The following is a 124,734-nucleotide window of genomic DNA, read 5'->3' as shown; positions in this document are numbered from 1 at the left end:
GCATTTTTGTAGGTTATAGCTAAGGTATAAATGGGTACCGGTTATGGGATCCAAGTACCCTAAATATAATCACTAGTCGTAATGTGTATTTTGATGAATCCAAGATATTGGCAAATGAGATAATGATAAATGGCAATGGTCAAGAGGTGCAACAAGAGAGCCAAGAATTTCAAGGCAACCCCGAAACACTTCCACCAAGTGCAACTATACCTTATGAGAATCTACACATTGATCATGGTGAAGAACAATAAGAACTAGGAAGTCAAAATGAACCACATGGCCATCATGATGAAGTTGTGCTTTTGGCGCATAGACGCTCTACTAGAGAAACTCGAGCACCCAGGTAGCACAAAGATTATGTGGACCCAAATACTTTACATACTTTGATAATCCAAAATGAAGAGCCAACATCATTCAGTGAAGCCATTGATAGCAATGGTACCGAGCATTGGAAAGTAGTTATGGAAGAAGAGATATTGGCCCTTCAAAGAAACAAGAATTGGAATTTGGTGCAGCTACTAAAAGGTAAAAAAGCCGTTGGTTGTAAATGGGTGTTCAAGATAAGAAAGGACTTGATGCAAGCTTGAAAGATATAGGGCAACATTGATGGCAAAAGGTTTTTCGTAAAATGAAGGAATTGACTTTGATGAGATTTTTGCATTAGTTGTCAAGTTGGTCTCAATTCGCTTGGTGCTTGCTTTAGTTATTATGCATGATTTAGAGTTTGAGCAAATGGATGTGAAGACGACTTTTTTGTATGGAAAACTTGAAAAGGAAGTGTACATGCAACAACCAAAAGGCTTCATAGAGAATGGCAAAGAAGGATTTATGTGCAAATTGAAGAAGTCCTTGCATGGGTTCAACCAAGCATCAAGACAATGGTATAGAACATTTGATATGTTCATGATGAGCCTTGGGTACACAAGAAGTAAGTATGCTCATTGCATTTATTTAAAGTTCTTTGATGATGGTATATACTTGATTTCAGTTTTATATGTGGATGATATGCTTTTGGTGTGCAAAGATAAGGTAAAAAATTAATGAGCTTAAGACTCCTTTGAGCAAAAGACTTGAGATGAAGGATCTCGGGCCGGCAAGGCAAATCCTTGGGATTGAAATTGAAAGGGATAGATAAAATAGAATTTTGTCATTATCTCAAAAGGGTTACATAGAAAGGGTGCTTAAAAATTTTGGCATGAAAGATGCAAAGCTGATGAAAACACCCTTAGCGCCTCACTTCAAATTGTCTTCAATGCAAAGTCTGAAGACGGAAGAAGAAAGAACCAGCATGGCTAATGTTCCTTATGCAAATGTGATTAGAAGTTTCATGTTTGTCATGGTATGTACATGACTGAGTATCACGCCTGCGGTTGGACTTCTAAGTTGGTTTATGGAAAACGTTGGAAAGGTTCATTGGGAAGCAACAAAATATGTGCTACAGTATTTACAAGGTACAACTAGTTATGCAATCACATTTGGTAAGGGCTCAATTCTAATACAAGGTTTTATGGATGCAAATTTTACCGGTGATCTTGATAGAGGTAGCCACATTTTTTTTTTTGGTTTGTAAATGGACCGATAAGTTGGATATCAAGGCTCCAAGGCACGATAGCATTGTCAACTACCGAGGCTGAGTACATGGCGGCAACGGAAGCATCAAAAGCAGTCGTGTGGCTTTAAGGGTTGATAGGTGAGATGGACATTATGTGCAAGCCCATTGAACTATTTTGTGACTATATGAGTGTTATTCATTTGGCCAAGAACCCGATTCACTACAGGAGGTCAAAGCACATATTAGTTCAATATCACTATATCTGGTAAGTTGTTGAAGATGGACGAGTTCGATTGGTCAAGATAATGCCCGAAGACAACCTTACAGATATGCTTAAAAAAACCATCCAAATAGAGAAATTAGAATGAAGTCTAACTTATCTAGGTTTCAAAAAAGAAATGAAGTTATGGATTAACAATGCAATGGTATGATTTTGCATCAAAGTGGAGATTGTTGGGGCGTGATACCAAATCACCACCTCTGCGGTATTTTCCCTTTTGATAGAGGGAATTTTGGTTACCAAGATATGCCTTTTAAAGTGGAGGATCTTAAAAGGCATTGTAGAGAGAGAGAGACATGTGGGTGAGAAAGTGGGAACTGAGAAACGTGCGGTCGACAAAAGAAAGGAGAAACTTGTAGAGAGAGAATTTGGGGAAAAAATTCGGGGTTTTTGCGACTGAACCTCGCCACCATTTGGGCTCATCTTGGGCCGCTCCTGTCGGTATTTTTTCGCAGTTGCGGTGAATCAAAGAAAGAAGTCGATTGTAGGTGGTTTGTGGTAGGAAGTTCTTTGTTTGAGCATTCCTTGAGATTGTATGAAGTAACTCTACATAACCTCAATCTTGTACGTTTTCCTCTTGATAGTGAATACACATTTACCGTCTTGCCAGTGGACGTAGCCCATCTTGGGTGAACCATGTATATGTGTGTGTCCCTCTATTTTCATTTGTGTTGTGCTTTGATAATTTCCCATATTACTTGTTTTATTGTTCTTATATTTTTTCCAATTATATTGCACTTGTTATTGCATCTTGGGCAAGTTATTTGAGTGTTGAAATCATTATGGTGTAGTGCTCACTACATCTAGTGGGATTTGAGATATCCCGATTTGCTCAAAGGGGGTGATTGGGTTATCTCCATTTTACAACAAGTAGTGTTTTTAACTATCACCAAACTCAACAATAACATAATCCTATTTGCACGATGTTATGTACATGTTAATGCTCCTCAGGGTACTAATCAGTGTTGTCAAAATCTCTTCGTTTCAGCCTAAGAGGCCGAAGCCTTCGTATTTAAAAGCAGTGCAAAGAGAAGACTGGTGTTATCGTTTTAGTCAGATTCGGATAGTTTGAGGCTATTTCAATCAGATTCGGTTCTCCATGGGGCCGATTTGACCAAAGCAAAATAAATATCTTTTTTTGAGATTTTTTTTAAAAAAATTTCCATTATTTTTATATATTATGTATATAAATATATGATTTATTTATATTAAAATAAATAAATAAAAAGATCCGAAGTCTTCTCCCGAAGCCGAAACACCGAATTGCTTCATTTTTCTCAACAAACCAAAAAAGACTCTAACGTGAATTTGACAACATGGTGCTAATGCTTTCTAGGTATTAATTATATAAGAGTGAATTTGGAAATACATATACATTAGGTGTACATTCACATAAAACTATTTATAAAAGGTGCAATTTGTATAGAGTCTACCTTTAAATAGTATCGAAAAATGTGGTTTCAATATTGGAAATCTTTATTATAGCTTTAAAATATCTTTTTATATTTATTTATAAAGTTTAAGGCTTCAAAAATAATGTAGATCGACAGATCTATGAAAACTTGAAACTCTTGAAAATTGACGGTCCAAAAATATGCTACAAAATATACTATTTCCAAAACTTGAAATCTTTTTTTTTCTCATGTCCATGGTTCTTGATCTCGAGATGATCGATTTGAAGATATTTGAATATGACAATAACCTCTTCTTGTGAAATTTTTGAGATAGGTTCAAATTTGATTGTTTAGAACCTCGGCTCCATATAAACTTTTCTCATTTATAAATAGCTTGTTTGGCATACATCCTTCTGGTGTGAACAACATAAGCAACACAAGCATAATATATACAACAAGTGGAGAGGAGGATGTAAAAGGCAGTTATGCAGTGGGGTAGGATGCTTCCATGGCTATGCCACAGAGGCCCTCTTTTGAGGGAACGTCGCGCTGCATCATTATGTATCCTTGCTCCCCCCATGAGTTTTTCACTAGCCAATATTTGGTCCCATCACCAGAAGTTCCATAGCCTACGGCGGTTACGCCATGGTCTAGCTGTGTACCACAATCACCAGTGAAGACACCGCCAGAGTAGAATTGGAATTCATACCCGCTCGCGTCAATGGCAACAGAGACTGGCTGGCTGTGTAACCATGGTGTAACCATGGCTGGTTACGCCATGGTCTAGCTGTGTACCACAATCGCCGGTGAAGACACCCCTACAGTAGAACTGGAATCCATACCCGCTCGCGTCAATGGCAACAGAGACTGGCTGGCTTGCGACCGCCTTGAGCAGTGCCTTCTCACTGTTTGTAGGAACATCCTCATATCCTGCGATTGTAGCAGCAAGGAAGGATGCCTCTTGCACGTGCCATCAACGGCCTTGTAAGGGTATTTAGCCTGGGTGGTGAGGCCGTGGTTGTTAGTTAATGATAAATTTGAATGCATCGTCCATGAGGCCCCATTGCAGCCCTGATCTTCTCCTTTGGTGTAACAGTCTACCACTTCTTGCTCAGATAGAGACACCAACTTGCCAGTTTTTATTTGGGCTATGCCCTCCATGGCCGCAACAGCCGAAAACGCCCAACAACAACCTGAGTCCATGAAGGAGACATACGATTACATTTTGTAAATGAGTCAGGTTAAAGCTTTTTCACTAAATAGCTACACTGTTTTCAAAAGTTTTGTAGAGGGGCTAGAGTTTGTGTGGTGACACCCTTACACCATAGTCACCACATTGTGGTTTTCATCCCCACTGAACCACTCCAATATTAGTTTCAAAAACCTAACTCCTAAACTAATTGAGAAAACAGGTAAAGGCCTATCTTCCCCCACTGAATTACCCCAAAAACGAAAAAAAAAAAAAATCAGCTATACCACTATGCTAATCTCTCAAAGCAAGCCAAAGAAGAAAGATAAAGATAGTTCATTAGAGAAGTATAAGGAAATTAGTACTTAACCGCATTGGCCTTGATCCTTGATAGGAGTAACAGCGCCTTTCTTCCTCCAATCCATGCTGGTCGGCGTTGAAACATTAGCATACATAAAGGGAGCATCAGGAGCCCTTGTGGCGCATGCATGAGCCTTGAAACCCATGTGTGTAACCCTGAACTCATCGTTGGTGAGGTCTGCAAACTTGTTTGCGCTCAGTTTGTAAGGTTGCCCTTCCGCATTCACAGAGTCTATGAATTTGAGATTTTCCTTGAATATCTCAAAGCGTTGCTCCTTCTCTTGGGCATCCATGTATTGGCGTCATCCATTGCTCGAACCTCACCAACATCGACGATGAGGTGTCCTCCTCCAATCTTCGAGGAGTGGCAAAAGGCAGTCATAGGCCCACAACAAACAAAGCCAAACACAAACAAGAGAGTGGCGAAACAACTCTAGCAGCCATTGATGTATATGCAATGATGCATTGGCCTATTGAATTGAGCATATATATGCACATATAGCTTCCTATTCTCCATCAAAACTCACCGGCTGCATCCCAACACAACTACCAAAACGATTCTCTCTTTCTCTCTCTCTCCCCTTCACTTTTGTCTCACTATTATCTCTTCCATATACTCCAATCCATTTGGTTTGGATCTAACAAAGCCCAGTTAGTTTGTAGTGCATCTTACCACAATTTTGGACCTAAATGATTCTTTGTTTGCTAAAACACTGGGTCCTTCTTTACTTTTTGTATCACTCTCTCATGCATAATATCATTCCACATGGTATCATCTATTGTTTGATATCGTTTAATTATTTTTGTGGGCATGTCACTCTCAGCAGTTCTTCCCGTGTCTGATCTTATAACGCATACTACACTACAGGTTTTGCGCAACGAACTCGTTTCTAAGTTCCCTACAGTGTTTTAAAGCTGGAGCTGCATAGTGTTGACTGTGGACCAGTGTTCGCAAACTCGCTTGGTCCAACTCGGAACCAGCAGGTCAAACTAGAACCGGGTATTGGCCAATCTGGTTTTGGCCGGTTTTTGTGGTCCGGCAAGGTGTGTAAAAAAATTAATATATATATATATATATATATATATATATATATATATATATATATATATATATATATATATATATAATCCTAAAAAATAAGGAATTTATTTTTAATGTGTTTTTTAATGCTTTTTTATCATTTTGACAAAGATTGGAAAGTGTTTTGACCATGGATACTTATTTTTACATTTTTTCTATCCTTTTTGAAAATTTTCGGGAATACCGCAAGGCACAATTCAATTTTTTAAAATCTATTTTTTTTGCTACTTTTCAACTTTATTTGGATGTGCTTTATTTAATTATGCTTTAAATATACTTTTCATAGTTTTTTGTATTTTTTTAAATTTTTTCAATACCTTTTGGATCGGCTGGGACCTAACTGCTTAGGCTAGTTGAACCGATCGATTTAGCAGTTACTCGGACCTAGCCCTTATCGAGTTTTCAAGGCCGAGTCAAAAACTGATTTTAGTTACTCTCAAGGTTCTCTTCCTAGATAGTAGTTTGCCTATGAAATAGAAATGCAAGATCGACAGGTGCTATCTGTTGGGACAACTAGTCTAAAAGATTGCTCGACTGGGTTGTGTCACAAGAAAGGCATCTTTGTGTCTTAAAATCTATGATATCATTCTCATCAATATAGTGGATTTCAATTTTCTATACCCATGAATATAGTCTTTTAGGGTAAACCATATAAATTTTTGTATTCTTGTGGTATACTTTTTTATACTTTATTTATCATGCTCCTATATGGTTCCTACTCTCATTGATTTTGTATCTAGCCATATAAGTACAAGTTCCTAGCAGGATCCAAGTTCCAGGGCTCCTATTTCCATAGATAAAAGGGTTATTGAATCCTAACAAGTGATTTGTACTCTCCTATTTTGTTTCTAAATACATGATACTGGTGGGATCCAACTTTTAAGATTCATATTTTTGCATATAAGAGGGTTCATAAAACCTAACAAGAGAGAGTAGCAAAAATACGTCATAGAATGTTGACATGTGAAAGAACTGGGATGTATTAGATCTCAAAATTTTGCACACTGTGTAAGTGAATAAAAAAGAAGGGAAAAAGACATAAAACCCCCTCTAAAACTGAAATCCCAAATATCCCCCGGGCACCTTAAATATCCCATAGAACCCCAAAGTTAACCAAAAAAAAGGTTTTTTACCTCCTCTTTATCCTTTTATTGTCCAAATTCTATAATTTATCTAACTTTTTTTTTAGTAATAACGTCATCAAAATTTTCAAGTTTGTGATGCATCTTTTAACTTACTTATGGGGTTCACATGATGAGAGATATATAAATATTCAAAAAAGGTTGCTAGAGAGTAGAGAGAGAGGGAAAAAGAGGTTTAGAGGTGAGGAAGTGGGAGATATATAAGAATTCATGAAAGGTTGCTAGAGAGTAGAGAGAGAAGGAGAAATAGGTCTAGAGGTGAGTGAGAGAGAATGAGAGTTTTTTGAGGATTTAGATAACAGGGTGATTAAGAAAAAAAAAATGTCATTTCTATAATTTGACTATAAAAAAGGTAAAGGTTAAGCATCTTTTTTTGTTTAACTTGAGGGTTTTCATAGGATATTTATAGGATTAGGGGATTATTTGAGATTATAATTTTAGAGATGGGGATTTAAGTTTTTTTTCCCTAAAAAGAATTGAAAATTTCGGAACAATATTTTTGGTGAATATAGGCCATTCATTTGGTAGACAACAAAATCTGGGTCTTAAAACTAAAAGTAAGGATTTTTTAATATTTATTGTTCAAATAAGAACTTTTACAATAATTTAGCCTAAACAAATCTCTCTTGCTCAGGCCATCGGATTCTACTGTAGCAGTGGCCTTTTCTTTTTGCTTGGCTTATGTTTGTCTTTAGTCAGAAGAAACAAGCGGTTTCCAACATTTTCAACAAAAAAGTTTCTTCACGAACAAACAAAAAACAATGAAAGTTTATGTATTGGTGAGGGCTTAAGCCATCAAATCAAGGCGTACCTCAAAAATTTACTAGAAAATGTTGTTTCTATGCCCAAAAAAGAAAAAATAGATTTCAAGTCCGGAAAATGGTGCATCTTGTGATGCATTTTCTAAAGCATCAATTTTCAAAATTTTCAAGTGTTAAATATATATGCTTGGTCTACACTGTTCTTTAAGCTTTATATTTTATAGTAAGAGATGGAAAATAAATTTTCAGTCCATGACAAAAAATTTCAATACTGGTATATCTTTCGACACTATTTGAAAGTATGCTTTACTTTGATTGTTTATAACCTCAGCCTTATACAAACCACACCCAAACATTGAACTTAATGACACATAATTAGATATTATTCCATAATATGGCATAAATTACCTCACCCAAAGATGGAGCAAAGAAATTTTACTTCTAAACCATACACATGGAACAGAGCCCACTTGTATATTCTATAAATTATATCATTTTTCTTTTGGTAAGTTGTATCTTATTATTTCTACACTATAGATATATTTATGAATATGCACATGTATGTTGAGGCATATATTTGCCAAAGATACAAGCAACAGTAAAAAGATGTAAACCCACCACATATATGGCATATCCTTGATCTCAATCGTCATATCTGAGTAGATGGTTGAGATGGCTTGAGTCACAATGTCACAAGTTGGCTCTTAATCATCAAATATTGATCCAATGGCTCAGAGTTTGTTTTTAAATTTTTATTATGTAAATCATTTTGAGGCAAAATTTGGGGCATACATAGATCTGCCAAGGGAGCACATGATGATAGTAATAAAATATTTCCAGTGATGAAAATTACCATAATATCCCTGAAAATTTCATGGGTAACATTTGTTTTTATGGAAAATAGTTTTTTTTTATTTTACAGGTTCGCCCCTAATGTTATGTGAGATACCCAAAATTTCATCTAAAAATTTGAAAAAAAGAAAAGAAACACAATATTTGGCACGACATTGTAGCATGAACAATAGTAGCCATCGATTTAGATTGAACAGCCACGAAGTTGGGTAACATGTAATATTCGGGTCACCTTATATGCTGTTGGGGTCACACATAAAGCTTTACATTTGTTTAAGGCCCTATTTTGCACGTTCTTTTTTACAAAAAAATTATTATTTTATTTTTGTGCATGATTGGGTGGCATGCTCTGATAAAATGCATATTTTAAGGAATGAAACTTAGCTATTTAGAATGGAAAAAGTTTATATAGAGTATAGCCTTTAAACAATCAAATTAAACCCCATCTCAAAAAATTTACTAGAAGAGGTTGTTTTGATGCCTAAATATCCTTAAATTGATCATCTCAACATCAAGATGCATGCATGGATATGAGAAAAAAAAATGGATTTCAAGTTTTGAAAATAGTATATCTTGTAACGCATTTTTGGATAGTCAATTTTCAAGGTTTTTAAGTTTTCATAGATACGCTCGATCTACACTATTTTTTAATCTTTAAATTTAATAATTAAAGATGAAAGTATATTTTAAGGCCATCACAAATATTTCCACTATTGAAACCACATTTCTCAATACTATTTGAATATGAGCTTTACTTTGATTGTTTAGAGCCCCGGCTCTTTACAAACCACACCCTTTTAGAAATGGCGCCAACATACCCTATTTTTGGCCCTAGGGGTAAAAGAAAAAACCTGTTTGTTGATTAGGATATTTGAAAAGTGCATATTCTTACAAGTGCCCAAAAAACCAACTAAGTATTAAGCTCAGATAGGCTGAGGATGCCCAAGTGGGTCCTAAATTAAAAAATGAATGTGCATGACTCATATTCTTGATAGAAATCTTCCCAAATAGTTTTGATGCTAGAGCACATGAAAATGTGTCTGAATTTCATGACTTTGTAATCTTTTTTATAACTGTATATGTGTATTTCTGCAGATGCATGAACATATGTTTGTAAATAAAATGAGAGAGAGACAGAAGAGCTCTTACTATCTAATCAAGTAAAAAAAACACTGTTAAAATGAAATAAAAATGAGCTACACTTCATTTTCCCTACCCATTTTCCTCCATGAACCTCTTGGCTTCAAGATAGGCATGCTCCAAATAACTACTCATTCTTTGTAAATCAATGCTCACATCTTGAGACTCTAGGTATATATTCTTAGTGTAAGTCCACCCTTTCCTCTGAACAGCTCTTGGATCCCTCAATACAATGTCATTCTTGTCATATTTCTCAATTAAGCTGCTCTCATTAGTCTCAATTTTATATGCAACATACTTCAGACCGAGATGGCGGGCAGGCCCACCGAAGCAACTCTCTGAGACCGAGTCCCCACCTAAGGGGACCACTTGTATGAACACAGACCCAGGCCTCATGAACAAGAAGTGGGTTAGCCCTGCACCATGAATCCCCAACATTGCATGACTTGCATTCAGTAACTGGTAAGCCTGACTCAAGTCTGTAGTCTTAGAGGGCTCAAAGATCTTCACCTCAAATCCCAGCCTCTTTGCTAGTTTTATTAGATCTCTCTCGTTCAGAATTGCACGACTGCCCCTCCGTCTCACCAAGACTAGACGAGGGCGTAGACACTTAGGCTGGGATAATGATTTACGAGTGGAATAGGCTCGGTCTAGGAAGGCTCGAAAGTCGAGGATGGTTTCGTTTCTAGGCATTATATCAGGATTGATGCGGAGATCATCATGGCTGGTGAGGCCCAGTGTGACAGATGGGAAGCAATGGGTGTATGTGTCGTTATCGAGATTGACGACCGGATGTGGAGATAGCATCCCTAATATATGATTATACTTAGTGAGCCACCAATTGTGGCACCTAGACAAGACCAAGACCGGCTGACTAGCAAAGGTTCGAGATGTAATGAAGAGAGGAATGATGCTATCTGTGAAGTCATGAAAGAGGTTCCCAGTGTAGCCTCCAGTGCTAAAGACTAAAGCTGGAGCCTCATGCCTAACGTCACATTGCTTTGTAGTCGTGGTGGTGGTGGTGGTGGTTGTGGTTCTTAGAGTCAGTTCTGGGATTGTAGACATTATGTCTGTCTCCCATTTTCTTCCGTAGGGGCGAATTTTTTCAACAATGACAAAGACAACTGGTTCAAGAATAGTGAATGTTTTAGAAGCAGGGTCCATGATAGTGGGGCCTTGGAGGATGCATGTGTCGAAGCGGTAGTGGGCCCTATCGCAATAGACTGGTTGGATGGAAGATGTTTTGCGACTTTTCCCTGTCATGATAAGAAAAAATAACATTTACCTTTTTGTAAAAAAAAATAAAAACCACTTGCTTAATGAATAGTTCTCTGTTTTAACTGATCAAGACTGACTCAACTACATGAACATAATCACTGCCTAAAAACGTCCCCAATTAATACACATCAAAGGAAAGAAAAAATTGACAAGTTTGCTTGTGTTTCTATTCACCAAAATCTCTTTATCGAGCTCACTCTCTTTTTCTTTTCTTTTTTCCTTTGTCATCTCTAGAATATACCATGTTAAACTTAGAATTTTTTACTCCAAACTTTTTGACAACAAAATGCCCTGATGAAATAAAAATTACATTAAAATAGCTTATTTGGAAATTTTGAGAATGGCATATTTATAATTTTAAATTACTTTAAAGAGTCACTTATCATTCAAAAAGTCAAATGAATCTTTTGATACTCAAAGTTGAGTCTTGGAGGCGTTTTTAAAAGGCAAAAACATCTCTACAAAAGTACATTGACTATAAATAGTCAAAAATCATTTTTGAACACAGGTGCATTTTCATGGTAAAAATTATAGAGTAATAAATTCTAAGTTCATTATTAGTATGGTGTATTTTAGAACAATCCATATGTATATATGTTTGTATATATTGGTTTTCTCATTTTTCTTAATGCCTTTTAACTCAGATTCAAGCATAACAAAGTTCATGATTCTGAAAATAGGATAAATGAGTCTAGAAACTCTAATGGAATCATTTTCTTTTGTTTTCTTCCAGACATTTTATTCCCAGTTGTACTAGTCATGGTTATTTTGCTCTTGTAACATATTTTAATCTTTTGATGTTCTTTTCTTGTTTGACTTGTTCTTTCACTTCTCATCTTCTTTATATGTTTTTTTCATATGTACATTTTTAAATAGAAATTTTTTTTTATCATTTTTTTTAGTATTGTTGTTTGGCTTTGACCATGTTGTTCCTATGCTCACTGTGTTTTTGTATTTTAGGTTACTCAAAAAGGTAGGGTTTAGGTGCATCTAGGGCTGCACCTGTTACAATGGTATCACCCTTGGATCCAAAGATTGCAGGCCTATCATCTGGGCCACTATTATCATAAATTTTGAAGGACAATACATTTTTCGGCAATAAAAAAAAGTCTATTTTGTACTCCCTTTTTTTATCATTCATTTTATTTCTTTGAAGATAATTAGATTTGCATTATTTATGGAGCTCTTAATTAATAAATACAAATTTTTTTTTTTGGGTAATTCAGTAGAGAAGATTGTCAGGGGATACCACCAACATGACCGCAACACCTTTCTTGACAAATGCATTGTTGAATTACCTTCTTTAGAAACTTCAATTTTTGCCTCTAATGGCCATCTCCGTACACCATGTTGAAGAATTGGCAAGTAGCATACGCATATCAAGATAGTTGCCAATGAGAGTGCTTTCAATGGCGGCCCTTTCTTCATGATTTGCAATGAGCAAAACTACAAACCTTTACATGTAATTGGATCTGTGGTCAGTAATTGGATCGGTTTACCATGTATGAACAAGGAATCGATATAAACACATGTATAACTTTCACTTTTCATTATAGGGATTGTATATAATGAGACCATTATCTTTAGCAGACATGTTCACATACACCTCAAGTCATCAAATAAAACGTTAGATAGTTGTAATGTGTCATATCTCGGAAAACTTTTTTGTCCTTCAAGCACAGACAATAGTACAGTACATCATTAGTGCCCTGATTTCACATTTAGCAATTAAGGATGATTATGTCTTTTTTATAATAATAAAAATAAAAAGCGCACGGATGTACCTTAAATTAAGTTAAAAGCAAGGTTTTAAAAAACGGTGATCTAGATTGAAATTGCCCAATCCAAATCAGGCTTAGGGAATGGGTGATTTGAGTCTATGGCCCTGATAACATATCAACTCCCACCTGTTTATTTTTCAGTACCTTTTCCCTTGATTCGGTCTATCCGAAGTGCTTGATTCGCCTTGTCCAAATTGCTTCATTGGATCCCAAACCCAAATTCAAGTTTTAAAAAAACAAAAAAAGTGAGTTGGTTTGTGAAAAACAAGGAAAATAAGATTTATTTCTAAAACAAGCTGGACTCCCTGTACTATGCCAGCACTTAGGCTTCGGATGGTTGGTTGGTGCCTTTTCTCTGAGCGGATTGTGAGCAGAGGAACAACACCACACCACCATCCCTTCTTGACATCAAATGGTCTAGGAGATGCTAGCAAACTATTCAAAACCCAATTACTAACATAGAGTACTTAAGCTTTCGAAAATTTCATCATGTAATATGCATTATAACTAGGATGAGGTTTGTATAAGGTGCTCACCTTATACTATACTCCTCTAAATATCCAGAGAGATGTAGCTCCGGTTTCTAAAACTTTGGAAAAGCTTGAAAACTCATGTTCAACTATAATTATAAAATTTAAATTTTCAAAAAAGATTCAGATCGAGCATATCTATAAACATTTAAAAATCTTGAAAATTAATAATCCAAATAATTAGTTACAAGACATACTATTTTTAAGATTTGAAATTATTATTTTTTTCTTATATTCATCCATGATCAATTGGAAGGTTCCCCAACTCCATAACACACTTTTGTACTGGTATTTTGAGGTGCACTTCAATTCTATAATATGAAGTTGCAACGTTATATAAAATTTTCCCTTATAACAATACTGTGGACTAATATGCTTTTGGTATAATGAATGTCAATGGTATCTTTTAATTATTTGGATATAAAATAACTTAACCGCATAGAGCAAATATATGGTTATTATTGTTCTAGTGTTTTTTATTTTCCATGGTAATTTAATGTTTTAAGGAATGATCGTTTTGATTCATATGTCCATTGAAAATCTGTGGTCATAAGTTCCAATCATCATCCATTAGAAATCTATGATGATGGAGAAAGAGTAACCCTACTCCTTTTGTTCTAGCGGCCTCGACTCTTGTGTATCGATTTCCATCAATGATTGGATGGTGATAAAATTCATGACTACAAAATTTCTAAATCTTATAGACCACAATACTCTTTCCCTAGTATTCATCCACGAGTAGCTTGTAAGCAGGACAAGCACTTGGCGAATGATAAAACAAACACGGGATTGTATATAAAGAGATTATTTTTTTTGGGTAGAATGAAGGTCACTATTACTTATGACCATCCGATATGAAATTTGGTAACTTGGGCGTGTCATAAATTTCGAGAAAATTCTTTTTGAGCTTTGAGCTTGGTCAATGGAATAAATAACGTCACCCAATCTCACATCCAATGGTCAAGATTAATTTTGACTACCTTGTACAAAGACAAATGGTCTCATAGTATACTTTTTCAAAAAAAATATTACCTTAATATTAAAAGTTAAAAATACATACTATAATCGCTTACCTTTGACACAAAACGGTCACAATCACTCGTAGCCATCAGATATAAAATTAGACAGCTAGTGTAGTATTGTTGACTATATTCAAAATCCAATAAAAAAATTCTCAAACCCTATGTTGAAAATTGACACACCCCAAGTTACCGATCTTAGGTCATATGGCTTGGGGTGTTTGTCACTTTTGTGTAAGAAAAATTGTCTCGTGAGTTGGCCGACTCACACTATTCTTGTGCGGTCTCTGTACAAAATATATCTTGTATTTTCAATCTAAAATTCTAGGGTTCAATAATCGACAGTGATCTAAATTTGAAATTTTTGTTTTTTTAAAAAATATAAATGTTATTATTTGAATTCCATTCTAACTTGCTTTTAGTGGATGTAACATTTTCTTACATCCAACTTAGAGATGGATGTTAGATGGAAAAGGTGACTAGGCCGACTGACCAAAACCTTGTCCTTCGTGTAATGCCCATCACAATCTCGTAATTTCCACGATAATAGTGATAGCAGATTTCTACTTACGTCTCTAGGTGTTTATTGAATTGAATTGGATTGAGTAAGATTGATTACATCTATAAAATCAGTGAGATTAGTATAAAATTAGGGAATAATGCTCATTTTGAATGGTACCTACGGTGTGGTGATATGTAGAAATAAAATGTAACATAAAACTCTTTAGAGAGGAACAGTTTTTTTTTATGATGTGTTCTTGCTTTAGTTGAAATAATTCAATAAGGAAAATAAATAAAATAAATAAATTAACAGTCTGAAAACACAGAAAAGTACCTCACATGTGTAGAATCTAGGTTCCTTGAGAGAGGAAGTATTCTTCATTTTCTTTCCCCCTCTCCCATTTTTCTTCTTAATACCTTTGCTTTGATTTTGAACTCCGGCACTCTTCTCAGTTCTTTAGGTTTTCTTCCTTTCATCATCTCCTCTCTCTCTCTCTCTCTCTCTCTCTCCAAAACCTTGGGGAATAGGCATATATTCATTGCATGTCATTGAATTAAGACGAGTGGCAATTAGCTGGTTATGCAGGGATTGCCCAAACATAGAGAACATCAATTGTATGTATAGACATTTTCCAAAAATGGTGCGGTTTGTATAGAGCCGCGGCTCTAAACAATCAAAGTAAAGCGGCACCTTCAAATTGTGTCAAAAAATGTGGCTTCAATACTGGAAATCTTTGCGATATCCTTGAAATTTATTTTCATCTTTAATTATAAAATTTAAAACTCCAAAAACAGGATAGATGGAGCTAATCCAGGCAAACTTGAAAATTGACGGTCCAAAAATATGTTACAAGATGTATTATTTTCAAAGCTTGAAATCCATTTTTTTTCTCATGTCCATCCATCTTGATGTCGAGATGATCAATTTGAGGGTATTTGGACCTCAAAACAATCTCTTCTAATAAATTTCTGAAGTGGGCTTTAATTTGATTGTTTAGAGCCTCCACTCTATATAAACTTTTTCCTTCCAAAAATATATATGTTTCCTGTGAGTTATCGTAATGTTAAAGGCAAACAACTAAGATAAGATTTGCATGTTGAAAACTGAAAATATGATTACAAGGCAACATTGATAAGGATCTCTCTCTCTCTTTTAAAGGGCTCCCTCTCCCCTTAGTCTCTCCCCCTCTCCCTCTCTCTCTCTTAAATGGGTCTCTCTTCCCTCACTCTCTCTTTCCTAAAGGGGTCTCTCTCCCCTTAATCTCTCTCTAAGTTTTGGTGAGAGAAATACCAACTTTGAACGGAAGGATGTAAATTTTTATTTTTTTTAGTAATTTAGTTAGGATGATGAGCCTTTACCTGTTTTTTTAATCGTTAGTAGTCTTTGAAGGTGTTAAGCGATAATGAAACCCTATACTTTAACAACAGCACAAGTAGTGCTTCCACCACGACCCCAACTCCATTCTCGAAAGATGTAAATGCCTATCTAAAGAGAGAATAATCAAGGAAAATAGTCCTGCATAATGCTAATTTCTCCTAAGAAACTAATATCATTAAATGTAACTGTGCCAATGAATGTGGCATTCCTACTTTGCCTAAAAAAACCTATTGCAATTCATACCAAAAATTTATGACCTGAAATTCAATGAACCTTGTGTCTAGATACATTTCCTTTTTAATTTCCCATTAAGACTAATTTAGCCATTTTGTAGAAATTAGAAAACTTTTGGATGCAAGAAGTAATCTCCTTTTCCCATAATACCAAAACTTTATAGACTAGTAGGACTACCAACATGGCCCCACCAGCTCAAAATCCGGCCCGGCTTTCAACCCGGTCATCCTTTTTAGGCCCCAACCTTTTCGCCTTTTTCTGCTGGGCCCTAGTTACTCCTAGCTGAGCGGAAATTGATACAATATGCATCGTCTATACTATGTTCCTGCCAAAGCAAACTGTTCATTTGTTCACTCATTATTTATGTGGAAATATTTTTGGATCTGATTTTTGGGATCCACTTATCAAATGATTATTTTGCAAAAAAAAAAATTTGATTTTGAGCTCTTTAAACTTAGATCTTGCTGTCCAAAAATCTGATGTTGTTCGTTTTATTTTGGGACTTTATCTTGTCAGGCTCATAGAATGTGTATTTGAATACATATTTTTTGTTGGAGTTAGTCTCTAGGAAATAGCCGGCCATCCCCAAAGCTTAAGGTCATAAAAATACCCCTAGCTTGGTATTTGCCCGAGGGAGTAAATGGACAATTTACTCCCCGGAAGCATAAAATACTTTGGCATATGCACTTATATGCAAATTCGAATAGTTGGTGGACCTTGAGGCACCTATTTTTGGTGAAGGCCAGCACTATAGGACTCGAGGCGTGCACAACAAACATTTGCATACGGGTACTATGCTCCTTCGGGAGCATATTTTACTTCTACTTCCTCAATGGAAAGGCCTAGTTAGAAGGATTTTTTCAATCTGAAATTTTAGAAATCACTTAAGAATTAGTAGATGATCATTGTCAAAATAAATTTGAAATTTGAGTTTTTTAAGACTAAGATCTCACCATTTAAAAATTGGATAGTCTCCTCAAAAGGTACACTAAGGGAATTTCTTTTATTGAGGTTAGCTTATGGGTTGAAGAGGTTACTTCCCTAAATATTGGGGCCCTAACCCTAATTCTAGCTGGAATTTTACCCAAGGGAGTAAATGGACATTATACTCCCCCATGAGTAAAATATCTTTTGGCAATAATGAAAGTAACGCCCACCTTTACGCACCATATTCAGATGCTGGAAATCTTATAATGACCTGAACATTTATTTTTATTCCTAATTATAGAATTTAAAGTTTAGTAGAAGTGCTGACAAAGCAAAGCTATAATTACCTCAAAGTCTTCAAAATGGACTGTTCAGATTATAGGTTATAAGAAGCACTATTTTAGAACTTGTAATCTTTTCTTTTATGGGGTCTTTCTAGCTTTGGAAAAACCGACTGATTAACTTTGAGTCCGGTTAGGGGCGGTTTTGGTGATCTCCTAGCCTAAGGTACTACCTTATAAATTTTGAAGCCCAAAAACAGCCGGTTATGGGTTGAACTGGCCGTGTTTGGTAAAACTGGCCAGTTTTTCAACTAACCAGACCGGTTAGTGATATAACGAGTTCTATGAACAAATAACGGTATAGTTAAAATAACACCCGTCCTTTTCAATTGATGCCTTTGATGCAAAAATTTACAAGTTGATTTTTCAGCTTTTTTAATTATTTTTTCTACTATTTTTTGGCGTTTGTCATGCTTTATGGCTGTAAAACACTATTTATTGTTTGCAAAACAAGCAAAAAATAAAGAGATTTTGTGGATTGAAATGGCGGATTTTCACGCCTTTTGAAATTTCCGCCATTTGATCAATACCACCTTCAATAGCCAATAGTTTTTGCTGAAATTTGAGGTTTTTTAATCCTAATCGAATCATCTATCATATACCTCTTTCAATTTGTTCAAAAAACAAAACATTGGGGGTTGATTTTGGGCCTAAAATGCTGTTGCTCAAAGAACTTGTGTTCGATAAAAAAAAAACAGATTTTGAATCAATATTGGTTGTTTTTTATCAAATTGATTTATGTATTTTGATCATCAAGGCTTCATCTATCACATAAACCATGTATGCTTACTTATCATTGAGTAAATATTTTTATATGAATTTTTTTCATGCTTGATTTCACATGTCTGAATTTTCCATGATTTTTTCAACTAAATAAAAGATACCGAATATTTTTTTTATAATTTTTGGTGCATTTGAAAGGGTGATCGAAGCTTTTATGGTAGTTGTGTATTGATTTGTTCGATTATCCAAATATTGAGGGTCGTTTCTTGCTTGAAATGCTGTTCAATTTTAGGAGATTTTGAGATATCGATTTTTCAAAAAACTTTATTTTACTTTATAAAATTATTATTTTTGATGAATATGGGAAGTTTTTTTTATTTTTATTAATAAAATAATTTTTTTGATAAAATGATTTATTTTGATAAAAATATATTGTTTTGATTTATATGACAAAACCTATGTATCAGCCTCTATACCTTGTGCCATCGTGTCTTTTACATATGAAATTCTAGATGGACATGTAAAAGTTGGTGGATCAATTTCTTTTCCATTGTTTCTAATTGTGATTAGCAGTATCTTAAAGTGGTGCAAAACTTGAAACTGTAGTGCGTAAACATATATGTGTGCTTATATTTTTTAGTAATAAGTATAAACTAATGTAATGTTTCTGCTTAGTTGCAACACCTGAATATCTAGAGTGCATATTTACACTAGGTAATACATTTATAGTAAGGTGTTATAAACTTATTATCAAACTTCATTCTAAGAAACAAAAAGATTTATGTGATCTACTTGGGATCATGCATGACCATAGTATTCAAATATTAATTTACAAAAAGTTGTTTCAATTTTTTTTGTAAGATGAATGTATGTAATAAGATATTATATATTTAATCTAAGTTTTTCTATTTGTTTAAAATTTTTTTGGGGTTTTTGACCCTTTTTTTTTAAAAGAAAAAATCTACTTGGCCAATTAGTCCGATTAACTGGCCTGGTAAGTCCGGTTTCCATTCTAACCGCTCCCAACTCTATGTCCAGTTGACCGTTCTGGTTCGATTTTACGAACACTGTTTCTATCATTAGAACATCTTTTTTCAGGTGGGTGAGGTGCACTTGAATAGTATGAGTCGATGGACTCATAGAAACCAAGTCCTTAAGAGCACATTTTTTTGATAAAATCTAATATTTATGGTTAAAGTAAAATTGGCAATATAGCTTACTGCAACCTTACTTCAGCCCGAGAGGTTGCCTCCTCATATAAATTTTTTCCATACATACATGGATGTACATATGTGCTTGTATGTGTTTAGGATTTATTTTTTGGGTTTAGAATGAATTGCAAGATTTGTAAAAAAACATGAAAAAAAAAGTCATCTCATCTTGAATATTAGGGTTGTTGAAAAAAAAATTAAGATTTTAAACTCTAAAAATAGTATATATTGTAACAAATTATCTATCCGTCCATTTCACCCTAAAAATAAGTGCTACTAGATCCGCAAGATCTATATCATTTTTTGAGTTTCAATTTTTTTTTTTAGTATTGGAAATTGATTTCAGATTCATTATGGAGATTTATATTGCCAAAAGCCTTCTCGGGATGAGGATTTAAGGAGGGGCTTTATTGTGTTTTCATAAAACCTAGGCCTTATAAAAATTTCGTTCTTTTATAAATGGCTTTAAGATTCCATTCATATCCCGAATTTATTGTTTAACGTCGCCAGGGTATAGTCGGGTCTAGAGTGGCCCACTGGGGCCGGACTCGCGGGAGCTCACAAGAGCCTTTTCTTGTCCTACAAGGGCCAAGAGAAATGGTGCGCTCTCTCTTTCTCAGGCTTTCCTATTCTTGTTTCCTATGCTCATGAACAGGCATTCTTATCAGTTTTGACGAGCGTTTTAAAAAACGCCGAGTCGAACCGGACTCGCCCGGTTCGACTGGGAAATCTTGAAAAGGGGACCGGATCGCCCAAAATCGGAAATCGTCCGGTTCTAGAGAGAACCGGACGATTCTGTACAGTGAATTGCCGATTCACTGTACGGAATCGGCGAGTCCGAACAGTGAATCGGCGATTCCATACGGAATTTTTTTTTTTTTTTTTTTTTTTTTTTTTTTTTTTTTTTTTTTTGTGTAATCCATGATAGATTTTTTTGTAATACTTGATCGATTTTTTTGTAATCCATGATCGAATTGTTTTTGTTTTTTTGTAATCCATGATCGAATTTTTTGGTTTTTTGTAACCCATAATAGAATTTTTTGTAATCCATGATCGAAATGTTTGTTTTCTTTTCTTGTAATCCATGATCGATTTTTTTGTTTTTTTTTTTTTTTTTGTAACCCATGATAGAATTTTTTGTAATCCATGATCGAATGTTTTGTAATACATGATCGAAATGTTTGTTTTTTTTTTGTAATCCATGATCGAAATGTTTGTTTTTTTTTTTGTAATCCATGATTGAATTTTTTGTTTTTTGCTTTTTTTTGTAACCCATGATAGAGTTTTTTGTAATCCATGATTGAATTTTTTGTAATCCATGATCGAACTATTTTTTTCTTTTTTTGTAATCCACGATTGAATTTTTTGTTTTTTTTTGTTTGTTTTTTTTGTTTGTTTTTTTTTGTAATCCATGATCGAATTTTATGTAATCCATGATCGAATTTTATGTAATCCATGATCGAATTTTATGTAATCCATGATTGAATTTTTTGAAAATTTGTGATTTTTTTTGTTTAATCCATGATCGAATTTTTTTTTGTAATCCATGATAGAATTTTTTGAAAATTTGTGATTTTTTTTTAATCCATGAACGATTTTTTTGAAAATTTGCTTTTTTTTTTTTTTTAATCCATATTATTCAAAGAGAAAACGAGAGAGATGATGATTCTGAGGCCACCCTATTCCAGCCATATTATTCACATATCGAGTCCCAACAGCAACAGTGTAGGGATGAGCACGAAATACTGTAAGTTAAATGCTGAATGGCGGTTCATGCAAGGAAAGAACATATCAATATTCGCATATTCATTCAAAAACATGAAAATTCTTAATGGAGTACCCTCATTTTTTATTGAATTCCTAAAAACTAATATTTATAATGAATTTTAATAATTTTTTCGAATTTTTTTAAAGTTTTATTCTGACCGATTCACCCGATTCTCGATCCGGATAGCCGATTCTCGATTCGGATCGATTTTTTGGAAGCCCCATCCGGGTCACCGATCAGTTTTTTAAGCCATTGGTTTTGACTGTTATACCCTTGTATATCATTGTCGAGTGTGACGGAGATTACAACTTTTTACGGGGCAAATCCGAAGTCTTGAAGTCCATGCCCTGCAGCTCTTGCCATTAAACCATGGGAATTTTGCAGCTCCCCGGTGTTTCATTGAGGAGCTATTTTGAGGTGAATTGCTTTCTCTCTCCTCTCTCTAACTCCCTCTCTATCTTCTCTTGCCACCCATCTTTCCTTTTTTACTCTCTCTCCCCCTCTCTCTCTCTCTCTCCATACATGTTTTAAGAGAATGATTTTTCTTGAATTTGTATCCCGTGTAGAAAAGAAACCAAGCTGTATATCATTCTTGTTGCAGGAATACTCTGCAATGGTTCTTAGTTAATTATAGGTATTAGGTAATATCTTTTGATTAATAAAAAAAAAATGGATGATTGGGTATTCTTTCTTATGGATTTACTTGATTATCGGCAATATTCTGATTGAGGAAAAATTGATTAACTTGGTATTCTTCCTTGTATGGAAATATATACTATTGAACTGCTTCTAGTTCTATATGCCACAGCTATTACTTTTAGAAATGAAAATTTCGGTAATTGGATTTCTTTCTTGTATAGCTGAAATTTGCAGTTGTTGTTTTGCATAAACAGTAGAATGTTAAAACCCAAGAACCCAAAAGTTAATTAATTAATTGGGTGTAATCAAACTTTGAACTGGTTTCTAATGGATGATTCTTATTGGCTTAGGTCTGAGTATTACATCTTTTGTTTATTTTTTCCGTTTAAATTTCCTTGCCTGATGAAAGGAATACCTTTTGGGACCATTAAAGAGTACTAATGGTATCAAAATGATGGACCTTTGGAATCCTTGGTATTAGTTTTTTCTTGTACTCTTTGGTTTGGTGGAAGGCTTATCAGTTGGGCCCCAATCTGGAAATCTATTCTCAGTTTGTGAGAAATTCAGGTTTTGGTGATTTCCCATAGATAAAGATTTAATCTTGGTAACAATGGAGTTTGAAATTCTTTCTTTTGTTCAATTTTATTTAACATATGTGTTGACTATCCTGAGAATGTTGCTTCTCTGATAGACACCAAATGTACCACCGTGACAGTTACACCACAGCGACCATTATTCTTTAGTTACCCCTTGCTTCTATTTATGTGCAATGTGAGATCACTCCTCATTAGGAGGTGAATCTTCAAGTATGAATTGTTTCAAGAAACCTAGTTTTGTGCATCAATCCCTCCTTTGTGGCCTTTCAGTTGTATATATAGGACAACGTTCCGTTCTTTGTGTAAGAATAATTATTTTTGCAACCAGTGTTTAAACCAAAGACTCGGGTTGGGACTCAGCTTGGGTCCAAGCCTGAGTCAGGCAACTCAGCCAAGTCTCTGAGAAACTCTGCCAATTCTTAAAAATATTTAGCAATAAGACCTTGGCAGAGTCAGCCAGTTCCCGAGGTTTCTGTTCTGGAATCAGCAGCCTGCGGAGTCCTAGTAACTCAGGCGAGTTCAAGTCGGACTTGCCATGTTCTAAATCATTTTCATAGTCTTTTTGAAACTCCGTTCTTCGATCCCACTAACTCTTCATAAATTTACCTGGCAAAAGTTTGAATTTCTCAAGTTTGAGATATTGAGACCAGTAGCTGAAACGACAATGTATTGCAACAAATATAAAAAATTGCCCAGCTCAACTTTACCATAATGATTGAGTTTCCAACTAAACCTATTTGTTATGGACTGATCAGGAACCTAAAAGAACCCCCGTGGTTCCTTTACTTTCTTCTTTGGATTTATTTTCAATTATCTGTATAAGTTTGTGTGGGACAGAGACAGTGCGAGTCATGTAGTTGGGTTAGCATAACACGTGGGTGTTTTTTGTTCTTATTTGTAGGTGTATTAGATTTGATGTCCAAGTTTTCAACACTAGGTTTGCACTTTTCTTCATTGGCATAAAAAACACATGTCATAGTGTTTTTGTTATTATTGTATTCTTATATACAAAATGTTTTCAATTGTAGGTTTCTGCTTGTTATTCGTCATTGTCTAGGAAACATATTACAGCCCCGTTGGTATTGGTTCCACAAAGAAGGGATGGATTTCAGATGTCAGGATGGTATACAGAATTCACATTGCCTTCGCAACCTATTTTACCCGGTTTGTGTGTTCCCAAACATTCTTGAAATTTATGTAGCCTTCTTTCTTCCACATGTTGGATATTTTTGTTAAACACATATACTATGCCAATTGGATACTGATCATTGATAAATGCTGCCACTAAATAGATATTTGGGATTGGATTTGTATGTGTATTATGAACATTCATGTGTATATATACAGTGTTCAACAAAAAAAGCAAAACAAAAAAGAACTTTTGGCCAACAAGGTTTTTAGGTGCCCGCCTAGCTGCTTAGGCAGGCAGGACTTAGAATTTTTTAACAGTGTATATATGTTCTATAGGGAGAGTGTACAATAGACAATTTAGCTTTGGGACAACAAGGCACAATCACCTCCATGGTGTGCCATTGATGAGCTCATAGTCTTGAGAAATTTTCTCCTGGATTTTAGTCAAAGAAATGATGTATCCCCAGCAGCTCGATTTCACATCAAATAGCTAAAGGTGATTGTGATTTTTTCGTACCAAAGGTTAACGGTCTCTAGTGTCTAATAGTATAAAATCCATATTCTATATAATAGGGCATGTCTTGATGGCATATAAGTCATGGATAACGTGAATTCATACACCGGGCCCTCATGATTGGGTGTTCGGTGTAGGTCTGATATCCAGAGCATTACTACTTTTCAGTGTAAGTGCATAACTAGTGAAAAGGTGTTTTATAATTATGCAGAGTAGGGCGGTTCAGTGATGTGACTTACATGCCACATGCAAACACACCCTTATTCTATGTCCTTTATATTTAACAAAAATGTATGAGTGTGTACATATATGCCTACACACATATAGAGATTTCTATGCTCATGCTCATTTCACCATCTATGAATTATCAATATTTTTATATATATTCATATGTACATAGAAATACATACATGCTTATGGACATACACACAAGCACAGATGCATATGTACGTGTTGGTTTGCACTTAGTTTTTGCCCCTTCCCCCCCCCTTAGCATACCGAATCCCCATTGCAGCACATACTCTTTATCCCCGATACATTCGTCAAGCACTTAGTGGGGAGACAGAGGGTGCCATAAGCAACGAAGACATGATCCTCGATGAGCAAGCACTTGACCGTGAGCTAGAAAGCGCAATCCAAGAAGAGAATTACAATAGAGCAGCCGAGCTTCGGGACAAGCTCCAAGCACTGCAAGAGAGCAGCAAAGCCGGCGTCCTCAATGCGAATACTCGATTCTATAATGCATTTAGAAGTGGGGACCTTGAAGCTATGCGTGTTATATGGCTTAGAGGCGAGAATACTCATTGTGTCCACCCTGGTGCTGGTATGATTTCAGGATGTGCCTATATAATGGAGAGTTGGGAGCTGGTTGCAGGGGCAGATGTGGAATTCCCACTAAAGATTGACTTGCAAAATGTTGAAGTCCATGTTAAGGGAGATGTTGGGTATGTTACATGTTTGGAGTTGGTTAAGACTAAGGGTAGTAGGTGGGGAAAGCAGGTTGCCACAAATGTATTTGAGAGGGTGGGTGGTGAGTGGTTTATTTGTATACACCATGCCTCACATGTTACCTTGTGAGGGTTTGTGTTTTTGGTCTCATTTTCTTTTGGAGATCCCCATTGAAGGAGCTTGATTTTCTGAATTTCACCACTTGTAGTTTCTATGCCTAGTCAATTATTTTTAGTGCCAGTCATTCACCCTTGTTTTCCAACTCAAATCCTATCCATCAAAAAGAACCGAAAAAAAGTTTACCTTTGCACCCCATTATTTTTCTGTCGGATCCAAGAAGAGAAAATGCCAAAACTAAAGGTTTAAAAAACATTTGAGTGGAAATCTATGGACTTGGAGGGTAGGTCACACTTTCGATTGATAGTCTATCTTTTAAGGATAAAATAAGGGTGAGCTTTGTATGTGTCTTCACACACATAACTTATGTCTAGAGACATCTAGTCGTCCAATTTTTTGATCAGTAGGCTAGTAATGAGCTGATAATTTATTAGTTATGTCTTGAGAAACACGGTTGGCACCAACATGTGATATTGCTTTTTCTCATTCCCAATTGTCCGATCATGATCAAGTAGATGATTGTGATTCTCCAAACACATGATTATGTGTGTGAAGATATATATAAAGCTTCCCCAGAAAAGGCATCTGAGCTTTTGACCTGAACATTGCTAAAAAAGCAATTTGTATGGGATGAAAGCTTATGTAGGCAATTTTCCTTGTTATTGCATTTATATTGCAAGAAATAAGACTCTTTTAAGACCTTGGTTCAAAATACTCTTATATTCCAGAAAAGAAAAGAACACTCAGTATAAAAGGTTTCCATTAGGTTGCAACCTTAAACAATCCAATTGAGGCGCACTTCCAAATTTTATCATAACATGTAATTTTGGTGTATTTTTTTTTTTTAGGATTATCTGAAAGTCTATTTTTATATCTAATTATAAAATTTTAAACACCAAAAATGGTTAAAATCAAGTAGATCTATAAATATATGAAAATCTTGAAAATGGATGGTTTAGATAATGTGTTGCAAGATGCATTATTTTTGGAGCTCAATTTTTTTATTTATTTTTCATATTCATACATCTCGATGTCGAGATGATCAATTAAAGAGTTTTTCAACATTAAACCAACATTTTCCAATGGATTTTTGAAGTGCATCTGTAATTCTACATTTTAAGGTGTAATTTTTTCCTTAAATATCTGCTTGGAACTTTAATTTTGTATTTTGAAGCCGGGTCACCTATAAACACAACAAAATGACCAAATAACTAAATGAAATGTCCTTGATGCATCCCAATAATGACAGGAACATGCTTTGGCTTCACATCAAGAATGGTAGCTACTGGATATCAGAAATGCAATGAAGCATTTGTAGGAGAATTGATTTGGAAATAAAGGAATGGACTGAAATCAGCAGATCAGTTAAATTAGGGTATAAAATTAAGGAAAAATATACAATGAGACAATTTACCTTTGATACAAAGTGGTCACCATTAATATTGACCATTGGATATAAAATTGAGTGGTTACATTTATTCCATTGTCCAAGCACAAGTTCTAAAAAAACTTTCTCCAACTATGTGATACACTCAAGCCATCAAATTTCACTTTAGATGGTTATAAGCAATTGTGACCTTCTTATACGATAGGTAAATGATCTCATTGTATTCAATCCCATCAAGTTAAACATCCATGCTACGTACGTACTGTCGTATCCTACTCAGAACTAGAGTGTGAACTATCGAATTTATTATCATGTGCTCAATGTACTTCATTTGAGATCAATAGAATCTGATACCAGTCCCACTAACTTAGCAAACCCTAACCCTAAAATACTTCATCAGGGCTGGCTTGAACTAGCCACCTTAACACTAACTTGAAATTATTTTCACCAGGGAAAACATTGGATTGAATTGCTGTAGGCATCCTATTTATTCAAAACGTAATTTACATCTGAAGCCTTAAATTTCACTCATTGAGAAGCATTTTGGTAAGCACCGGCCAAATGCACAAAAGCATTGTATTTGCATCGATACAATAGGTAGCTTTGAAGGGTAGTTATAGTTTTTTGATAAAAGGGAAGTCATAGATTTGTAACCTGGATAGATTGGACAGCACAAACTCAATGATGAATGTCCTTCATTCATAGAGAGAGAGAGAGAGAGAGAGAGAGAGAGAGAGAGAGAGAGAGAGAGGGGGGGGGGGGGGGGGGAGGGATGAGAATGCTGCCTTCAAATTCTTGTGTGTTTTTTTGTACGTACGTGTATATGTGTGAGAGAGAGAGAGGTTTTGGACATTGCCAAATATAAATCCCAAGAGACAATATTATGCTCCAAATTATTTTATTTTATTTAGTATATGTTAACTATTAATAAGAGTAAAAAGAGAAAAGAGCTTATGCTCCAAATTATTTAAGCAGAAATATCCTGATATCACCAAGAAAGAGAATTCGACAACCATTATTCATCAAAGCTCAAGGTTGATAATCAGCAGCAGTTCCTTTTTTTTTGGCAAATAATCGACAGCACTTCAATGCCTGAAGACCTTAGACTACAAGTCCAGCCAAAATTGAAAATCTTTTACTTCCTCAAACCAAAGATGGTGAGTTCCGAAAGCAAAGTTAAACATCACTAGCAATTTTCAAAATTAATATGGCTCTAAACCAACCACACTGCTAGAGACCAGTTACGAACGATGGCACAGCAATGACCTGAATAAATAGCAGCCAAAACACAAACAAGAAAAAGATACAAATGATCAATCCTTCTCAGTTCCATAGCATTAAAAGAAAATGGGGAGGTATCAGTAAAATGGTCAGGCCACCTCAAAAAATCAACGAGGTGGTCAAATCAACCAGCTCATCAACAGTGGCTAATTCAATAAGCCTGTTTCGCCCAAGAACCTTCTTACACAGTTTGTTAAAAAAGATCCAAAACACCCTTGCTCGGGTTCATAATCCTGAACATCCTCATCAAAATGCCCATCCTTGTTCCAGATTCCTATCCTGAAACAAGATATTTTAATAAAAAAAATACATATTCCAATTTCAGAGCTTGGAAGAAGCAGAGGAAGTTTTGTTAGTTCGCTTGGGCCACTTGAGTGGCACCAAATTACAATGGTACTCCTGCTTATTCAAGATTCCAAACCTGCAACAAGTAATTTTAATAAAAAAAACTTGTCCAAGTTGAGAACCCCGAAAAAAAACAAGGTTATTTATGTCATTTGGGTTGAGCCAGGAAGTGGGGCCAAAATATCAAAATTCCCCTACTCGTCCAAGGTTCCAAACCCTAACAAGAAATCTTAGGTATTTCGTAACAAAATAATAAAAAATTACCAAGATACCCATAAGAGATGAATCACTTAACATTTTACCCATTTGCACCTATTCCAACTCAAGACCATGTTTTTTTTTTTTGGGATATTCTGAAATTAGACCAAAAGAGATGAGTAAAATGCTAAATTGTTAATCTTTTATGAGTATTTTGATAACTTTCCCCAAAATAATCAGGGAAGTACTTGAGTAAAATGATTGATTTCAAGTAGCCAGTTTGTAGATAACTTGGCTGATCCGACCATTTCAGCAATTTTTTCAGACATTTTGACCATTTTCATGAAATTTTCTCAAAGGAAGAACAGAAAAGGCAATGTTTTGTACCATTTCTCTATCAAGCAGTACGGTTAATATGCATGCATCTGCAATCATGGCATTCCATGTAGGGTATTATCAGAACATCCAGCCAAAGGTGACACCTATAAATGGAAGCAATTAAATATAAAACAACACACATTAATGATCGATGCTGGATGTCAGTTCCAAATCAATAAAAAGGGAGAAGGGGGGAAATGATGACCAACGTAATTGCGAAATAGCTCTACAAAAAGCAAAAACAGTGTGCACATGCATGCAGACATCAACTGTGCATATCTCTCTCTCTCTCTCTCTCTCTCTCTCTCTCTCTCACACACACACACACACACACACACACACACACACACACTCACACACACACATGCATGCACACAAACACTCCAAGGTGCTCCCTCGCATGGAATTCATCTTGAAAATATTTTCTAATTCCTCAAATAACAAAATGGGAAACTCAGATTCAATATGCATGCTATCTCTGGGCAATCTTAACCTGAGGTCTTCTACTACAAAGCATACACAGGTTTCATAAGAAAACAAAAGCAGGAATTAATGTAAACCTCTCTATGGAGTAGAAAATGCTTGAAGTAGTTCGGATGAACATGACAACCTTGACAGCCAGCAGTAACACCGGAACAGCCTGCAATGAGATATAAGTTACATCGGCAAAATATAAACACACACACCGCATTAAAAAGGGCCTTTTGGGCTAGTTCCGTGGAGTGTTTTTGTACAATTTTATTGGAGAAAGATGTTCTATGGTTGCGTTTATACATGTTTCATGGGAGATCACGGCCAGACTTCAAATTTTAGCTGCTACAGAAGGAATCAATGCCATAAAATCACAGTTGAACTATGGAAAGAATAAAGTGATAAAAGAAACTATTTATCAGTACTGATTTCTGTCTGCGAATATATTTTTTCAATTGGATCTTGGGGAAGATTCATTCAAGGTTTACCATGGTCAAAGGAATGCACAATTAAACTGCATGAGAGAACAGAGATACATTTGTGCAATGAATTTAAATGCAAAACAAAAATAGAGGGAACTGTGAATTTGGGTGTGCGTGCACGTAGACTTTGAAGAGAGAGAAATAGGCCTGTAAGCAGGCCTGGCATCAACCTGACTCGGACCCTACCCAACAGGGTCCAGGTCAAACAAAAGACCTCAATCCAATCCGATCACAGGACAAGTGGACCCGCTGGTTCCAATAGGTAGCCCCAAACCTTGACCCGGTTGGTTGACCCAAGTCGGCAAGTTCACCCACCCAACCCGCTTTACCACCCCAAGAGAGAAAAAGGTGTAGTTACGGGTCGGGCTATGTAATATGGACATGCGAGTCCATGGTTTTCAGCACATCAACACACCAAGAATAGGACATGCATTCCTGACGTTTAAGATACTTCTCCCTAACCTTTCTTGTTGAAATGTCACAATAAAAGTATGTAATATGACCTAAATTCACAGCTCACCCCTTAATCAAAATGATGGATGCGTATTATCTAAGATGCCAACTTTGGGATTGATGTTTCTGACACTATAATATGTGTTGCACGTTGACACATGTATCTGTGCTTTTGTATCATAGATGTGGGGTTCCAAACTTGCAATGTAGAAGGTGAAATGGAAGCACCACATAGAAGTGGGCTAAAACCCACAAACCAAAACATAAACACACAAACATAGACTCGTGTACATTTTAAATTAAAAAAACACATGTAAATGCATAACATTGCAATGTGCAAATATATCCTATAAAGACTCTTCACAAATAAGAGGAAAAGATGAACATGTAGAACCCAATACTTTAAATTGAACTTCATTGTTGTCAGGTCGCTAGAAGTCTGTCTGCATAATAAGCCAACATAATTTTCCTTTCATATGAGATCGGTATGACTGCAATTCATCTAAGTTCCGAAATGATTAAGCACTTAAATATTGTGTTATTATAGAGTGTGTTTCTAAACACAAACACAAATAAACCCTTCAGCTCCCACAGAATTACTCAAACAATTCAAGACTTGTTAAATTTTCCGTAGTCTAAAATATTTCATTTATTGCTATCATTCTTTAATTCTTCAGACTCAGTTATGCCACAAAAGTTTCATAGCACTTGTCCTTTATCTTTCTTTATTTTTCGATGACTTTTCACCGACCATAAATTAGAGAAAAGGACTGCAAAAAGAAAAATTAATGTTTAAAGAGCAAACCTGTGCATAAACTTTGTTAATTATAGTAATAGGTCCCAGCTGCTTTCTGTTCCCTGTCCTTTGTGGAGTCCAATTTGTTGATTCGAGGCCTATAGCTGGTTGTATCTCGCCTCAATGTAACATCCAGATGCTGCACACAAAGAAAAATAAAATAAATGAAAATTGAATGTCATAGCATACACAAGGCAGAAGGACAGATACCTATCCATGCATGCACACATTTACACACAATATATAGATATTAGATGCACAGAGACATAGAGACATAGATATATAGATATATAAATATAAACACGTGTGTGCGTATCAATATAGACACAGATCCATAGATAACATATGCATATACATGAACATATCTATACATATATGTGTGTGTATTTATCTTTGTGCGTGTGTGTGCATGTGGGAGAGGACCTTACTGATAGGAATCGGTTCATTCCTGTCAACAATTCTTCAGGAGCATTAGCAGTGCATTCTACAGATGGTTTCCCCGCATATACAATTACTTTGTCGGCCAGGTAAGTCGCCATTATGAAATCGTGCTCCACAACAAAAGCAGTTTTCTTGGAATGAAGAATAAAACTCTTGATAACCTTTGAGGCCACAATACGCTGCTCTGAATCCAGATAAGCACTTGGCTCATCAATCAGATAGATGTCAGCAGGCTGCAAAGAAACCACAAGATCGCATCATGGCCACAATTGACATAAAATCATTTTTTCATCTTATCTAAGCAAACAATAGAAAATGGTTCAGGCATTTTCCCTATCCACATGGCATGAATCACAAAAGACAGTTGGCATGTTTGACACTTTTGGCCCATGTAAATTTTTTATCCTGAAGACCTCTTAGCTTTTTATAAATAAGTATTCCTTTAGTAATATTCTGTCAATATCCATCATAAAGGATTCAAATTTCAGTTACTATTTCAAGGACCACATTCATCATGAACTTTAATTTTGTGGTTAGTAAGCCAAGAAATAAATATTTAATTTATTAATATTTTCAAAGTACTCAACAAAAAAAAAAAAAAAAATCCTAGGATTGCAGACCCCCATGACAAACATTGAGCGAAAGCAGGAAACCACACCGAAACCAATTTGATAACTTTTTGAGCCGGTCTGGAAGTTTTTTGAGTTCCTTCGTACCATGCACAGTGTGCTTGCATTAGCACCCATTTTTGTAAGGGTTCTTTTTAGCGTATTTTTGATGCACTAACACCCCGGGTCAAATAATAGAGGAGGCGGTTACGACCCAGGCCCATAGGTACACTAGTCACACATGTGGACCACAAAAGCCCACACTAATAAACCCAATTTTTGAGCAATTTTGAAAAGGTGTCCCCTCGGACCCAAAAGCATGAAAAATGAAGCATTGGATGTTCTAAGAGTGCCCGCCAAGTTCTGTCCCAATCCAATCAAGATAAAGCCGATCAGGATGAAATTTACATTTCGTTGAACCGCTCTCAATCATGCCAAAAGTTACGTCACAACTAGAGCTATGTCCTCAAGGTCTCAGATGAGCATCAGACCACTGCCATTGAATTCGGAAGGCCCAAAAACCCCCAGATACCAAATTTCAGCTCATTTGGACGCTTTTGGATCGTTCTAGGGCCAACTTACCCAAAACGGAAGTGTTTCACACTATTCATGTGCTGCCTACATGAACCAGTTTCCATTGGAAACTGTGCTATGTGATTTCGGGATTGCACTAAAAATGTCATAACTCTCTCATCCTAAGGCCAATCAAGCCCAAATTTTGATATGTTATAGATCTTGTCGAGCCGCATGTTTTGATATAAAATACGGCCCAATACAATGCACAAATTGAGAAAAATCTTAAAAAGAAGTGGCTCCAAAAAACTCATGTGTTTCAGAATTTTTAAAGTGAAACATCCTCCCATTCGAGAGGTCGTATCTCGGTGCTCCGACATCAGATGGCTTCAAATATGGGTCCGTTGTGACCGTAGTTTGAAGAAGTTCAATTTAAGGTAAGATCCGAAGACACCCGTTTTTCGCTCGAAAGAAGGCACATTTCCGGTCGTCGGAATCCCATTTTCCAGTGACCTCCAAAATTGCAAAAGTGATTAAATGACCACTAAATCAAGGGGTTTTCATTGCAAAACGATCACAACGATCTCCCTTTGATTTGTGATCAAGAAAATGACTGAAAACAAGGCAAGACGAGCTAGATCGAGTGAAGAAAAATTCAAGTTTATGGGTTTGGCCGGATTTTGGGAATAACCCAAAAACTTCGATTCAAGCTCAATAATGCATATCAAAACGATCATCATGACGCAACCATCATTTTTCCGGTGTTGGATTGTCCGAAAGCTCGCCGGAAAGTGCCCAAAAGAGCCCCGAACTACAAGGAAAAAAGCCCCTTCTTAGGGATGGTTTTGTCATTTTCATGAAAGTTGAAAGGGGCAAAACAGTCATTTTACATCAAAAACGAAATTCACCTTTAATTAGAAAAAAATTATAATTTTTAGCAATTTGGCATTGTTTTGATCATCCACCCATGTGTGGGTCTTATATAAGCTCTTTTTCACCATTTGTAACCCAAGTAGGAGATAATTTGAAAGCTAGTGTTTTATAGCTTGAGTTTTTGTTGAGCCTTCATTATTCACTTCAAAGAGAGAGGACAAAATATTTTTTCATTGAGAGCAATACCTCACTCTAGTCTACCAATCCTAGTCCACCCAACCCTACACCACACCATACTCCACACCCATACTCCCTATACCCCACCACACCTACCCTACTCTCTACACCACACTTCACCCTATGCATACTCAATCCATCCATCATACACCCTAGCCCACCTAAGCTAGCCCTCACCCTAACCCCATTTAGCCAACCCTCACCCTAGCTCACCCAAGTTGACCCTCACCCTAGCCCACCTAAGCTAGCCCTCACCCTAACCCACCTTAGCCAACCCTCACCATAGCCCACCTAAGTTAGACTCTACCCCAAGCCCAAGCCCCAAGACCTAGCCTCCCTCAAGAGTACTCAAGGGACCCAAGGATTGAGCCTAGCAGACGGTTTGAGCCCTCGTCGCACCCACCTAGGTAACCGGTCTATCTCTCTCCTCTTTCTTTTTCTTTCTCTTTTTTTTCTCTCTCTTCTTCTCTTTTGTTCTCTCTCTCTATCTCTCTCTCTCTCTCTCCCCCCATGGCCTAGCCGCCCCTTTCTTTCTTCTTCTCTCTTCTTCTCTATCTCTCTCTTCCCAAAGGGGACAGTCTAGCCACCCCCCTTCTTTATCTCTCCCTCTTTTCTTCTCTATCTCTCTCTCTCTCTGTCCCTCAAAGGGGACAGCCTAGCCGCCCCCTTTCTTTCTCTCTCCCTCTCAAGGGAGGCAGCCTAGCCACCCCCTTTTTCTCTTTTTCTCTTTATATCCCTCTATTTCTCTCTCTCTTCCCGTCTCACAAGGGAGGCGGCCTAGCCGCCCCCACTCTCTTTTTCTCTCTCTTTATCTCTATCTCTATCTCTCTCTTCTCCCTCACAAGGGAGGTGGTCTAGCTGCCCCCACTCTCTCTTTCTCTCTATCTCTCTCTCTTTTCTCCCTCACAAGGAAGGCGGCCTAGCTGCCCCCACTTTCTCTCCCTCATTTCTTTTCTCACCTCTCTTCCCCTCTCTCCTTTTCTACCTCACTTCTCTCTCCTTCCCCCTTCTTCTCTCCCACTTCATACCCTCTCATCTCATCTTTCTTTTTTCTTTACCTTCTTCCTGATCACTCATCGCCGAGGCTCTTCGGGAGTGAGGTCTTTCGATGGGATTTGGCCTAGCCTAACCCGCACCCTCGTTCTCTTGACTCCTCAGTGGTGCTGAGGCCCTCGAGGCTAGACCCTTTCAGCTAGGTCCAAAGTGAGACGTCCCAAGGGAAGTCGATCATAGTGGCATTTTCTTGACTGGTTGTCAATCCTTTAAGTGGCACATTGATGGGCTTGACCCGCTGACATCACTTTCTTGAATCCTCCGGGGTGCTTAGACTTCACGTCTAGTACTTTTTCGCCTCCGGTAATACCTCCTAAGGGAGGTCACGCCAAGGCTGCCCAATTTTTGGGTGGTTTCCTCTCCTCTTTTCTAAACTCTCTTCCTTCCATCCCACCCTTTACCCTTCTCACTAACCTAGAACCCTAACCATCCCTCTCAAACCTCTCCCAAACCCTCACTCTTGTCCTTATCCTTTTCCTTATCCATAACCTCAACCACTGGGGACGATCCCCGGACAACACGACTCCAGACCCATAAAACGTGCGAAAATCGAGAAGCAGTGGCGGATTAGAAAGGGAGTAACTTCCAAGACATGTCGACGAGTTAGGCCCACAAGCCCCCTCGCCGCGCAAAATCCCTCTCACTCGCTAGTACACCTAAACACACCCACTCGCACAAGCGCACCCGCAGGTACTTGCACACACGAGGCGATGTGGCGTACCCCCTCACGACCTGCAGTTTTCCAAGAGGGCTATCTCGGGGGGGGTCCCCGGCCACGACACCGATCGAGGCCCAACCAGGTTCATTTTGATGAGAGCACCCGGATCGTGGGTTGCCACAATTTTTTGTAATCATTGACTCAAACGAAATACAATGTCAACATTTCCAAAGAAAAAAAAACTCCCAATAGATAATTTCGGAAATACAAAAACAGATGTGGCACTTCTTTCTACAGGAAGAATCTACAACAAAAAATCCATGAGCAGAACAAAGAGAACGGAGCCATGTCAACTGTTTTTTTTAAACCATCAGTGTATTATGTGTCATATGAGAAGCAAGAATTGTCAAAATGAAAAATACATGAGTCTCAAATTGTTTGTTACTTGTCAGTAGGTAAAAGTGAATCAGTCTTATAGACTGCCCAAGACCAAATTAATATTGAATTCTAGAAAATAAGGAAATAAAATATAAAATACATATTTGTACATACATATCATATAATGATAGCTAGATAATAAAAATAGCTAACAGATCAATGCAATAATAAAGGCACACCTTGCCAAGGCATAGGCACAATGCCACCCTCTGCAACTCTCCACCAGATAGATTTACAACTTCTTGATTCATTAATTGCTCAATTTGAAGGGGTTTCATGACATCAGTCATGAACTGAGGATGCATATAGGAATCCTGAATCTTTTGATGCAGTAGATGTCTGACTTTTGAAGGGTATTTGGGACTAATCTTCTGGGGCTTGTAAGAGACATTGAATTCAGGTACTTCCACACCCAAACCTCCATCCACTTCATCGGCTCTCAAGTGACCAGCCTGCATAAAGGCCAAAAGCATTACAAAACCATGATGATGAGACAAAAGCCTGAACTAGAATATGAACATCAAAAAATAAAGTGCAACTGACCATCAGTGCCAATCCCGTGAACTTATAAACATATAAGATAGCAATTTAGTTGATAGACAACATAAAGCCAAGAAGGAAAGGATGCAGTAATTTATGGAAAAGTATAGTCCATTGGGCTCATCATTCTTTTTATTATCAGTTGGTCATGACTCTTCATTGGAATGATGGCCAGTGATGCAGATAGAATGGGACTCAGCAAAATGTCCCCAATGATGCTCCATCCTCTTTCCATCAGCGTCCATAACTTCAGTGGAGGTTAATCACCTAATGGATATGGTTTTTCCAGAACCCAACAGATTGGAGTACAGCCTCCATGAAGGTAAAACAGCTTACCAGCATGCGGATAAACGTTGTCTTCCCAGTCCCATTCTCCCCTAACATTACAATAATCTGAGAATCAGTAAATTCACCCTCAATTACTGTAAGCTTGAATTTACCCTGAGTTTTACTCATTGTTGGGTATCTATGTCGGGCATAGGACTTCATCTCCTCTGCATTTTCTTGATGATTGCTCGCAATCTGAACATTGCAAACACTTCAGTATCATTTGAAGTGAAAGATAATACTAGAAAATTGCACACTTCATATAAAATAATAACCTTGAATGTCAGGTGGTTATCCCTGAACCGAAGGTTCTCAGTCGGAACAAACCCAGCTAAAAAGATATTAATTCCTTCTCTAACAGAAAATGGAAGTGTTACAACTCCATAAACTCCAGGCTTTCCATAAAGGCAGCAAATGAAGTCCGATAAGTAATCCAGAACACTAAGGTCATGTTCCACTACGATTACATAGCTGAAAAGGGAAAACATAGAAACTTTTTCAGTTCTAATTCACATTATAATGTACAAACACAGTCAAAAGAGTTGTCAAGAAAGACTATGAAAATGACTTATAGACATTAGGTAGACCTGTTGGGCCTGAGCAAAGATCGAATCACTTGCGCAGCTTTTATCCTTTGCTTTACGTCAAGATAACTGGATGGCTCGTCAAACATATATATGTCAGCATTCTGAACTGCAACAACAGCAATAGCAAACCGCTGCAATTCTCCACCAGATAAGTCACCAATGTCATGATCCATAACCTCATTCAACTCTAGGTCACAACAAATTTCAGTCATCATTCCCCTCTCATCTTTCTGAGCAAGAACCTCACGGACAGTCCCCCGTGCTGCCTTTGGTATGTGATCAACATACTGAGGCTTGATGGCAGGCTATCAAATCATCACAATAGGTAAAGAGAGCATAAGCAAATGAAACTCTTCAAGGATTAAAGTCATAATTGAATAAAATTTTTACCCAACTGCTAAATAATTCTCGACTGAGCATCTTATAAAATATAGATGACAAGAGACAACTAAATAGTTTCTATTTTCCTGTTTCCATTTAATTATTAATTCATTAAAGTTTATGAGAGTCAGGTTGCTACCATGGGTACAAACAAACAAAGACATGTAAAGGACTAGCTAATGGCACATGAGGTGCACAAAGCCTCAACTTAGAAATTAAATGATACATATATTATTATTATTTTTTATAATGTTAACCTTTAATTTAAAAGAAAGAGGAGTACAAAACCCTTGGCATACCACAAAAAAAAGGTTCTCAAGGACTAGAGAAAGGAGAGAAGAGTGGGATATAGGCCTCTTTTAAGAAGTTATTGTAAAGAGGGACAGCAAACAAAGAAAAGAGGCCGAACCACCATAAAAAAACAGAAAAGCAAAAGGCAAAAAACCAAAAAAAGGTTAGAACTCCTAGTTTTTAGGTTATGGTGTTCATGGAATTTCCCTCTACGATGAGGGAATGCCAGTGTTTTAAAATGCGGCCGCATCAGGCGCTATGTGCCACCTAGCGCATCGCACTTTCCCGCATATGCGGTTTGGAGAGATGTTCCCGCATCAGAGCCGTATCCCACATCAACTGCATCAGGCTGCATAATCTGTCCGCCATTTTTTTCAAAACTGTACCCCTCGGGCAAGGCCAATAAGGTCATTTTGACCTTTGAAAATGGGGGGAAAGGGTTTGGGGGGGTATTAAACCATCCAAACAACATTTTTCAGCCACATCCGTGGCTTTTATTGGATCGATTGAGTCTAAAAAAAATTGTGCGGAAATTTTATTTGTGGAAGTTCTTCAATTTGTAATACAAGATGCTACAAGCTAAAAGTCCATGAAGATTAAAAGTTATAAATCAAAGAACTTTTCCCAGTACTTTTTAAACAAAATTTATAACTTTAAAGAGTTTCATGGACTAATACAGTAAAGTTACAAATTAACGCGTTTATAAAATTTATTGATCTTCAACATGCTCTGATATCGTAAAGTTACAACATTTTTATAAATTTATAAAGTTTATAAAAAGTATACAAATCGAGTCGAAGAACTTCGTGGACTCTTGTCGAGATTAAAGAGTTTATAAAATTTGTAACTTTCAAGTTTTTCGTTGCAGATTTGTGCTTATGGTTGTTGATTGTTGAATGTTTTATAAAGCTAGTTTCAAGTTTCTAGTTTCTATCAGGGGATAGTGGATACATAATCTTCGACTGCTAATACTTTTGGAGTTAATTAATGATCTAAATACACATAAATCACCTCCAGTTTTTTTCTATGCATCAACCTATTTTTTTATATTTTTGGAATTTTTATATATTTATTGACCGCATCGCCGCAATGCACCCCCATCCGAACCGCATCTAGCCGCATCCCCCCCCCCCCCCCAAACGCTTTTGGCCGCATCCCGCATTTTAAAACACTGGGGAATGCAAGTTGAAATGTTGGATGAGCTAGGCCGTCTAGAAGGGCGGGCTAGCACCTCAACCTCCATGGAATCTGTGTGGCCAATGTGTTTGGAAACCGAAGCCACAGTAGAGCCAAGGCGGTCTCTGAGGATGGCTCCAATTCCTGACGGCCCTGGATTGCCGAGGGAGCATCCGTCGAAATTGAGCTTAAGCATCCCCTGAGGAGGTGGCTTCCAATTTGAAGTCCTGAAAGGGCAAGAGCAGTGATGTCGAAGGACATTATTCCATTCTTGATGGAAGGCCAATGCTGAAATTCCTTAGAAGCCAGGTGGTTGGTAGCCCAGAAGATAATGGTGGATTTGAGCTTGGTGAAGATTTTGGACCAAGGAGAATACTCCCCCCTGAATATTTTGTGGTTGCGCTCAATCCATAATGCCCACAGAGATGCAGCCACCACTGATTTCCAGAGAAGAATCCCTTCTTTGGGCCAGGGAAAAGGCTAGATAGAGGAGAGAATCGAAGTCACCTCTGCAAGCAATACGCACTGTACCTTGAACAGTTTGAGGATTGCTTCCCAAAGATTGAAGGCATAGGGCAGCATAAGAAGAGGTGGTTATTGGATTCCTCCTCAGCTAGACACAAGACACAACGATTAGGAAAGAGCCAACCACATAAAAATCTTTATTTTGGGGGGAGCTAAGGAGTCTCAGGCCTGGACCGCAACAGCTGTGGGAGCTAGAGGAAAAGTAGGGGGTAGCGACGAGCTACGAAAGAAAGAGGACACCGTAAAAGAACCAGCCGGCGAAGGAGTCTAGATGATACAGTCAGGACCTACAGAAGCTAAGAAACAAGCTTGTAATTCTGCCGAGAGAGAGGCGAAACTCGAGATTTTGAGGTCATTGAGAGCTCTCCTGAAAACTGGATTCCATGAGCGAGAGGTCCCAGCCAGTAGCATTTCTTGGCTACTGTAGCCCCTTGATCTCGAGCAAGACGGAAGAGATCAGGGTGTTTGTCCCTGAGTGAGGTGTGGCCTAGCCACAGATCATGCCAAAAGAGGATTCGGTTCCCCGATCTCGGATGAAATCTGATTCGGGTTTTAAAGAGCTGAAAAGCAGAGCAGATTGACCTCCAGATACCTGAGGACTTGTGGTTAGTTCTGAAATCAAGAAGCCAAGAAGAGTCATGGAGGCAATATTTGGTTTTGAGAATGTCGATCCATAGGTGGTCCCTTAAGGTCACTAGACGCCAACACCATTTGCCAAGGAGGGCTAAGTTTTGAGTTCTCGGTTTTTTGATCCCTAGACCTCCCCTTTTCTTAGATTGGCAGAGTTTGTCCCAGGCTATCAAATGGAATTTGTTGTTAGAGTCCTCTACTGGCCAAATGAACCTCGTCATCAATTGTTCGATCCTAGTGCTAACGGCAACTGGCATATGGAAAATAGACATTTGATAGACTGGTATGTTAGCAGGAGTTGCTTTGATTAGAGTGAGCCTGCCCAGCAGACAGAAACCGTCCTTTCTAGCGGGATAATCTGCAATCCGCTTTGTCGACAATGTGGGACCACATCCTTTTATTAGGTTTGCCTAGGCAAAGTGGAAGGCCTAGATATATCGAGGGTAATTCTTCAGCTCCACAACCCCAGCTTTCAGCAAAGGATTTGAGGGTGGCAGAATCGACATTAATACCCATCATTGTGGCTTCGTCATAATTGACTTTGAAGCCAGTTGCGAATTCAAAGCACCTGAGAAAGACGAAGAGATTGTGTATTTCATTACATAAGCCATAAGACTTGATTTTAAGAGGGCAGTTGCTGGCCCCGGTGCTACTGTGTGGCGCCATAGACCACCAGATTTTCTTTCCTCTCTTTTATTACATGATCTGAAGCAAGTACCCTACCATAGGGTTGTATCTTAATTGTTTTTCTCTGCTTTTTTATTAATGAAAAACGGATAGGGGGGACCTACTCCCCCACTGACTTACCCAAAAAAAAGACTTAATTTTTAAGTCATTTAAAACCTAAATATTTTTGTATAATTTCTAATATATTAGTTTTGTTTAATTTATCATATTTAGATTTATTTATTTCATTCCAATCACTTCTTTTATTTTTTTTAGCATAAACATATATTTTAACTCCACCATGGCTAGTCCCAAGCCCAAATGAGAAAGGAGGGTTGTGTTAGGTTGGCAGCTAGCGTAAAACTTTTTTTGCCACATCTCTATCACGAATCCTAATTCAATGTTATATGCCGTCAAGAAACAACATATCCATAGAATGAGTGTAGCAAAAATGGAATGTTGAAATGAGTGGCAAAAGACAAGAAATGATAGAATCCAAAGAGAATACATTTGAGGGAACATAGGGGAACCTCTAATAGGCAATAAGTTGAGGGAAAGTAAACTTAGGTGGTTTAGCCAAGTGCAACATCAACCTAGAACAATATTAGTTGGGAGGTGATTTGGTTAAAGTGAAAGGCTCTAAAAACGAAAGGGAAAGACCCAAAAGGACATATAGATAGAAGTAATGAAAAGAGATATGGTGACTTATGATCTGATTAAGGGTATGGCCCTTGATAGAGCAGAATGACGGAACAAGATTCGTGTAGCCGACCCCAATTTGTTGGGATAAGGCTCGGATGATGATGATAGATACCTATTTTTTAGAGGAAAGATATTTAATCAATTTCTATTGGAATACCTATTTTGATAGGGAATTCCTTTTCTTGACTTATACTATAGAAATCTTCTAGATAATTTCAGATTTTACTTTTTTCATTACTTGTATGCATTCTAGTTTAATTTGAAAAAAACATAAATTCAGATAGTGAATTAAATAGCTTTTAAGTGGACATAGACATGACCTTCTTTTAGAAAATCATCATTAAATTTAAATTATTTAACGAATATTCTAATTTCTAAGATTTCAATTCTTTTTTTATTCTTTTTTTTACCATAATACATATTATGTTCGCAGCGTGTATCTAGTCATTTTGATGGGTTTTCCTATTATGGAAAGAACTCCTTTTTTTAGTACTTGTTTAGTTTATCGTAGTTAGTTTTTTTATATGCTCTTAAGTTTCAATTATTTACATCTCTCATTCCGAATTCTTCACTATAGTGTAATGGGAGAGAGACATGACACTTTTTGGCTTGTTGTCAATGGGAGTGAAAATATGTAACATGCAATTCAAAAGTCATGCTCTTATCCATTCTCCTTTATAAATATACATATAGTAACTGAAGAAAACGCCGTTGGATTAATATACAAAAGAAAATGAGAGCCAGTGGGTGGGGAACCTTCTCCATCAAAAAGAAGAACAGTATTCAAACGGTTAGAGCAATCGAAAATATATACAAAGCCAGTGGTTTGGCCCATTCAATTGGTTGTATAATCCCAAGAAAATAGAAAAGACATTAGAAGACTCTCTCTCCCCCTTTAACGCATTGGCCCATGAAAGACCCATTAATGACCTATGAATCTACCTCATTTTATTACAAATCTTGTATGTGACTTTGCAAGGATGTGCAAAGATGTCTTTTTCATTTTACTTGGCATCTACACATTTTAAGGTGTCTATTTTCTTTTTCGTTGCATATTGTTTTTTTTTGCATAATATATTTTACTCATGATTTTGCTTCAGTTAAAAGTTGAAACACATCTACCGCTACAACAAAAGGTGATTGTGTTTTAATAAGTTAAAGAATCTTTTAAACCTTTTAAAATGGCATACGCGGCAAATGAACAGAGATCTGGATCTGAACTTGTGACATAATCCCCACGTACACTAGTTTAGCTCAATAACTTGCAGATCATTATGTATGTATGAGTTATCCCAAAAGATTTCATACTCCCAAGGGAGTATACTATTCACTTACTCCTCAAGCAAAACTCACACTAGGAATATATTTTAGATCCCAAATTTTGGGATGTAACCTCTAGAATCAGCGACCAATCTCAAAGGGGAAACAAAAATTAACTCACACTCTCACATGCCTAAAAAATGATGTCCCAAGATTGCCAAGAACTGCCCAATATTTGTAAGAAAAGATCCAGATGTTCAAGAACTCGAAATACAAATTTTTCTTTTCGAAAATAATCATCTAGTGATACCTAGATGGATCCCAACAATTCGAATAAAAAATAATCTCCCAAGTAGCTATTTACCCGAGGGAGTTGTCGTACAGTATGCTCCCACAAGAGCATAAGCTATATGCACTCATGAGTTATATAATATATACATGTATGTGTATGCATGTATATCCAAGAATAAGAAATTATAAGTCAGATTTTTCATAGCCAATGTTCAAAAAAACGGATTCGGGCGCCTAAGCAGTTTGGGTGCCTGGCCGCCTAGGCGGGTGCCTAGGGACAAGGCGCCCTCACCAAAATCAAAACCTCCCCCCCACCCCAAACATAAAAAATAGGGGAGTTCTTAGGTCATGGTTTATCGCCTTAGGGAGTTTTTAAGGCAATTTTAGAGCCTCAAACTCCTCATGATCATAAAATAGACAAACACATAATAGTACAACAATACAATTATTTGTAAGACTTAAACCCATTAAGATATCACATAATCAATTTTTTATCAAATAAACTAAAACAAAATAAATAGAATATCATAATAAGACACATTGTACAAAAAAGGAATCAATTATTCATAAAAGAATACGATACATGCTCAATTTCATCGTCCAAGTGATAAAAAAATCAATAAATCACCAAACAAATCAATCTCTTAACTACAAACATGTAAATATACCGCAAAAGAAAAAAAAAGTAAACGAAAAAACACATGATTCATAACATAATATGTTGTAGCAAAATAAAATCAAAACTCTCTTTCAAATATGATAATACTTTAAAAATATCAAAATCAAATCGATGCCGGTGCAAACCTCATCTATTGGGTCGCCCTCAAAATCAACTATTAGAAGCTTCAAATCCACCCAAGAACTATTGCCTTCGTTTTGGGAAGAAATCAAAAAAATAAAAAATTTATCGATCTTTCGATAAATCAAAAAATAGTGGTTTTTTAGGGGGTTTTCTCACCCTAAAGGCCACAGATTTTCTATTGGGGGTTTAGAATACCCTCTAAAACCCTTTTCCCCCCTTTTTATGGGAAAATTACGTATTTTACCCTCACCCGAGGTTTTTTTCCATCGCCCGTAAGTTATCACAGGGCGCCCAGACAATAGCGCCTAGGTGAGTGCCCAGAAGCAAAAACACCTAGTGCACCCGCTTAGACTGCGCCTAGGCATTTTGAAATTTTTTTCCCCTAAGCGGCCGCCAAGGCGGTCGAGCGGCTGAATTTTTGAACATTGTTCATAGCAACAGCATCATACAGTTATATGTAGTTATCAACATGATACAGTACACAGAGCTTAAATATGATCATGAATACCATTTACAAGTAAACAACTAAGACACAGCAGGATCCACAACAATTAGACAGAGACTGCGAAGGCACCTTTAGATTGTCTTCTAAAAGACGAATAAAATAATCTTGAAGCTCTGACCCCCTGAAATATGTCAATATCTCCTCCCAATCAGGAGGATTCTGCACATAAACAGTTAATTGAATCTTTTATAGTTGTAGTCGATTAATTTAACATTTCAGAAATATATACAGAATTGAGAAAAGGTTCAAGAACGAGTATGTTTTTACCCTAAAGCGTCCCAAATTAGGTTTCAATCTCCCAGCCAGCACTTTAAGAGCAGTTGATTTCCCAATACCATTTGTCCCAACCAGCCCAAGGACTTGCCCTGGCCTTGGAACCGGCAACCTGAGAAATTATAGTTCAGAAATCCGTATGGCATATGCTACCATGACCAAACAAATAATTTTAAGAAAAACTGGGAGATGCACCCTTATGCATTTACCTATGCAACTTGAATGTGTTTGGGCCGTATCGATGAGTTGTATCTTTGTCCAAATCTTTGGGCAAATTGATTATCTGGATGGCATCAAATGGGCATTTCTATGTGGAAGAAAACAAAATAGTAAGTTCAAGTTGGTTCACAATATCCAATCAGTTTGTAGAGAAATGATGCACAAGTATACAGACCTTAACGCAAATACCACATCCAATGCATAACTCTTCTGAAATATAAGCAATCTTTGAGGCAGGGGAAACCTCGATACAAAGTTTACCTACAAGCAGCCAACATTAGGACAAAAGTCACTCCTTTCTTTTTGTCAAATAGGGATTGATAAATACCACTAAAGTCCAAATATATACTAATTAAAGCACAGAAAATTGAGTTAATTTGATCAATTAGTAATGAAAATATATACCCTATCGATAGAAATCACCAACCGTATGGTAACTAATAAAACTCATGGAGGAGAAAACGAATAGCCCACTCATTACTCTCTCAAACTAGATAATTGTGTGCAAATTTATTCAAGATTCAAAAACCCACTTATGAACATACAACGGAAACTGCTGCTGAATAGACTTTGAAGAATCAAAACACTGTCAACGAGGGAAGGAATTGCAGAAGAGGGTCAGAAAGGCACACAAAATGATGCTAACAGGAGATATGCCAAGGGGTACCGAAACAAGCTCAGACAGGCAGGAAGATCATTGATGCTGCATAAAGCGAGGAGTCATTAGGACAATGAGGAGGGCAAAAAATAAACACCACACATCATGATAGCAAAGCCTCCCTTTGACCAGATTCAGAATGTTTTTTTCCATCAGGTTCCCCAATGAAGAGAGATCTCAAAGAGAGGATGCAGATGGAATAATCACGCTAAAGGTAAACAACGATATTGTCAAGGAGAAAGTCAAATTTCCTCATATCCACTCTGGTTAGGAGGCTTCGCCAAAACACACGGATCAGGCTGGGGTCGAGGTTTTACTAATCTGGAGGGCCAATATAGCTGCTATTTTCAAGCAAATAGAACATGGAGATGGAGATGCCCTTTTCATCCTGGGATCCAAGTTAAAATCAAGGGGTCTCTATTAACTTTGTAAAGCTGGACTGCTGGAGTTATACGCCTCTTAATAAAATGCATAAGGAATTGGATTTCAACCAGATGCATTCCCTTCCACACATGGTCTTATGATATCTTCTAGTGAGATGGGAAATCTGTGCAGAAATAAAATAAAACTAGAATGGAAAACCTTTGTTGGGTACAGGAATGACAGGGTTCGAAAGACAAGCAAAGTGAAGGACACCAAAAGAATTTATACGCAAGTCATCCTGGCAAGAGGTAGAAAATCAGAGCTGTGAAACATCAAAGAACCGAATCAAAGATGATCACCACGAGATAGAAAGGCTTGCCAGAGCCAGGAATCTTCAGAGGAAAGCATAGCTTAGGGTGGCAAGTCGCTAGTCTGGAAGATGAAATGGGAGAAAGCAGAAGTTTTGCTGGAGAGAGTTGCAAATAATGCAACACAGATGAGCCTGAAGGAGAAGAGATGACATCACACACACATCAGCCAAGGCAGGCCGCTTGGCAAGAGATGTCTGGATGCTACTTCTTAGTACTTGCTGGACAGGAAAATATGAAGAAAGTGTTAAAATCATGTACAGGAACAGAAGCTCCTGAATGGTTTTAGGAGATTTCAATGCCTCAAGATGGCCCATGAAAAATAATGGAGGAGATTGAGCCACGTATAGAGCAAATGGCAGACTTGCAAAGCTTCTACATTGCCATACAAGGAAGACCATATCATATGGGGTGCAGACAGCAAAGGCATGCTCCCTGTCGGATTGTTTTACAAAAATTTTAATCAATTTCCTTGATATACGCATACATACCAAGAGTTTGGAATATCCACATGAAAGATACTAGCCTTTGGCTTGATTGTGGTGCTAAGCAAGGTGTGGACGATATATCACCTTATGAATAGGGGCATTCCCATACCAAATAGGTGTATCATGTGCAGTGTTATATGGATACCGACATGCGTATAGTATCTAGTATGTGTCGGAAGTATCTAGCACGGGAAGCTAAAAACTCAGTACTTTTTGACACACCCATACAGTGCATTATTTAAGATATTATATCTAATTAATCTTATTTTAAACAACAATGCCATGTGCCAAGGTGGCAGTGCATCTTTAAAAATATCAGAGGCCCCACGATCAATGCCCTTCGAGTGGCACTTTGTTCAAGCGCCGCGTTCAAGGCTTCTCGAATGGCACTTTGTTCAAGTTGTGTCCATTATTCATATTTTTTATATAACAAATAATGGGTATTGCATGCTTCTATATGAAGTGTAGATCGTACTTGAGTCCACTTAAATGAACCGACACATACAGCCAATGTGTCGGTGGCATGTTGGGGCATGCCAACACTTGTCTGTGTCAACACAAGACACAAGGCCCCAAAGGAGTATCAGGGTAACATTGATCATGTGTAAGCTCCACACAGACTCTGTTAAACACATATTCATACATTGCAAGTTCAACATAAACATATGAAACAATCTATTGCAATATTTAGCTTTAATGGGCCACCCCAAGCTCAGTTGAAGGTTTGACCAGCCAATGAACGCCACCCCACTCACCAAAAACAGGACTAATCTGTTGCAGATTAAGTATCTTAAGCTTGCTATAGGCACTATTGATGGAGAGAATTGTACTTTCATGATGGTGTACCATAGAGCAGCCTGGCTATTTGATAAGAAAAGATCGACAGTGATTCCCTTGGTCAAGTTAAGAAAGGATACAGTATTTGATTTCGAGAGCCGGGGGCAATCGATTGCATGGAATAAAAAGAGATGGGCAAACACATTGTAAAATGGGTTCCACCTAGTCAAGAAGCTCAGAAATTAAATTTTGATGGCTAATCTAGAGGCAACCCTGGCCTAGCTGGTGCTGGTGTCGGTGCTGTTCTCAGAGACCACCAATGAATAGTACTCATAACTTTTCAGGACCCCTCAGGATATATGAATCCAACAAAGCAGGAGCTTAAGCCCTCCTTACTGGTCTTCAAGGTCTCTTAGCCAACTGGAGTAGGATCAAGATTGATGGGGGTTCAAAGAATGTAACTTCATTGGCCAAAGGAATCTACACATCCACGAAGGTTCACAAACATTGTTATGAAATCATGGCATTATGTATAAAACTCGATGTTTCTTTTCATCATACATAGAGAGAGTCTATTCAGATCACAAACCAATTGGCAAGTGATGGAGTTTCCAAAACCACTGTTTCCTTTTTTGCAAGTCACAGCGATCCTATAGAATTCCAAATTTGGGTACAAAACATATCATTGCATAATTTTGAACTTTACCGGTCATTAAAGTTAACTACAAAAGCAAAAAAAAAAGTATCCAATGATCAAATATTAATATCCACCAATACACTTTCATAAGTCCATTTACTAACTAGCATTAAAAGTAAATATATGCTGCAGTTTTTCTTCCTTATATTCTTTTCTTTTCTCAGTCGTTTTGACTGCTAATGGGCGTTACAATAACAATAATAAGACAAAGAAGCATAATAATAATAATACGACTATTCATGGTTAACAGCCATGCTTTGATTAGGAACTGACATCTATACAGTAACAAGCGAGGAATTTATTATAAGAAAATAGTTAACCAAAAAAGATCATCCATAGTTGTCAACAAGAAAAAAGGAGACATAAAATTAGCACTAAACAAGGTTAACAAAACAAAGAAGGGTTGTTGGTTATACCAGTTCTAACAACAGGGCAGCTCTTTTTACACTCTTGCCGACACTCTTTCGGCTTGCATCGATCTGCATTGACGATAGCAATTCGATTCAATCTCTGATCTGCCATACCTTCTTCACAAAATTGAAATATAACCTCAGAAAAATGCCTGTAAAAAAAAAATAAACATCATAATGACTTGATCAAATGTCTGTAAAACCCAATTAAAATTCAAAATAAAACCCAAGGAATGACTGTAAAACAAAAATTAAACAACATAGACCCTATCAAATTTCTGTAAAAACAATAAAAATAAAATTAAACAAACAAACCAGCACAGCGCAAAGGCAATAATTTCAGATTAAGCAAATACACCACCCTAAATTGCATAGCATCAGAAAACCAATTAACACACAAAAACCAAAGCCGTGTCTACATGGAATCCGAAATCCAAACAAGTAAAACAACCACAATATAATAATAATAATACTAAATTACATAAATCAGGAAACCGATCAAAAGAAAACCCATGCCCTGAAAAAAATCAGTTTCATACAAACAACAAAACATTAATTGAATTAGCAGAGAGACAAATCCTAGCAAAGAAACAGAACAAACAAGAAACCCTAATCAAGAAGAAAGCAAACTGTAATACATCATTAGCACCCAACGTATTCACACAAAACCGTAAAATCTTAGAGAATTGGCAATTACAATATCCCGGATTCATGCAAAACCCTAATTCTGGGCGTTTTGCATAAGAGCTCTCTAACGCAAAACCGTAATTTACCGACATGGAGAAAAAAACAGACCTTTGAATCCTTGTGAAGAAAAACGAACAACGTATTTGAAATGAGAGGAAGACGTTATAAAGTGCGGCCTAGCGGGAAATTATATTAAGCGAATGAAGAAAGGCTAAGAGTTTGACGCGTCAAAAATTTAGAAAGGACCTTGGGCCCCGTAGGTAAGAAAAAAAAAACGAAGGAATTCCTATGTCTGTTGGATCTCTTGAGGAACAACGGCTATGACAAGTTTTTTCAAACCGCCAAAGCACATCAAGATAACAATAATTAAGATTAGGAAAATTCTCGTGGCGACGAAATTGTTGAGTGATTTCGTCTACCCTCATCACTATCCAAACTTCGATTTTGTCTACCTTCATCACTATCCAAACTTCATTGCTTGATTTTATCTACCCTCATCAATATCCAAACTCCAAACTTCATTGCTTGATTTTGTCTACCCTCATCACTATCCAAACTTCATTGTATGGTTACAGTTGTACGGTAATCTTTCAAATTTTTTTTATTTTTTTATAAATCAAAATTATTTGAAATTTAGAGCATAGTGATACGTACCTAATAAAAATATGAAAAAAATAATTCGTAAAACATAAATAGACCAAAATATCCTCAAAAATTTATGGGGTATTTTGGTCAATTTATATTTTATGAATTACTTTTTTCATATTTTTATTAGGTACACTTCACGAAGATGTACACACGCTTTAAATTTCAAACCATTTCGATTAGTAAAAAAAAATAAAAATTAAAATACTATCGAACAATTGTGATCGTACGATGAAGTTTTGATGGTAATGAAAGTAGACAAAATCACTGTTTATTTTTATCATTTTGTAATATTTTAAAATAAAAATAATAATAATAATAAAATAAAAAATAAAGATAGCTACTACAAATCTCCAAAGGCAACTACTATTACCATAAGATATTTGTAAGAGATAGTGAAAAGGTGAGAATTTTTAAAATTTAAATGGTCAATAAAAAATGAAAAGGTGTGTTATTTGAACCTATACAAAATTCGAACCAAACCTAAAAGTTAACTCAAGAAGTGGATGTGTATTAAAAAACTATTTTTTCTTTCCTCGTTCTCTCAATTGTCGCTCATTCTACAATTTCTTCTTTCCTCATTCTCTAGTCTCTCAATAGCTAACAAGAACATATCCTTCTCTCACTGAGTAAAATTCTCAAAATTAACTAGATTTAAATTCTCTCACTCAAAATTAAGTATCGCTCTTTTGAGCCTACCAAGACTTTCTCTCTTAAAGTTTAACAAGGTCATATCGTTTTTTCTGACTGAAAAGCTAAAGACCATATAAATTAATAACAGAATAATTATGATATTTTCATGAATATCATAATTATATGTTTTCAATTATAAATATTTCAATACATATTTATTTTTATTACAAATTTCTTAATATTGATGTAGTAATTCACTTATTATTATGACCATAATAAATACAGTTTCATAATTGTAATTATGAACATTATATAGAATTATTAAAGTTAGAATTAAATATTATTAAAGTATTTAAATAATAAAAATACAATTATATAAATTTATATATAATTAATTTAAGCCAAGAGATAATCAACCTCCACATATACTCAACTCCTTGTCATATTTGGAGATCTCAGTGCTCATGTTCTTTACTTTCACAAAATGCTAAGAAACTGAAAGCAAACCTTGTGTGGACAAACCAAGCTCATTCTCTAATAGATACTACCTAACACTGTTTGCTGGAAAGAACAAATAGCAGAGGACATCTCATGTTTCCTTGTGTTTTTTGGCATCTCTAATTTGGTCCATGAGCTCCTTTCACTTTCAACACATATAATGTCTTACTAGCTCGAATCTTCCACTTTCGCAAGGCTTCTGCATTCACATATTCCACTTTGGTGACTCGCTCGAATCTTCCACTTTCGCAAGGCTTCTCCATTCACATATTCCACTTTGTTGCGGCAGTGTCGTTGCCATTCCCTCCCCTAGGGATCTTACTTTTTGCAAATAAGACTTCATGCAAGGATTGCTAATAAATATGCTTGTGTTGGTCAGGCTTCTCGATCCTAGCCAAAAAGCTCCCATTTTCCATGGTGTTTGTGTTTCCTTCGTTGCTCTACTACTACTTTGAGCACCCAAAATCGCAAACCTTGCTTTAATACCACTTGTAGAATTGTGCCGGGTTGGCAATAGAGTAGGCCAGGCCGGGCCAGCCTTGGCCCTAGCCCGGATGTAGTCCCATAAGGGCAGTCCAAGCTAGGCCAGCCTTGGCCATAATTGGATCAAGAGGCCCTGACCCTAACAGGGTCAAGACAGGCCAAAATAAAACAAAAACATAAAGGAAAAAAAGAAAAAGAAAAAGTGGGCCGGGTTGGGCCCTACACCTGTGCGCTGGTTGCTCGGCCCTGGCCAGTCCTTAAGTTACATTTTGTGCCCAATCCCTAATTTTATAGGCCGGACAAAGCCGGGCCACCCAGCTCATTGCGACTCCTATATGGAAGGACCTTGCACAAAACACAACACCACAAGCACTCTGCACAAAACTTAAACAACAAACACGAAGATCAAAACCCAAAGTCGCATATCAAAAGCATCGGGCCAACAATATGAATAACCAAAAAAAGACCAGCAATTTTTTTTCAGAGATTGAAAAGCACCTGGTCCTTTTCCCATTTCCTACTATATTCACTTCCAATTAGTATAGCATCTTAACTAGCTATTTTTCCAAATCTAAAACATTTAACCAAATATTTGTTCACCTCATGAAACCTTGTTCAATGTCAAACCCACCTACCATGTGTTCGGCTGATTTTGTTATGCTCACACCAAATTACTTGACAAATTTGCCCCTCGTGTACGCAAATGTGTGTTTACTGGTTATCTATATGAACAGAAAAGATAAAAAAAAAATTGGTATTGATGAACAAAAATTATTTGTCAACAGGGATGTCTATTTCCATGAGGATGCCTATTTCCATGAGGACCAATTCCCTTTTCCATCCCGTCAAACCACTGTAGTAAGCATAGAAACATTTCCCATCAAATAAATAGGAAACTAAATACATAACTCAAAAAAAGCCCGTAACAAATTGTTTCCCACAAGTTAAGTCTTTGCTCATAACGTCTAGTTGTCATCTGAAATTTACAAACCTCAGAAAATGCTTCTCCATACCAAGGGTAAAAGATATCGATATATGCTTAATTCTTTTTCCCTATGAAATGGTGCTAATAATTTTGAACTAAAGTTATTCATAAAAATAAAAACACAATAAAAAAGGGCCATGATATAAATCGTAAACTATTAGGATATTTTTTAAATACCACTAATTATAAGAGATATTATTTTAATTTTTCATAGACTATGGAAAGAAAAAATTATATTTTTTGCTTTGTTTTAAATAATTTTCTATATATTTCTAGAATTTATGATTGTGTCTTATTTTAATTTTTTTTTATCCAAAATGCCTAGATTTGAATTTCAAGTTTTGACTGGGTATTTCCCCTTTGAGGCTAAGCTTTTGGGTAGAACTCCAAGTTCCAACAAGTTATTTTTTTCCTTTTTGTAAAAAATTGGGTTCCGAGATCCGATATAGACATGATATAGAAAAGAAGCAATTTTTGGCCAAATACCAATAAGAGATTAACTATTTAACATTCTACTCATATTTTTTTATTAAACTTTAAGATACCCATAAAAAAGTAACTCAGTTTTTATTAAGATTTGAGCAGATCTCATCACAGAGATCTGTGCATATCTGAGCGTAAACAAAAACTTATAAAAAATGATTGTCTGTACCCAAAATCTATACACCTTATCTTTTTATCTCTCTCCTAAAAAAATTTCTCTCTCACATGAAATCCCAAAGGGGATACGCCCCAGTCTATCATCTTTAATCTCTCTCTTTCTCTCCCACATTATGAAAGAACCCAAGGGTTTAGGCTATGGAGTTCTTCTATTTCTCATCTCTCAACTACAAATTTATGGCTAAGGGTTTTAGGGTATAGCAAAAAGAAAATACATCTCTCTCAAGCTATGTTGCTAAGGGAATTCACCTAGGGTATGAGTTTGTGATCAAAGGGGTTCATGTTCTATTTGTGAGGCTTGGCCTAAACTTGCTTTCCCGATTGAGATTGAAGGTTGATCATTGATCACACGTCATTGGATGGTGGTTACTCAGTATGGGGTGTAATAAGCTCGGTTGAGGTAATCTCCGGCACTCCCTTTTTGTTTCTTCTCATACTTAATTATATAGTCTTTATATTCTCAAGTATAAGAATTGTAGATATTTTCTTTGTTTAATGGCATCAAGGTTTTTAAGATCTTGGATTTGTTAGTTTTAATAAGACTACTTGTAAGTGATCTTTGTCCAAAGAAAAAGAAAAAGAAAATAAAATAAAAAGGTGAAAAGAAGAAAAAATAAATAACAATAATATTTCCCAACAATATCACATTATTCTTTCTTTCCTCTTTTTGGATAGAGATTGTGTTCCAGGTGATTATTTGGATAAACACTTGTGGGAGAAAACATAAGACTGGGAAACCCCATTATATAACAGATTTTGGAGAGAGAGAGAGAGAGAGAGAAAGAAATATAAGGTACGTTGTTTTTGTTATTAGAGAGTTGTACAAAGATCTATCAAGTCCTTCCCATCTCAAGAAATGTTTCATCTCTTTTAGAAAAGTCTAGGAAACATACCCCTTCAGATTTTTTCCCCTCCCATCTAAGCCCCTACAGATCCCCTCTTGGCATGTAAGAACTCTCAAGCCTTCTATGAAATGGCTTGGCATTTGCGATGTTGAATCATCATCATGGTTCTTGTAATAAAAAAAAAAAAAAGGTGACCTAAGCAACCAGCAGCGAATTCTCGATGTGCAAAAGGGAACAAATAGAGCTAAATATGAACATGAGATTCAAAAAAGTATGTAGCTTTTATTTGATCCTCGTGTAGTTCTTTTTTTACATTTATATTTTTTGTAACTATTTCCGCAATGTAGATATGCCTATTATGTCCAACATTGATATCAGAGCAGTTCGATGGATGTTCACTATTGCATTTGGTTTTTTATTTTTTATTTTTATTTATTTATTTATACTATTCCATAGAGCACATTCTCATATCTAATTACCTTGCATAGCTCGAAGAGACTCAAGTAGTTCGGTCTCAAATCTGATAGCCATGCATGATTTAAAGCATCATTGTCAAGTTGGATTACCACATCGTTTATTTTTTCCCTTTTGCATCGAGAAATTGAGTGGTTTCATTAAAGAAACATGACTAATATGAAGGGAAAAGTTTATATAGAGCTTAGGTTCTAAACAATCAAATTAGATCTTACCTCAAAACTTACACTAGAAGAGGTTGTTTTGATGCCCAAATATCATCAAATTGATCATCTCCATATCAAGATGCATGACCATGAGAAATAAATGGATTTTAAGTTTCACAAGTAGTGCATCTTGTAACGCATTTTTGAACCGTCAATTTTAAATATTTTTAAGTTTTCATAGATCTGCTCAATCTACATTATTTTTTAAGCTTTAAATTTTACAACTAAAGATGAAAATATAATTTAAGGCTATCACAAAACTTTCCAATATTAAAACCATATTTGTCAACGCTATTTAAGGGTGGGCTCTAATTTGATGGTTTAGAGCCTCGACTCTATATAAACCGCACCTCTAATAAGAAACCTGTAATTTTACATCTAAACCAGCAAAACAACATTTCAATATATATGAATATTGAGATGTTCTTTTGCCCTTTTCCTTACTGTTGTATCAAGCAGGGGTGAATATTACTTATTTAGGGCTGGTAGTGGACTTAGACCCGATTCGAAACCCAACGGGTATATATGACTCGGGTCCGAGTATGGATCCAAGTTTTAGACCCACAAACAGTGTCTAGTCCAATCTAGCATACTTGAATGGTCTCGAGTCCGAGTATGGGTCCTGCACGACCACTTATGCCATATTCAACCCGTATTTTTTAATACATTAATATTAGTATTTAGAGAGAGAGGGGGAAAGAGAGAGAATTAATAATGGCACGAATTTGAAATATGAAACGGAGTTTTAGGGAGAGGAAGAGGGACGAGGGAGATAATTAATGACGGGCACGGTTTCAAATATGAGAGGAAGCTCTGGAGAGAGAATCAAGGATGGGCACGCACGGATTTCAAATATGATAAAATGAGCTTTGGGAGTTTTGGAGTCCGACGAGAGAAACTGTGGTTTTGCCCTTTTCTGAATACTCCAAAAGAGAGAGGTCAGTTGGGGTTCACAGAGAGAGAGAGACGTGGATTAGGATTTAGAGAGAGAGACAGGTTTCATAACCTGTATTCTGGGCACGTACAGGTATGGGTAATTTGGAACCGTCAGGTTTGGGTACGGGTATGGGTATTATAGAATCGGCGGATTTGGGTTCGGGTTCATATTGTGCTATTTGAGTCTGGGTCCGGGTTTGGGTCTAGGTCCGGGTACAGTAGGACCCTATCCATACCCAACCCGTTGCCACCCCTATACTTACTAAGTTACTTACTAGGTCAGGACATGGGTCTGACTTACCATTGTTCTAGATCAATCCCCCTTTTATAGAGAGAGAGAGAGAGAGATGAAAAAAATTAAGTAAAGCTTGATTTCAAACCTCAAAATCTTGTTCAGAAAATACTTTGGGTATGGAAAAACTTACCGTGGCTCTAAAATCTATTTCCATAAATGACTATAAAAATTTGTAACTCAAAACATGTTACAGATCTCATGGATGTGTGAACATTAAAAACTAGGCGATATAGATCATGTGCTACACCACCCCACTAACACCTTCAAAAAACTCAACTCCTAAATTATTTGTAAAAACGGTTTGGGGCTGTCTTCTCCACTATTACCGAAAATAAAAATAAAAATAGATGGTGTGCACGCTATTTTTTTAAGACTTGAAAATATTTATTATTTTCATATCCATCTTGATCAAGGTGGAGGTGTTTCATTTGAAGATTTTCTAATGCCCAAACTACAATTTTTTTTTGTGAGATTTGAGATATGACTACTTTTTTTTCCTTGGTTTCTGTTCACTGATCCTTTCAAAGTTAGTGGAACTTACTTTGATGAATTCATTACCTCCTCCATGGCCCACACGCCATCAGATTTTGCACTGAAAGGTCATAGGAAGTGAAAAACTACTGCAATTACTTGAAACGAGAACACGATAAAAAAAGATAAAAGGAAAAAAAAATGATGATGTTCTCTCTCTCCCCCCCAAGCGTGATCGAGAAGCACTAACCTTCTCTCTGTCCACATCTTACTGGGAAGATTCCATGCTTTTGTATTTTATTTACGAGCAAGATTAAAAAAAATTGTGGCGATTGAAAAGTCGAATTTCAATCACCTCATCGTCTACGCGTTTTCTATTCGTGTGAAATTATGATGTTGTCTTCATCTTGGATGAACGTAGATGAGAGGGACGCCAATATGGATTCTTTCAACTCAATATGAAACGCCAATTAGATGGAGAGAGAGAGAGGACTTCTTGATTCCTTGGGTCTGTAAATAAGTGTTTACAAAAAGGAAAAAGTTTATATAGGGATGCTACCTTATAATGTAAAACTAACCCTCAAAAATCCATGGAAAAAGGTAGTTTTAGTGTTGAAAAACCCTTCATTGATCGTCTCGATATATGACTATAAAAAATAAAAAGATTTTAAGTCTCAAAAACAGTGCATTTTACCACATATTATCTACACCGTCCATTTTCAAGATTTTCATATGTTTATAAATCTACTTGATTTTAACTATTTTTTAAATTTAAAATTTTATAATTAGTTATAAAAATAGATTTTAAGATAATCCTAAGAACATTTTACATCAAAATTATATACCATGATAAATTTTGAAGGTGCACCTTACCTCTACACCTACAGATGCATCTGTATGCCAACTGCACCCTTAAAAAAAATGTGGACCCAATTTAAAATAGTTTTACCCAGCTCTCGAGAGCAATTCTGGGTGATCCGATTTTTATAATATATTGGAAATTAGGTCCCCAGAATCGACTGGTTTGGGCCCGTACCAGTGCTATAAGAGACAACCAGACGATTCTATAATAAGCCAGCTTTTGATTAAAAAATTTATCTTTATGTTCTTTTGAAATTGAGAAATTTACATTCATACCAGTTTTTGTAAACCATTATAATGAAGGGAAAAGTTTATATAGAGGCGAGGCTCTAAACAATCAAATTTGAGCTTACCTCAAAAGTTTCACTATAAGAGGTTGTTTTGATACCCAAATATGTTCAAATGAATCATCTCGATATCAAGATGCATAGTCATGAGAAAAAAATGGATTTCAAGTTTTAGAAATAGTGTATTTTGTAACCTATTTTTGAACCGTCAATTTTCAAGATTATCAAGCTTTCATATATCAGTCGATTTACCCTATTTTTTAAGCTTTAAACTTTCTATACAAACCACATCCTATAATGAAAGGGGCCCAAAATAGGTCGATATTACTCGGAAGGACATGCCCTCAAAATTTTTTATTTTTTGACAAATTTACCCTTGGTTTGATTTTTTAATCATGGATCACTTGGTAACATCAATTTCCCATTTAGACCTCATTTTTTGAAGGTTCAAGGTTGTCCTATGTTTCACGTTTAGATCTCAATTTTTAAAAGTTTAAGGTGGCCATAAAATAAAAATAATAATTTAATATTTGATGTAATGTTTAAAACATTAGATCAGGTACAAACTTGGAAAAAAAATGAAAAATCGAAAAAGAGACCTCCGCATAAATATCATATATTTGGACCATCATATAATTGCGGTCAAATAAAATGATAAAAACGTAATTTTCTTGTTGAAATTAAAAAATAGACGTTAGCTAGCCCATCCGACATAGTAACAATTCAAGCGATTTCCCCTTCCTTGTGTAAGAGCCTTAGTCTTCTCATTTGCTGGCCCGACGGCAACGCAAGAGCTTCTACGGATAAGGGCATTGGGCATAAAACAGGCGTAAGGAGGTGAGGTAATGTCTTAAAAAAATTACAAAAACCTCTCAAGATCATTTTTTTTTTTTATGTAATTTACTTCCAACTTAACTTTTTTTTCCGGCAATACACTTTTTATGCAAATAACCTCCAACCAAATAAAAAAGTTACCTAAACTACCTTACCTTACTTTTACCATATTCACTCCTCTTTCTCATCTATCCCACCAAAATAGGCGCTCCGACACTATGTAAGTGCAGTTCGGTACTAGGGCTTCATCACGGTGTAAAGTACAGTCCGGCAATAGGGCTTCGACACTGTGTAAAGTGTAGTCCGGCAGTTGCCTAGGGCGGTCCGACAGTAGACATTATTGGATTCCAAGGCTCTGGCACTATATAAAGGACGGTCCGACAGTACTCAATTTCGATCCGATAGTTATCTTAGGAAGGTTCGGCACTTATGCACCCAGAAATGTGATAGTGCTCTCCGGCAATGTGCTACTGGGGTCCAAAAGTCAACGTCAAATTTGGCCAAAATGATTTTTATGTACTAGAAGGACATTTCCATCTAGAAAAAATGAACTTTTTCCCTTGAGGGGGTATTTGCATAGAAAGTTTGCTTTGAGGAAAAAAAGTGAAAAAAAATTAAAGTTCAAAGTAAGTTGCATAAAAAATGTTGTCCTGGTGTTTTTTGTAATAACCCAATGTTTTCTCCAAAAGATAGCCGGATAATTCTGTCTCCTCTTTAAATGGAACGTAAAAAGACTATGTCATTGATATTGCTAAAAAAGAAACACAATTTTTTGTATCAAATCGAAAATTATACAAAAATAAAATAAAAAATATATAAATGAGTAATGATCACATGAGACCCTCCCACACCTATACGTGTAAGACCTCAAAGGATCACCATTAAATTTGGCACATATCTCTAGAAAAGTCAAGTCCCACATTCAAATGATAACATTTCTAGATATATGTACCAAATTTAATGGTGAGCCTTTGGAGTCCTACACACATGGGTGTGGGAGGGTCTCATACGATCATTACCCTATATAAATATTTATACAAAAAAAAAAAGGTGGGGTTTCTATAAGGTTGCAACCTTAAACAATCCAATTAAAGCACACCTTCAAATTTTATCTTAACATGTAATTTTGCTATAAAATATTTTTAGAATTATCTTAAAAACTATTTTCATATCTAATTAGAAAATTTCAAACTCCAAAAATGGCTAAAATCAAGTAGATCTATAAATATATGAAAATCTTGAAAATTGACGGTCTGAATAATGCGTTGCAAGATGCACTATTTTTGGGACTCAAACACTTTTTTTTTAATATTCATACATCTCGATGTCGAGATGTTCAATTAGACCCTAGAATATTCAATAATCAGCAGACATCTAAAGCAGTAAACAACGTCTCAATATTGATGTATTTTTTACAAAAATAATGAAAATGCAGTACCCTAATATTTTTAAAATCTCAAAAATACTATTTTAGTTTTTAGTAATTTTTAAAACATTTTGAGGTTAAAAATGGCCGATCCAACTGATTATCTGATCAATAATGCCAATCCACCGATTCAGCCTAGTTTTTGAGATGGTTGATCCAAGTCACCGATCCGTTTTTCTAAATTAATAACCCCAATAATGTTGGTGTCCTTGGCATTGGGGTCAGGATACTGGTGGTTGGGTGTTACATGCCTCAATATAACTCCATTTCCATTATTAATACTTTAGGGATAGACTTCAAAATCTATCGGGAAAATTTTCAAATCATGGATATGAAAAAAAAAAAGATTTTAAGTTATGAAAGTAATGCATTTTGCATTATTTGAAATATCAATTTTCAAAAAATTTAATTGCTTATAGACTTGCTTGATTGGCATCATTTTTGAGATTTTAATTTTTATAATTAGGAGTGACATTAGATTTCCATGTCATTACAAAGGTTTTCAGCGCCGAAACTGTATTGTTTTTGGCATAGTTTCAATATACGCATTACTTTAATAGTATAAGATTGACACCTTATATAAGCCACGCCAAATGAAAATAATTTTTGTGATCTTTCTATGTGGCACAATCAATAGAAGCTAGTGGATACTTATTAATGTGAGTTGCCGTATACTCAATTTTTGTAGTTTTGGCCACTAATACTTTGAAATGTTAGTTGATAAGAAATTTACACAAAAAATTTGATAAGAAAGTCGGAAGCTACTATAAATGCTTTTAAGGGATTATATAAAAATTATTTATCATTGTTAGTTGATAAGAAATTTACACAAAAAAATTGTCAAGAAAGTCGGAAGCTACTATAAATGCTTTTAAGGGATTATATAAAAATTATTTATCATTGTTACAAGGAGGTCACAATTGTTAGTAGCCATTAGATGCTAATTTGGATGGCTTGGAGTGTGTTAAAGTTCAATAATTCGTTTTGGGATTTTGAATCTTGTCAATAACACACTCACAGCCCTCAGTTTGAAATTTCACATACATTAATCATTGTGACCTCCTTAACATAAAAATAAACCTTTCCATACTTTTCAAATAAGAGCATGATGCTAGCATTAAAAAAGAATACGATGCTATTCCTTTCAAAACGAACACGATGCCATTTTCTCGATCCTAATACTAACTTTAAAAAGAGGGAAATTATGGAATATCCCTAAGATAAAACATTCTCCACAAAATACCCCTCATAAGAAAAGTCTCTTGTGCTTATTGGGATTGTATATTTTGAGACTATTTACTTTTGGTACAAGGATGTTACAATTATCTTTAGCCAGTGGATGCTAAATCCAATAGATTGAAGTATGACACAATATTCAAGAAGTTTTATTATAAACATTGTGCCCAATCAATGACACATTCTCAAAATCGCCTGATGCTAAATTTTATATTCAACAATCAATAATAACTACTAAATAGTCTCATTATATACATGTCTATACTTATTAATCTACGCTATAAACAAACAAATTAGAGCCTACCTTCAAATAGTATTGAGAAATGTAGTTTCAATATTGGAAATCTTTTTAATAGCCTTAAATATATTTTCATCTTTATTTATAAAGTTTAAAGCTTTAAAAATAGTGTAGATTGAGAGATCTATGAAAACTTGAAAATTGACGGTCTAAAAGTGCGTTACAAAATACACCATTTCCAAAACTTGAAATCCATTTGTCTCTCATGTCCATGCATCTTGATGTCGAGATGATGAATTTGAGGATATTTGGATATCAAAATAACCTCTTCTAGTGAAATTTTTGAGGTAGGCTCGAAGTTGATTGCTTGGAGACTCGGCTCTATATAAACTCTTCCGTTAACCAAAAGGAACTTTTTTTTTTTTTCCACGATGTTTAGATAAAAAAAGAGCTTTACAACACGATCTTGGCTGCAGGGTAGGACCAAGGACCCCTTGACCAATAGAAATGCTCAAACCCCAAACCATTTATCGAGAACTTTCTATCATTTGCATAAATTATAAAAAATTTAACAAAACTCAAACCACCATCATCATCATCCGAGCTATTTTTCAACTAATTGGGGTCGGCCTAACAACCCAAACCCTCTTTCTAAAAACCATTTGTCTTTTTCTCCAAACATCAAGATCAAAAGAACTCAAAAGCCCAAAGAGATTGTACATAATGAGAATATTTATCTTTGGTATAGAGAAGTCATAATTACTTAGAGTGAAATCTGACAAGTTGGGTACGTCACAAAGTTTGATAAATGTTTTTTTTTAACTTTGAGTTTAGTCAATGAAATAAATGTAGCTACCTAATTTCACATCTAATGGTCAAGATTAATTTTGACCACTTTGTACCAAAGGTAAATAATCTCATTATATACTTTCCAATCTCTTCAAAAAAACTTATGACCGACAGATCCCATGACAGAAAAAGCTACAGAATTCAAGCAAACACCCGAAGCCCTAAAACCCAATATCCTAATACCCATTTTTGCATTTCAACCACCACAGCACCCCAAATTTCAAAACTAATCTTCCTAGACAACACCATTTTCTAGGGAAAACACCTGTCAAAATTCTTCCATGAATATTGTCCAAATTTTCTTTTCTTTAACTACCGAACACCTAATTTTCTCTCTCACTCTCGCATTTTATTTGAGGGAATGAGGAAGTCCCATTTACAAACCCTGAAAGCCATCCTAAACAAGGTTGACATGTGGACAAGGAGAAAATGGTTGCATGGGGTAAAAAAGGATGTGTGTGACGGATAAGAGGTAGTGTAGAGCACAGTTAGGAAACACGACCCGGAAGGAACCTGGCCATGGGCGAGGTCCGGGTAACCGACCCTACTGAGCAAGTACTCGCTAGGGGTGGCAACGGTTTAGATACGTGTGGGGTCCGGTTGGACCCAGACCCGGATTGTCAGGTCCCGGGTCGGGTTGGGTCCATTGTCACCCTCACTATGAGCATCTTTTTTATTTGGGTACGGTTTGTATAGAGCCAAGGCTTTAAACAATCAAATTAGTGCCCACCTTCAAATAATGTCGAGAAATGTAGTTTCAATACTGGAAATCTTTGACTAGCCTTAAATAATATTTTTATTTTTAATAATAAAATTTAAAGCTTAAAAAATAGTATACATGGAGCAAATCTATGAAAACTTGAATAACTTAAAAATTGACGGTCCAAAAATGCGTTACAAGATGCACTATTTCTAAAACTTGAAATCTATTTGTTTTATCTAGTCCATGTATCTTGATATCGAGATGATCAATTTGAGGATATTTGGACATCAAAACCACCTCTTCTAGTGAATTTTTTGAGGTAAGCTCTAATTTGATTGTTTAGAGCCTAGGCTCTATATAAATTTTTCCCTTTTTATTTTGCCCTTTTATTACCATCATATACCGATATTATTGACAACAAGGTCACAATCACCGGCCATTAGATTTCAAGTCATCTCATTTGTCGTTTAATCACTAAAGATGACTATGAGTTCTTATTGTATATGATTCTTAATACACGCAAACGAATAGGGCTTGAAGTATTTAATCTCCAATAGTTTACAAGTACGGATGGGTATTACAAGACCCAGACCCAAACCCAGACCAAGACCCGAATAGTATTTTGGTCCAGGTTTTAGACCCATACTCGGACCCGTGTTAGGTATACTCGATGGGTCCTGGATCAGGTCCAACGAGATTAGAAATTAATAAAAAATACATTCAAAATGAGATTAGTAAAGTAAAAAAAAAGGAATTGATTTTGAAAAATCAATTTGTGCCTAAAGTTATGTTACAAGTAATCTATAAAAGAAAAGAAAATATAAAAACTAGTATTAATGAATACTCTCAATCTTTTTCAAACCAATAAAAAACATTAAATGACCAATTCCAAAAAAAATTTAAATTTTTTTAATTTTTAAATTTTAAATTTTTTGAAGTTTTTAAGTTGACCACCTTAACCGGCCACACCCACTGCCGGGTCCACGTCGACCCGGCATGTTTTGCAAAGACTATAGTAGAGAGAGAGCAAGAGACCGCTTCTTACCCTTGTAGATTTTAAGCCTATGGCCAAAGAAAAGGAAAGGCATTTTCGCCTGAAAAATATTATTGGTCGGGTTGACACCTCCCCCTATTCTCTCTGTCTCCACAGCTCTCTCTTACAGGGAAGTTTCGATGCTTTTATTTATTTATGTTTAAGACAAAAAAATTTCGTAAGAATTGCATTCCTTAACGCGTTATTCTTGTCGGGAGAAATGGGATATTCATATCGGGTCAAATTGAATATATGGACTTCAACTCAATGTGAAAACGATAAAAATTCGAGTAATTCGAGTAATTTTATATTGGGTCCACTGGCATGAGAGAGAAAGTGAGGACCTTCCTGCATTGATGCGACGTTTGACCATGTCAATTATTGAGAGAGAGAGAGAGAGAGAGAGGGGTTCTTGAGTTCATTTATTAACCAGTTTGACGGAGAACACAAGAGCAACGCGAAAGAAGGATGATGGGAGAGGAGGGGAAAACCAGAGTGGTGGTGGATGAGGGTCTCATTAAGCCATGTTTCTCCGCTGCCATGAAAGCTCAAAGAGAGCATGAGCGCACCACTTTATCTCACTTCATCGTTGAGAAGAAGCCGAAGAATGGGCATGTGATCATGGGATTTGCAGGGAATTGGCGAAGCTTGGAGGCTGATTTGCTGCGATCAAAGGGAAAGTTTGGAGAGTGTAAAGTGGACCTTGGCATCTTCCCTTTGCTTAAAAATCTCTGCACCGATGAGCCAGCCAAAGTCAATGAAGCCTTTCTCCATCGCTTTTCAGATCTCTTCCTCAAAGATGATCGATTTCAGAAAAAGGTGCAGTTCCCTCTTCTCTCTCTCTCTCTCTAAAACTATGGCTGTTCTCTTTCTCTGGCACTTGTACAACTGTTTAATGTTGGATCTAATTTTTTTCCTACAACTATCCTAAAGTTGCTTCTTTTTTTTTTTTGTTGACATGCGACCAAACGCTGTGAAATCCCTGCCTCTATGATCCAAGCCCAATTCCTTACAACTATCCTAGAAATAGGAGCAATTAATATTTCCAATTTTTTTCTAAATTTTAAAATTTATGGCTCAGAACGCAATTGTCAAATTTGCTATTTCTTCTCCATCGCCGATTGGCTTTTACGAAAAAGGAAAAAAGTTTATAAAAACGTTGAGGCCCTAAACATACAAATTAAGGGGCACATAAAATTTCTCTAGAAGAGGTGGTTTCGATGCTAAAAAATCCTCAAATCGATCATCTCGACTTCAAGATGTATGGACACGAGGAAATGACAATTGCTATTTCTTCTCCATCGCCGATTGGCTTTTACTAAAAAGGAAAAAAGTTTATAAAAACGTTGAGGCCCTAAACATACAAATTAAGGGGCACATAAAATTTCTCTAGAAGAGGTGGTTTCGATGCTAAAAAATCCTCAAATCGATCATCTCGACTTCAAGAAGTATGGACACGAGAAAAAATAGATTTTAAGTGTGGAAAATAGTTTTGCTCGATCTACACTATCTTTTAAGCTTTAAATTTTATAGATAGATATGAAAATCAATTTTTAGGCTATTACAAAATTTTTTTAGTAGTGATACAACATCTTTCAATACAATTGGAAGGTAAGCCTTACTTTGATCGTTCCTGGGTCTTATACAAACCATACCCTTAATATCAAAGAGATTTTTTAAGAGGAGAAAATAATTTATATATTTATAGTAAAAAAATGCATTACAAGATGCACTATTTTCAAAACTTGAAATCCATTTTTTTCTCATGTGCATGTGTCTTGATGTCGAGATGATCAATTTGGAGATATTTGAGCATCAAAACTACACCTTCTAGTGAAATTTTTGAGGTGGGCTCTAATTTGATTGTTTAGAGCCTCGGCTCTATATAGACTTTTTCTTTATGTACTATGACTGTTGTTCGGTGTGGACTCACTTTCTACTTATTATACGATTGCACATGACGTATTTTTTTAGATGAGCTACCACTACAATACAATAGAATAACGTTTTATGGGTTATGTTAGGGGTGTTCACACTATTGAGTAATTTATCATTATACTTAACAAAATTTGGACATTTTTATACTCTTGTTTTGTATATAGAGTATTTTTTTTTAATAGGAGCATTTTTTGTTATTAGGAGAGGTATGGCGTGACATCATGCTCCATGTAGATGACGTTATGTCCCTCTTAATAACCAAAAATACCTTTACTAAAAAAAATTTCTTGTACAAAATAAAGGTATATAAATGTTCAAATTTTATTGAGTACAATGTTAAATTACTCTATAGTGTGAGCATCCTAACATAACCCAAGTTGTATTATATAACTTATAAGCGTATATACTATGCTCCTATGAGAATGTACTATACAAGGACTCCCTCGCTCTAATCACCTATTTAGGAGGATTTTGTTTAGTCTAAAATGTTGAGAACCATATAAGAATCACCATATGATAATTTTTAAAAGAAAAACCTTGACTTTGACACTTAGATCTAAACCTTCAAAATTGGACGATCTCTATTCATTCTTGAGGAATTAAGTAGTCCTAGGATATAGAAAGTTTTATTTCAAAAACTATTTAAGTTATTCTATAGGTTATAGAGATTACATCCTCAAAAATTGAGATCTAAACAGTATCACTAGTATGTGTTATACCTGAAGAAGTAAATAGATAGTACAGTTCCACAATAGTAAGAAATCTTTTCGAATAACCTCTAATTCAATATGAATTTTTTTTTTTTTTTTTGGTCAAGGACGTGTTTTGCTGTATCCAAATTTTTAAGAAAAGTGGTACCCAAAATCAACTGTAGAGCATGCCACATGTATACCATGTATACTGTAGACCAGCGTAGGAAAAAACGGTTTTTTTTTTTATTCATTTTTCTGCCATATTTTGGCATTTTTCAGTGTATTTGTTTACGTAATTTCTCATATTTTTTCGATAAAACAAAGTTTTTAAAATGAAAGATCCATAAAAACAGAGTTTTAATTGATTGAAATTGTTTTTTTTTTCACAATTTTTGAAATTTCTGCAATTTCTTCAATTAAATTTTCATTACCTAATCATTTTTTATAAAATTTAGGGTGTTTGATAGATAATATTATCCTCTATCAGATCTATGTTTCATTTTGTTCAATCTACATAAGATTGTGGGTTGATTTTGGCCCAAAACACTGCTACTAAAAAAACTTGAGATCGATCCAAATTTTTTTAAAAAATTATCAATTTATTGCTCGGTTTGGATCAAATTGAGTTGTGGTGTTTTATCATTAAGGCTTCATTTCTCAAATAAAATAGGTAAGTTTATTTATGATGGAGAAAAATTTTTATATATGAATTGTTTTATTGCTCGTTGTGACAAAAATTTTATAGATCTGAAATTTCTGTCATTTTTTCATTTAAATCTTCACTACTGAATCGTTTTTTATGAAATTTGGTGTGTTTGAAATATGATCGAAGCCTTTACAATGTAGGTGTGTTGATGTTCTGGTTATCAAAAGATTAAAGGTCATTTTTTGCTCGAAATATTGTTCGATTTTAGGGTTTTTCTTTGAGAAATCGATTTTTCTAAAAAAAATTATTTTGCTTAATGAAATTATATCTATTTTTATATTTTTAATTATCTTCTCTTTTTATTGTAATGTTATATTTTTTCTTAAAAAAAAAAAAAAACTATTTTGCTTAATAAAACTTGTTTTTTCTTTTAATGTTTCCTATATTTTCGCTTGTTTAATTGTAGTTAAGGTTTTCTCTTATTTTCGTAATAGCATATCTCTTTGATGGGTGGCTTAGATGAAAATAGAGAATCCTAGAATAGTGCAAATAAGACATTTGAATTACTAGATAATATTTGCATGTTGTACTAATTAAAAAAAAAAAAAAATTCCCATGTACCTAGTGTGTTCTTAATCCTTGAAATAATTTTTGTTTTTTTCCTCTTTTTTTTTTAGTGTATGAAATCGTTCTATATATTAGCTCCCTCTAAAAGAAGTATGATGGATTAAATTATAAATTAGCTATCTATTTCTAATCTTTTGTTATTTAATTAAAAAAATTCTAAATTTAATTTTTTAAGATAAATGTAGGGAATAAAATAGTATAATTTAATCCGGGCCAGGCCAATCTTAGGGTGGGCCTCTTGTTTCAAGCCCTATTAAAGCCTTATGTGTGAAATTTCTATGCCAAACCAGGTTCAGAAAGCTCAAGAAAGTAAGGAGAAGTTGATACTTACCGGCCACTCTATTGGGGGATCAATTGCAATCATAGCCACTCTGTGGCTTCTCAACCAGTCCCGAAAACCAGGCACCAACCTTACCACCCCTCTATGCATCACCTTTGGATCTCCATTAGTGGGAGACCAACGCCTTGTCCAGGCAATTTGTAGAGAGAATTGGTCCTCACACTTCATCAACTTCGTATCAAGATACGATGTAGTTCCCCGAATCCTCTTCTCCCCTTTCTCATCCATTCACGCTCAATTACGTTTAATTCCTCAGCTATGGACACCTTTTTTTTCTTCATCCAATAATGTAAGATTTCAAGAAATAGCAGCCAAGCTTTACACTACTGTAATGACTAACACATTGTCCATAGCTAGCTGCACTAGTGCCTCTTTTTCTATGGTACCGGGGGTCACTAATCCAATGTTTGAAGCCATAGCTAGCATGGTAGAACTTAGTCCATATAGACCTTTTGGGTTGTCTGTATTTTTCGATGAAAACATGAGAAGCATGAGAATGGTGGGACTTGAGAATTGCGAGGCTACTTTGCAAGTGATGTTCTACACAGCGCTAGCAGATGCCCATAAAGTTGTGGAGGTGGCCAAGAGAGGGGTGGCTCAGCATCTCATATATGAATCCATGTGTGAAAGAATTAGAATGAAGGATGTTGTGTTCTTGGAAAAACTGGATCAGCTTCCATTGTCTACTCAAGGTAGCAACGACAACGAAGCCAATTCGCTTCTCCACGAGTTTGGACTGGTGAGTTTCTCATTGTTCCTAGATGTTGCACAATAGAAATACAGTTACACATGAACAAGTATTCAAGAGAGAGTTACATATTCAAATTCACACACACAAACACAGAAAGCGCATATTCCCAAAAGGGCATTATAGAAGTTGCTTCATCTTTCAAATTTTCCGGTTTCTAAGTTTGAAGTCAGCTAGATCAATTATTAGACACAATTATTAACCAAAGCTTATTTCACCTTAGTATACCTGATAATTATACCCTCTTGTCCTATGTTACACCACAGGCCAAAAGGAAAGATCCCGGGAGAATTTTCAGTAAGAATGTGTTTAGTCATTGAAGCCACCCAAGTAATTGATATCATAAGCATGCTTTTGTTAATAGATGGAATGGATAAGAATGCATGCGAGTTTCCATGGACTCAGCCAATTTTCCCTTCTTCATTTTTTTCTTCATTTCTTTTTCTTTTGACATGTTAATGGAGTAGGATTGGGACTCTAAAGTCATTTTCACCTTGGCCACCATGCCAAGAGCTCCATTCTTGAATCCTTGAGAATCGTTTTTGTGTTTTCTTGTTTGTGTAGGGTACAAAAGCAAGGCTGGCCCTTTGTATGGCCAGACAATCCGAAATGCAAAAGCATGACAACCATGCCAAAGTATGTAAGAGTTTTGACAAACTTCAGCCAGCATTAAGTTGGCTCATGGATTACCGGGACAGTTATGTAAAGGAAGGTACATGTTACTATGACGCGTTTAAGGCCCAAAAGAACACAAAGGACTTCAAGGCCAATGTGACGCGGCTACAGCTTGCAGGTCTTTGGGATGAGGTGATTGCTCTATTACGTGACCACCAATTACCGGACATCTTTGAGACGAACCCTGAATGGGTAGGAAAAGCCACCACATATCGACGCTTAGTAGAGCCCCTTGATATAGCCAATTACTACAGGCATGCTAGAAATAAGGATGGTGGGCCTTACTTGGATAAGGGTAGACCTAGGCGCTACAAGTACGCACAGAAGTGGCTAGAGAGGAGCGAACCCAAGATAGGCTCGCCAAAGTTCGACTCGTCTTGGCTAATGGCAGAGGTGGAAGAAATGTTGAGAGAGAGGAGTTTTATAGATATGAAGGAGAAGGTGTTGGATTTTGAAATGGAGATGTTGGGCTGGAAGAATGAAGGCATGTTAGTGCTGAGGAGGGATATAGGGGTGGATGAGGGGTCTACATTTCTGAAATGGTGGAACACACTCCCTGTAGAGCATAGGAAGAATAGTTGCATCAAGGATTGGTTTGTTTCATGAAGGAAGATATAGCTTTCTTGAGAGCCAAAGGAAGTTATAACTCCATTGTCTGATTTCATAGGAGCACTACCCCTCATAATTGTAACAACTAGGTTTAAAATATTATGGGTCATTTGGCTCCCGCAGTATGAAAACTCACTGTTTTAAATCAACCTGATTCTTCCAATCCTTGGTTTAGCAAAAACCTAGTCATGGGGACAGGAATGTTTGGATAGAACCATGAAAATTTCCCATTTTTTGTTCATCAATTTGTATAACCTGGGTTTGCATCTATTTTTATGGTTAAAAAAGGAAATTCATTATTTCTTGGATACTTAAGAATTTAGGCAACAGAAATTTCAGTAACAATCAGCTTACAAAATTTCAACAAAAACATAAGAAAGAAATTCATAAGATATGTGTAGAGCATAACAATTGGGCAAAAAATCCTGCAAAAGCTTTAACAGAAGGAATTGAGGATGTGTTGCTGTTTGTGCAAGAGGAGGCTGCAAAGGCCCCCTCTCCCACAAAGTTTGAAGCACCTAGGCTCTCAAAAACAAGGTCAATTGACATTTTTTGCTTGGAACCCTGAAAAATGAACTTGTGAAAGAAAATCTTTGCAAATAAAAAATTTCAAAAAAAGTGTTCTTAAAGATTTCGAAGAATAACCCAATAATGTCTATGATTCATTACAAAAAACAAGAGGACAATTAATTTTAAAAAATAATGGGGTTGGTTTAGTTGTAGGTGATGTGAAGAATAAAAACCAAAGTTTGGCAAAAATAAGGAAAAAAAAAATAGTGCTAAAAAATAAAAGAAAAGTGATACAAAGATTTATTTGGTCCGACAAGTTGCCTACATTCACAGGGCAGCAAAGTTCTCTTGCACTAATAAGAAAAATATCATGCAATCATGGAGAATACAAGGGATTACACCTTCTCTCTATCTCAAGCTCTAAAACATAGTCTTTCTCTCACTAGAATACCCATTCAAGGACTAAAGAACTAACTCTTTTATTTTGATTTTTTTTTTGCATTATATTCTTGTTCTACAAAGCACACTTTATAAAGAGAAGAAACCCATGAGACTCACATGAGCCTCACTCTCCAATTCCTATTTTGATTAGGCCTCCTATTTCTCATAGACTACCGCCGTGAGACATCATCTTTACCCATAAATTTCCCACATCTACTAGGATTTAGTTTCCCTACCAAAATAGGAGCTAACAATGGATGGGATATGGATCGTGTGAGTCCCAATACTAGATACCCATAAAATAGGAAACAACTTCCTACTTTAATGGAAATTGGCTTCACGTAATTAACATTCTCCCATTTGAAGATATGTTTCTATTTTGACTCGTCTGCTCCAAGAAATTTATGCCCACCAGTTATTAATTATCAAGTAAAGACTAGCCCCAAGGAAGTCCTGCACCAGGTGAACTTCCCTTTTCCAATGGGCTTAGTTAACATATCCGATGGATTGTCATCAGTATGAATTTTTGCCATAAAATATTTCCATCTTCTACCACATCACTAATGAAGTGTTAGAACATCAATATGTTAATTTGCATCGACATATTCAATCGCTTTCAAATCCATTCCACTGTAAAAAATATCAGCATTGTAAGTTCCCTTCAAATACCAAATGATCCACTTCAAAGTGGTCCGATGATCATGGTATGGATTTATCGTATATCTACTCATACCTCCCATTGCTTGTGTTATATTAGGTTTGCTATTACCCATTGCAAACATGAAGCTCCCTAATGTAGATTGAATATGGTACTCGAGACATCAATGTCTTCTGTGCGTCGGTGCTAGAGCATTGTTTTGGAAAACAACTTCATATACATAGGAAATGGGGTACTAACTGGTTTGACATTATGTATATTGAAGCATCACAAAACTCTTATTTACGCTCCGATCTATACATATATTTGACTTAAATATTAGTAAAACTGAGTTAAATTTGAAAAAGGTAGAAAAAGTAGGGCTCAGAAAAGTCCTTGATCTATACAGATCTGGTCTTTTTTCAAGTTCACTAGAAGTGCCAACTCGAAATCCGTATATTGACATGAAATGTTGCTTCTAAATTTTATTAAATCTAATAATAAATTACTTTTTAGAAAAAATAAACTAAAGCAGATAATTTGATGAAGAAAAACAAACTAAATTAAGCAAAGAAGAAATACATACCTCTAGGGATATGAAACCTGGACTTTTGGGCTTAGATCAGGCCACTCTTTTTATTTGTGTCACCATCTCCTTTTTTGGATTCTTTATGCTTGCTGGGATTGATAGATCTAATGTTCATTTACCTAAATCTAGGGATACTAAGGCATGGGGAAAAGGTGAAATTTTTTGTAGGGTCTACCTAGGCCTTTTTTGTGATTAGAGAAGAATTTCTTTAATTTTCTAAAGAAATTCGCATCTCCTTATATTGAATATGAATTCTAAGATTTTTTGTGATTTTTAGATATTTTTTAGATATATTTTAAATTTTTTCAGAATTTTCTATGGTTTTTTTTTCTAAATTTATTATTATTATTTTTTTGCTATTTTTCATATTTTTGGGAATTGTGTCCTATTTTTTAAGGATTCTAGAGGATTTCTAATCTCTCACCTTGGGCTATGGAGGCTGGTATTTATAGGTTTCAATTGTATATATTTCTTGATTTGTTTTTATATTTTTTTCAATTTTTTTATTTGATTGATCTTTTGACTTTATCTACTAAAGAAAACACATTTTTAGTACATCATCAGGCCACATCTAGGCCTGTTGGGCTGCGTCAGGGCCTACCCTGAGCCCCAACACTTGGGTCTCATAGGGACCAAATTGTTATTTTTTATATTTATTTTAGCTGTATGTCCGATTTGGGTGATTCTTGAATGTTGGAAAGCTCTTGGAGTCTACTTAAACTTGGGATAAGTTTTGAGCAATTTTGAGATAATTTTAGTGGGTCTAGGTTGCCGATGGTCTACTAGGGTTTTTGAGGTCCTTCGGGCTCAAAATCGAGGTTTTTTCAAAGCTCCTTTATCTAGAATTTCAAGTGGGTGTTTACAATTGCCCCTCTTTAGCATTAACCTGGCCCCAGTTGAATGGTAAAGAAGTAGACATCTGAGATACGGTGGGAAGGACCACACTTTACATAGTATCGGAGCCCTACTGCTGGACCGCTTTACATAATGCTAGAGCCTTACTGTCGAACCGAACCTTACATAGTGCCGAAGCACTAGTGTGGGACCCCACTTATATATTGCCGAAAACCCTATTTTGGTGGAAAAGAGGAGGGAGGCTAGGTTAAGGTAAAAATAAGGAAGGGTAATTTTGATATTTTTATTTTTTATTTGGTTGGGGTTTTTACCTAGAAAGTATATTTTGAGAAGAAAAGTAAGAGAAAAAGTTGGTTGGGTTGAGGTAAGTCGGTAGTTTTCGGTTTTTTTTTTTTTTCTAAACCATTTGTGTAAAAAAGTGGAGCAAACTTTGAGTACGAATCGAGAGGGATGTTGGAAAGTTACAAAATAAGAAAGAGACGCGTGTAAGTTTTAAAATGCATTTGAGACTTTTTAAACCGGAAATTTGTATAAATATCCCCATATTATTTAAGATTTGAAAAAGGAAAAAGTTTAGTTTGCAACTTTAAAATGTAGTAACTAATGTTGCATCTAAAAAATCATGGGAAAATACTGTTTTGATGTCAGGAAACCCTCTAATTGATCATCTCTGACATTGAAATATATGAAAATGAAAAAAAAAAAAAAAGATTTTGAGTCTAAAAAATAGTACATATTGTAACACATTATATAGATGGTCTATTTTATAGATTTTCAGATGTTTATAGATCTACTTCATTTGAATCATTTTTGGAGTTTAAATTTTTATAATTAGATGAAAATAAACTCTTAGGCCATCCTAAGAAATTTTGACACAAAAATTGCATCCCATGAAAAATTTTGGAGGTGCACGTTAGGTTGATTGTTTAAGATTGCAACCTTGTGCAAACCTCACCCACATATAAAACAATGGATTATATACAATAAGACCATTTAGCTTTGATACAGAGAGGTCACAATTACTTACAACTTCCCGATGTAAAATTTGATAGCTTGGGAGTATCACAAAGATTGGGAAAATTTATTTTGAAGTTTGAGCTTGGTCTATGAAATAATTACAACTATCTAATTTCATATACAATGGTTAAGATCAATTGTGACTACTTTGTACCAAAGATAAATGGTATCATTGTATACTTTTTCATAAAATAACTATAAGATTTATATACTAAATATGTTATTAGATGTGAGATATGAACCTAAATATCCAAACTTAAAAATAATTGTGACCTCATTGTATATAAAAATAAATAAATCCTATAATATACATTTTTTTAAATAAATAGTAGGCATGTTTCTTAAAGGGTGAGATTTATTTGCGATTGCAACCTTAAACAATCAAAGTAAGGTGCATCTCCAAATTTTTTCATGTGATGCAAATTTGGTGTAAAAAAAATCTTAGGATGGCCTAAGAGCTAGTTCCATGTAATTATAAAATTTTAAATAAAAAAACGGTTCAAATCTTGAAAATAGACGGTCCAGATAATGTATACAAGCTGCACTACTATTAAGACTCAGATTATTTTTTCGATTCACTTTCATACAACTCCTTACCGGTAGATCGATAAACACATTTTTGTTTTTTAATATACAGATTGAACTCAAAATTTGTGTGTATATATACAGTTTTCAATTTTCACCATCATGTACATTTAAAACATATGAAAATTTAAATAAAAATAAAATAGCTAAAAAACATGAATATATCAGTTGGTTATCTATGGAAACAAATGGCGGCAAAATCGTATAATCCTTCAAATGCCTCACAAAGCATCAATGGGGCTCTCTCTCACTATCGCCATTGTAAGCTTTTCCTCTCTTATTTAAGCTTTCTCTCTGCTCTTTAATCTTTCCATATGGTCGATGCTGCGATCTTTCTCTCTCCTCTTTAATTTCTCTCTCTTTAAATTTAGGTATCTCTCTTCTATAAACTCTCTCTCTCTCTCTGATTTTACCTTCCAAAACCCTAAGGACTGATGGTCAAGAGAAGCTGATAAATATCCTTTGTTGCCTAGGCAAAAAATGCAGAGAGAAGCTGATAAAACAACCAAGAGAAGACCTGTTCAGAGAGAAGCTGATAAGAGCTAATCGAAACCCACCGAATGGTATGGTTTTTTTGTTTCATTGACTGCAAATGGATTTTGCTGCCGGCCCTAGAGTTAGAGAGAGAAACGTTAGAAATATCCCCATTTGCGTTTTCAAAATGGGTTTCAAATCGTAGAGATAGAGAAACAAACATGAGAGAAATATCAGCTTCGTCCATATTATTCTTAACAATATCCCCATTTGGGTTTTTAAAATGGGTTTCAAATCGTAGAGATAAAGAGAGAAACATTAGAGAGATATATCAGCCGCATCTGTAAAACTTCTTAACAATATCCCCATTTCGAAATGGGATTCAAAATCTCTTATCCTCTCTCTAAAATCTCTCTCTTGTTTAAATATGATGTCCATGAAAAACATATCAGGTTCCAAAACCCTAAGGACTGATGGTCCATCGAACCTGATATGTTTTTATTTTCTTTTCCCTTTCAAACATATCACGCTCTCCTCTCTTATTGAGACTCGCGAGCTTTATATTTCTCCTAAATTGTGCGTTCTATTTCATATTTTCTCATTTGGATTGAACTTCCATTTTTTTTTCTTCCCTCATTGTTTTCGCCATACAAAAAAGCTATCTTAATATTGGAAAATGTGTCATATATCCAAATGTTTATTGTCTCGCTCATTGTATTCTTGCATTGTTTCCCTTTGTTCTTTAATTGAGAAATTTATGCTGTTTTGTCATTGGTGAATCTCGTTCTTATTCAAGCTTTGTGTTATCTGATGTGCAGTAGGTTAGTATAAATTCAAATAAACACCAATATGCTTCTCAATCACCCGACAGCTTCGTGCACAAGGCAACAAGATCCTTCTATTTATTTGATTCATAATTGTGATCGATTAAACCAGAGAAGGATAAGATTACGGTTGTCTTTGAAATGCTTGATGGACAAGGCAGCTTCTTCAGTGCATTTGTCAAATGATGCGAAAGAACTCACTCATTCTTTAGGCGAATCTGTGAAATGTGGGGCATTTAGCATTGGTAATCAGAGTTGTCCAGGAAGGTAATTGTTTTACATGCCATCTATTGGGGAGCAACATTTATATTTAATCATGTTATTCTTTATAAAAGCAGTTCCTTTTAAAAATAAAAGTTGGGTGTTTTGAGCATTAGGGATATATTGGATGTTTTGAGCATTATGGATATATTTCTCAATTGATACAGTTTCTTTTAAAAATTAAAGTTGGATGTTTTGAGCATTACAGATATATTGGGTATTATGGATATATTTCTCAATTGATGCATAATTTAGAACTGTTTGATTTGATTTTCCTGATAATTTCCATGAAGTTTGGTACTTTCATTTTCAGCAGAATGAGTTGCTCTCATGGGCCTCCATAATTATTCTGATTCAAGGAATCTATGTGCTTGAGTGGATCATTTAATGAATCTAAGTATTTATTACTTATCGAAAAATGAAAAAGACCAATATATATGCTTGTTGTTTATCAAAAAAAAAAAAAAAAAAAAAAAAAAAAAAAACTGTATGCATTTACACATTCTATATTCTTGTTGCTTATCAAAAAAGAAAATAACTTGTCACTTATCACCAAAAAAAAAAAAAATCTGTGTGCATGTTGACTGGCATGTCACATTACAAGAAAACACATCTTATGCTTTTAATTTGCCTCAGAAATTGGGTTATGAACCTTGATGATGCTAGTTGTACTGAACTTTTTCCATCATCATTTGATAAACCTATGTGTTTTTATATTAATTGCTAAATTAACTCACTATAGTTTCTCAAAAACGCGTGTTTGCAGCAAGGACTCACTGCCCATTCGTGGGATAACAGATAAAGTCGTCGGTGTGTTAGGGGGAGGGCAGCTGGGCCGCATGCTTTGTCAGGCAGCATCAATTATGGGAATCAAAGTAGCAATTTTGGATCCCCTCGAGAATTGCCCCGCTAGTTCAATATGCTTCCGCCATATGATTGGAAGCTTCGATGATAGTGATGCGATTCAAGAATTTGCAAAGATGTATAGCTCTCCAAACTTAAAATGGGAACTTGGTGCACACACACACACACTCACACACAAATGGTCATTCTCATATATGTGTATTCATGCATGGATTTATCTGCATCTTATCCATGTACATATGTTTGTATTCCTGCATTTACGTGTTTGCGTATATTTGCATGTGGATAATGTATGTGTATGTTTTTTGTACACAGATAAACACACACATACTTCCACACCAGCGATTGTAATCTTACTAAATACAGAGCATACTCACGTAACTATGTGTATGTATACATATTTGACAGTTGTGGGTGTGTACTTAAGCATCTGAATATGTTGACATTTATTTACAGGTCTCTCTCCCTCCCTCCCCCCCTTCCTCTTCTCTCTTTACATGCATTGAAATTTGTGATATAATTACTATTCCTCTAGGTATAAGCAAGCATTGTGTGCAGTTACATACACGTACATAGGAATGGTCAGGTGCTTAGAAGCATTTTAAAAAAAAAATATAGGCATTTAGACATAAAATTATCCACATTTTACCTTTCTCATTGACTATTGATCCATCTTCCATCCCTTTCTGTATTCAGGCGTTTATAAATGTAGGCTTATTATTATTTCATCCAGTCATTGAATATTGGTCCATCTTGATCCTTTGCTATCTTGTGATTAGGTGTGATGTGCTCACTGTTGAGATTGAGCATGTTGATGCTGCCACCCTTGAAAGACTTGAGCAACAAGGAGTGGACTGCCAGCCTAAAGCTTCTACATTACAGACAATCCAAGTAAATCATGATTTGATAATTTTGATTTGATTTCCGCTTTGTCCTTGCATATGTTCACATGAAAGGCCTCTTTTCTCTTTTGATTAACCTTTGTTCAATTTCTACAAAAGTAAAGGAACCTTTTCATTCCCTAAACTCAGTCTTTATGCTGTTCAAGGATTTTGTTTCAAACAATTGGATTTCTTGTTGACTAGAAAATAAACAAATTTTTTTTTTTGAATTGCTTGCTGCAGTTCTTTTTGATGGAGAATGGAATTTTTTTTTGCTCATGGTTTATTTTTGGATCTGATGCAGGATAAATATCTCCAGAAAGTTCATCTTTCTCATCATGGCATTCCACTTCCAGATTTTATGCAGGTTAGATATCTTGTAAATACGAGCAGTGTTTCATTTATGATTTTGAAGTGATCTATGTGGTTCTGATTTTGTCTTATTATTTGGTCAAGGTAGATAGTCTTGAAAGTGCTGAAAAAGCAGGTAATTTGTTTGGTTATCCTTTGATGATCAAAAGCAAGAGGCTAGCTTATGATGGGCGTGGAAATGCTGTTGCCTACAAGAAAGAGGATCTTTCTTACGCCGTTTCGGGTAATGCCCGTGATACATGTTAATATGGAACATTACTACTCGTACATGCCAACTGACCTTTTGCTACAAACTTTCATCCTAGTAGATAACATCCACTTAACATAATTGGCCTACTTTTGCTTGCATATCCCAAATATAGGAAAAGGCATCTTTTGCATGAAAATGTTATATATTTTTGATCTTTTTCAAGAAAATGTTGGTTAGTCATATAGAAGTAAAAAACTGTGGTGTTGGTGTTTCTTGTTGCACGAACCAAGGCAATCTTTCTCAGCTTTAAGTTTTACTGCAAGGATTTTGTGGAAAGTGCTGTAACCTATTTTCAACAAGTCCTAACAACACAATAACACTTGTTCAACATTCTGCGCTTATTACTCTCTTAAATGCATTCTGTTCCAATATCATAAGCCAAAACTTAAAACTTCACATTGAGGCCTTAATAGTATTGATGGGGTTAGAAAGGCTATGTAAGGTTGGGATCATCGGGGAATATTAAATTGAGGAGGATAAAGGCGATTTCATCCATCATGCATAGGATTTCTTCTTACCCGTTCAAGACGAATGATTTAAGATTGGGTTTTGATCGTGCCTTGTTGCATTAGCTGGATTTCATTATCATTCTTTGAGGGATTTTTCTAACTCTTTTACAATGCAATATTGGTATATAAGGTTAAGCAGTTGTTATTAGTCTGTTTTATGGCCTTCAAATTGTAGTTGCTGATTATAACGAGTATTGAGGTAAGTGAACGAGGGATATGGGACTTGCTGATTTCTGCCTTTATGTTGCAGCTATTGCTGTTATTTAAGTTCTTTTGAAAGGTATATCTATCATTTTGAGGTTATTTATTCTTTTTGTTATGTTGCAACTTCATCCGGTAATCTTTTCTCCCTTGCCATTATAATCTCTGGTGCTTTCCTCTGTGACTTACCACTTAAACTCTATTTTTTTCTTTTTCATGTTCATTTAGCATGTTATAATTAAAGTTCATCGTTATTCGGATGCCTTTGTTTATACAATTTGTAGCATTGGGTGGATTAGACCGAGGTCTATATGCTGAGAAATGGGCACCATTCATTAAGGTATGTCAAAGCTTGGATGAATTATTGATTTGTTTATCTTTTTCAACGTTCTATCTTACAGATAATAGACATTCAACGTTGTCTTTGATCTCAACTTATGGTTTATTTGTCACTTTCAAAATGGCATTAGATTGTTTCTTGTATAATGTATGAGGTATTGTATAATATATGGACCACAGACTGGCTATCCACGATCCATCCTCATCGGTTACGGTTTAGATGAACTGTTTTTCCACTTCTAAGTCCATCAGCAGAGCTTTGTTTGCTCGTTACCACCTTTTAATGTCCATATGGTACACAACGTGTATAATCCATGGACCCATGAAATTAAGTATGAGTGGGCTACCATTTCTGAGAGATGTCTTCATGAACCAAGTAATCTGCAAAATTTGCTGGAACTTTCTCAATTGGTTATAGTGTAGGCCACTGTATGAACATGAAACATTACTTTTGTTGTCTGAAGTATCATCAGAATTTGTACATTGACTTCTTGAATTGGATGTGCTTATCTAGGTAGTTTTGTGTTTCTTACAATCTTTCTTTATTTTTTATTTGGTAAGTAATCTTTCTTCTTAACGTGTAAGTGGGCATATCTACATGCATGCCTAGCCCATGTGATTTGATTAAGCCTCCCAAACCCTAAGGTATGCTTTTGCTAGCAATCTCTATGGCTGGGCACCTTTAATGTTGTAAACCAAATTCCATTCTCACTAAAATGTCTCCATCCACCTACTCTCATGGTGTTCTTTTTAGGTCTCCAACCTTCGGAGTTGCCTCTCCGATCGCCCACCATCGATAACTTCCCAAGCCTCTGTACTTGTATGGGCTAGGAGAAGATCTCAACTTGACTGTCACTTCCTTCATGTCAAAATGGTCAAGGACATCATTTGTGTCAAAATGGTCAAGGATACTTGTGGAGTTTACTTTCTATCACTTTTAATGGTCCATATGAGGTTCCAAGGAGATATGGTTTGAAGGGTTGAAAGAGATGTCCTTCATCATTATGAATCACACCTCAGAGCATTGGTGGCATTATGCTATACTTTGTGCTCTAGTCTTCCCTTAGGCATAGATATCTGTTTTATTGAAGACAATTTTCCAGTTTGAAACCTTATGTTATCTAGTCATGACTTCTCAAATCTTAGTACTCCGTCTTTCCCATGTGAAACTTTTTCAACAAGGTGATGAGCTTGTTACTGGTCTTGCTTTCAATGTTGCGCCGCTTGGCATCTATGGGGTTCCTATCTTTCCAAGTTTGTCTGTGAACAACTGGAATACATGCATCTCCACATCATTGCACTCCTTTGATTCTCTTTCATACGAGACAATTTCTGCACATTAGCAACTAGGAACATGTAATAATCCATCTTATGTGAAGCATATGTTAGATACCTCCCTAAAAATTTCTAGCTGGAATCAAAAGATGTGGAAGCGTCTCCTGCCTAGGTCCCTGTGTATCCTTCAAGAGTTCCATGGTAGTGTTAATCTGAAAATAAAGTAGCCATGAGTAATGCTGTACATCATCCAGTCCTCCACCTCCTAATGATTTCTCCCTTTAAGGTACCTATGTCACTCCAGTTGACATAGCTGTATGCTTTTACAAATCGAGATTGGTTATAATGCCATCTGTTTTCTTTATTGCTTTTCCTTTTGTGAATTTATCTTCTGCCTTTTTTAAATCAATTTGGTTGTTGCACTGTTGGTTACTGCTTTTCCTTTTGTGATTTTATTTGGGTCAATGCATTATCATGACCTTTGTCATTCTAATGCAGCACCTATCCCCTATGTTTACTAGGATATCCCATTCCTGCTGCTGTTTTGCGTGTTTACCAGGATATCCCCTATGTTTACCAGGATATGCCATTCCTGACACTTAGACACTGGAGCGACATTTCCCAATGCCCAGGACATTAATAAAATATTAAAGCATAAGGCTGGGGTTTCAACCTAAAACATCTCTTGCCGTGTTCATGTAGTCTATCACTCTCCCAACTACATATAAGTGTAATAAATATGAGCTGTATATTATATATATATTAAAATCTATTATTTTATTATAAATAATGATTATATGGACACATCGTCCCTTTCTTGATTTTAGGCTGTTGCATTTAACACTTGCAAATGAGTCAAATCAAGTGAGCTGTATGATTTGACTTTCTAAATCAGTAAATGGAAAAAATTCAACAGCTGTTGCATTTAACACATCATCCATGTCTAGGTAACACTATCCCAATAGTTATAGGGAACAAAAGAAGTATCCCTGCTGATGTGCTCTATTTTTTTTTTAAAAAAAATTAAGAAATGGAACGAAGATGCTTAGCATAAAAAAAAATAGTTGTACAAAAAGTACTTAAGTTGAACATTGTCATGTTGTTTTTCTCTTTTGCATAATTGCATTTGAAAACCTGAATTTCATCTTTTAAATTTGTGATTTTTTTTTCCTTCTGTTATACAGGAGCTCTCTGTAGTTGTGGTGAGAGGAAGGGACAATTCTGTTTCATGTTTTCCTGTGGTTGAAACATTTCACAAGTAAGAAATTGTTTTTCTTTTATCTGTTTTTACTATAGCATCTTGCTCAGTGTGAGACATGTAGGTTAACCTGTATTTACTTTCTTTTCATTGTTTATATGTTCATATACTTTTAAATGTTGTTCATCATCGAGTGATAATGTAATGTCTTGCTTTTTATGATGGTTTTTGAATGCATAATCTCCTATTCATCTTATTACTGCAATCTGATCTCTGTTTCTTCTTGTCCTTCGATGGGCAACTACAAAGTGAAGTTGACCTATGTTCCTTGGAGCATGGGCAGGAGAATTTATGGATAATGGTTATCGCGCTCATATTACACTGTCCTAGACCATGTTGGGGTTTAGATGGATATTGTGATTTTGTAGAACCAAATTGCCGCAATTTGGGACCATGCTTTAGGAAATTGATTTTAATTTTAAAATAGAGTTATCGACTAATAACTTGGACTTGGTTTGGGACTTTGTGCGATCTTCCTTCTCCTGAATTTGTCTCAAGTGGACTTGGTGAGTCGTCAGAAAGCAAAAACTCAAAAACAATAGGAAAAATTAGAGAGAATGACAGAAACATCCGTAGCTTTATGTGTTGCAACGTTTTCTCTTGCAGCATACCAAGACGACATAGCAGAGTCCTGATTGTCCTGACTTGTGTCTTTACAGAACTACTTCAAAAAGATAAAATGAAAATCAAAATCCAAAAATACGGAATAAAGAGAAACAAGGGAAACATTTTGTAGTTTTAAATGTTGAGTTTTATTCTGTGGAACATATCAAGGCGACTTGGATGTTGCTAATTTAATTTTATGATGCTTTTCAGTCATAGGATTAGTCTTCTAAATCATGCAGTTTGAATTTTTTCCATTTACTGATTTAGAAAGTCAAATCATACATTCATCGTTTTGAAATTCTTTCCATGATACAAAATCCAGACAAAATTGTGTTCTTTACCACTTTCATTAGAAAGTTTACAATTTTCATTGGCGTATGACACTTCAGACCGTTAATTTGAAATAAATTCGATACCAATGCAAATTGAGATAAATAAAATGAACTTTCAAGTATGGGTCAACAACATCCAATAGGAAGGATCAGAGGCACTGGGTGGCATAGATTTTTCTTTCTGGATTAAAGTTAGCGTTGAAGTAGGGTGTGAATGTCTAGTTGTAAGCATGAAAATCTACTCTTATGGGGAAAAGAGAAAACAAATTTAGAACTTAGAGAAACCCCAGCTATTCAGGTCCATCAATTACATCTCAGAGGTTGAAATCTTTGCTTGAATGCCTAGAGGGCCTACAGATGTTAAAAAAAGTGAAAGAAAGAAATAGAATGAAGGCGCAGAGAGCCATTGAAGGTCTGGGAGGCTTTCACCAAACTGAAGAATAGAACCATGACTTCCTTCCCCTTCCAAGGCCATAAGAGAATGTATGGAGCCATGGGGAAAAGCCTCCATAACAAATAGTAAACTTTCTGAAGATAGAGTTGCAAATTTCTACATGAACTGCTTTATTGAGATGTTACTCCATGGGTTGGACAGAAGAATCCAATGAGGCATTGCCTCATGGTTGAACCCTTTGGAAAGTTGTTCCGTTGGTTTAGAGAGAAGGTGATCCAATGAGGAGTCTGCTCTTCGTTGAGAGGTTATAGAAGTTGCAAAACCTCTTCATGTGTCGAGTGAGAAGATAGTCCAATGTAGCGTTACATCATTGATGAACTCTTGGGAAGAGCCTCTCCACGGCTTTAGCAAGAAGATGATTCAATGAGGTGGTACCTTGTGGTTGAAACCCTTGGAGAGTTGCAAAGCCTCTCCATTGGTTTAGGGAAAAGATGATCCAATAAGTTGGCGGCCTCATGGTTGAAATCCTTACGTGAGTTACAGGGATTCCGCCCATTACATGCAAATAGATTCGAAAATGGAGCTACCCAGACTTCCAATAAAAAGAGAGATGTCATATGTTGCGGATCGTAGATCCCGGCAAAACAAGGATGTTCTTCCTTGGAGGAGAGGAAAACATGTTACAGAGCACCAGCCTTTCCAAATGACGAGAGTTCCTCCTCACAATGAATCTTGTTACTAAACCTAATCTTCTCTTTAAGAGGAAGATCTATCCTCAAATGAGAAAAGAGATCCCCTATTCATAGGTAAAAGGAAATCCTCTGATCAGTTCATTCAACCTATGGCCCTTGGGTTGTTTATCTGCATGTTATAGAGAGAAGGATTGCCCACCCCCATGTTAGGGACTGAGCATTTCCTCTCCTAAAACGAGACCTGTGGGCTTTCTCATCCCACCCCTCTTGGGATACTTTTTGTAAACATATCTATAAAGTAACATATTGTCATTAATTTAAAAATAAATAAAAATGAGAGGAGTGCGCTAGGACAGAGCTATGGGGCAGGGGGGACGAGAGAGAACAGAGATCATGGTTAGGAGGGAGGGAGGGAAGACTTTGATCTGCCAAACCTTGTGATAATCCTAACATGTGTGTTTTTGATACTTCCTATCCAATGTGATGTTTGCTTGTTTTTGTTGGCGATATATAGAATGTGTGTTTGTGTGTGCCAAGACCAACAACTGGCCAATCCGCAATTCCTAAGTGAGTTGAGGTTATAGAAGCAAACTTCCCATATTTTGCATAATTAGACAGGAAATAACCTCTATGTAGTTAATATTACATGTATTTGCATCATTAGAAAAAAAAAAAAAAGATCTTTCGAAGAATTTTGTGTCTTCATTACTCATCATTTTATATTATTACTCCATAGATTCATGTGATTTGAAGCCCATAAGAAGCTGAGTGTAGATTCATTGCATTCCTCTTGGTGCTGATGTCATCTCATGAACAAAGTTTGTCTCTATATCTGTTTCATGAATTAGAAGTGACTAATTGTTTATTCATTACCAACATTGTAACCACTGTTATCTTTGTCATATAATTGTGCTTCCATAGGGACAACATTTGCCATATTGTGGAGGCTCCTGCTGATGTGCCAGAGAAAATAAGGAAGCTCGCTGGTGATGTTGCACAAAGAGCTGTTGGTTGTTTAGAGGGCGCTGGTGTCTTTGCAGTTGAGTTGTTCTTGACGAGGGATGGTCAGGTGACATTCTCTTACTCAGCTTCTCATGGAATCTTCAACAAGGGTTGCGTATCCATGTTGGAGACATATCGAAATAGATATGAGTACAGATTCACCAGGATTCTTCATGGTCAATAATTCTCGAAAAAGGGCTCTTAATTAACCTAGACATTGATTCAGACATGCCCAGATTCTTTTCACGAAGTGTTGGAATCTTCTTCCCAAGAAATCCTACAATAAAAATATTTTTCTATTATTTTAGCTTTGAGTTCTTTATTTAAACCCTAATGCACATTAAGGGGTACAACCGATACTTAAATTATGAATTTTTTGAAGAAGAGAATAATGACGAAATTATCGAATTTTCTTTTCCTCTCTTTCTCTTCATTCTGTAATTTCTGATCTCTCTCTCTTTCTCTCTCTCTTTCCCCCCCTCTCTCTCTATCTCCCTCTCCTTGTCTCTCTCTCTCTATCTTTCTCTTCCCCCCCCTTCTCCCGCTTTCTCTTAGCTCTCTACCTACTTATTTGGAAAAATAACAGAAACCCCAAACTTTTCTGACTTAAGATTCCAACTTTTATGCATTAAATGCATCACAACCATTTCCTTTTTAGCGGTGAGTGCAAAAGTAAAAACTTGCAGTTTTTGCTTTGCACTCAATGCTGTTTTGAATATCCCATTGAGTCTAATGCATCTCTTTGTTCATATCACTATTAACTCCACTTCCGCCATCATCATTACCATTTTGATTTTGTACTTCTTTGCCTGTGGAGGAGAATATGATCTAATAAGGGTGAGGACCTTAAACTTTCCCTTAACCCGTCCCAAGCCCAGGTAAAGGAGGTGGGTTGCATTAGTTAGGCAGCTAGTTTAAAATTTTGCCACATCTTATCATGAATCTTGAACTTATGGAGGTACATGATTCATGTAGTCGATCCCAAATAATTGGGATAAAGCTTGAATGATGATGATGATGAATCAAAATACATCTAAAATTTGAACTCCTTAAACCCATTTTATATGTCATTTGATGAGCTATTTAAAATTTAACCAAAAGAATGGTGTGTGTGTATAAATAAATAAATTGTTGATCTCGGTTATGCTTCCAGCCATTAGATCTTTGATTGAATGGTTGACAGTGTATGGTGCTTTCAATCCTTTTATTTTCTTTTACAAATCGGATCAAGCTCAAAATTTTAGGTATATCTGCATGGCATCATCACATCAGAGAAAAAATTTAAAACAAATATTTCCAAAGAGTTTAAAATGATAGAAATACCCCTGAAATATTAAATGGGTGTTTTTGCTATTTTAAGTTTTTAAAAATATAGGAAAGGGGCTGGGGTCGTGGTGGTAGCATCCCTACATCCAGTTATCACATCGTGGTATCCATTCCTATTGCTGACACCCCCAATTAACACTTTCAAAATGTAACTTCCTAATCTATTGAAAAAAACGGGTAGGGGCCTCTGTCTTCTCCATTGAATTACCCAATTTTTTTTTTTTAAAAAATATTTGTTTATATTTTTTTTGTGCGCCTAATATGTAGCACACACCGAAAATTTCGGCCGGATCTGGTTTGTAGAAAAAAGATTAAAGTTCAAATTGTAACATGCACTCTCAATTGTCCGATAAAGATTTGATGGCTAGAAGCTTAACCCAAATTATTATTCATTTTAGGTGACAACCTATCGCTAGCTTTTTCTACATATATATATATATATATATATATATATATAAATATAAATCCTACTTTTTGAGGCTTGAAGAATTTGATATCCTGTACTTGTGTCCTCTAATAGCAATCCTACCCATACCCATGCAACATAGATCTTTGCTAGTTGAATTTCAAACTTGCTATATCCTTGTGATCTCAAATTCTTGTCTCTGATTCTGTTTGTTGCATAGGTCATGATATTTCCATGTTGATATGACCATATTATCATTTTCTTGCTTTCTAGATTTTGCTAAACGAAGTGGCCCCAAGACCTCATAATAGTGGACATCATACAATTGAGTCGTGCTATGCATCACAGTATGAGCAACATTTGAGAGCCATAATCGGTCTTCCCCTTGGGGATTCGACAATGAAGATTTCTGGTGCTCTCATGTATAATATACTTGGCAAGGAGGAGGTACTACTCTTATTTTAGAGAAATCAAATAGATTATCATGACATATTATGGATATCATTATTCTATGAGTTTTCTGTTCTTCACTCATGAGCTTAGTCTGCTTGCCTTCTTTGTCACCAAGAAACCTTTCACTAGTCATGGGCCATGCATAGCTGAATTCCATATGATATTACTTCCAATATTCATTTGTGTTTTATCCCATGACTGCAAAAAAATATATTTGAGCTGAGATTTTTGTTTGAGTAGTGATCCTGTGAGACCCTCCCACACCCCAAGTGCATGAGACCCTAGCCCTTAACCGTTAGATGCCATGGGCTCTCGAATAGATGAGATGCTACCTGGTGACTTGGTAAAGCACACTCTCCAATTGGGATGCCCAAGCACACAATCCAAGAAGGAAAGCCCTTAATTACCCAAATTCCGTACTTCTTTTCCCACTCTCTCCCAAGGTTTCGAAGGAAGGGCAAGCAAAGTGGTCATGAGCCAGAATTCATTCTCTCTCTTAATGTTTTTTTTTCTATGCGTGTTGCACGCTCCCTCCTCAATCTAGAATCCACCCTTTTGATCGTATCAAGAATGGGAGAGGATTTCCTCTTTCTAACACCAAATTTTTTCTCCAGACCGTATTAGGATTTGGAAGATAAGAAACTTCTGCTTCTCTTTGTCTGACACCTATATGAAGTTAGTGAGGCTCTCTCTCTATCAAAAAATATTTATATCACAAGAAGAGATATTATGAACTGAAAATAGTGCAGAAGCTTTCGCTTCCACCATGTGATTGATAAAGGGCCTCTAGGAAAGAGGCAATTTCAGAGAGAGTGTTTGTGCTGCTTTGCCTAAAAACTAGGCCCTTGATTCCTCTTCAACCAGAAACTAGATAACTTGGAGCTTTTGTCTGAGAAACTTTCATAATCTTAAGAGAGAGAAAGACATGGGTGGAGACAGAAGATAATGGGAACCAAAAAAGAAAGGTTGTCTGAGAAACTTCCATAATCATGGAGAGAGATGTGGGTGGCTGGAGAAGATGGTGGGAACAGGGAAAAGGAAATTCCAGCAAGAAAGCAACCCCACACTCTCTCTAATCCATTAGGGCCTCTTTTGAAGCATCAATGTCCTCTGGTGGTAGACTGATTTCCTTGGGGAGGAAAGGGTGAGAGAAAGAGGAAAATAAAGAGAAGAAGAGCAGTACTCAGAGAGAAGAGAAGGATGAGATGAGAATTCTGCTCACTCATGCTTTTGGTGAAAAATGAGAATGGAGACGAAAAATGGGATTGGAAATATTAAAGACGAAAAATGGGGTTGGAAATATTAAAGATGAAAAATGGGATTGGAAATATTAAAGACGAAAAGTGGGATTGGAAATATTAAAGATGAAAAATGGGATTGGAAATATTAAAGACGAAAAATGGGATTGGAAAATAAAATAGAGAGCGAGAGACGGAATAGAAAAAGAAAAGGAAAAAAACATTAGGAGCTGAAGAGGTTTTTGATTTTCTTGGATTCTGTGCCTTACCAGTTGATTGGGTTACTAGGTATTAACTTGAAAGTCTGTTGAGATCTAACTGCTACGGATTGCGGTCTCATGCCATCGGCGTGGGGGAGGTCCTAGAGGATCATTACTCTTTTTATTTCTGCAATGCTATATCTGTAAAATGCCTGTAGGTAGACAAAATATTATGACCAAAGCATGGACATTACATTTGATATAGTTTAACGCCTCTATGCACAATTGATATGGCCAAACTTATAGAGAATTGTACAAATCCATGTGGTGTTTGGCTACTGGCTAAGAAGTCTTTATGGGTCAATTCTCAAAATTTGAGCAGCTTGACAATTTGGATTGGAGCTTGAGGCACACAATAATTGTTGGGGAATCACATATTGATAGGAGATTAAGATTACACTCAGCAAGGAATTTCAAATAATCACATTGTGATTGTTGTCTTCTAATAAGCAAATGGGAATCTACAATACTAGTGCAATGTCTAGTTTAATATTTCATTAAATTGCTACATAGGTCACTATGCCATATAATTTATTCATGTTTTATTATCTTTTTACGTACTTATTTAGAGGGTGGGCTCAACGAGTCATTTATTTGATTTATTAATTGCTTGAGTTGAACGAGTTTATGTCAAGGGCTTTGCTTAATCAAAGGAATTGATTTAATCTATCACTAGAAAAAAGAAGAAGAAGGAATTGATTTGAAATGTTATAACGCCATTAAAATTGATATATTCAGGGTGAGCTTGGATTTAGTCTTGCTCATCGGTTGATGCAAAGGGCTTTGACTATTCCTGGAGCTAGCATTCATTGGTATGGAAAACCAGGTACATACTTTGTAGATGAAGAATTTGTTTAGAGCTGTTCTCTATTCTATTTATGCCATATACGTCATAATTTTTACAATGTCTGTAGAAATGAGAAAGCAACGTAAGATGGGGCACATCACAATTGTGGGCCCATCAATGAATGTGGTGAAAGCATACCTAGGTAAAATGTTGGAGAGGGAAGCCTTATCAACTAGTGCAGGTTACTAAACTAATCTCTTTGATATTCTTTTGTAATTTATCTTGAAGGGATTTGATGCAATGGTGAGAACGTCTCACTTTGCATTATGTAATTTTTGTAATTATGTTTGCATTTCCTCAAGAATCATTGTCTATTCTAGCTACTTTTGTTGTTTGAGGTGAAGTTTGCTTAGTTATATGAAATTGCAAATTCTTTGTTGATGCGAATTCTGAGTCCATGGTTTCATGGCTTCTTTCGTTCGTCAATTACAGACGTGATTCCTATACGGTCTTGTACTTTCTGCAATTTCATATGATGCTTATGCATTTCCTATTACACAAGTTCTTGAATGTGCTGCCAATAAGTCTGACATGCACATTCAAGTCTTCTTAATAATTTCTCAATGAGTTCTTGCATATAGTTTGACATTATCCTTTTTTGTTATTTTAACATGTTAACGGGTATGGTAGGTAGGAATAGAACCTGTGACGTAACGTTATGGCTCTGCCACCCTGACCACTCATTCTTCAAGCCCATTTCTTTTTTCCTTGGGTCATTTATCATACATGTTTCGTCTCAGCGGTTATGCACCTTCTCATGCATCTCATCCATTCCTGTTATGTTTTATCATTATTTAGTGTCATGTCTTACTGGTACAGTGATTCCAAGTGTTGGGATTATCATGGGATCTGATTCAGATCTACCAGTTATGAAGGATGCTGCAAAGATCTTAGAGTCTTTTGAAGTTCCTTATGAGGTTGGCCATCTCCTTTTCATGTATCCCTTCACACGCACACACGCATGCACAGAGAGAGAGAGAGAGAGAGAGAGAGAGAGAGAGAGAGAGAGAGAGAGAGAGAGAGAGAGAGAGAGAGAGTTGTGTGTTTTCCTTGTGTCTTAGAAGAGCTTTTGCCTTTGTGTAAATCCAGATAACAATTACTTCAGCTCATCGGACTCCAGAAAGAATGGTATCTTATGCTTCTCATGCCCATGAGCGAGGTGTCCAAGTTATTATTGCTGGCGCAGGTGGTGCGGCCCATTTACCAGGTTCTTCCTTGACTTTAAATTTTTAAAACAAAGGTGGTCTTGGATTAGTCAGTATACTAACTGCAGGAGACTACCATATTTCTGTTGATTGGAGAATCTCCCTTTCATAATATAGGAATGGTGGCTTCGTTGAGTCCATTGCCGGTTATTGGTGTCCCAGTAAAGGCTTCTTCATTGGATGGAATTGATTCACTGTTGTCAATTGTACAGGTATGTCCATAGGTATCGCTTTTATTTTTCATTCTTTCTATTTATTTTTGTGATTTAGTGCTGAAATTTGGAAGGATTGTTTTTAGCATTTGTTGAAACCAGTGTTTTCAAAATTGCCTTGGAACTGCCAGAGTTGGCTTGGAAGCTCTGGGGTACCAGTCTGGGTCCAAGGCTACCGGTTTGGCCCTAATGGTTCTTAGCAATTTTCTCAAAAAAAAAATATTTTTTAAATTCTCTATACATAAAATGCCCCCAGAGAATCAGCAAGGCAGCTTGGGTGTTTTTTTGAGCTGGTTCGGGATCGGTGGTGACCAGTTCGGCTCACTGGTCCTGGTTCTACTGAAACTAAAAGATAACCACATTTGGTTTTGTAAGATGACTCTAGCATATAGCATTGCACCTGATATGAAACTTAGTATCAATTATATTTTTTGCCTTCTCAACTATTTCAAGTGTTTTCCAAGTTACGAAAACTGTTCATTCCTGATAGTCACAATATAATTGTGCCAGCTTCTTTTAATCTCTCTCTCTCTCTCTCTCTCTCTCTTGTACTGGAAATCTTCAGATGCCCAAAGGTGTCCCCGTTGCAACTGTGGCAATACAAAATGCAACAAATGCAGGTTTACTAGCTGTTCGCATTTTGGCGACCCAAAACTGTGACTTACAAAGAAGGTTGGTTACTTCTGTTCTATAATTTACAGCATGAATGAATTAGTCCAACTGAGGGCCAGCTTTCTGTGTTTCTTTAGATATAATCTATATGTGCATGAAGATTGGATAGCTAAAAGTCTCCATACACATAACTGATGATTTCTTGCTCCGACATAAGTATACCGTCCAAATGCTTCCTCGGGTAAAGTTAGGAGTATTTTAGGACCCCAAATTTTGGGGATGTAAGCTCTTGAACCTAGTGGCCAACCTCAAAAAAAGAAAGAAAAAAAAGAATTATATCATCATTATCATCATCAGAGTGTTTTCCCAACTAATTGGGGCCGGCCGCACGAATCTTGATCTGTCATTCTGCTCTATCAAGAGTCATACCCTTAGTTTGGCCATAAGTTCACCTATATTTTCTCAATACTTCCAACCATATCCTTTTGGGCCTACCTTTTGTTTTTTTTGAGTTTTCCACTTAAACTAACTTGTACCTCCTAGCAGGTGCTGTACTGAGTTTGCATTGCATATGACGAGCCCATTTGTGTCTATTTTATCTTATCTTATTGCCTATTGGTGCCACACCTAAATTCTCCCAAATATATTTATTTCGAATTCTATCCATTCTTGTCTTGCCACTCATCCATCTCAACATCCTCATCTTAGTTATACTCATTCTATGGATATGTTGTTTCTTGATCACCCAATATTCCGTCCTCCATAAAGCAAAGCTGGTCTCACAATTGTCATATAGAGAATGCAAAAATTACGCTCTCTATATGCTCTAAGAAAATAACATTCCAAGATTGAAAAATATTTGGATAGTAAGATCTAAGTGTTGAGGAACTCAAAATCTATTTTTTTTCCTTTTTTAATAATCATTTAGTGATTATTTGGTAGATCCCAAAATTTCCGATTAAAAAAAAAAGGGGAAATCCTCGTACTCCTTATTTTTTATTTTCATATCTCAATCGATCTAAAGATTCAAAATATATCTCCTAACCCCCTGACTAGCTTTACCCATTTTTAACTATTTTTTTAACCTTAACAAATATAAAAAAGACATGCTCATTTTAAATCTTTCATCTCTTTACGTGATATATTCCTCCCAAATTTCTCTCTCCAACATTTACCCTCTCTCTAATGGTAGAGAGAGAGTGAGAGACATGGGGGGAGAGAGAGTGAGAGACATAGGGCGAGAGTGGGAAAATATGTAGAGAGATGTTTAAGGGAAAATCATGTGAAAAGAAAGAAATGATGATGTTTGGAAATGATATGTCTTTCTTATATTTGTTTGGGGCAAAAAAATAAGTTTAAAAAGGATAAAGTTGGATTAGAGGGTTAAAAGATATAAAACTTATAATTTTTATGACCCAAGATATGTTTTGAAACCTTGAGTCTATTGAGATATAAAACTTAAAAATGGGGGGTATAGAGATATTTCTCAAAAAAAATCCTCCGGAAGTAGTTCTTGTGGAAGCATGTTATACCTAAGTAGCTCTTTTGCATGAGGGAGCAAATGTACGATATGCTCATGTTATATCCGATATGAACACTATGTGAGTGGAGATACATGAAAAGGTTTCATTTCTATCGATATGGTCACATGAATTTTGTTTGCTCAACTCTCTCTCTCTCATATGGTTAAGTACTCTCTTTCTCTCTCATGGTTAAGTTGTTCAGTTCAGTTCATTCTTGAAAAATATTTGTTTGTTATGTCCCAGGATGATTCAATACCAAGAGGACATGAAGGATACAGTGTTAACTAAGGCAGAGAAGTTAGAAAAGGAAGGTTGGGAAAGGTATTTAAACAATTAAAAATCCACTTTTCTCTCTCTCTGTGTGCGTGTTTTGTGCACTTCCATAATTTAAAGCTCCTAATTTCAATTACAAAGAAAATAATATCCATTGTATCCTTCGCCTTTTTTGTGTTGACCTGAGATGTGTAATTTAGTATTTGTATTTTAATGTTATTATTCAACAATTCTTTTTGGAAAAAAAATTGAAGAGCTCCATGGTGGAATTCCCACAAGATATGCCAGAAGCAAATTTCTTGTGAAGTGTGTCATGTTTCTTAATAAAAGGAGCAATAGCATATAATATTTTTGGAGGAAGTTCGGAAACTCTGCTAAAAACTAAAGCAGCAGACTCTGAAGACCTCTGTGTGTGCGCGTGTGCGTGTGATATAATGACGAGAAAAGACGTGCGTGTGCGTGTGATATAATGACGAGAAAAGACGTCACATGCAAGAGGGAAAGAGGGAGAGCATGTATGCGATAGGGCTTGTCCATGCATGAGAGAGAATGTTGCTGTGGCTCTCTAGCCCCCTCTTTATCTATTTATACCTGTGCCTCTCTTACCATATGTCCAAACCTTTAAATCTTATGGCACTGCATGATGTGATAGGTACCTGACAACAAATTAAATGAGGTTTTTAAAATTTGAAATGTGGTTGACCAGCCAAGCATCATCCTAGGCATTGAAACAAGATGATACGATCTGAGCTGTTGGGCTCATTGGTTTTCTATGCGCGAACAGGTTTACACGAGTATTTTTCATATATATAAATATATATATATATATATATATATATATATATAAATGTATATATATAGATAAAAAAAAAGCCTTTTCAATACTTATAAGTGAAAATGAACAGTGATTTTGTCTATTATTATCATCATCCAAAGTTTATCGTACGGTCACGATTGTTTGGTAGTGTTTTAGTTTTTATTTTTTTACACAAATCAGAATGATATGAATATTGGAGTATGCGTACATCTTAATGAGATATATTTAATAAAAATATATAAAAAATAATTTACTAAAATAAAATTGATCAAAATACCCTTGAAATATTTTGGGGGTATTTTAGTCAATTTATTTTTTGTAAAATATTTTTTTTTGATATTTTTTGTGAATACGGCTATTTTTGATGAGCATACGTTTCAAATTTCAGATCATTTTAATTTGTAAAAAAAATAAAATAAAATGAAATACGACTGTATAATTGTGATCGTATGATGAACTTTAGACGGTGATGAGGGTACGCGAAATCAGTGTTCATTTTCGCCTATAGGCGTTTTGTAGTATCTTATATATATATATATATATATATATATATATATATATATATAGAGAAAAAATTTATATAAGGTTGTAACTTTAAAATGTAGAACTACGGATTCACCTAAAAAATCCATCGAAAAAGTTTATTTTAATGTTGAAAAACCCTATGGTTGATCATCTCGACATTGAGATGCATAACTATGAAAAATAAAAAGATTTTGAGTCTCATAAATAGTGTATCTTAGAATATATTATCTATAATATCCATTTTCAAGACTTTCATATGTTTATAGATCATTTTGATTTTAACTATTTTTGGAATTTAAAATTTTATAATTAGATATAAAAATTGATTATGAGATAATCTTAAGAACAATTTATATCAAAATTATATATTACGATAAAATTTGAATGTGCACCTTAGTTGGATTGTTTAAGGTTGCAACCTTATGGAAACCACACCCTATATATATATATATATATATATATATATATATATATATATATATATATATATATATATATATAGTAATGATCATATGAGACCTTCCTACACCCATGTGTGTAGGACCCCAAAGGATCATTACATTTGACAGAGATTTCAAAAAAAGTCAAGCCCCACACCCATGTGATATCTTTTCTAAAGATTTGTGCCAAATTTAATGGTGATCCTTTGGGGTTCTACACATATGGGTATGAGAGAGTCTCATAGGATCATTACTCATATATCCAAATGGCCCACTAGCTGATCGCTACAGTAAATGCCAATGGCCCAGACTGAATCTGGGTCGATCAGATGGTTACGACTTCTTTTCTTGTTTGAATTTTAATTTCTTTTTTTCTGTAAATTCAAATCACTTAAAATATTAGGTGTATATTCTTCTCATCAAGCCATACTTAATAAAAATAGAAAAAAAATAATTCGTAAGAAAACAAACTGACCAAAATACCTTTAAAACTTTATAGGGGTATTTTGGTAAATTTTTTTCATGTAATATTTTTTTTTTTTAAATTTTTTGAATATTCATCTATTTTTTATGTACGCATGTTCCAAAATTCAGATTAATCCGATTCGTAAAAAAAAAAATTTAAATTCAAACACTATCGGACATTCGGGATCGTTAGATCGGTCGAGATTCAATCTGGGCCGTTGACGTTTATTGTAGCAGTATGCTCGTGGGCTGACAAGATCTTTTCCCTATATATATATATATATATATATATATATATATATATATATATATATATATATATATATATATATATATATATGGAAAAGTTTATATAAGGTTGCAACCTTAAAATGTAGAATCACATATGCACTTAAAAAATCTATCAGGTTGTTTTAATGTTGAAAAACTCTAATTGATCAGCTCGACATTGAGTTGTATGAATATTTTAAAAATAAAGTTTTTGAGTTCCAAAAATAATGCTTCTTGCAATACATTATCTAAACCATCCATTTTCATGATTTTCACATGTTTATAGATCTACTTGATTTTAACCATTTTTGGAATTAAAAATTTTCTAATTAGATATGAAAATAGTTTTTAAGATAATCCTCAAAAAATTTTACAACAAAATTATATGTTATGATAAATTTGAAGGTGCGCCTTAATTGGATTGTTTAGGGTTGCAAGAAACCGTGTGTGTGTTTGTATATATAGATATATATAGAGGGACTGATTTCATGCAACAGTTGTATAGTAATATAATGCAACCACACTTTTAGAAAACCATAATTAATATATTTGTATGAACCCAAAATTTGCACATCCACTCCCTTCGTCTCAATAATCAATCCTAAAAAAAATAAAATTCTATTTGCACCCAAGATATAGTCAAAATGAGTGCCCTTCAACAAGGAATTTCGACCATCTATTTGATGAATTTCAAGATCTAGATCTTTACAAATTCAAAATCAGATTTTTATTTTTTAGCATTGTTAATCTAATGATACTAAAGCAATCTCAATATTTTGGAAAGAACAAAATTCTTCTAAGGTCTTGATCTAAGTGTCTCACTAAAATGAACAGCCTATATTAGTTGTGCTCAAGAAATATATTTTGGGGTGTATTTTTATTTTATTATTATTATTATTATTTTTGTGATCGTTCATTAGATTGAAAATAACATATATTTAAAAATTGGGGTTAAACAAATCGGTTTAACATGGCTTTTGAAGGTTGTTGCATTATATTACTATGCAACCGTTGCATAAAATCACTCCCCATATATATGAGCAATGATTTCAAGCAACCGTTGTATAGTAATATGATGCAATAACCTTATATATAGGCAATGATTTCACGCAACCGTTGTGTAGTAATATGATGCAATAACCTTATATATGGGCAATGATTTCATGCAATCGTTGTATAGTAATATGATGCAATAACCTTATATATGGGCAATGATTTCATGCAACTGTTGTATAGTAATATGATGCAATAACCTTAAAAAGCCATCTTATGGCCATTTGTTTGGTCCAAAATTTGAAATACACACTCTTTTCATTCTAACGAACAATCACAAAAAAGGGAAAAATTGAAAATACAACCTAGAAATATTTTTTAGCCCAATTAACAAAGGCCGTTCATTTTGGAAAGATGCTTAGATCTAGGCTTTAGAAGGATTTTTTCATTTCCAATTTTTTTTGGATGGCTTTATTATCATTAGATAAACAATGTTAAAAAAAAAAAAAAAAAAAAAAAAAAAGATTTTGAGTTTATAAATGCTAATATTTAGAAATTCACAAAATGAATGGTCGAGATTCATTTTTGGAGGGGACTCATTTGACCATATCTAGGGTCCAAATTGAATTTTTTTTGTTTTTGGGATTGATTATTGAGGTGAAGAGAGTGTGTGTGTAAAAGTTAGGATCATACAAGTACCACAAACATGGTTTTCTAGAAGTGTCATGGCAGTATACTATAATACAATCGTTGCATTGGATCATTGCTATATATATATATATATATATATATATATATATATATATATATATATATATATATATATATATATATATATATATATATGAAAAATGCTAAGATTAGCCCACTAGTTCATATGAACATATGAGTCCAACGGCTCAGATTGAATTTTAATTGAATTTCAATTTTTTTTCTACAAATCCAAATTACTTGAAATTTGGAGTATCGATTATTCAAAAGTATTAGAATCTAATAAAAATCTAAAAAAATAATTCATATAAATAAATTAACTAAAATACCTCTGAAAAATAATTCGAATAAAATAAATTGACGAAAATACCTTTGAAAATTTTTAGGGGTATTTTGATCAATTTATTTTATGTGAATTATTATTTTTAATATTTTTATTAGGTACGCCTTGATGAGAAGAGTTGATGCTCCAAATTCCATTTTATTCGGATTTATATCAAAATATTAAAATTATATTATCGAATTACAGTCCTGACCGTCAAATCGATCCAGATTCAATCTAAACAGTTGTGCTTATACTATTTCATCAATTACTAGGTTGACTTTAACATTTTATATATATATACATATATCATCTCACCGCGCCATTATAGGGGAGTGATTTGATACAAAGGTTGTCTAATAATATAATGAGAGAGTTTTTCTTATAGGGGAGTGATTTGATGTAAAGGTTGTCTAATAATATAATAAAAGAGAGAGAGCCGGGGGTGGGGGTGTTAGTCCTCGAATAATGTGGGTGTGTAAGAAAAAGAGAGGGGGAGATGCATGAACTTTAAGTGGCGTGTCGGACTTGATACATGAACTTCGAACAAAAAAAGACCGAAAATTAGAAAAAAAGGAGAGTCATGGTTTCGGACCGACACTATTCCTAATCTCTTGGGACCATATTGAGTTTAGGCTAGTGATTTTTAATAGAATTCACAAGTTCTGAAGTTTTTGCCTCCAAAATTGCCCGAATTTGATACTTGTGATATAAGCTAACGATTCTTGAGTCGAATCGACGATTCCTTAATGATTGATTCAAAGAAGCATGCACCCAAAGGACATGCTAACCATGCAGTGCTCTTGACACTGACCTTCCTCGCACGTGCTCAGGTCACATAGTGGTGGACCAACACCTTCATTCACGGAATACTTTGCCTCAAAAAGAACAACCTTTTACAAGGAGCTTCAATAATGCCTGTTTTGTCCAACTTGAACCACTCAAAAGGAAAGCAATGAAAAGCCATCAAAGCCCCTTACTAAAAGACCATGCCTTGTGTCCCATTGAATTTGTCCTTCTAGTGTGAGCCCCGGGGTCAAAGCTGATCACCATGTCACTTTCTCTCTCTAGACAAGGCTGATTCTTTCATCACTCTCTCTTTCTAGAGAGGGCTGGTTCCCTTCATTTACTTCTCTCTCCAGTGCCACCACCCAACATTTGCCAATCAATTGGGCCCTTATCGACACATATCAAAATCTGGTGGCATCAAAGTTTAATTTTATTTTAGTTAGTTTTATTTTTGGAGTTTGGATAGACTATTTATATTTATTTATTAAGATTATTTATTAAAAAATAATTTTATGGGATAAAAAAAGTGTTTTTTGGAGAGAGAGACTCCTTTGTAGGAGCTGTTTCTTCTATTGTGTTTATGATTATGTGTCGAAATAATTGTATCCGTACGTTTTGTTCTTTCTTCTTGTGATTTTCTTCATGATTTTTATTCTTATCTCTAATTTTTTTTTATTTCTATCTCTAAAACGCTGTTATTTTTGCTGGTGTTGTTTGCCAGTAAATTTTATATTGCGTCAGGTGGTATCTGAATGTAGCCAATTTCTTATGGATCATGGTGTTTTTCGATAGGCTTTATGGCTCGTGGACAAGGTCTATGGTCGGACATCGAGACTCAACCCATCTAGCAAGAACGAAACCTTTGAGGTCTTCGAGAGCTGAAGAATAAAAGTTTGAGAAGGCAAGTAGAAGAGCGGATCCTGTGCTTGTTGTAAAAACTAGCTTCGACAGTCAGATGCTAGTTTTGAGAACCCGTTCTATGTCAGGAGTCTCATGGTCGGGAGAATGATCTATTTCCTCATGGTCGGGAAATTGATCTACCTAAGTTTGATGAAAAACCAGCTGAAGAAATTGATCTACCTAAGTTTGATGAAGAACCAATTGAAGATGAGGAACGTTTAGTTTTAGATCTTCAATTGTAATCATCATTCTTGGATGTCACAGGTTACCCCATATTTAATGAAGTTCATGTTTTTGATAAAGAACAAGATGAAAGGAAAGAAGTTATTCTTGAGACAACAAGGGTATCTAATTTTCTTATTGATGGAGAGGTAGAGAATCAAGATATTGACTTGATTCCAGAGGAGATTGAGTCTATAGAGATACATGATGAAGAAACAGAAGCATACATGATGCGTCTTAAGGTCCAGTTCGAGCAATGTCAAGTCTAGTTTGAGTAATGTCAGCAAGAGTATATCGCTAAAAAATCCTCGACGGTTTGTCGACCTTAGTGTATGTTTTGAGCAATGTAGTAACCGACAGGTCGTATGATCATGTTTCCAAAATTCAAGTTGAAGAAGGTTGCGGCACAAAGTTGATCTTAGCACATTTTAAAACTTGACGTCGAGTTGTCTCCAACCAGGGGAGAATGATGCAGATTGGTGGCTTTAAATTTTAATTTTATTTTTGTTAATTTTATTTTTAGAGTTTGGGTAGATTCTTTACTTCTATTTGTTAAGATTAATTATTAAAAAAAGATTTTTATGGAATAAAGAAAGTATTTCTTGGAGAGAGAGAGGCCTATTTGTAGGTGTTGTTTCTTCTCTTGTGTTTATGGGCCCGTTTTGGAATATTGTATTCGCACGTTTTATTCTTTCTTCTTGTAATTTCCTTCATGATTTTCATTTCTCTATCTAAAACACGATTATTTTTATTGGTGTTGTTTATCGGTAAATTTTACACTCCATCACTTATCCACCCTCTAGTAAAAAAAGAACATTCACCATCCTGTTTCTGTCTCTCTATTATGAACCCAAGCACGCACCAATCAATAGGCCATCATCCCCTCTCTCTACAATAAACCACCAAGTTTCACCATGGCTATCCGTTGCTCTCTGTTGTACCCAAGCAAATTAATCAATATGCCATGACCATTATCTCTCTAAGTGTCATCCAAGCCATGGGAAAAAAAATTAGGAAAAATTATAAATACCCCCTCCCCCCTCCGTCCCCCTTCACAAAAGGCGTTTTGATATCATACTATTAATTTCAAAATCATTCAATTTCACATCCAACCCCCAAACAAAAAAGTTGCATTTTGTTTTACTACATTACCCTCATTTTAACCTATGTTTCCCATTCTTTCTATAAAGTAGTACACCCTTAATATAGAAGTAGGTCTGCCAGAATGTGCTAGACTTGCGCAATTTCAATATAAACTAGTTTGATTCATTTTGTGTTGGACCGGCATTGAATATTAAAAGCTGTTTGGCACATTTTGTATCGAATCAACACCTTTTATCCAAAGCTGGCACAAATGTGGTCCAACACATGTTGGGCATCCCAATTTGGAATTGTAGCTTAAATTGGGGTATTTTAGTCCAAAAAACAACTTTTTTTTTTTTGGGGGTGGGGGTGGATGCAAAAATATACAGTTTTGAGCAGTGTAGTCAAATTCGCTTTACTTCGGCTGCAAAGGCCAAAGGCTTTGGATTTTAGGGCTAGACTGAAGCAAAACGAAGCTTGGTGTTGTCAATTCAGTGAGCTTCTAGCCGATTCGGCCAAAGCTTCGGCTTCTTCAGCTAAAGCAAAGAAATATCTATAGAAAATTATTTTTCTGTATTTTTTATTTTCTAATATTTTTTAAAATTGTATTATTGTAATATATTTTATATATAAATATCTAAATTGTTTATATTAATTTTTTTAAAAAAAGTCTGAAGGCTTCACTCAAATCAGCCAAAACACCGAATTGTTTCATTTTTCTCACCGAACTGAAAAAGACTCGAAAATAAATGTGACAACATTGGTTTTGAGTTTAATAATGTAGTATGGAGGAACATGCCCAGAAAGTTCAAAATCAGAGACAAAAAAGAAAAGGCCATTGGTTGTAGCAATTATACCAAATTTAGGGTAGTGGGAAGATGACTGACTCATGTAAAGTGAGAAAGGAAGCCTTGGAATTGTGGATTGAAGAATGATCATAGTAATAGAATATGGACATCGTAGTGATGATGACGCGTGACTAACCCAACAAAAAAAAATAGGCAGGCATAGGCCAAGGGATTAGGCATGCTAGGCAAGTGATATCAAGTCACAAGAGGCAAAGTGTGGAACACCTTTACCATATTTCACATGTCCTTCCTATTTTCAGGCTCCACTAGTGCGCCACTGACTTCACATTGCACTGGCTCTCTCTCTCTTGAAAGATTCTTCTCTCTCTCTCTCTTTCTTAGGGGTGGCAATGGAACTTACTAGACCCGGGAGCGGGGTATACACACTTTATACCCCGGTTTGGATAGGTGTCCAAATTTTTGATCCAAATACTATATGGGGTTGTGTCTGGGTCCAGTTCGGACCGAACCCGTACCCTTAGTCATTAGGCATATAATGACAATCATGTATCTTTAGCGCGCGTGAGGTGTTCATATTATCACAATATTAAGCGCACTATTATGAATACTGTGGTAAGTTGGGCCCATGCCCAACCCCATTTCAAGCTGTTTCATATAGAGTTTTTTTTATTCTCAGTTGCCTTATCTGTTGGCCTTGAAAAGAAAGAAGTTTATCAAAGATGGCCGCTGGTTCCCTCCCCCTTTGGATTGGGTTAAGCTCAACTTTGACTGCAGTGTTAGAGAGAATGGACTAGTCGCTAGCTATGGGGGACTACTGCTAAGGGATTTTTCGGGTGCTACTATTTGGTTGTACCAGGGCAGTCTGAAGCCTTGTTCGACTAATGAAACGGAGTTTTGGCCTTTTTCTTTGGGGTCTCTAAGTTGGGGAATGCTTTTCAGTGAATCATCATTGAAGGGGATTCACTCAACGTGATTAGGTGGTGTTGTTTCCCAGCATGTACTCATTAGAGATGGATGCATATACGAGATCGCATTGTCAATTCCTTAGGCGATCGACTTATTTCATTCTCTCAATTCCATTGAGAAAGTAATGCGGATGCCGACATGCTTGTGAGAGGAGTCTCCTTCTCTTCTCTTTTGCTTCCTTTCTCCCCTGTTCTCTTTTATTTAGTTTGTTTTTTTTCTTTCCCTTTTGCTGTATTTTCTTTCATTAATCAATTAAAATTCTATTACTCGTTAAAAAAAAAAAAAAAAAATCACAATATTGACAACATTTACAGAATTATTAGCAAAAAAAGAAACTCATAATCATAGGTATATGATGGTAAAAAGAAGAAAAAGTTTATATAAGGTGTCAACCTTATACTATACAAATAAGGTGCACCTAACAAGCCCACTAGAGAATGTTTTTACTATGCTGGAAAACCCTCAAATCAATCATCTCAAACCTCGAGATTCATAGAAAAAGAAAAACAAGGAAATTTCTAGTCCTAAAAAGGGTTTATCTTCTGGAGCATCCATGTTCAAGATTTTTAAATGTTAATAGATATGTTTGATCGTCAGCATTTATGGAACTTTAAATTTCATAATTGGAAGCAACAATACATTTTTATATCATCGTAAGGCTTGTCTCACCGGAACTCTATTTTCGGCATAGTTTTGAGGTGCACCTTACTTCAATAGCATAAGGTTGACACCTTATACAAACCTCACTTGTAAAAAAAATGGCGAAAAAAAGAAGAAGATAAAAACTCATAATAATAGGGTGGCAATGGATCCGACCCAGTGTTCGGTACCCAGGGGGCTATGGGGGTCCAGACCGCTCAGCGCCTAGGCGGCCCAGAACCTGGGTGGCCCAGTTAAAAAAAAAAAAGACTGATGATTGATGATTGATGATTGATAATGATTAATCCATAAGAATTTTGATAATCCATAAGAATTTTGATCCATAAGACCATAATCCCAATTAAAAAAAAGATAGAATTCGAGAAGAGAATTTTGATAATCCATAAGACAAAAATCCATATTTTCACAAACAACAAAACCATACAAGCATACACTGATAGTTTGATACATTGTAGACTGTACACACAAAAGTTAGATAGTAGAACTAGAAACTAGTAACTAAAAATAAGAAAAAAAAAATATACAGTCTAGGACACAATAGTTAACACTCAATAGTCAACAATCAATACTCAACATCAAGAATCTTCACTCTTCCGTCATCATCATCAGATGGAATAGGGTAGCTTCATTATATGCGTCAGAATCGAGGTCATTATTATTAGAGTCATATTCCTCTTCAATATAACGTTCGTCCTCCTCTGTTTCTTCTGAATCTGCATCTTCCTCCTTGTTTTCTTCTACCTCCCTCTTACTAGTATGTGCTGATAAGGCCCTAGGAGTCTTGGCTCTTCTATACTTTTCTATCTTTTTATGTTTCTCTGAACTCAAATATTGTATAATTTTCTCTGAACTCAAATATTGTATAATTTTCTCTGAACTCAAATATTGTATAATTTACTCAATGGTAGTCTCAAGAACATTTTTATATGGACAACATTCCCCTTAATACCGGCAATATGTTTTTTAAACCAGTAAATGCCCCAATTAGTATCATTTTCACAATAATTACATTTAATACGATTTTTGTCATTCGGATTTGGGTTATAACTATACTTCTAACCCGGATCACTACTTCTAGAAGAACCTGAAGAAGATATTTCCACAGAGCAAGGTACATTTTCATCATTTTCTGGTTCTTTTAAATTTAGAAGTTGTCTAATCTCATCCTGAATAGCTTCATGAACCTTTTTAAAAGAAGCAACATTCTCTTTAACACCAGCAAGATGTTTATTTAATCGGTTAATACCCCATTGGTATCTTTTTTACTAAAACTATACCTTATACACTTTTTATCGTTTGGTTTTGGGTTATAATCATAGTTCTAACCCGGACCATTTATTTTCAGAGTAGCAGAAATAAAGATATTCAAATGACAAGGATTTTGTTCTTGTTTTTGTTTTATAAAACTCTAAAACTAAGTCAAATCTACCTGGATGATGTTTGGATCAATTTTCCATAACTTTGAAAAACACTTCGATCCAATGAAGGTCACAAAATTTAGTTTTTGAGGTTTCTTTCTCTCTAAAATGGGTTATTATGGGTTTAGGTTTGAAATGAAGTTAAAATCCATCATTCAAACCATTTATGTTTTAAAAAAAATCAATAAAACTCTAAAAAATTCTGCCCCTAGGCAGGGGCAAGCCCTGTGCAGCGAGGGATGGACGCTCGCCTAGGCAGGTTCTGTATCACCTACGCAGCCACCTAAGGACTGCCGCCTAGTTTGGCTGTCTAGGCGTGGGAGATGCGCTAGGCTTTCTTGACTACCTAGGTGGCCGCCTAGGCGTTGGGCGGTCCGTTTTTTTTAACACTAACCCGACCATACCTGGGACCCGATGGGTAGACATGGGATCTATAGGTCTGGGTCCTGCCGCATCCAACCCGTTGCCACCCCTACTCTTTCTCTCTCTCGAGATTCCTCTCTCTCACGAGATTACATGACCTATCTAGCGATTGCATGTGATTTCTCTCTCTCGCTGTAGAGATTGCATAAATCCCTCCCCCCTTTCCCCGGCAAAAGATTGCATGGGTTTCACTCTCTCTCTAAAGATTGCATAGGGTTTTTCTCTCTTTAAGGATTGCATGCTCTCTCTCAAAATCAAGTATAAAAGGGAGAGCCATGTAAAGAGGAGGTAGATAAAGGATGGATCCCTCTATCAGGAAAGATGTATCGCTCAAGGAGTTGCAAGACAGGCTTGCAGAGTTTGCAAGAGCAAGAGGATGGGATCAGTTCCATAGCCCTAGGAACCTCCTCTTAGCCCTTGTAACTCTCTCTCTCTCTCTCTCTCTCTCTCTCTCTCTCTCTCCACCTGATTCTTTCAGCCAAATCATACAATATGGTCTTCTCATTATTCTTTAGAACTCCTATTCAAAGCTCTGCAATAATACCATGTTTAAAATGGAAAACAAAAGTTTTGTTTTGTAAATTCCTTGCTGTAATTCTCTTTCATCATTCATAAAAAGTTCTGAATATCGTCACAAAAAAAAGAAAAGAAAAAAAAGAGAGGAAATAAAAGCATTCTATTTCATTTTATATATTCTTTCTATTAGTCTCTTAGATTTTGCTGCTTGCTAGTGATTCAATTATATCACACATGATCTAGCCTTAGGAGTTTAATCTCTCTGTCTCTCTTTCTGTTAGCTAATATGCTCTCTCTCTTTTTGTTAAAAAAGTGTGCTCTCTCTCTCTCTCTCTCGTGATGAGACAGAGGTTCTAGTGGTGTCATGGGACTAACTAAGAGTTTGTGGGGTTGTTCCTTAGGTGGGTGAGGTTGGTGAGCTCTCAGAGATATTCCAATGGCGAGGGGAAGTGGCGAGGGGGCTTCCGAATTGGTCGTCTTCGGATAAGGAACACCTCGGAGAGGAGCTCTCTGATGTGCTCCTTTACCTGGTCCGCTTGGCCGACATTTGTGACCTCGACTTGGCCCAAGCAGCGCTCATGAAGATCGGCAAGAATGCAGAGAAATACCCTGTTGGAAACTCTTCTCCTTCATTCTCCACCAACTAGTCTCTCTCCCTCTCTCTCTCTCTCTCTCTCTAAGTTATCACTCTATCTTCAATCAATCTTCTTTGTCTACCAATTAGTCTCTCTCAGACATTCCATTCTATCTTCAATCATTCTTCATTGTCCACCAACCAGGATCTATCTCTCTCTGTCTCTCTCTCTCTCTCTGTAAGTTATCACGCTATTTTCAATCAATCTTCATTTTCTAGCAACTAGGATCTCTCCTCTCTCTCTGTCTCTGTAAGTTAGCACTCCATTTTCAATCAATCTTCATTGTCTAGCAACTAGGATCTCTCTCCTCTCTCTTTCTCTCTCTCTCTCTCTCTAAATTATCATTCTATCTTCAATCAATCATAATTGTGTAGCACCTAGGCTCTCTCTCTCTCTCTCTAAGTTATCATTCCATCTTCAATCAGTTTTCATTGTCCAGCAACCAGGTTCTCCCTCTCTCTTCTCCAAGTTATCCCATCAATCAATCTTTCATTTCATTGTCTACCAACTAGGATCTCTCTCTCTCTCTCTCTTTCTCTCTCTCTAACATATTGTTAACCCCCTTCTTCAAGTTTCACTAGAGTCCGAACCAGTGTGAGCAAAGTAATGGTTAAGTTTTATTTTAAGGTTATTGGTGGTTAGCTGTAATTCTTCTAGGAAACGATGTGCCTTCCTTCATCTTCCCTACCTTTTTATCAGGTATTTGTAAGATGTTGTGTACCCAACTACTCTCTCTCTCTCCTCTGTCTGTCTCTCTCACTCTATCTCTCAGGCGAGCTTTTTATCAGGCATCTGTAACATGTGTGCCCAAGTACTCCTCTCTCTCTCTCTCTCTCTACATAAAGCGGGGCGAAAACCTACCTCTAACCCCACTTCTTAATGCTTGTTGGAGTAGTAGAATCCTACTTGTATTTTACATTCGAAATGGATAGTGCTTTTGAAGTGGACTCTCTTTCTTACTCCTTTCCAATCTGCAAGGTGGAGTATTTTCACATTTTACATGGTCAAATTTGAAACCATGTATAGGAATGGAGATATCTGGTTTGGGCTAGATTACTTTTGCTACTAGGGCTACTGCTGGCACAATAAATAACATAATAAATATGGAGAGTCCAATCAAAATTTCATTCTTTTTGTGATCATTTAACATTGAGAATGTGTAGCATACTACTATAAGAGCATATCAAACCTATGTTTTTTTGGGCAAAAGAAAATTTTGTCATTTGAATTTTTGGGATTACTTTAGACTCACGGGATAAGTATTTTCAAAGAAGCAAACATATGTTATTAAGTACTTTGATTCAATTGTTTACAACCAAATCCACGAGAGTTTATATTGGAGAGACCCTATCTGATATGAGCTACAAATTAGTTAAAATATTGAAAAACATTAGAAATTGTAGGGCCGGTTGAATTACAATCTAAAGAAGAGCAATCATTCTTTATAGATCGATTTCCTCCTCATATTGCTTACAATGGCGATTGATTTTTTACGCCAAAAATACTTCTAAACTAATGCAAACATATATGAAAATAACTAAAATTAAAGAGAGAGGGAGACAGAGAACTTGCTTGAGTAGGCCCGGGACACTAAAAAAGCCCAAAATTAGGACTCATATCAGGACCGCGAGTTATTTACGTTATTTTTCTCTTTTCACACTAAAAATTGGCTGAAACTTGACTAAGAAAGGTTTAATTTTGATATAAGCTTTTCTAGGGTTTGATGACCTAGATCTAGGTGGGGATATATGCTCCTAGATTTCTGGGGTTGAAGGCTTAGGCTTGGGAATAGAGTCTAGGGTTTTCATCAACTAGAGTTTGATGAAATTAGGGTTTTTTTTTTCTTCTCATTTTTTGGAATTTTCAGATTTATTTTCAAGTATTTTATGGAATGATTTGATATTTGCTAAGGGGGTTTAAATTGGAGTTGGTTAAGAATACTTCAAAAAACAATTTTAAAAAATGATTGTATTTATCCTAAAAATATTTGTACATATCCTAAGAAAATTTGATTGAAAAACATGCCTATCATAAAGTCAAAACCCACCACAACAGATTTCAAAAAATTCTTGGGCATTCTGAAATTTCTGCAGGGACCATTATAGAATTTATGGTAAACATTTTTATTTGGATCACAACTTTCAAACCATAACGTTGATTTTCGTTAGACTTGAATTGTGGAAAGCTCTTGATCTCCTCTCTAATTTAGAATCAAATTTAACCCAATTTGAATAGCATTTAAGGGGCCTATAGGTATAGAACTTTTGGATAGGGTGTTAGATCGAGGTTCGGATTGGTTTCCTATGTTTATTAGGCTCTATCTAGCATGGGTATTTGGGATATTAGGTAAGCTTTAAGTTTGGGTTTTAAGTCCAAAAAGTTGACTAGGGTCTACTAGGCTGTTGCGGTCTTCAGGGTTTGTTAGGTTGCTTTTGTCCTTAAGGTTCACTTAGCTGTTTTAGCCCCTAGGGTTCAAGAACTTAAAAAAAAGTTGTCAATTTCAAAATTGGATGTCTACATCAATATATTTATCGTTAGTGTTGACAATACATTTTCACTTTATAGACATTTTAATAGCCAAATCTCGGAAGATCTCACATGAAATCCTCTCTTACCCATGTTTTAAACTAAATCAATTAAAACTCCATAGAAAAGGTGGAATTGGTCAAATTATAGTGAATGGGATGATAGATTTGTAGCAATAAAAATTCTCTTCATACACCATCAACAGAGTTGGCTTCAAATCACATAAAAACCATAAAGAAACCAAGAAAAGTTGAAAACAAGAGAAAGAAATAAATTGATAATTTAAGGAAAGAAAGATCTACATACTTGAAAACTGGTCCCCAAGCTCGACACCCAGCATTGGTGGCTTGGATTACACAAGCCACTGAATCATCGTCATTCTCGATCCTAGAGATATGCTTGAATATGAGAAATTACTTGGGGCATGTTCTTCTTAGGGTTTTGATTGCTTAGGGCATTTTTTTCATAGGGCTTTCTAAGTTAGAGTTTTTCCTTTGGCATGTTCTTCCTAAGGATTAGTTTGGGGTTTCATGGCTGCCATGGTTGCAGGTAAGGTTTAATGACCTAGGGTTTTAGGGCCAAAGGTTAGGCATAAAATAAGCTCTACGGCCTAAGAGTTTCTCTAGCGAAAAGGTTGTTTTAAGTCATAAGGTTGTATATATTATGTTCTAAAAGGCATTAGACCAATGGTTTAAAAAGCGGATCGGTGACCCGGATCGGGCATCTCAAAAACCGATCCGGATCGGTGAATCGGCGATCCGGATCGGGAATCTGCTGAATCGGTCAGATTAAAGCTTCAAAAAATCCGTAAAAATTATTAAAATTCATTATAAATATATTTTTTTAAGAATTCAATAGGAAATGAGGGAACCCCATTAAGAATTATCATTTCTTTGCATGAATATGCGAATATTGATATGTTCTTTCCCTGCATGAACTACTATTTACCATTTAATTTACATCACACAAAATGATAAACATAGAATTATTATGGAATATGTATATCAACCTACATGGACTACAATAAAGCATACAATTAATAACATATGATCTAAAAATAAAATGAAAGACGACGTCGTTCTTCTTCTTGGTCACGCTGGTGCTATTGATTGAATTCGTTTAACAATTCATTGATTCGATCTAAAAACGAATCATCGATATTAACAGGAGTCTGATTATACCCAAATCCCTGAGTGTTAGTGTTCTGTTGTGTTCCCAATCCAAAATCCCCGAAGCTTGTCCATCCTTCATGCTCACCTATACTGTCGTGCTCATCCCTACCCTATTGCTATTGGGACTCGATATGTGAATAATATGGCTGGGATAGGGTGGCCTCATAACCATCATCTCTCTCATTTTCCCTTAGACCCCCTTCCCACTCTCCCTCATTAGGTGCAATATCATCGGCATCTCCGATGAATTGTGGATACATTGGCTGACTGCTTCCTCTTTCATGCTACTCATCACCTTCTTCAAGATCTTCCTCACCGCTAGCCTCAAGGAGCGCTCTCTTGTGCAACACTGGCTCCTCCTCTTCTACTACCCATTGGTCTGCTGTGTCTGTGACAAATATTGTGTCTAAGTCTATCGGCCCATAGTCTTCGAGCTTCATTCTTATTTGTCGCTCTCGAAGGTTTAAATTATAATGAACGTAGACAAGTTTATGAAGCTTCTCCGAAATGAGTCGATTCCTCCTAGTAGTGTGCACCCATTAGAACGTACTCCAGTTGCGCTCATAGCCAGTAGCAGAACATGTCTGGGAGAGCACATTGATTGATATCCTCTTTAGGTGAGGTACATAAGTACCATATATCTCCCACCATTCAGCTGGATAAAAATGCAAAAAGCATTGTAAGGGCAAGAATAATTCATAAGATTAAATATATGAATTAACAAAATATTAGCTAGGGGATAACCTGGATCCATCTTAGTTCGAGAATTCTTGGCAAGTCTAGTTCTGAAGGATCCTATAGCATCCCTATACATAGCAAACTAAAACAAATATATTTCGTTTTAGCGCATTATTCCTCACAAATGTAATAACTCAATGAAGTTCTTACCTAAACATTAAATAATACCTCTTGTATTGCTGCTACTTGGTTTCGATGGCTTCTCTCCAACTTTACATTAATGTATCTGACCCATTCCATAATCTTGTAAGGATGTTCAGGTGTCAAATAGAAAAATTTTGGGTTGAAGTAGTAACCTAGAAAATATATAGATAGAAAAATGTCATTTACAATTTCATAAAAAAATGATTTAAAATGAAACATTCTAATGATATAAATATATATTTACCAGCATAATGAATTGGACGTCCAAATTTAGTGTTCTACCTCCTTTCTATAATTTCGATCACTTTGTTAGTAAAACTACACTTCTCCTCAATAGCTGATTTCGCCCTCTCGAGACCTTCATAAAGGATGCCCATGGTAGCTTTCTTGTCAGCATCCAACATTCTTAACATAGTGACCAAAGGAGCAGTGGCCTCTACGACATTGGAACATCGAGACCAGAACGTCCTATTTGAGACTATGTCGTCCACTTTTATACCGGTAATGGACTTCGAGAGGCGGTCATTTAACCACTCTTCACAGGTCAACAATTTCTTTAATGCACCTTCAGATTCTCGAATGGAGTCCACAGTTAAGTAATCGGTCGCAAAGCGGGTTATGGTAGGCCTGATTATCTCTGTTTTCTTATAATGTTATCTAAACAGAAATAAAATTTTAGAGTGGTTGTATATAAATCTTGACACCAACCTTGCTTCCTCTAGAGTCTCCTTCACAATTTTGATCTCACCGATCTCCTCTAACATAAGATCGATGCTGTGTGCAGCACACGGGGTCCATACTAGATGCTTTCTCTTATCCATCAACTTACCGCCCGCAGAAACACATGCACGCACATTGTCTGTAATAAACTGGACTGCATGTTTATCTCTCACCTCTTCCACTATCTGATCATATAGTCGTACGTAAAAGTTTGCGTCATTCTTTATCCCTGATACGTCTTTGCTATTATCCCTGATACGTCTTTGCTAGACAAAAAGGCTGTACCTTTTGGGGAATAGGCTAAGAAGTTTAAAAACTCTTTTTTGCTAACTTTAAAATTGTAGAACCATTTACCAACATATCTCCCTAACATGTTTCTTGTACCTTTAACCATGCCTTTTAGGGTCATCTGTTGTGACTTAGGCTTTGAGAGAAATGAGTATTTACGACCATGACCTGCAATACTGGCACTCTTAGATAAGCTAGGAACTATTTCTTCAACGTTTGATTCTTGTTGACACATACTGCCACCAACCCCTCTATACATATTTGAGCTGGGCCCGCCATACAAGCTCGACCTGGGCCCGCCATGCATGTCTAAGCTGGGCCTGCCATATATGTCTGAGCTAGACCCACCATGTATGTCTGAGCTAGACCCACCATGCATGCCTATGTCATAACCACCAGACATTCTAAACCCACTTTCCCTCTGAAATTGTTCATGTAAACTCATTCTTGTGGCCATCTCCAGGTCATTATTATATTGCTCTTCTAGGTCATTATTATATTGCTCTTCTGGATTACTCCTGCTTGATGGCGTATATAAACTAGCTATCTCCTCATTCATCTTATGTTTGGCAATGTTTTTTACCTTTGACAGCCTTAAGAAATGCCGCCATCTGATTTTTTACATTACTAGGGACACTACTGCATGTAGAAACATCTCCCTTAACCCCTGTCAAGTGTTGCTTGAACCTATGTACCCCACTACTTAGCGCTCTTTGGCAGTAGTTACAAATAATTTTATCTTTTTTGTTAGGATCAAACCCCATGTTGCCATGCAAGGTCTTCTGCAGATCTTAACATGATTCAATTGTTTTAATAAGTAAAAAGTTAAAAATTAACCTGACAGTTTAACAAGAAAAATAATCACCATGTGTAGTGATAATATGTTGGGGTAGTTCATGTAGTTATATTTGTTGTTATTTGTTATCGCAAAATACTTCTATTGACAATAATATTTTCGTACATATCAATTACAAACATACAGGATAATATAATACAAAATGCAAGCTCCAAACATGTCTACAACTCAATTATTAAGAACATACATTTTTTGCATTAAAAATTTAATAATAAAATTGAAAAAATGCAAGATAATATAATTGTTATACATGCCACGATTTTTTTACAATGATATTCACTTTAATTCCTCACGATAATACAATTTAACAACATGTATTTTTTGCGTTCAAAATTTTAAAAATTGGAAATACATTTTTAATGCAAAACTACATTAAAAATATAATACAGTTTTGCATTAGAAATATAATAACATGTACGTTTTTGCATAAATATTCTATCAACATGCAATTTTTTCAACAAAAACTTAAACAATAAAAATTAAAAATATGGTTTAATGCCTCATGATCAATGGTTTAAAAACCGGATCGGTGACCCGGATCGGGCTTTTCAAAAACCGATCCGGATCGGCGAATCGGCGATCCGGATCGGCGAATCGGCGGTCCGGATCGGAATCGGGTGAATCGGTCAGAATAAAGCTTCAAAAAAATCCGAAAAAATTATTAAAATTCATTATAAATATTGTTTTTTAGGAATTCAATAAAAAATGAGGGTACTCCATTAAGAATTTTCATGTTTTTGGATGAATATGCGAATATTGATATGTCCTATGTTTGGCAATTTTTTTACCTTTGCTAGCATTAAGAATTGCCACCATCTGTTTTTTTACATTACTAGGGACACTAGTGCATGCAGAAACTTCTCCCTTAACCCCTGCCAAGTGTTGCTTGAACCTATGTACCCCACTACTTATCACTCTTTGACAGTAATTACAAATAATTTTGTCTTTCTTGTTGAGATCAAGTCTGACCCCATGTTGCCATGCAGGGTCTTCTATAGATCTTGACATGATTCAACTGTTTTAAGATGTAAAAAGTTTAAATTAACCTGACAGTTCAAAAAGAAAAATAATCACAATATGTAGTGATAATATGTTGCGGTAGTTCATGTAGTCATATTCGTTGTTATTTGTTATTGCAAAATACCTTTTTTGACAATAATATTTCGTACATATCAATTACAAACATTTAGAATAATACAAAATGCAAGCTCCAAACATGGCTACAACTCAATTATCAAGAACATACATTTTTTGCATTAAAAAATTAATAATAAAAACAATTCTTCAAAGAGCCGGCTAACATCAGTCATTCCAACTTAAAAATCCATGAACAACAAATAAAAAAAATACAGTTTTGTATTGAAAATATAATAACATGCATTTTTTTGCATAAATAATCCATCAACATACAATTTTTTCAACAAAAACTTTAACAATAAAAATTTAAAATATGGTTTAATACCTCATGATAATTAAAACCTTGTCACGATTTTCACATCTTTTCGGAAAATCATCAATTTTCAAAAAATTCGATCATGAAAAAAAAAAAAAAAAAAATTACAGCAAACTCAAACAATAAAAATTAAAAATTAGGTTTAAATGTTTAATACATCATGATAATCAAAACTTTATCACGATTTTCACATCTTTTCGAAAAATCATCATTTTTCAAAAAATTCGATCATGGATAAAAAGAAATAAAAAAAAAAAGTACAGCAAATTTTCAAAAAATTCGATCATGGATTAAAAAAAAAATTAACAAATTTTCAAAAAGTTCGATCATGGATTAAAAAAAAAAATTCATAAATTTTCTAAAAATTCGATCATGGATTACAAAAAATTCGATCATGGATTACATAAAATTCGATCATGGATTACATAAAATTCGATCATGGATTACAAAAAAAAAAAAAAACATAAAAAAACAAAAAATTCGATCGTGGATTACAAGAACAAAAAAAAACAATTCCATCATGGATTACAAAAAATTCAATCATGGGTTACAAAAAAAAAAAAAACACAAAAAATTCGATCAAGGATTACAAGTAAAAAAAACAAACATTTTGATCATGGATTACAAAAAAGTTGATCATGGATTACAGAAAATTCGATCATGGATTACAAAAAATTCGATCATGGATTACATAAAATTCGATCATGGATTACAAAAAAGTCGATCATGGATTACAGAAAATTCTATCATGGGTTACAAGAAATTCGTTCATGGATTACATAAAATTCGATCATGCATTACAAAAAAAAAAAACAAAAAAAAACAAAAAATTCGATCGTGGATTACTAAAAAAGAAAAAAACAATTACATCATGGATAACAAAAAATTCAATCATAGATTACAAAAAACTCTATCATGGGTTACATAAAAAACAAAAAACAAAAAATTCGATCATGGATTACAAAAAAAAACAAACATTTCGATCATGGATTACAAAACATTCGATCATGGATTACAAAAAATTCTATCATGGGTTACAAAAATAAAAAATAAAAAATAAAATTCGATCATGGATTACAAGAAAAAAAAACAAACATTTTGATCATGGATTACAAAAAATTCGATCATAGATTACAAAAAATTCTATCATGGGCTACAAAAAAAAAAAAAAAAAAAAAAAAAAAAAAAAAAAAAAAAAATTTGTTCTTCACAGAGTCGTTTTACATAAGCGATTTTAACTCAAAAATTCACCTCCAAGTGAATAAATTACATCCAATTGACTATATTTTCTGATAAACAACAATATAAGGAATCAAAAACCTAAATTTTTAACACATTATTTCTAATATATCATGAAAACAAAATCAAAAGGCGGAAAAAAAAAAAAAGAACAGCGGAATTTTTTTCCCCTGACATCTCACTGTTCATATCAAATTTCTTGCTGTAATTGACCAGATTACGTAAAATTAAAAATTTTAAATCATACTAGACACAATAAACATTAAAAACCCTAATTATTGAACTCATTTTGTTCAAAATATGCCATGAAATAAATCAAATGGCGGAAAAACAAAAAAACCCAAAGTTCTTACCTGTTTTTGTGAACCGAAGCCTTCAATCTCCAAAAAAGTCTGTTTTTCTCAACGATTTTCACAAATTAGTAACAAAATCTTTTGATTCACAGCTTTAAGATCAATATGCCAACAAATTTTGAAAGATTCATGCCCTATTTGGCATGAAATTTCAAAAATGGCGGAAACCCTAAACCCCGAATTTTTCTTGATCCAAAAACAACCAATTTTTCCACCATTAAATCGTTAAAAAAGCTGAATAAAGCTGTTTACAGCCTGAAAAACAGATCACGTGCCGAAAAAAACAAAAAAAATGATCAAAAAATGACAAATTTGAAAAAAATCCGTGAAGAACACTGTGCAACCCGTGTTCTTCACGGACTCGCCGATTCCGCACAGTGAATCGGCGAGTCACTGTGCGGAATCGTCCGGTTCTCTCTAGAACCGGACGATTCCCGGTTTTTGAACCGATCCGGTCCCTTTTTCGTGAATTCCGAGTCGAACCGGGCGAGTCCGGTTCGACTCGGCGATTTTTAAAACGCTGCTCATGATAATCAAAACCTGGTCACTATTTACACATCTTTCCGAAAAATCAATATTTTTTTAAAAAAATCGATCATGTACTAAAAAAAAAAAAAAAAAAAAAAAATCTTCACAGAGCCACCTAACATCAGTCATTTCGACACAAAAATGCATTAACAACAAATTTAAAAAATACAGTTTTGCATTATAAATATAATAACATGCATTTTTTTGCATAAATAATCTATCAACATACAATTTTTTCAACGAGAACTTTAACAATAAAAATTAAAAATATGGTTTAATACCTCATGATAATCAAAACCTGGTTACGATTTTCACATCTTTTAAGAAAATCATCATTTTTCAAAAAATTCGATCATGGATAAAAAAAAAAAAAAAAGTACAGCAAACTCAAACAATAAAAATTTAAAATATGGTTTAATACCTCATGATAATCAAAACCTTGTTATGATTTTCACATCTTTTCAGAAAATCATAATTTTTTTAAAAATTCGATCATGGATTACCAAAAAAAAAAAAAAAAAAAGAAAAAGGAATCTATTCTTCATAGAGCCACCTTACATCAGCCATTTCAACTCAAAAAATCCACATCCAAACGAATAAATTACATCCAATTGAGTACATGTTTTCATAAACAACACTATAAGGAATCAAAACCCTAAATTATGAACGCATTATCATCAATAAATCAAATCAAATAAATTAAATTGAGCAAAAAAAAAAAAAAACACAGTTCTTCACAGACAACAGTTATTGAATCTAAAAAATGAAGCTCAAATTGAATAAATCAAATCAAATTGAATACATTTGATTATAAACAAGCCTATAATGATTCAAAACACTAGAAATCTAACACATTATTTACAATATATCGTGAACAATAGATCGAAAGGCGGAAAAAAAAAAAAGCATAATTTTTATTTCACAGACATCACTGTGTTCTTCTAAAAACTCATGCTGTAATTGAATAAATTAAATAAAATTGAATATGGTAAATGATAAAAGACACGATAAAGATTTAAAACCCTACAAATTTAACTGATTATTTTTAAAATATGGACTGAAATTGATCAAATGGCGAAAAAAAAAAAAAAAACACAGATTTGCTACCTGGTTTTGTGAACCCGTGGCTTCAATCTCCAAATTAATCTGTTTTTCTCAAAGATAATCACAAATTCGTAACATAAATTTCTAATGAACACATTTACTATCAATATGCCTCAAACTTTTCACATATTCATGCCCTATTTGGCATGAAACAAAACGAAAAGTGGAAACCATAAAACCCGCAACTTTCATGATCCAAAAACTTGAAATTTTTCTACCATTTAATGCATGAAAAAGCTGCATAAAATTGAATATTTGATCACATGACAAAAAAAAGAAGAAAAATAATAAAAAAAGACAAAATTTGAAGAAACCCTTGAAGAACATTGTGCAACCCTTGTTTTTCAAGGGATTTGCCGATTCGGTACAGTGAATCGACGATTCACTGTAAAGAATCACCTGATTCTCTTTAAAATCGGGCGATTCCATGTAAAATACCGGAACCGGCACGGACTGCGTCGATTCCCTAGTCGAACCGGGCGAGTCCGGTTCGACTCGGCATTTTTTAAAACACTGCATTAGACTAATGTTTATATAGGTTTCAATTAGCTCCTAGATCTATTAGGAATAGGAGTCTTATGATCTATCTCTAGGTTTAATGTTTGATCAATAATTTAGAATTCTAGAGCTACTAGAATTCCCTGTTGGTCTAAAATTACGTCCTTCCAATTAGCTGTGGAATTTCAAGATATACATAAAAAGAGGTTAGGAGCTAGCACCAACTTTTAGAAGCTTTTGGAAGGTCAATGGGATAATGATGCAGATCGCATCGCTGGGCCAAGTTCTCTTAGTGACATGATGTGTGTCGTTGAGTGCCTCAAACTGTTCTACAGTCTCAGCCGCAGTCTGATGGTAGTCTAACATAGTATGGATTTGGGTAAGTTCGATAGCTTACCCAAATCCAGACTATGTTCGATAGCGTCCAAGCTTTTGGCTATTCACTTCTTCAGGTTCTTGGCTGATTTGGGTAAGTTCGATAGCTTTAGGATTCCTAATGATTATGGAATAGAGTAGCAGGATTTATGAGCCTACTATGGTCCCTTGTGGTTCAGGGTTACATGTTTCTAAAAGTTCTCTCAGTCAAAATTCAAGGGGTTTACAGTTGCCCACACCTTGTTCTTCGAGGAACATGTGGGCGGTGAAATAGACACCTGAGACACCAAAGTTTAAAAAGTAAAAAATTATTCACTGGAATGCCCAACAACCAGGTTAGTTACTCCACCTCTTAGCTGCCAATGCTTCAAAGTGCTCGTTAGTCTTTGCTGGTTCACATTGGATCCTCTAGCTATTAATTGCCAATGCTTTGAGGTGGTGGTTAACCATTTCCAGCGTTTCAGCCCTTAACTGTTTCTCAACTAAATAGTTTGAGGCGCTAAACTGTTCCTCAACTAAATTGGAAAGTCAAGGACCACCAAGTAATTCAGTGTCCTCATCTCCAGGCGCTATTTATCAACTAAATAGTTTGAGGCGAATCCTCGAACTCCTTTAGTTTATAAAAACATTTTAATTTTTTTTTAAAACAGTTAGAAATATCTCGAATAGAGATTAGCAATGCGTTGTAATGAAGAGATTAAGGTTTTTATAATCACATGAAATAGAGTGTGAAAGCATCCAACTCAAGATTGTTCTTAAGATGGAGTTTGAACTTGAGAGGGAAAGCTAAACAAATCTTGAAGAAGGGGAGAATGTTTGAACAATGACGAAATTAACCGTTTAAGCTCATGCCATTGGGGAGCAGTACCTGAAATTTTTTCCTAGAAAGGGTTTTGAATTTTTTTGAAGAGAGATCTTTGCAAATTCTTTTGAAATCTATAGTTCAGCTACTTGTGCCCCCTTTGGTGGAAATTTGTATTAAGGTTTGAATGGGTTACTTAGTTCTTAATGAGTTAAGCAAACCCTGAGTTGGACTTTTAAGACTAGGAATCATCAAGTACTCTTTCGTTTTTAAATCTTTAGTCCTCATGTCGCAATCCAAAGAGGTGTTCTTTGAAGTCTATGAACGAACCAGTATCTTGGAAAATGTGAGAAACTGTCCCAAGTGCTTGGGATCTCCTTGGACTTCCAATATCATGCCTCTACTATCAACCCTTTTGAAGTTTAGATGGTTTAAAGGTCCTTCAAGTTTTACTCAGAGAGTTTTAACCAGGGTTTGCCACCACTATCTTTATTGACTTCTAGGGATTCTTCTCTGCTAATTCTTTGGCCACTTAGGTGGTTGTCCATTAGGTTATGCTGAGAGAATACCTCTGATGGATCTTCTTGATTTGCATCTTCATCTCACCTAGGTGGGATTTCTAGAAACTTTGGTTCATTAAAGGGGGTGGATGTAAGGTTCTCGAGAACCCCTTGCTTGCGGAACCGGGAATCTCAAATATCGAGATCCCACCCAAGATCGTGTACATACTCGACTTAATGCAAAGTAGATGAATACAACTATAAATCGAGTGCGAGAAATAAAAGAAACATAAAAATCACACCACAACAACACACAATTTACGTGGTTCACTCCATAAGGCTACATCCACGGCCTCGGCAATTAGAAATCCACTATCACAATGAAGATTACAATTGGGTTACAAGAAATATATCTCTATCAAAACATCCATAAAAAGCTATCACCGATTTTCCCTTCTAAACCCGCTCTCTCTACCGAGCAACATCGTTGATCAATACTTTCTTTCCCACCGCAATACTGCTATCGGAAAGATAACCTCGAGAGTAACCGAAATACTTTCGCTCTCTAGAAGTGGAAGCCTTAGCCTATCTAAAACTCATGGGAATACTGCCTCTCTCTCGAAGGCCATGTCTCCATCTCTTGGAGACCCATCTCCATGTTGGAGATCCATTCCCACAACCTCCAAAGGAGTGACCCTAAAAAAGATGGGTATTATGTTTATAGAGATCACCTTGATTTCTTGCTCCGCAAGAAACCCCTTCATTTTTTCCCGTAATACCCTTAATATTTTAATAAACATAGGTATGGTGATTTTAACTATCACCAAACCTAACAATCTCCATCTTGATTTCAAAATCACCATAATTGCCTTAGCAACCTTCAATGAATAAAATTTCTTGATTTCTTCTCACTTGCCTCCATTGTGGAAATTTCACAAACACTTTGATTTCATATTTCTCCATCTCAAAGCGTGTATCTATCTAATTCCACCATTCATATTTTTCTTAATATAAGTCTTAGCCCCCATACATACCTTGTTCTCTGATACCAATTGTAGAGTTATCGAGAACCCCTCGCTTGCGAAATCGGGGATCCCAAATACTGAGATCCCACCCAAGATTGTGTATATGCTTGACTAAATGCAAAGTAGATGAATACAATACAATTTATGTGGTTCATCCCATAGGCTACATCCATGGGCTTGGCAATTAGAAATCCACTATCAAACTGAAGATTACAGTTTTGGGTTATAAGAGATATAACTCTCTTAAAACATTGATAAAAAACCATCACCGATCTTCCATTCTAAACCCGCTCTCTCGACCGAGCAACACCTTTGATCAATATCTTCTTTTTCACTGCAATACCACTATCAGAAAGATAACCTCGAGAGCAACCGGGATACTTTCTCTATCTAAAAGTAGAAGCCTCAGCCAAACTAAAACTCATGGGAATATTGCCTCTCTCTAGAAGGCTATGTCTCACTTTCTTGAAGATCCATCTCCATATTGGAGATCCCTTCCTATAACCCCCAAAGGGGTGACCCTCAAAAGGATGGGTGTTATGTCTATAGAGGTCACCTTGATTTCTTGCTCCCTAAGAAACTCCTTCCTTTTTTCCCATAATACCCTTAATGTTTTAATAAAACATAGGTATGGTGATTTTGACTATCACCAAACCTAACAATGGACTCCCTATGCTTGGTACTATGTGATTGCCATGTATATGAGCTAGCTTCATTTGCATCCGAGAGTGTTTTAGAGGATATTTAAGCTTGGGCTAGACTTTTGGCTCATTGTTTAGAACTTCATTATTCTCACCACTAGATGAATCTTTATCATTGCTTTGCTTATGTGTGGGCATAGATGGTTCTTGATTTTCAATTGGTCTTGTCTTGGCCCATTCATAAATTTAGAGTCTCTCAAGCATGGAGCAAAAAAATAAGGGCACACAACCTTTACTAAAGAAAGACTTATACTCGGGGTCGACATTATCAATAATGATGCCGATCTTTGTAGGATATATGATTGTACACTCAGTGAACTGTGAGGTAGCATTTCGAAATCACTCAACAAAGTTTAAGAATGATTCATTGGCATTTTGTCTCATCAAGATGATCTCTCCCATCAACATGGGTTGAGGTTTACTACCATGGTAATAGGATTCGAATTTCCAGAGCATCTCATTTGGAGTGGCTTGAAGGTATCCTTGGTATATCTTAATGCCATATCAGGGTTCTCCTAAAAGGCTATGCAATAACATCACCCTTAATTAGTTAGGTCGGTCACCTAGGGCATGGACTAAAAGCATCTAAGCGGTGACATGTGTTTCTAGATTACCTTTCCTGGAGAATTTGTTTTTGGAATTCAAGGAGAATAAATCCAAATAGGAGATCTTCCATGCCCCTGAGGGTCACATAGGATTTAGGAATTGAAACATCATGGACCCCCATTCTTGGTAAAGCATCCTGAAAGCGTTTCATGGTCACTTCTATGTTGGCTAATTGAGCTATTAAAACTAGAGTAACTTGGCTAGCTGACTGGTTGCCTAACACAGTCTAGCGCGTTTAACTTTAGGGAACAATCTGAAGTGATCAAAGCTATAGTTGGTAGGTCTAGGCCACTGGAGGGACAAACTGATCTACTGGTGCCCTGCCAGTTGGGAGAGATTTATAGCCTGTGGGGCCAGTTGCATTACAAGTATTGACTGGTCGATGAGCTGGCTAAAATGCTCTAGGGGTTGATCTTGAAGAAAATAGGGTTAATAGTTGAACCTGTTTCAGCCCATTATTTGGCACTCAGATGGCATAGCCTTGGCTGATTAAGATTCATAAGAAAGCTTGCAAGACATGGTGCTCACTGATGGGTAATAAACTAGAGCTGGGATGGCTCATTTATGCGGTGCTAAATGAAAAGAGGGAGTGAAGTCCATGATTACTACTGGATAGCTTAGACCCCTTCAGATAACCTCGGTTTTAACACTAACTACCAAAGTTGAATCCCTAACACATGCTCTACTCCTGGTGAGTGGTTGCTGGTTCGAGTGATTATTTGGTAATTGACCCTCAGGGTTAACCCGGTTTGGGTCAAATTGGCCGAAGGCTATCAAGGATTTGTACTTCTGACATACCCTAACCATGGCGATTAGTCAAATACTTGTTTGATCTCCAACCTCCTGGTTGTTAGGGTACCCCTTGATTAGAATAAGGGGATGGTGGGTGGCCATTGGGGTTAACCCGGTTTGGATAAGCTAGTCTGAGGCCATCAAGGGTTTGCATAACTATCCTACCTAGGTGATACCGATCAGATTGAAGGCTAATTCTCATATCTTGGAGACTTGTCCCTAGTCTAATCCCTTGACTATTGAAAATGCCACGGGTCATAGAGACTTGGGGGTCCATGATTCCTAGGTAGTTATGAGAACTACTAACCAGAAGATCGAGGCTTCTACTCATGGTCCACTGCAAATTGAGGTCAAGTTGATCCATTGGGACACTATGGGTTTGGGGAGAATCTGTATGTGCCCTTTGGACTGGTGACTTGATGCTCTAAACCAAGATTGGGATGGTATTGTGGACTTGACTTCTTGACCAGAAACTAGTTGGATATTGAGATATGATTGATCTTATCTTATTTCTATTTAAACTAAGAAAACACCACATGAAAAAGGTTTTATTTTTTTTTCCTAAATTGTTTTAGATAAACAAGATTCAAGATTGGTTAGGTTTAGGATCCGCCCACGAAAGTTCCAGTCATCTTTATGGGTATTACTATGGGTCATACTATTGTGGGGTGCTTTTGAGGTAATGAATTGTAGATGGGTGCTCACAAATAAAATTGCGCGATCCTCAACCATCAAGCTAGGTGCCATTCTCAATGTTAATGTCGAAAATTTTGATTTTTTTTTTCAGTGCTTGTGCATAAGAAGATGTGGAAAAAACACGTGTACATGAAAATGTGTGGTGAAACATGCAACAAGAACAAGATTTCAGTGATTGCAATTATGGCAAGATAACATGAGATATTACTTTCCTTATCTTTTATGTATTTTATTTTATTTTTATTCTTGAACTTAAAATAATATAAATAAAGATGAAAATACCCCTAGAAACGGCCATTGGGAATAGGAACATAAAATTCCAAGAGATCCTTGACCCCAGCAGGCTCAAGGAACTTGGATAAGCACAACAACATGTTAGTGTGTAGCTACTCGCTAGCCTGATGGCCACCGGTGTTGATTGTGTGACCACAAATTTAGGACAAAGATGTGAAGTGCGTGGCTTAGTTGACCAATATCAGCTAGGCATAGTAATGCATTATGTGTTGCTGATAAATTGTTTTCTTCTAAATGTACCTTATGTACTTGGAAAAAATAATGTCTCGACATTGGCTGGAGACCATTCAATTTTTAGATTGTGAGATCTAAATGTTAGAAAACTCTTTTTATTTTTTTTTG

The 124,734-nt window shown here is 35.7% G+C and overlaps 6 protein-coding genes and 1 pseudogene across 24 annotated transcripts; 4 read left to right on the top strand and 3 right to left on the bottom strand.

Annotated features, from left to right (window-relative positions):
• Positions 1-3,652: 3,652 nt before the first annotated feature.
• On the bottom strand, positions 3,653-5,219 carry LOC148780009 (senescence-specific cysteine protease SAG39-like; annotated as a pseudogene).
• A 4,375-nt stretch (positions 5,220-9,594) lies between these two features.
• LOC148780008 (xylan glycosyltransferase MUCI21-like) lies at positions 9,595-15,459 on the bottom strand. Of its 2 annotated transcripts, none has more exons than XM_088850394.1 (3): positions 15,195-15,459; positions 12,328-12,483; positions 9,595-11,007 (listed from the first exon to the last, which is right to left on the bottom strand). In XM_088850394.1, the coding sequence occupies exons 2-3, from the start codon at positions 12,455-12,457 to the stop codon at positions 9,824-9,826; spliced, it is 1,314 nt and encodes a 437-aa protein (XP_088706520.1). In that variant the 5' UTR covers positions 12,458-12,483; positions 15,195-15,459; the 3' UTR covers positions 9,595-9,823. The 2 variants fall into 2 exon arrangements, with proteins under 2 accessions (XP_088706520.1, XP_088706521.1); XM_088850395.1 differs by having other exon boundaries at positions 9,596-11,007; positions 12,328-12,501; positions 15,195-15,411.
• A 4,701-nt stretch (positions 15,460-20,160) lies between these two features.
• LOC18426987 (Nuclear transport factor 2 (NTF2) family protein) lies at positions 20,161-25,514 on the top strand. Of its 4 annotated transcripts, none has more exons than XM_006836047.4 (4): positions 20,161-20,274; positions 21,734-21,859; positions 23,706-23,841; positions 24,837-25,514. In XM_006836047.4, exons 2-4 carry the CDS (start codon positions 21,812-21,814, stop codon positions 25,397-25,399), a joined length of 747 nt encoding a protein of 248 aa, XP_006836110.1. In that variant the 5' UTR covers positions 20,161-20,274; positions 21,734-21,811; the 3' UTR covers positions 25,400-25,514. The 4 variants fall into 4 exon arrangements, with proteins under 4 accessions (XP_006836110.1, XP_011620666.1, XP_088706519.1 ...); XM_011622364.3 differs by having other exon boundaries at positions 24,816-25,514; XM_088850393.1 differs by lacking the exon at positions 20,161-20,274 and adding an exon at positions 23,579-23,614 and having other exon boundaries at positions 21,773-21,859.
• A 2,226-nt stretch (positions 25,515-27,740) lies between these two features.
• On the bottom strand, positions 27,741-50,043 carry LOC18426999 (ABC transporter E family member 2). 12 transcript variants are annotated; one of them, XM_088850387.1, is made up of 16 exons: positions 49,731-50,043; positions 48,942-49,087; positions 45,350-45,435; positions 45,165-45,262; positions 44,950-45,067; positions 44,752-44,841; positions 37,454-37,758; positions 37,142-37,337; positions 36,876-37,061; positions 36,179-36,451; positions 31,602-31,852; positions 31,188-31,317; positions 29,537-29,616; positions 28,986-29,080; positions 28,154-28,334; positions 27,741-28,040 (listed from the first exon to the last, which is right to left on the bottom strand). In XM_088850387.1, exons 2-12 carry the CDS (start codon positions 49,045-49,047, stop codon positions 31,299-31,301), a joined length of 1,728 nt encoding a protein of 575 aa, XP_088706513.1. In that variant the 5' UTR covers positions 49,048-49,087; positions 49,731-50,043; the 3' UTR covers positions 27,741-28,040; positions 28,154-28,334; positions 28,986-29,080; positions 29,537-29,616; positions 31,188-31,298. The 12 variants fall into 12 exon arrangements, with proteins under 12 accessions (XP_088706513.1, XP_020518438.1, XP_088706515.1 ...); XM_020662779.2 differs by having other exon boundaries at positions 31,607-31,852; XM_088850389.1 differs by having other exon boundaries at positions 31,607-31,852; positions 36,980-37,061.
• Positions 50,044-64,674: 14,631 nt separating this feature from the next.
• LOC18424963 (protein EDS1L) lies at positions 64,675-70,658 on the top strand. The gene is made up of 3 exons (XM_088850384.1): positions 64,675-65,039; positions 68,414-69,202; positions 69,776-70,658. Exons 1-3 carry the CDS (start codon positions 64,689-64,691, stop codon positions 70,490-70,492), a joined length of 1,857 nt encoding a protein of 618 aa, XP_088706510.1. The 5' UTR covers positions 64,675-64,688; the 3' UTR covers positions 70,493-70,658.
• Positions 70,659-75,203: 4,545 nt separating this feature from the next.
• LOC18438490 (phosphoribosylaminoimidazole carboxylase, chloroplastic) lies at positions 75,204-94,296 on the top strand. 4 transcript variants are annotated; one of them, XM_020670031.2, is made up of 18 exons: positions 75,204-75,390; positions 75,603-75,692; positions 76,422-76,694; positions 77,455-77,670; positions 78,332-78,443; positions 78,738-78,800; positions 78,890-79,028; positions 80,050-80,105; positions 82,564-82,637; positions 85,583-85,730; positions 87,669-87,842; positions 90,085-90,172; positions 90,261-90,374; positions 91,013-91,110; positions 91,283-91,400; positions 91,516-91,610; positions 92,176-92,282; positions 93,989-94,296. In XM_020670031.2, the coding sequence occupies exons 3-18, from the start codon at positions 76,453-76,455 to the stop codon at positions 94,080-94,082; spliced, it is 1,938 nt and encodes a 645-aa protein (XP_020525690.1). In that variant the 5' UTR covers positions 75,204-75,390; positions 75,603-75,692; positions 76,422-76,452; the 3' UTR covers positions 94,083-94,296. The 4 variants fall into 4 exon arrangements, with proteins under 4 accessions (XP_020525690.1, XP_020525693.1, XP_088706509.1 ...); XM_020670034.2 differs by having other exon boundaries at positions 75,234-75,390; positions 78,894-79,028; XM_088850383.1 differs by having other exon boundaries at positions 75,381-75,500; positions 78,894-79,028.
• Positions 94,297-106,121: 11,825 nt separating this feature from the next.
• On the top strand, positions 106,122-107,924 carry LOC18438491 (uncharacterized). The gene is made up of 2 exons (XM_006848638.4): positions 106,122-106,250; positions 106,749-107,924. The coding sequence occupies exons 1-2, from the start codon at positions 106,131-106,133 to the stop codon at positions 106,992-106,994; spliced, it is 366 nt and encodes a 121-aa protein (XP_006848701.1). The 5' UTR covers positions 106,122-106,130; the 3' UTR covers positions 106,995-107,924.
• Positions 107,925-124,734: the final 16,810 nt, after the last annotated feature.

The sequence above is a fragment of the Amborella trichopoda genome, chromosome 10 (genome assembly GCF_054954075.1).
Source record: "Amborella trichopoda isolate Santa Cruz 75 chromosome 10, AtrichopodaSantaCruz75HAP2 v2.0, whole genome shotgun sequence".
Taxonomy (NCBI): Eukaryota; Viridiplantae; Streptophyta; class Magnoliopsida; order Amborellales; family Amborellaceae; genus Amborella; species Amborella trichopoda.
Note: the sequence above shows the minus strand (reverse complement) of the source record. Positions and strands in the feature narration are given on the sequence as shown.

Coding starts and splice junctions, on each gene's coding strand:
- LOC18426999 (XM_020662782.2), bottom strand. CDS start 49,047: ATGGCAGATCAGAGATTGAATCGAATTGCTATCGTCAATGCAGATCGA. Junction 45,436..48,941: donor CTGCCCTGTTGTTAGAACTG/GTATAACCAACA, acceptor GGCTGCTTGTAG/GTAAACTTTGTATCGAGGTT. Junction 31,853..36,178: donor TGTGCCTATGCCTTGGCAAG/GTGTGCCTTTAT, acceptor GTTTCTTTGCAG/CCTGCTGACATCTATCTGAT.
- LOC18426987 (XM_011622364.3), top strand. CDS start 21,812: ATGGGAATTTTGCAGCTCCCCGGTGTTTCATTGAGGAGCTATTTTGAG. Junction 21,860..23,705: donor CATTGAGGAGCTATTTTGAG/GTGAATTGCTTT, acceptor TTTCAATTGTAG/GTTTCTGCTTGTTATTCGTC. Junction 23,842..24,815: donor TTCGCAACCTATTTTACCCG/GTTTGTGTGTTC, acceptor CCCCCCCCTTAG/CATACCGAATCCCCATTGCA.
- LOC18438491 (XM_006848638.4), top strand. CDS start 106,131: ATGGATCCCTCTATCAGGAAAGATGTATCGCTCAAGGAGTTGCAAGAC. Junction 106,251..106,748: donor GGAACCTCCTCTTAGCCCTT/GTAACTCTCTCT, acceptor GTTGTTCCTTAG/GTGGGTGAGGTTGGTGAGCT.
- LOC18424963 (XM_088850384.1), top strand. CDS start 64,689: ATGATGGGAGAGGAGGGGAAAACCAGAGTGGTGGTGGATGAGGGTCTC. Junction 65,040..68,413: donor ATGATCGATTTCAGAAAAAG/GTGCAGTTCCCT, acceptor ATGCCAAACCAG/GTTCAGAAAGCTCAAGAAAG. Junction 69,203..69,775: donor TTCTCCACGAGTTTGGACTG/GTGAGTTTCTCA, acceptor TTGTTTGTGTAG/GGTACAAAAGCAAGGCTGGC.
- LOC148780008 (XM_088850394.1), bottom strand. CDS start 12,457: ATGAAGAAAGGGCCGCCATTGAAAGCACTCTCATTGGCAACTATCTTG. Junction 11,008..12,327: donor AATTGAAGTTTCTAAAGAAG/GTAATTCAACAA, acceptor TTATCATGACAG/GGAAAAGTCGCAAAACATCT.
- LOC18438490 (XM_020670031.2), top strand. CDS start 76,453: ATGCTTCTCAATCACCCGACAGCTTCGTGCACAAGGCAACAAGATCCT. Junction 80,106..82,563: donor AATGGGCACCATTCATTAAG/GTATGTCAAAGC, acceptor TCTGTTATACAG/GAGCTCTCTGTAGTTGTGGT. Junction 87,843..90,084: donor ATATACTTGGCAAGGAGGAG/GTACTACTCTTA, acceptor TGATATATTCAG/GGTGAGCTTGGATTTAGTCT.